Consider the following 117,516-nt stretch of genomic DNA (forward strand, 5'->3'; position numbering starts at 1 on the left):
TTGATTATAGAATACTTTACAATAGTTTTCGAGTAATGAACAGCTGTTATCACAATTAGAATAAAGCAATGTTCATATCCCTCTATCGTTTAAGTTAGCAAGTTTCTGTCATTGCATAGTACATTATGAAGTGTTTATTGAATGCACAAATGGAGCATTAGAAGCAAACAGGTAGTTTCTTTGCTTGCACAGGGTTCTTCATAGACTGAAATCGATTGCTGTACAGCCTGTGAAGTATGGTTAAGTGATGTAGGCTGCTCCACTGTGCAAGTTCTCAAGTTTTATGTATATACTATGCTCTTGGGGGTGAAAACATACCGTGCTTTTGCTCTGTTATGTTTATTTGGGTACAATTGACATTTTAAAATATTGTGCAAGTATTTGAAAAATATTCGCATTCACGGATAGGGACTATTCAATTCAAAGACCGAATTGAATGCGATGCTATTCAATTCGTTATATGAAAGTTTTGAATATTTGCACACTCCTAAAATTGAGAATTGCAGATGCTTGGGGTTGTTGGTGTGGCATAATGAAAAATTACAGTAGACTCGAAAAATGACAAAAACAATGTGACCGACGAGCACTCTATTATTACCTTTCTCTTCTGTCAGTCTATGTGTGTCTGCTCAACAAATTTTTATAGGTACTACAAGCTACAGCATGCTGGCATGCCACTCGTGGATGTATACACTGTACCTTTCAATTTCAACTAGATGCATTAGTTGCTTATAAATTAATTTTCTTTGCAGGCCTCATGCACTAAAAAGTTGTATGATCAAGCCACAACTGTCTATTTTGCCCATTCTCAAAGGCAGCAGTGGGAAGCTAGAGCAGAACAGCATGACATATAATGTAAAGATAATATATGCAGCCTCGTTCAAAAATGTAAAGGCCTGTCGGGCACTGTTGACCATGAGCAGCTGGCATTCACTTTCTTGCGATAGGGTCTGTCTCTCGATGAAGTAGTCCACGTGATCAGTAGTAGAAGTAATACTAGAGTCGCACAGGTGCTTTCAATGACTACTGAAACCTGCAGTTGCTGTGACATAGTTAATAGTGTGAACAAGACAAATGGAAAAAAGAGTGAGACTGGACAGACTCTGCCCTGTCAAAGTCAAAGACAAGACAAATGGCTAGCCGGTGTTGATGCAGTTGCTGCGACATAGTTAATAGCGTGAACAAGACTAACAGAAAAAAGGGCGGGACAGGACAGACTCTGTCCTGTTCCGCTCTTCTTTTTTTGTATGTCTTGTTCACACTATTGACTATATCACAGCAACTGCATCAACACCAACTAGCCCAACTTTCTGTGTTAATTATTGAAGCCTACACCTACTGAAATGCACGAGCTCCATGCTTCAGCAGCCAGGCTTGTAAAACAAACCCAATAAAGATTTAAGATGTCTTTAGCCATTGGTTTCACTGGTCTTCAGAAGTGCTCATGTGAAACTGGTATGAGCCATTTTTGTTTCTCCATGCAAGATGTTTCTCTGCTTTCTGACATGCTTTGTGTGTGTGTCTTGTGTATGTGCATGTCTGTAAACGTGGGTGATGTTGTAAACATGGCACAGGTTTTCCTCTTGTTGTTTCCAACAAAGGGTTACACTAATTAGCAGCAACCGCAGCGTAATGCTATCTGCTGCTTGGACCTAGAGAAATAGTGCATGGTGCTGAAAGAATATTTTGAACTTTCTATGAAACTTTGAGCTTGCAACTGTTAAAGTTCCTGTAAAATCCTGCAGTTTTGCCATCATTTTTGTTTTAATGGTGATAGCCATTTTAATGGTGCTGATATCAGGCTCTCGCTTAGAATGTCTGTCTGTCAGTTTGCCTTTTATCAAAAGTTATGCTGGCAGAAAAAAGAATCCATGTCTCTCCAACCAACGACGAGCTCATTACTTTCATTTGTGAGCTATGTATTCTAACCACTGACAAATGGCACAATAGTATAAGTGTGCAGATCAACACATGTGCAGTGAGACAGTTGGAGGTGCCATTTTAGCAATTCTTCACATTGGACTAGAGCTGGGAGTTGTGAGCATTATGCTCGCACTGGTTAGCCAGATGCAGTGAGATGAATGCAAGCTTGATGAATGGTAGTGTGAGCACTGCAGCTATGTCGGCCTCAATGCAAAGGCAGACTTCTTTTTGTGTGCTGCCAGATTCCGCACAAATGTGACCTCAGTACTAAATGAGTGGCCTCTTTATGTCATAACATGGGGAAATGCCTGGTGTAATGCTTCAGTTTATTAGAGGAAATCTGGGTTTCACTCAGCTATTGCTGTTTCATCTTGTTTCCTCTCAAATGTAGAGTCTTGTAGTGTTTATGGTTCTGTAAAGCAGCAATTTCCTTGCTGAATGTAGGCTTGCTAACCTTTTTACAAAATTTTTTGTGTCCAACAGTCAATGCTGAAAAAGAAGAGAAGACACCGAGTGGCTCTGGTGATGCTCCACAAGAAGCGGCCAAGTCAAAAACAAGCTGAGCATTTGTGATGATCAGTGGACCACAGATGCCTCAGTCAGATATATAAAGTCGCATGCTGCTTTTCCTGAAAATTCCAAGAGTGTGTCTTCCAGGCACAATGAAACATTCCTAGTCATTTAAGAGTCCTCAAACAGCAACATGCAGCAAAGGTGTTGGGAGTGCTGTGTTTTGTAATGCTTTTGATATATTTCATTCCCTTTGAAAATGTTTAGTTTTTTTTTAGTGCATTTTGTATCATATAAAATGAAGTTATTCTATTGTTTCTTTTTTATGCTTGTTCCACTGTACCTTACCAGCTCGTATTAATTTACATATTTTGTTTCGAACCATGTTTTGTTATGGCTTTCATACTGTTTTCATAACGATGCTCCAAAATCCAGCCATCTCAAGGGTTGGGCCTCCATTTAATGTCTAACAAATAGATTGCCTGTGATTTGCAAACAACGAGGTATGCATTGTTTTGTCAGCTGTGTGCTGTGCCACAAAACAATAAGTGGCATTTCTCTCTGCTCACAGACGTTGTAACTGCCCATACGCATGCAGTGACGTAGTTACTGTGACCATAACACACCATCCTTGTTTTTTCTTGTCGAGGGTGTGTAAATGTTATGGTCGCAGTAATTGTATCAAACGAACTAGTCCAAAAGTCTGTACGCCTGGAATGCAGCTATAGATTTACTCAAATTCCCCTTATTGAATCATGATAACTATTGAGGTCTCCAGTTAAGAAGTTTTGGTTTTTTAAGTAGATCCAAGCATTGTTGCCGCTTAGGTAAACAAGTTTGACTGTCAGCAAGGTTCTTTAGCTGATGCAATTGCAAAATCATGGATATTACAGACTAATTTTTTGATGTGTTGTAGTTATTTTGCGAAATGAGACATGAAGATTGGCAGTTTCACCAAGAAGTGAAGCATTGAAAGTGACAGCGAGATTTAGTGTTGTGCTTGAGCTCCACACACAGTTCTAACAATATGTGGAGGCAACATGGTGTGACGCTTCGCATTAGACAACTGCTGTTGCACTGCAGAAACAGCACCTTGGTAGATGCTAGCCATGTCACAACGCTAGGGCAATGACGAGTGTCAGCAGTGTTATCATAGGTGTTGCATTTTGACGGTCCACGAGTTGAGACAAATGGAAAACTGTTAGCATTTATCAACGCCCAGTAAAAGGATTTAAAATGTATAAAGGCCGCACTTCTTTCTTTCCCAGATTCACGCGCAAGTTTCCAGGATGCGGCCCATGTACACAGTGTGCTTGATAAAAAAATTGTTTTTAACTAAAAGCAGCATTTCAATAAGCTAATCTAACTTTTTTGTGCAAATTATATCATCTCCTCTCAGTTGCCACCACTCACCAAATCCTCTGACACCGAGCTGATGCTGTACTCCAGCGCAGTCCAAACTGTTTGAGATTCTGGTCACCCTTAAACTTCACGATTCAATGTCCATAGACACAAAAGTACCATGTGGGCAGGATCTAGGCATGCAAAGTCGGGAGTGGTGCCCTCTTGAGCCACTTGGTCGGTGTTTGCTTGTTGCTGCTGTTTGCCATCCATTTGGCATACTGCCTTTGGAATCCAAATTTAAAAGGCTAATTTGTGTTGACGCCCAGTTGCTGCGGCATGTCGGGGAAGCTGCCAGGACAACATGGTGCCTGGCTGGTTATGCCCAATGCTTTTTACCCATTCAAGCAGAAGCTCATTGTCCATCCAGCCCTTTTATTGTGCTTTAACAACGATTCCCTTTGGGTAAAGTATTATTAGAAATAGTTTTCCTTTTCAAAACGACTTGGGGGGGCTCACAGCATAGCGGTGCAATGTTGGTAATCTGTGGTGATTGCCCCCATGACAGTGCTTTTTCTTTCATTTCAACTGTGCATTTCTCGGCACAGTCAAACCACACAGAGGTCTGGTCAGCATTCGCTATCTAACAAAATACATACAGTAAAACCTCGTAGATACAAGGGTGTTTCATATGATTTCCCAGCACCAACATTCGTGTTATAGAAATAAAAAAATGACCCAATGCTGCTGCACTTCTTTCTTACTAATTAATATGTTCCGGTAAACATGCTCTTTCAGCACCAACATTCAGCGCACCGCAAAGTTGCGATTGTGTGATACACTTTCTGGCTGCTGTATCCAGCAGTGTAGCTTTTTGGGCTTGTTGGTGCATGATTTGAGTAGCAACGAATAGCTTGCAGAGGACGAGACAGTAAAATCTAGACACTCACGAACAGTACGAGCGCTAAATTCCAACAAACTTTATTCTTCACATACATCACCTTTATATGCCCGGAGAAGGACATATTACTTAGACAACCGGTATCAGCATCTCAGAAACGCTAGCTCTTTATCGCAGAGGAAAATAGAAGGTGTGCTCACACACATGCATCCTGCTCTGCTTATCTTTTCAGCTTCAGTGATTTCTCCGGTTACCCTGTCTTCACTCCTTTCTATGACAACATATTTATCGAGGAATGACTTGCACGTTTTTGACTTGCAGGAACAGAAATGTAAACAAAAAAACTGCACATGCCATCAAAAGTACAGACCGGTCATGGCAGCATCCTTGCAGTACTTGCCCATTTGTGTCGCATAAGAATGCTGACATGCACTCAGTTTTATCAGCGATTAGTGCCCCAACGATATTCATCGAGTAGACAAATCAAAGCTTCCCACCAAAATGCCCCACCTGAAGAAGCTGCCGACCCAGGCTGAATTTGAGAAGCGCATTTCAAAGCTTAATGAAGCTGCACAAACAATGTGTATCTCAAGTCGCTCGGGCCTCACCATCTTGGCGCACGTCAGCATCTCGTGCTGCAATGATTTGCCCAACACTTCACATTACGTAGATGTCAGTTGAGTCTGTAAAATTGTTTAGCATCTTTGGATCGTATGTTTTCCCGATTAGTACATTTTTGCTTCCATCTTTTTTTTCCAAAACGTATAACGAGGTTTTATTGTAGTTGTGTTCATGGTGCAGACTGAGGACATGCTTCTGAAAGCTGAGCACTTTGTCAGTGTTGTCTTGGGGAGGCTGCTGGCATGGCATCATCCTTTGCTGAAAGGCGAGGTCCTTCTACAACAATGTTCATACACATGCAGCATTAGCTTTGAAGTCCTTGCGCAGTGTGCTTTCTTCGCGTGAAAAGGCTTGCACCTTCACACGCAGCATCTCATAGCATGGGAGCTCTTCTTCCAGTTCAAAAAATTTCCATGACTTGCCTCAGAAAGTGCACTTTTTGCTGCTTTTGTTGCTCAATGCATCCTTTGATTGCATCATCATCGAACGCACTTCTCATCTGCGTCACATTTTGTGCCTGCTGCACAATTCCCAAATTCAAGAGTAAACTCGACAACCTTCAACTTAAAGCCTGCCTGGCTGCTATTAAGTTGCTTGGCCATCGTTTTGATATTCCAATGCTCAGCAGCAATTCATTAAAAAAAATAATGCGACCAGCACACGAAAGCCAAACAATGCATGTAACAGTACTGGTGGATTTCATTCTCTTGCTTAGGCTGAACGGATAGTGTGTGAATTTTAGCTACATAGATACTTTCTGCATGAAATCAGTGCAACACGGAAGAAGAGGACACAAATAAGAAAGACAAGACATGGTACCATTTTGTCTCCTCATTCATGCTATGCTCATTGCCAACTCGCCCACGCTTCCATCCTTTTTACTTTCCACAGGTTGAATTGAAAGGTTGGTGTAGTCTAACCCCTTACCCTAAGTGATATATGATGCACAAACAACTTCTAGCACAATAGAATCGAAAAGAAAGAAAATCCTACATATTGATCTGGAATCTGTGTCATCTCTAGTAATCAGATACATTGCTAAAACTAAACCATAACAGAATTGTTACATTCGAAATGAGTGCAAAAAATACAAAGGTGCTTTTTACTGTTTATTAGCCTACTTACAGTAGTTCTGTGAGGCAAGCAGAGATTTGTTTCCTCGCAAAAGAAAAAAATTTGGTGGCAATATGTTTTTATGGGCTATACTCTTCCTTAGCACCATTATGGTTGGTGAATAGGTCAAAAAATTAAAGTGGACGTGTTGTTTACAACGAAAATAGTATAGAGCTTGCCATGTTTCAAGAGCTAATAATATCAACAAATAACTCTAGGTGAAAGAGCAACAAGGGTCTCTTTCAAGCTCCTAAAAGTTATGCAAAGCAAAAGCTGACAAACCAAAGCCTACAAATGATCTGGCTTATATACCGAAGCTATCATTTAGTATAACGATCGTGAAATTGTTAAATTTTTTAGAAACTTGTATTAGCTGGAGCTACAAGTCTCCATTCTTAAAGCAATGTTTCAAGATTTTTTCAGTGGTTCTGATGTTCTTTCAAATTTTCTGCAATTGGAATGTCTTTCTTCCTGGGCGTTAGATATATATGCTTGTAAATGGCTGGTATAAAAGTAAACGTCTTCGACAGATATCTGTCTGGCTGGGTGGGAAATATTAGAAGTGAAAACTGTTCCAGCCAAGGTTAAGAGGTTCTAAACCTTTCAGGACCAGCTCGGTCCCATCTTCAGGTGGTGACTGAAGAAGCCGAAAAAACAGCATCACCAAAGCAACCGAAACGGAGGGGAAATCGCAGTGCAAGAAAGGCGGGAGATTAAAGGATGCTGTTCCTTTGGTTGCTTCAGTCACCCTGTGAAAAAGGACCAAGCCGGTCCCGAAATGTCGGGAACTTATTAACTTTGGCTGGAGCAGTTATCGCTTCCAACTGAATAGGTTACATATAAAATGCAACAATGTTGAGTCATAAAATCGCAACCATGCATCTCTTTAGAAAGTGAGACTTATTCAGGCATATCTGGCCTACACAGACTTGCCTAATTTTTTCACAAGGAAGTAATTCATGCAGTAATGAGTTTACAGTTAATTGCTTTGGGTAATGGTGTAGTAAATTAACATTCTACTTGAAGAACAAAGTATACTTTTCTTTGTAGCAACAGTGTTTTGTGCTGTTTTTTATGCAGCCATTACTTAGTCCAATGTACTTAGAAAGAAAAACACAACACATTAGAATTTTTATTTTTATAACGTACTTGCCACTTTGGGTTGTCAAAAATTTCACAATTCAATATCTTGTACTAATGCTACATTGGCATGTTTAACATTTAAAAATCGCACTTTATCACAGTGTTGCAGAAATATTATGCAGTAAGTCTAGGTCACTGTCTCTAGCTGTCACCTGCTGCCTATGATTAATATGCCACATGTCTCATGTTAATAGTGGCACAAAAGATGGCTATATATACATGTACCATCAGACATAAACTGAACGATCAAAATGTATATCTAGCAGCTTAACTGAAAAGAATGTGAACTTTAAGGAGAAAACATTGACCGCTTTGGAAAGAAGATGCATTAATATAGCGCATTCAAATTGGCTCATTTAGTTATCTCCAGCACTCTTTGCAGGAGAAGCAACAAGGTGCTCAAGGCATGTTTAGGTTAAGTGTGACTGAAGTTGTACAGAAGTGATGCACATCCTGTTTTATGTACATGTCTGCGCATTGTGTTCACGCATTAAATTTCAAGTTGCAAGGCACTGTCATTGCTTTGTATGTTCTTTGTGTTTGTTGTACAAGGTGTAGTAGAGGGCCATCTTTTTCAGTGTTTTCACACACGACTACAATGCCACTTGACATGGTGCAATGCTTAAAAATGGCTGTTCTAAGGTAATCTGGCTAGGCTTAAGTTCATCAATCAAAATGCAAGTTGCCACCAAGTATACTGCTGACCCCCTATTTCCTACGTGGGGTCATAGTTGTCACTGTCGGTCTATTTGCTGGTGTTTGGGTGTCATGTAAGAGTTTCCATTGGGTGCCCCCTATATTCGGGTGTCTCTCTCCTGACTGATATGCACTGCACAAGCCTTCTATATGTTTCCTTTACACAAAAAAAATCACTCTCAAGTGCACTCCAAGCTAAACATAATGCAGCAAATGTCAGTGTGGTTATCTGATCTATCAATGCTGTGAAAATTAATGTAAAGAGGTGTGGAAACGGTACTCTGCTCTTAAGGAAAACACCTTATTAATACTGAGTACACTCCATGTAACTTCAGTGATGCTCCTACTTTATGACAAAGAGAGGGCCTGTTATGGTGCCTGACACCCATACCTAATAAAAGATTATTCTGCATGACTTTATGCTATACTAGAATGTGTGCTTAAATTCTGATGAGATACACCCTCAAGAGTTGTTGGCCGTGCATATATTGACCTACATTGTCATCTTCATGATATTAAAAGTCAGATATCGGGCTTACTGCTGCTTTGTTTTCATTGAAAGTTCACAACAAGATTACATTTTTTTGCATTTTATGGTGCAGATCATTCATTAGAACATTTAGCACTTTTCTTTGCCTGGTTTATCAAAAAAAATGTTTTATGTTGCCTTTGTCTGGACCCCTCACCTTTGGAGAAGCTAGCTGCTGCTGAGGCAGCAAAAGTGTAAGCTGTTGTCGCCACCTTTTGGCTACTGATGAAAGGATAAAGAGCAGCAGCACTGGAAGGATTACTCTATTTGCAAGGCAGTTCAGTTGAAAATGCCATTTTGTCTGCTCATTTTTCATGACTATATCCAGCACCAGATCAAGTGCTTCACAGCTTGCATAAAAGATTGGTGCCTGCAGCCTTGGTACTTTTCTATTTCCATTACAAAGTTGCTGACATGATGTTGTTTTACTCTGGATGCCAGAGCCAGTCACCTTCTTTGCAGCCTGCATGCTAGTTGTGCTTCTGAGAATACACTTCAGAGTGCAACACTACAGGCATGCATATATACACACTTAGCAACATAATTACTTAATATGTGACAGCCTTAATTCAAAACAGAAAGATGTATAAAGAATTGAACTTTGTTGGTAACCTTGTCTGGTGTTTCTAAATGTGCTCTGCAACTTGTGTGCAATTTTGTACAATTTGTGCTGAAATTTTTAATAAAATTTTCATAATTGATTTTAATCAACTCATTGGCAGCAGTACAAAGTGTATTCTCACTAACTCTGAATGGCTGTATTCAGTATGACATTAGTCCTATTGGTTCTATCATTTACCCCTTTGTTAAAGGTTTAATTCTGTAACATATAGCACTCTGTATATTAGTATACTACCACAGTAACTTGAAAAGTTAGGAGCCTGTAAACATGTATTCACTGTGATTGAGCCAGTAATTTTAGATAATACATTTTATGAGCAAGGACAGTTTCTAGGTTATTGGGGTGCTTATTTTTAATGTCTCTCCAAACAAAGCTAAACCATGCAGTAACAAAGGCTGCAAGTAAGATTTTTGGCACAACAGTATGTTTTAACAGTCAACACCTTACTAAGCTGTTGACTAGTAAAAAAGAAAATGAAGGCCAAACTTCATCTCAAAGTATATCTGGTTGTATTTAGGCCATGGTTGCACAATAACAGTTCTCGAAATTTGCCAAGCTCATTCTCTGACTCCTATAGGACACAGTGCAGTACATCTTTACCAATAAAAAATAAACTGGCCCGAGCAGGTATAGTGAAAATCGCCGACGTCACAGCTGATGCAGGATGGATGGATTGATGTTATGAGCGTCCCCTTTGGAACGGTGCGGTGTGTTGCGCCACCGAGCTCTTGCTATTATTCTGCCTAATGTTTTACTTAGATTAAAAGAGAAAGAAAAAAGAAACAAAAAGAAAAAAAAACCTCACGATGAATTCCCATAACCACATTTTCTTACCCCTATTGTGAACTTTGTTTTCTTATGGCTCCGCTTTTTGTCATTTTCTTACTTCCACCAATCTTCCAATCTCCTCTTACTAATCTCTATTGCGGACGTTTACCCCAGCGGTGCCTGAATCCAGTGGTGCCTGAATCGACCAATGGGCAGAAATCTTCACATTCTAATAAAACATGCTCCATCGTTTCCCTTGCTTTACTGCAGCAAGCACATTCTTCTTCTTCCTTCTTATATCTCGCTTTATAAGTGTGTGTTCTGAGGCATCCTGATCTCGCTTTGAAAAGTAATGAGCTTCCCTTTGAGTTATCATAAATTGTTTCTTTCCTGATTGCGGTTTTTCCTCTTAAGTATAGTTACTCATGGCAGGTTTCCTTTCCATTGCCGCCACCCATGAGATTATCTCAGCCTCTCTGACTTTCCGCTTGACGTTCTTTGTTGCTTTGTTGCTCACTGTACAGGCTGCATACTTGCTGGTAAGCTTCCTATGTCTTTTCCAAAATCCGCTGTGAATCAATGTTTTTTCTGTACTAATACTTCAACACTCTCTCAGCCTATTTATTTTCTTCCATATACCTCGGTCATTCTTCATAATCAATTTTACTGTGAGCTTCCCTCACTCCAAAACTTGTCCAGCCCATATCACCCTGCACAGCTTCATTTGTAGTCTTCCCGTGAGCGCCCAATGCAAGGCATCCCACTGACCTTTGGTTGCCATCGAGTCCTGATTGTACCCGTGATTTCAAGCAAACAACTGCATTTCCAAAAGTAAGTCCTGGAACCATTACACCTTTGCACGTAACCCAGAGCACCTCGTACCTATTGTATCGCCATAGCGCTCTGTGCTTCATTATAGCTGCATTTCGCTTCCCCTTTGCTGTTATTGTTTTTTTCCTGTGTTTCCATATATCTATTGCCTTCGTTCATCCATATACCAAGATATTTATATTCTTTTACCCAAGGTATTTCCTGGCCCTGTATTGCCACTGTCTGTTCACTGTTTTCGTTGAATACAATAACACCTGATTTTCCAACGCTAAATTTCAAACCTAAATTCTCGCCTTCCTGTCCACAGACATTAACCAGACGTTGCAAATGATTTTGCTTGTTAGCTAGATAAACCCTAGATAAACCCTAGATAATCACTTTACTCGTCCGCATAAAATAAACCTGGGAGCTGCTGCTCTACTACTGTACCCACCTGTTTGCATGGTAGGAACCTCAAGGCACAGTGCCACCTGTCTTTCAGTTTTGTATATTTTCTGGCTTGTCAAGCCTCCTGTCATTGTAAGACAGGCTTTTTTGGTATTCTAGAATGGTAAATTATTAATACAACTCCACTTATGTTTCTTTTTTAGTGAACTTCAAATGACCTTCATATTCATGAAGGTCATTTGCAGCCCCAGTAAAGCTCTCGACGACGCTCTTTTATGAACACCCTCCTGCTTCTACAAAAATGTTCTGTACCTGAAGCAGGCTTTGGGTACGGGCTAGTTGGTGTACCATTGTTTCAAACACCACTTACAGCGCGTACATAGAGAGGGACCAAAAGAACTTTGTCGTTCTTTTGGTCCCTGTCTGTCTACGTGCTGTAAGTGATGTCTGCACCTGAGCCTAGCCTGATAAAAGAAATGGAGGACTCTTTGACTTCAAAATTAAAGCTGATGAGCACAAAGGCAACACACCAACCTTCTGGCACGTAGCCTTAATGTTTAAGAGTACTGAAGCTAAAAGGATGCAGCTGCTCAAACAAAACCTGCCTGCAATGGTTTGTTTCATTACAAAATTTAACAAGAAAGTCATGCGTGACTAAGCGTTGCAGTGAAACAGTACCCAAAATTAAGTGATGCATTAAAAAAAAAACAAAGACGGATAGGTACATGTGGTAGGAAGTTGTTATGCAGTTGTAAAAGTTGTGCTTAACTGCTCCGCAGTGAAATTGGTGCACATGTGAAAAGCAGCTCGTTATTTTCATTCGTTCAGTTGCATGCCAACAGTGATGTATTTTCTGTCCCATATTTTGACAGGAAGGTAAAGGGGGATGTCATAAATACTCATTCTGTTCAGAAAACATGTTCATTTCTCATTAATTGGACAGTATTAACTAATTTACAGGACAAGATCATGGGGATCAGAAAATAAATTTTGGGGGGTTAAGGGAGACAGGGTGGTTGTCAGGTGCCTCTCTTGGGGGGGAGGAAGGGGGGAATTGTTGGAGGGATGTTATAAGGGCATGTGTAAGCCACTGAATTTACTTGGTAGCCCTCATAGTCCACCACTTTCCTGTGCAAAGAGAAAGCTCTATGGCCAACCCTGAATCCACCACCTTTCATGGGAATTGAAACGGCCATTAGCAAATTATTTGTAGCCGCAATCAATCATTTTGATTAAAGGATGTATTGTTTTACTCACTACATGAGCACCTCTAGATGTCATGCGCTGTCTTGCTCTTGCAGAGCACTGCATGTTTTTGTGCTTAGCAACACTGCAATGCACTACACTTTTCTTCCAGTAAATTCAGTCTTACTGTGTGGTGAGCTTCTAAAGTCTCTACCAAGTACAGTCAGTAAAAATTCCTACTGTGATATGAGCAACAGCACTAAGAGAGAAGCTCTAGCTTTGGAACTTCTATCCAAATACATGGGGACGAAGAAACCATTCTCGGCATCCACTTGTGCCGTGATGAGATTTTTTTCTTTTGCATTTAAAGGAAAAAGTAAAAATTTTGTGTGCGACGGTAGGAAGGAATTTTTTTTTTTAGGCCATCAAATCTTTTAACTAAGATTGTTCAAATTTGTAGAATTGAAAAAAAAAAAGTCTTGTGCAAGTTTTCAATTCAAACTCATTAGTACTAAATAACGATATCACAATTTCATAAACAGCATGTATTACTAAATCTAAAGCAGACGAAATTGATGCATGCTACAGTGCTCTAATACATATTACTAATTTGGGAGTTGGACTTTCACTAAACTTTCGTAATATTGTAAGCTTCAAGTAAGCTGTCATATAACAAATTTCTCTATTTTAGATGCTCTAACAGGTGCAGTTTACGGGACTACGATAACTGTTTTTGGTGCAGAGTTACGGATTCATAAACTTCGTACTTGAATATTTTTTTTTACTTGATTAAAATTTTGCTTCCTACAGTTACTAGAATTTAATGTTCTCTCCCAAATTCATTCAAATCACTCCAGCAATTACCATCTTATGAAAGAATTTCTGCATTTTACAAGTATTTCAACGGAGAGATGGCCTTAAAGGCGTCCTGAACTACTTTTTGTCGAATTGGAGAAAGCCTATTTGAAGTAAAAATAGGCTATTTCAGAAATACCTTACCATAAAAAGTACTTCAATGCGTTTAGCAGAAGCGCAGTTATTGGCAGTCAAATACGACCTCCGCTGTTCTCCTGTTCTTTCTTCAATGCCTTGCACTGCAAAGGCTATGGCGCAGTGGGGCGTACCCACAATGCTCCGAATTCTAAATGTCACCGTGGCACACAGTTCAAATTTTATTTTGGATGTTAACAGATGCCACAACTTCCGCTTTTGATGCCTATGACAACCTAAACAAAAGCCTAATGGGGTTGTTCTCAGAGCCGCAGTGCGCTTAGCCAATGCACTTGTGGTGGCACCTGCGGCCGCCACGGTATCTACGCCATGTAGCCAACCGCAGCTTGACATCATCTATCGTTCAATAGCAGCTGTCTAAGGGAATGACAAACTAGTGCGTCTAGAAGAGAGGACAGGGCCTTCTGTTGAAAAGGGCGTTTGAGAGAAAGGAGACTGCGCGACTCACTTGCAAGTTCCACGCACAACAGCAAAACTTGGCCAAGATGTTCACAGCAGCATGTGCTACCTGCGGACTAGCCTGAGGGCTGGTTCAGGGCCCCTTTAAACTAAAACTACTTTCTTATATAAGCACTCTTAGATTTTTTACACAGAAATAGTTAACTACAGTGAACTGCACTATGGTCTGCATTTCTTATTCCAACAGCTTCTAAAGATATTGTGTTTACTGCTTTCTTTTTCACACAAATTTCACATTAAACTTCTTGACAATCATTCATATCTCTGCAGTTGCTCAGTTATCCAGTATGGAAGTCCACATTTAAGTGATATTTTCTTTTCTGCATGACCCAGAAAATAAAAGAGGTTGCATTGAACACTGCATTAAAAAAAATGTAATCCTTCTGCAAATCTAAGTAAAAGCAAAGCACTGACGAATGAAAAATCTTTTAAGGTTGAGAGAATAAAAATGCAGCCACCGCATTTCACTAAGAAGGCAACATGACACACCAACCACAGCATGAAGCACAACTTTATTTACAGTAAAACACTGGGAACATTCAAACTTATAAAAGGTAGGACTCTCACTTGCTCTTGTGTCATGGCATCGATAGTAAAATATGCACAGCTCTATTCACAGGGAAGATTGACAGCACACATCTTGCATTCATCAGAATAAGAGTGGGCATGCAGATGCTCTTTAGATGCTTCTCCAGAATGTTCAGGATGCTTCTCATATAACCAGCTTTCTCTCTGCTCTTAGTTCAACAGCTGTGAAGAACTGTTTCAAAGCAGCTGATAGCTGCAATGTGCAAGTCTAGTGCATCAAATGTATTGCTCTCTGAAGCAAGAGCAAGTTCTGACTAGTGTCTTCTGTGTACAGCCAGGAAGAATATTTTTGTTTGCTGTCACATTTATGCTCGCAACAAAGATTGGTCCTGTAGTTAGCCTAAATATGAAGCTTCTTCTAGTATATATTAAATACGGCCACTGTAATATTCTTTCACCTGAACACTTGTTCATAGACTTTGCACCTCGTATTGTCTGCATTTCAAGGATTTGTTTCATAAGTCTTTACTCCTTTGATGTCATACTGCAAAGAAAATGCAGCGCTGCGGAAAATTATGTCTATATGCACTACAACTTACCCTCAGATTCAAAACATTGTGCTCTCCATATAATACACCATCTTTGACCTAATTGGAGTATTTCTGCATATTTCGACTGTGTTTGGACAACTGGACCCACTTGCTGCTTTATTCTGAATACTGAACTTTAAATGAGCCACACACAATACCCAAGAGGTTTTTGTGAACCTGCACTAGGTTCATGTCTGTACAAACAGCACTGACCAATTTACAATACACAACAAACAATTTTGTTCTTTACAGTCGTCAAGTCTCATGGCAACAGTTACTCGACATGTGAAAGCAAGCAGTAGTATTATCAGCACACGTGTACCAGCTCATTAACAATGTTCTAATTACCTTAAAACAGTCATTCTGTAAAATAATACAAAGCAAGAGTTTTGATACTAATACACCTGAGACTAACTGCTTCTTACCTCGACATCACAAAACATTTAACAGAAAGAAGCAAACAGACTACAGATAATAAAAGCACAGGGTAATCGCAGAACTCAACAAAAACATATGGGACTGATGACTGACAACTTTACATTGGCACACTGTAATTCAACAAAAAGGATGAGAGCCATTCATGACATAGATGATGAAGTCTGCAGGTTCCTGTTCTTTTCAAGACAGATGGAAAACATTCAACACCCTAAGTGTGGAATGGTACACTGGTATACTGGGAACACATTATAAAGTCACTTGTCACTGTTTGGTCCATAGCCACTGCAGCCCACATTTGGAGGCTTCATGTCAAGGCCAATTTTTCTGCAGTATTACGTCATAATGCAACATAAGTGCTAGATGAATATTTAATATCACTGGAGGTAATAAAACTTTGCAAGCACTCAAGCTGTGTGTACAGTATGCACCAGCTCTAGCAGTGGTTTACAACAGACTTTGCATGTATGAATGTTGTCTGCCACCCTATCACATTCTGTAGCGAGACTCAAACTAGAGCGCAATAGCAGTGGACCAAACTGCAACTTTTCTTTGGCTTTGATGACTTCAGCTCTCTCATAGAGACACAGAGAAGTGTAGAACACTAAACATTATGTACATGCTGTTCTTTGGATTGCTCCGCTTATAAGGCAAGTGAAAACAGCTTAAAACAGCCGTTACGCTGGTGACCCCCTTCCTCCTCACACATCTGGAGGGCATGGAGATGCCAGTGGTCACATCGTACACGTTACTGACTAGACAGAGAGGACTGAAAAATGTTTTCATACATTTACTGCTGAACTAACCTTGCTGGCAACACCAACCCCATAAAATCAAAAAGAACCAACAATCAAAAGAACCAATAACAGTGCACCTAACAGCTGAGATTCTGGAAAGCAACAACAAAGTGCTCTAAACTGGTCCTAAAAAATTTGTCATGATAGCACAATTGAGTTTATTGTTTAAAAAGATAGCTGTAAATTGTGTGGTAAAATAAATCAAGTTTGGTAAATGCTGTATTGTTATGGTCTTAATAGTACTTGCAAGAGTGTAGGTAAAAGCCTGCCTCAATATAAGAAATTGAATCATGGAGGAGGGTGTTTGTGCCATCAGCACCATAATGCTCTAGTTATCATAATGCTCTAGTCCAACATCATGCAGTCCTGCTGGAGTGGTGTGCCAGCAAGCTTTGCCTTCCGAGAGATGTGTACAGCCTTTGGCTACTAACTGCTTTGCAGACTATGATTCTACTCATTTTATACCAAGGAGCTCAGAGCAATTAACAACCAGCAAAATACATGAAGCGTGTACAACAGAGCTTACACATTAGCATATGACTTTTTTTTTTCTGCAAACTGCTATGTTTCAGTAGTTCACTTTGGCTCCCGCAAGAACCCATAACTGCCCATTGTAGCTGGGAGTTTAATATAAATGTTCGTTGCTGGAAGAGCCCACATTCCTCCAGAAGTCTAGTCGACCACACTGCATCATTTCAGGTACTTCACACTAGATATCCGCAGAAAGAAAAACAAGCAAGAAAGGAAAAAAAACTTAATCTCATGCACGTGCGCATTGGAATGTTGTTCTCTACTGTACTGGATTGCAGCCAGCTGCCATGTGAAAGTTGAGATCTCCTAGAAGTACACAGGCTGAAGCAGGCCGCAGCTCTAGCCTGTTTATTCACAGCTTATGCACAAAATAGTTCTTTGATCGTTTCGGTGTGCTATTACTTAGTCCTCCACCACTTGCAAAGAAGACAGCTTGTCCACACAATTATTGCGACGATGGTGTAAAGCACTGCCATGGAGTATTGGATAATGGACTGTAGTACTTGAAGTGGGAGAATAACCAGGTGACGCAAGTGTAGACATGGGTCAGTTAGGAACACAGTGGCTGTCGGCCAATGGCAAGACCAGAATGGTGCAAGCGGTCAGGCTCAGAGGAACTGTGCTTTCTGTGGAGAGTCACCTGCAAGCAACGAACATAGTGAATCTTGTAATAACACCAGATCTTGCTCTAAAAAGCTGTCACTCTAAGGTTGCTACAAAACTTGCAATTGTACAAAAAATAAGAGAGTGTAGTATCAGATTCTATAATTTAGCAATGGATACATTTGTGCTGACGGCTCTCTTCCAAATAGGTTGAATGAAGCATCATTACCAGCAATCTTTACTGGCAAAACTCACAGAAGGGACTATAGCTGGGATAAAATTATATCAACTTATTAAAAAAAATCAAACTATAGAGTTTTACGTGCCAAAACCACGTTCTGATCATGAGGCACACCATAGTGGGGGACTCCAGAAATTTTGACCACCTGGCCTTTTTTTTATGTGCACCTAAATCTAAGTTCACGGGTACTTTCGCATTTCGCCTGCATCGAAATGTGGCTGCCATGGCCGGGATTCACCCCCAGCAACCTCATGCTTAGCAGCCCAGCACCATAGCCACTAAGCAACCACGGCAAGTAGCAATATGTTAGTGCGATGAAATGAAACGTGGCGAACACGCAGGACACAATAAGCATCCCGTTTTGGCTTTTTTCATTTTTGCCTTTGTCGCTATTCGGTTACGAAGATCATGACAGGCACTGGCTGTGGCCTGGTAATGGCCACACCAGGCCACACCATGCAGCCTTTTTATACTTACACTAGTGGAGAGACCACAACTGCTTCAATAAAAGAAGCAACTGAATGCTATGGACCACTTTCTCAATTAGTTACAGTGGCTTGTGCACATGCTGGCTTCCTGCGCATTAAAATTATGGCCTACTTTTGAGGCATTAGTCAAGCTGTGTGGATTCTAGCATATGGCCAGGGCAGTGACGCAAGAGAGCTTGGCGTTCTTTCGGTTCCCTGTTTTCTATAAGAACCTGTGCCAATGCTCATATCTTGGAACACAAAGCAGGAAAGTTCAATAAGTCTGGAAGAATTCACTGTAACAGCATATTTACATTTTCCTGGAGCTGTCGTCCAATCGTGACAAAAGAGGGCCGAGCTTCAGGAGCCTTGAACCAGCATTCATGGATCAGTGTCTGCAGACAAAGACGCACATTCTCTTAAAATTGTGGACTTCATGCATGCATCCTAACAATGCATCCTAACACAGAACCACAGGTAACAGTGCTTCTCATGCTTTTAAAATTTGAAGTGTAGGCTGTCAATGTATTTATGACCGCTTTATTTGGGTATTGCAGCAGTGATTACAGAATCTGGATAATAGGCCATATCAGTTAATTTTGAGGTAATTCACGTGTGCCATGCTAACAGTATAGGTATGTGCGCCAGAGTTATGCCACTTCCATTGCAGGTTACAAAAATTTGGCCCGAACAACGTGGAAGGGCAGACATAAGGCCATTAACATTAGATAAATGAAACGATCATGCGAGGCATGATGTGATGTGAATGGAAGAAATGTTAAAGATACAAGAATCAACTGGTGTTACATTTCACCAAATGGCACCTTAACATATTGTCATGATGTAATGAGTGAATAATTAACGTTACCAAAAGCATGAGTCAAGAATTTTATTGTTTATGGAGCAAAGTTGTGCCTAGAAAGAAGAGCAACAGTCAAATCACAATAGCAGCGAGCAGAGTAATCTATCGTTGAACCTACTCTCACGAATCAAGGGCATCCACCATTTATGTCTCGTCGTGCATTCCAGTGTAATTGCTGGAACTCTCGCATTCATTCAACAATGTACAACACTATCCATAGTGTACACACAATTTGACTAGACACACCTTCTTTGTTATAAAATCGGTGACGATATTAAAAAAAAATATCCGGTACTGAAAGTGCATCTTGCACCAAGCAACAGCTTGATAACACTGATAAACCAGTGAAAACAAACACTGGCAAAAAGTAAAACGGGGGGGGGGGGATTTACCTTGAAGCTCCCAGTGCACTGGAGGTGGTTCAGCGGCTGTTGCTGCCCAGATGCAATCTGCCAAATGACTGAGTGTGGGTGTTGAAAGCCAAATGGGAAGGCTTCAGCAATCAGTTCATACAAGATTGTCCTGAAAGAGCAGATTGAACACACATTAATGCCTTGCCATACAGTACCACTTTCTGCTAGACATTTATCATTTACTGGGAAACATAAATGCATTGGAACAAATGTCAGAATGCTAGAGCTGTTTCAGTATCACATAGAATGCATTTCTCTAGCTTAAAGCAAGTGTACATAAAGTGCCACTCATTTATATTAGCATATCCTTCAACTTTGTTTGTTTTATCAATACCCATTTAAAAGCATTCATTACACAAGCTTAGCAGACTTAACCTTTCTAAATATTTTCTAGGGCAAGATTGCAGAAGGAAAGAAAAAAACAAGAAATGCATGTTGCTTGAGGTATGTTTCAACTACATAAAGCCGTGCATTAGTTTTCCTTGGTAGTTATGCATGTTTTAATGCTCAGATGTTAATTTTGCAGCACTGTAGGCCTTAAGCAACATAAGATAAGTAAATAAAAAGGGCAGAGGGCAAATTGTGCCGAAGATTACAAGCAGTAATGATAAGTATCCAACATTTTTCTAGCAGAATGCAAACCTGAACTAATGTTTGTATCCGTGGTTAAGTAACATCACAAAAAGAACAAGTATGGATAGCATGACCAGAAATGGCAATTTAGTTCCGAGGCTTCATTCCTTGTGTAGTACAGCAGGCTGGAATTGAAATGTTTGCACAAGCTGGAATTTGGGCTTACCCAAAGGCGTAAATGTCAGACTCTTGTGACGGTTCACAGTCTGAGAAGACATTTGGTGGCTCCACTCTCAGTTGGCACATCAGTTCAGGAGCCAGGTAGGTGAGATGGCCCCGTGCAAGGCAGCCACGATCAGACAGGTCATGGACTCTCTCCGCAAGACCTTGATCCATGAGGCACAGCTTGACTCGGCTCTCCAAAATCACATTCTTGGAGGTGAGGCTCTTGTGCACAATGCCTTTGGCATGCAAGTAGCCCATGCCCTGTAAGGACAACGGAAGACGCAGGCTGAGAAATTGGCCACGCTGAAATTTATGCCACAATTTCTGCTACAATTTTGGCGTAGCAATGCTGATGAACGTTCCATGCTACCCACATAGTTGCTCAGTGTCTATGGCGTATTGCTGCTGAGCACAAGTTTGCAGCGATTCCCCACAGCATTTCAATAGTAGCAAAATGTAAGAATGCTCGTCTACTTAGATTTAGGCGCACAGTGAAAAAAATCCCAGGTGGTCAAAGTTAATGTGGAGCCTTCCATTACGGTGTCCCTCATAACCTACTGTGCAGTTTCGAGATATCAAACCATATAATTTTTAAATTTCCATGTTGCAGTTCCAAGATTGCCAGTGGACTAAACTGTTGCATCCCATGGTGCTTCAGACGATTTTTTTTTTTTTCGAGCTGTTAGCACGCTACATTCTTTTGTTGTTAACTGGAATGTTTTACCTCGTATTTGGCTCAGATATGTACAAGATTAATTAAGGGAAGGAGCTAAATTTTAGTGAAGCAACTATGGTATAATCTCAATGGACACTGGAGGCAAGAAGGGCTGGGAAGGAATTTTTCCTAATTAAAATATCTATTACGTGTAGAGGATTACATATGTGTTAGTCTCTTATCAGCAATAAAGGGAAAATATGAAAGCGGAGGAAATGCACACCAGCCGTGGGATCTTTTGTTTCATTGCATGCCACAACTATTTCTGTACATAAATACAAGCTACTTTGAAGACAAGAGACCAAAATAATGATGCATATAATTTGTTTACCTGCACAATCTGTCTTGCAATATTGACCTTGGTGTGGAATGAGAGGTGGTGCTTCTTGATATGGATGTGTTCAAACAGCGATGGGCCTTTCTTCATGCTGTAAATACAATTAAAAAGTATTCAGTTAAATGCTCACCAACAGTGATGAGGGTTGCATAATGGTCCACGTCCACAAAATGTCAGAAGCACAATGTTTACCTGGTGATGATGGCATACTGTGGTGGTTCTGCACATGCACCCATGAAAAGAGCAATGTTTTCATGACGGATCATGCTGAGTTTGCCAACTTCCTCCCAAAATCTCATAACATTTTGTTCTTTGGTGTGTCGAAAGGTATAGATGAGGACTTCACCATGCCAACGTCCCCTGTAATGATCACCATATTATAGATGACATACAATATCTTCCTATAGGCAATCGTGATTATTATAGCTTTACAGCCTGTCTTGCCTGGTACGCTCTTTCCTGATAAGAAACAGCTACTGGCACTTATTTGCAGCAACACATGGGCTGTGAGCACCAATGTGGCTAAAGGGCGTACCAAAGTGATGGGAACACAGGAGAGGTTGAACTGCACTGCAGTGCCCTCTAACAGCCTCAAGAGACAGCTAGAAATAGGTTCACACATATGTGCAGGCCAGTGCTTATAGCCAGTTCACACTTCTCAATCCGTTTCTTTACCCATGAATCGGAGTGTCATTCACAGCTTCTGCGACTGAGCACTTCCTTTAGCATGATGGTGCCGATAGCATAGCTTTTTTTGTAGTTTCTGTAGTGCAGTTGGGCCACAGCCCCAATGTTCCAATTACTTTCGCCTGCATCTGTGCAGTATGCAGACAACATACACACATTTAGGTATAACTACAATTACACATATCTATAAACATACAGCAAGTTGAACTTTAACAATAATTTTAGCAAAGGCAGGAACAATTTTGCTTCACTGAACTTATTTTTGTTGCAACCAATTTTAAACACAACTAAGAATATTATACCTGTAAACATCTGTCTCCCTGCCTTGTCGTAGCCGTTCCTTGAACTCCACATCCTTGTACGGCACACACCATTCGCCTAACGTGTCCTTGATGTTGGTGCTCTGATTTCTAGAAAAGTAAGTGAAGGCAAGATGTGTAAACAACTTATGTAGCCATGTTTATCTGGTAATACTGGATTCCTGCAACTCACTTTGATTTGTCTTCCTGTTCACTCTCTTCAATGCCAGACTCTGGTTCTTCAGGAAAGTTATCTGTACATGGAACAAACAAGAGAATTGCATTGGCCTTGATAAAAGAGGGAAAGTTCACGACATGTTCACACTCAAGGATGCACTACGAGTTTCTGAGTCACATAAACAGCCTACGAAATTGATATGATCATTTTGTATTTATTATTTATGTTAGCCTCAGGGCCATAGAGCATTATTGTACTGTTTTCTAATTCTGTACACAAGATTTCTGCATAAGAATGTTCCAGGATCAAGTGATTGTCATATCTTTTAAGTACCATACACAGCATGCACAGTTTAAAGTACCACAAACAAAAGTCTACTCGAATACACAAGTCCCATGGGCTCCATTCTCAAGCTTGGATAAGGAAATCAATGGGGTCAATGTCTTTGAGGGCATGTGTACTATAGAGGCCAATATTATCTAGTTCTACGGGCTCCTAGTGAGTGTCACTTGCCAAGGTGAGCAAACTCAATCCTCCAATTAAAATCCACCATAGTGCCATGCTCTGGACTTGCTGTGCAGCGAGGCAGGTGAAAAATCCTAGTATGGGACTGACCTGCAGGATTTCCAGCTGACCTTCCCAGAGGGGGCCACGTAGCGCAGAGCTTTTCCACGTCGTTGGCCTTAGTCTCGAGGCTGAGTGTGCGGGCCTTGTTGGCCAGCCACTGGCGGCCCGTGCGGCCGTGCTCGCTGATCACCGCGTTCTGGCGCACCAGGCCGGCGCCGCGCGTCGAGTGCAGCCGGCAGGGGTGGCCACCTTCGAGGTGCGCCCGGGCTCCGCCGCGGCAGTCGAGCTCGGTGTCCGACGGCGTCTGCACGGCCGACGAGGCCGACGACGAGATGTAGCCGCTCGACGAGAGGCTGCCGTTGGGCGACAGGATGCCGGCAGCGAACGAAGCCTTGCGCGTGTGGCACGTGCAGGGCGGCGTGACCGCGGCCGGCTGGTGCGAGCTCAGGACCTTGTGCTTTTTGCGCGCCAGCTGCTCGTCGGCCAGCCGTGAGCGGCCGTGCTGCTTGCCGGCGTTAGGCCGCGTAGCCTTGCGCCTCTGGGAGAGCCAGTGGACCACCTTCAGCAGTCCCGTCACGGCCAGCGTCGGGGAGCGGGGCGGCGCCGACGGCAGCGCCGGCTGCAGCTGAGCAGCGGGCGCCGCAGTGCCGGGATCGCCGCTGCCGAAAAGGAACGGCTGGCCCATCAGCGGGCTCACGGTGAGTACCTCGTGGCCGACGCTCGAGAAGCGCCACTCCTCGCAGCGGTCTTCGGCTGCGCGTGAAAGACAGCGTGAGATCAGGCCTTTCCAAATGAGCGTGTATTTTATCTCGTATCCAAAATCTTCCAAGCACTGCAGAGCAGAATGACCAGCGCATCGGCAAGCCATTCCACACAATACACAAATGCAAGCTGTCATCGCAAGGCCCACGGAAGTAATCCGAGTATTTATATAAGGTAAAAGCATTATTTAATTTTTGCGAAGTGCAATCTTTGTCGCATTGCTATTTCTTCTAAATAAAAGTCGCAAGTGCCACTGCAGTGTAGCGTTTTCGATTTGTTTTGTTTCGTGTGCCGTGGTTTTGCGTGTTTAAATGTCACTGTGCTAGCAGGCGGGTACGTTCCGTCGCACGCACTACAGTGGACGTCAAAAGGCGGGCCTTATCTCCTCTGATATGCATGCAGCCGAAACAAATCATGCAGTCTCTTGATCTGAGTCGCCGAGTTGAGGAATATCGGTTATGGCTACGCGCGTGTTGTGCTAGTTGCCTTCCGGTACAAGCTAGCTTGCTGTCGTAGATTCGTCCCTTGCTGCCGCGTTCGGGGCACCATCGCGGAGGAAGGTTAGGGCTGTATGTGGCTGGGGACTAACAAAGAACGTGATCGCGTGCTCACCTGCATCCTGTGGTGGGTGGGTTCCCGCGGCGCCGTGGCGTCCCATGTCGACAACGGTGACCGGCGAGCACCAGTGGGGGCTGTGGTTGGCGCACGACTCGTGCGAAAGCGCCCTGCAAGGAGCCATCACTCGCGGTCAGCGGTTGCCGCCACCGAAACCGCAGCTGCGGCGGCTTCTGCTTGCGCCCAGGCTGCCGAAGGGGCGCGCGAACCGAGGCCGGTCGGCGGCGGTAGGCGCCCGCCCGCGGTCTGCTGCTCGCCTCGACGGCGCCAACGGCGGCCCAGCGCCGCCCGGCAGCTTGGGCCCGGGGACGCGCTGTCGGCGGCGACGGACGCGCTCCGTGCCAGCAGCTGTTCGACCGATGCACGCGTTCTACAGTGGGGCCCCCTCGCAGAAGCCTGTAGCTCAGACGCCTCGCGTTGTTCTCCCCTCTTATCGCTTTCTGAAAGACGACCCTTTGTTTTTCGCCACATCTATAATACCGTTCTGCTTTCGTGCCCGTTTTTCAAATGAGACAAAAACTGCCTTTAATGATGAATGTCAGCATGAAATCCTCAGCTTCTTTTTCTTCTTTTTTTTTTTCTCTTCTTGAGATCACGTTTACCGTTTGATCCTTTCGGTCGCGTGCGCCGCGCATGTGGCCCTGAGCGCGTTCAATCAACGGTGACATCTGGAACCCTGATCTCCATCACAGCTGGAGGAGTGATCGGACTCGAATCTAACTATACGCTGCTTGTTGGTGTTTCTTTTAGCCCGGCTGGTTTTAATAAGCATACTCTCATCTCCTTATGCCCTTTTCCGAAATTCACATATCGGACGCTTCGATGCCCTTGCTCAGAGTGGTCTTCGAGAGGTTACTTGCGCGATATATATCGAGGAACCCTAAAGCTGCCGCCCATGTCCAGTCGCTATTCACGCGCGCCAGAACATACGAAAAGTCAGTGATGCATTAGGAAACCTGTACAACTTGTACTTCGTGGACATGCAACAAACCGAGGAGCCAATAAAGAGACATTTCTTTTTTTTTCTGTTCTTTCAAGGAGCTTAAGGAGCTCGCCAGGCAGTGCTGCCTTTCCTCGAAATTCATGGCCCAAACTGAGCACAAAGTGCAGAAACCGGCGACGTCTGACGCATAGCGTATAACTTATATCCGCTGTTGGTATCCCCGACTGGAAAAAAGAAATAAAACTTCGCAAAAGTATTGAAAAATATAGCTTTATCTTCCGTGTTAATTGCAGATAAGAAAGGGGACTTATGTATTCCTTTCTCGAATCTGGCTATTCCTGTTTCGCACGTGAAGAAACCGAGGATATTATTCTCGACATCGTCAAATTCCGCGCCATATTGTCAAATTTTGTAATGACGGCATTTCTGAGTCAGTCGGAGGCCGTGTAGCAACACTCTGGACAGAGCAGACAAGATTGCGAATTCGACATTATAAGGCGGGATTTGAAGATGTAAAGAGTCCAGGTCCGGTACTACAATTTTTCATGGAGGGATTTGCACAGCGCCATATGCTGCGCGCAAGCAATCACGTGCGTTGTTGCTATACATTGCGCGCCGCCGAGCGTGACGAGTGCCAACAAAATCGATGGTATCTTCTATATGCTAGATTTGGGGCCAATGAAAACCTCTTTTAGCATGAAGTTCGCTTTCGTCAGAGAGTTTCTCCCGTATATACGCCTCCTTTTTTTAAGTGTAGCCATGTCTTTAAAGGGACATTAAACAAAACACCATTACAGTTTAGACATATAAAGTGCTCTTTCAATAGTCTGTTGTCGTTAATTTTGAAATAATAGACTGATTATCAGAGGAGAAAATTAAGTTTCAGTTTCATTTCGACGTTCATTAGAAAGTTTCAGATTAGTGGATGCAAGCGGCTTGCGTACGCAACAACTAGGGGCCACGGTACTGCGCATGCGCAGACCCCTACGTCTGGGTCTGCGCAGTACCATCGCCCCTAGTTCTTGCGTACGCAAGCCGCTTGCGTAGACTAATCTAAAACTTTCTACTGTGGCGTCACGGATTTCACTGTTTTCTTTCTTTCTTTTTCGTATTTAGGCCGGATTGGCTCAGTAAACGTTCCCGCAACACGCCTAATTCAACCTCCTTTAGAACACAATGTAGTCGATCTTTACCGCTACAGAGTTGCCTTAGAAGACGTCAAAATCCATGACGTCACAGCGAGCTGCTGCGGGAACTTCAAGCAGGCGTCGCCACTAGTCTTTAGGTATTGTCCTTTTATTTCCGGCTTACCAAGCGTCTTATCGTGCTAAGAGTGGTGCTTTTGATATTGTGGAAGGGTAATTTACTGAGACGGAAGAAATCCTTTTTGCTCTTTAGTGTTTTGGCGACGTCTGGTTCTTCACCGTCACTACAACGCGACAATACGCGTGTGGCATGCTAGTCCTGCTATACTGGTGTTCTTTTTTTCTTTCCCCTGCGCATTTGTTACGTTATTAACTCTCAATAACAAAACTTGTGCTTATTCTCGTTAATAACACTGCAGTACAGTAATTGTTTCTTTGGTTGCAACGACTCGTGAGAGCTTAGATTTGACACGAACATTCTATACAAAATACAATAGACATTCTAATTTAAAGCTGCAGGGGGGTCTTGGACTGGGGGCCCTAACGCAATCTAACAACTGGGTTTAAATAAAGTGTTTCTTTCGTGTCTACTGGATGAAAGAGATCTTATTGTCTTTCTGTCGCGCTATTTTTGTGTTTTCATATATGGTATTTTGAGTGCGCGAGTTGTCTACCGGCGTGGACGGATGGGGCGCAAAAGATGCACAGCTGCGACAGAACGGGGAGCGAAAGGTCAGAGGCAACGCGAAAAGTCCGCTGCTCGCTAATTCGGCCCTTCGTTTTTTGACGACTCATGCGTCCGACTTTTCATTCTGATTAGCTGTCATCCATCAGCACAGTAGATAATAGTGACCCCCATAAGTGCAAAACAGATCTGACGGTCGTTCTCGTTTTCTTCATATAACAACAGCTGGTCACAGTTTGACCCTGAACGCGCGCACGAACAGCACCTACACGCGTGAAACCAAAGAAACCTTTGGACAAATGTGGCACCATTGCCGTGCCTTGCGCCTTGCTGAGCCTTTTCTTTCACCGTCCTATTGTTTCCCTTAATTTTTTCTGGAGCCTGCATTTCAAAAGAGGAGTGCGCGCGATGTGACGCGTTCAAATATTAAATATGCCGGCAAATGCCCGAGAGTGTCTTACAGGCGTTGCAAAAGTCGTGAAACTAAACTTATGCCCACATTAATTGTCCTAAGTGGAGCAGTTATTTTTAGTACAAGCGCAAGCACGCTTATAAGGGTACTCACCCGCACTGCTTGCACCGGATGCCCGTGAAGTACACCATCTTGTTGCATGTGGAGCAGCGCTTGGGCGTCGAAAGCGTGCGGGTCAACCTGCGCACATCGTGAGAAAATATGCGCCAGCACAGTTTAGCCATGTGCATGCTAACCATTCTTTATAACGAAATAATGGCAGTAATGAAAAACCTCTAAACCTGCACTTGAGGCCAAAATTTTTGAATGGCTGCAGCGAAGAAATCAACAGAGAAAGAAATTCCGTGGCTTCTCTTGTTATAGTAAAGTCGCAATGGATTTACGATCGAAAAACTGATTGACGAATCCTCGCAGTCGCTGTCTCATAGGTGATGTCTTTTTTGGAACTCTTGTAACCTTGTTCTGATACACAACGCAATGCAGCCTACGCACGGCACACACTGAGTGACGCCTCAAGCAAGAAAGACACACGGTTTATTTCGCACATTATGGCGTGGCAACACCGAGCGCTGTAACAATCTCCAAAAGACCAAGGCCGGTGGGGTCTCCCTGCGTGCATTACTCGAGTAGCTATAGTAACGCATGGGCGGCGCGCGACTAGCGTCATACAGCGACGCTAGGTGACTCCATGCTAGTTTCAGCTTGAATTAAGCGTAGCTCGTCTAGCGCAATATGACTGTCCAGTAATTTACGAGAAGAACGTGTAAGCTTCGTCCAGCAGTAGCACAGCTCGCAGCTCCAAGCAACCCGTCCGGCATGGTCAATTTGCAGCATGGCGTATTACGCTTCTCTCAGAATTTGCATTGTGTACAGCACGCGCCTTTGGCTGTAGCTGAAGTTAGCTGCACCGTCGGGGGCAGCCGGCGCTTGTTCCTGATCCAGTCGGCGTCGGTCTGCTGCTGCGCGAACTATGCGTGACCCGCCGCGTGGCCTTGGCCGTAAAGTTGAATACAATTCTAGCCACCCTAATAATGTCCTTGGGCCGGTCACCTGCCGGCGGCGGCGGCCACTCGCAAGGCGCATGCCCAATTTTGTCTGCGCGTATACATGAGGCGAATCGAGAGCGATAAAACGCATATATATATATATATATATATATATATATATATATATATATATATATATATATATATATATATATATATATATATATATATATATATATATATATATAGCAACCAAAGTTGAAAAGAAAAAGATTATGCAATAAATGGCAGCATATATTTAAATGACACGACAACCACAGATTTCCTCTGCTTTAGGTGACTGCTCCGTCAATTAATCATCAGCAAGCATTCTGCTATACCCGAAGTAAGTGAAATACACCAGAAATATAACGCATGCGAGCGGGAGGGATTCGTGCGCTGACGCGAACTTCAATGCTAGCTTGTATCGCGCTGTAACGATCAACTGATGCGCCGCAACAGCAGCAGTTTTGATTCCTTTGGCTGATTAAAAACTTTATGAATTGAAGAAGATTAGCGGACGTTGCGGCGCAGTTCAAGTCGCTTCTTAAAAAAAAAAACATGCAGCAGCACGCACAAGCACAGATGCACGTGCGCAGACCGCCGGTCACACGGGTGAACATTTTACGGAGCCTGGGAACGATTAAGCGGCCCAATAGCGACCGCACTGCAATCGGTAAATTCCCTTAATGGGCTAACAATAGGGATGGCGCCAGCTAAACCGTGGCTGTCGAACAGGAGGCGCGGGGCGACGGTGCCCGCACTGACGTCACCTCGGGGATACACCACCGTGGCGCCACCCGGCAACAGCACGCTCTTCGGGAAAACCGCGCTCCATCATGCCCCCTTTGGGAGAGCGGCCAAGTGGCGTTTGTTTCGCCTTCTCGCTCGTGGTTGCGATACCGTTTTGCTTCTGCGGCACCTATTCACGTACGCTGGGCTTCGCCAACTAACGCGCTGCCAGTGGCTAGACGGCGAAATCAGCAGTGTGAAATTAAGGTCAACATTGCGACATTTCGTATTTGAAAAAAAAAAAGAGAACCTGGTGCAGTTAAGCTGGTGAGTTTTACACCTCATTCGTGGTTAACAAACCGCGTGCGCGGTTGTCTTTGGTGCTGCCGGTGCTGATACCACCGCTTTATTTCCCTGCCTCAATCTAAATACGTCATGCTTCGTTCTTTCTGCGTGAGTGGTATTCTTTGGCGCTGGTGATGCGGATCATGATATCAATTTCCTTCCAGCCTGTTATAGAGGAAGCTGACGTTGAGGTTAGGAAGAGACGCATACTTCTGCAACGTACCCTCTAATGGGAGCACGGCTCAGTATGAAGAGCGGCACGTGCAGACATGACCCTCACGCCGGCGTTCTCTCCACAAGCAACACGTGTGAATGTGCCCTCGCATTCGCTCGCGCGTGTGCGGCCTGCGTTTGGTGTCCGCTCCGCGAGTTGTCGGACGCGCAAGTGTTGGCGTCACCGTAAAGAGCGCTTTTTTTCGCCCGACGCGTTGCAAGCGAGCGCGCGACGGACGCCGCCGAGTCGTTCATCACGCACGACACAAACGCTTGGTTGTCGACCCAGCGATGAATCCGACTGGGCCACTGGGGAAACAACACACGGCGTGGATGCGCGACGGTAAGCCGCCGGCGGCATCACGGCACACGTCTGCGGCGCGGAGAATCCCACGATGTCTTCGTCAAACCCGTCAAGTGTGCCGGCCGATCGTGGTGCTATTTGAAAACTGTGCAACGGAAGGTTTCTGGCCGCAGCTGACTGAACTTCTCGCAGTTGCCCTCGCCGGTGTGAACCGCATATGGGATCTTGCCGCGCGGTTGCATATATTTGGTCACGAACCCGATTCCCCAGACTTATGAACTCGTTATGAAAGACAGGCGAAACGCAGCAAATCGCTAAAGAATGTGCAGCGTGCTCAGAAACCGTTTAGGAAAGAATACAGTCCAAGTATCCGATGGTCGTTTTGCATGTTTCTGGAAGTCAGTCGGAGAAGCGTTCTGGTTGACCTGTCCATTTTCTCCGTCTGTCTTTCTGAAAGTCAGATGCTGCGTGTAGCCCCGTTATAATTGCTTACGAAACTGTCTTCCACAGAGTACTACCGAAGGCGCGGATAAGTGTCACGTATCCAGAAAACGACTCGTTCTGTTTTATGTTCTTTCGCTTTGCACGTAGTAACCAGGAATGGGGTATACTGTCGCATTCTCAACCACCTGCCCTTCAGAACGACATCACAGGCATCGTCCTCTCTCGAGAGCACCCAGCGTAACCCACATTCAAGACGGCCAGCGTTTTGTGTACCATGAGTTTTCGTCTAGAGCGGAGTCTCGCGTGGGAGCTAAACGGTGGATTTTTGTAAATCGTCGCACCAGTCGCGAAGCGGCACTTGGTGTCAGAGAAGTCACTATAGGGAAAGCCAGCAGAAACGTGGGGCGCGTCTGTGCGCCAACGAACTCGGCTGTTGAAATGGCGGTTCCGACAAACGGAGGAGGGCCCGTCGTCACACCAGTTATCACAGAAGAGGCAGGTAGAGGGCGATAAGGGTGCGTCCTCTCGTCGCCGGTAGCAACGAACGTCCAATGTCATTGCCTCACGCGAGCATTTCGCCGAAGGCGTAGATCCTTGTGAAGGCGCGTGTTGAAAAACGCGTTATTTGTCTTGTGTCTCTGACAGGTATCCGTGTGGCGCCAGACCTCGACGCGTTGCGGAAATTTCGGACGCCGACTAAATATAGCGTCGCACGACATGCAGGAGACGGCGTGCGATACACGTTGCCCTGAACACGACCGGCTAAGCCTACGCGTGCAGTCAGCAGCCTCGCGTTCCTTTAATTCTTTTTGCGTTAGCCTCAGAACTTAGCCTGAGAGTTGTTGCCGCTCGCACGTGTGTGACACCAACCTGAGGATAGATTCACTGTTATTGCCACGATCGAAGTGACAGCCATGCAGTGTCCCGCGCAAGCATCTAGAGACCACGGCACTATAGCAAAAATGTGAATTTCAGTGCATTACATAGGCCTATAGCTAAAAGGCGCGCACAGTATCTACCATGCGGCTGCGTTATGGTTTACAGCAACAACTATCGCTTGATGCACCGCGCACAGCGTTATACCGCTCGATGATCATTGGCCGTAGAGATAAGACATGCAGAAAAAAAAGTCTGCATTCACTAAGACTGGCTGGACATAAGCGTATACCGCTCCTTTTCTTTCATGGTGTGCGTGCCCGGTCAGAAACATGCTGGACGAAAGCTCGCATCGGTTCAGTTCTGTTACAGAGGCATTCATATGATATTTGCATCTCACCTAAACAAACCGGGTGGAGGTGCGCGAAGAGTAATGCTTTGAATACCAACGGAGCTTCTTTTGCTATTTGCACCATAATCAAGTGGTAGATTTAATATTCAGTACGATTGTCCTCTCGCTTTTTACTGAATGCGGTGAATAATATTACTTGACTGCTATACTTTGTACGGTAAGGACAATTTCGGAGGTTTCCCCCGAGAAACGCCGGTGAGCTTTTGTCGAGACATATATGAACAAAATGATCAGATACATTCCAGTACGCTTTCTGGCCGAGGTCTTCTGTCTGGTCATCGCACACAAGATGTCCTTAGGTTCTGTCGCATAAGGTATTACTGAAGGCGAAGTTAATGACAATATATATGAACTTGCTGCAATGTGCCCAGGGCCTATCAATAATTTTACAGGTGGGTTTGCAATGTGAAAGCGTTTTGCATTCGTGCACTGCTTTGAAATGCAAAGTGTTCTCCTGTCGTACGTTTATATATAACGCGAATACAGTAGCAATGCTGAAAGCAGCACGCCAAAGCTGCAGCGCGCGGAACATGCCTTTGCAACGCTCACTAATGAAGACGAGAGCAGCTGCGGCGTCCGTAGTCGACGCCCGTCCACGACTGACCTGGTGCGAACGACGACCTTGCCGGAGTCTTCTTCCTCGTCCGAAACAACGAAGTGGCAGTGACGCAGTCTCCTGGGCCTGCTGTCCGGCCGCACGGGCCGCGAGTAGACCAGGCAGAGTACGACCATAGCGGCAGCCGCGTCGCCCGGTCGACGCCGAACCGCGAGCGAACGAACACGCTAAGTGGAGCTTGCACAACCGCGCACCAGTCGACGTGTGTGACCGGCACTGATCGACGGCGCAAATGCAGCAGCGGGGCTGTCGGTCCGAAAGATCTGAGCCCGCGGCGATCCCGCCTGCCCCCCTCCTCCCTGCCGGCGTAGCCTCGAAGTGGGGGGAGGGGGGTCCGATGGGCTGGCCCCCGCCTACGGGAAGAGAAAGCACGCTGCACGGCGGGGGGACCGCCGCTCGCTCCCCGCGAGCGCATCTGTTGCGGCGGCAGCTGGCGCGGGGTGTGCGAGACACGCGCCTGGCGGTGCGCCGGTGTGCGCGACCCCCGTTGCACTCCCCCCACTTCGAGGGCACATTCGCCGTGGGGACCCCCGGCCGACGGAAAGAGAGGCACCGCCTGTTGTGCCAGCGGCCCGGGGCTCTCGCGCCGCTTTCTTTGCTGCCGCCGCTGCTGCTGCTGCTGCAGCGAGTGTGTATCGGGCGCGCGCTCCTTCTGTCCGGGGTCGCGCGGGGGTCTCGGCGGGCAAGGCTGCTTCCTCCTCCTGTCTCCGTCTATATATTTGTCCCCTTCTAGATCTGCGGGCGTCGCTATAGGTAAGCAATGCAAAGACGAAAGAAGAAAAAGAAGCAAGAAGAAATCCGTCCACATTCGGCAGGGTTCAGAGGTTGCGCGACCTTTCTTCGTCCCGTTTCTTCTCACTTCTTACCTTCACCGCTGTTTACTTTTTTGTTTGTGTGCGACTCAACGCCTGTTTTTTTTTTTTCTCATCCCTGTTTGCGTACTTTTCTCTTATAGTCGTTTCGGTATTTCTTCTTTCTTTTTTTTTCTGCTGCGCTACTGCCGCTGAAATGCTGAAATATACGAAAATCTTACTAGTATCCACACGTTGAGCGAAGGTTCGCAGCGTCTTTATCCACGAGAATAAACGTGCATATACAACTTTGATTAATGAACATAGTATCAAGCGACTCGTCATCTTAACTTTTGGGCTTCGCATGCAAGCTCCTCGTGCGACCCAGAGTGGCCGCGTCGCCCAGGTGTTTTCCGAGCTGCGGAGAGAAGAAAACTAACTGCTTACAGGTGCTTCATTGCTATAACAGGCAGCATTGCTTATCGCCGGAGGACACCGATGCGAGCGAGTCCGTGAAGGGCATCTCGATCGACGGATGGGATCGTCACGTAAACGCCACCTGCGCCGACCGCGTCCAGCGATGGCCGAGGAGGTCACAGTGCCCGGCCAGTGTGCCCGCTTCCAGGTGCTCTGGCGACGTCTTCACTTAATTGACTCGCATATCGAGTCCACATACCTGCTGACAGTGAAAGGAACCGTGGTCGCGTTGAACATCTGTGCAGCCGACCTGTTCATCCGCTGTTGCTGCTTAGATGGAATGCGAACAGTCTTCTCCAGGCCATCACGCTCCTATTCGCGTTGTTCTTCTGTTACGTGGTCTGATTTCTCTGTAGATATTGATGCATGTTCACTATGTGGAGATTGGCCAAGATTCGAGTGTTGTTGGAAGCGGCAATGAGTGCGACAATCGTAAAAACAAATATTAAAAAAGATTAGATTACGGGGTTTTACGTGGCAAAACCACGATCTGATTATGAGGCACGCCGTAGTGGAGGTCTCTGGAAATTTGCACCACCTGGGGTTCTTTCACGTGCACCTAAATCTAAGTACTCGGTTGTTTTCGCATTTCGCCCCCATCGAAATCGGGCTGCTAAGCACCGACTTCGTGCTTAGCAGCCCAACACCATCGCAACAACGACGGCGGGTCGTAAAAACAAATATAGAAGGTCGAAAACATGGGCGCTATAACGTAAAGATATTCCAAACTTTTCTATTCGAATTCTGTAATCAGTCCTCCATGGTTGGTCAAAAAATTTCTGGGCCGCCCCCACTTCGCCTGTCTCTCACGCGCCGTCACGAAAACGCCCCATCTGATATGATATGTGCACACTGATTATGCATGATTAGGCCGAACGAAAGAAAAATAATTATTTCTGATTCGACGCTTTTTTCGCTTTAATACTCTTCCATTGATCAAACCTTTTCGGGCTGCGCCTACTTCGCCTGTCTGTCACGCGACATCACAAAACCGGGAAAGCTATCCGCGGTAAAGTGACGTGTACGCGTTAAAGACGCATTAATCTGCAGAACAAAAATTACTTTTTTTCTTTAATAGCCGGAGACTGCCCTGTTCCGAAAGGAATAGAAGATGGCTGCCCGCCGATTGCTCTGGCACTCGCTGCGATAAGAGCGGCCAGGGAGCATGGATTTATTTGCGCATAATAAACGTTTTTCCGTGGCAGTGTAACGTTATCAAGCCCTTTCGGCACGTATACAACATCGCTGTGCCAACTCTTTGTTGAGGATCCGTTCTGGTGGCATTTTTAACGTTCCGTTGCACATCGCCGCGACTTTCTGTGAGCCACTGCAAGCTAGTACGGGGAAGCGGCTGAATAACAGATGCCGGCACCACCCTCCTCATCCAGTTATCTACTTTCACTGTGCTGGCTCGGCCCTATTGAACTCCTCTTCACTTGAGCGCGCTCCTCACCCCTCTTCATCCAATTCTATAAAAAAAAAATGCTCAATGTAGGCAATTAATGCTATTCGCTGTGAAAGAAAAAGAAAGTGACCTCCTCTAAACAAGGAGCGCATTTGATTGGGCTTTTCAAACAACGCTGCAGGTCACCGCCTGATGCTTGCGGCGGCGGTTACGTAAATTTGACGTCAGGAGATAGGAATAAAAAACAGATTGGAATAGTTTCACGTTATAGGGCCCCATCAATCGCTTCACACTAGTGCACGGAAAACAACAAAATAAACAAGGCCTACAGAAAGGGAACCGCTTTAAATCAATTAGAAACTCGTTCAACGGAGAAGAGACTCCTTTAACAGCGCTGGAGAATCTCCGCGCGCTTCTCCTTGCCTCCAGGGGCGATCATTCGTCATATTTGCAATCGAAGCATTTTTCAGTTCAAGAGAGTTTTCGCACCGTGCCGTTGGATGGGGCAAGAAGAAAAAAAAAAGCAGCGAATTGTTAAACGCTGATTTTTTTTAAATATAATTAGCAGGCACGTGTGTCCACTTCACCGCAATTATGCCTCAATGCAGGAGGTGTGTAAGAACATCAGGTGTGGCTAAGAACATCGACATGTGCTGGGAAGGGGAAAGGCGAGCGTTGCGATGACTGCCGTGACTCGAACTCTTGACTACAGGTACTGTATATGGTACTTTTGGTAGCATATACAGTATGTATATGTTTTGTGTATGTTACATGTGTGTATATGTTATGTATATCTCATTTCGGGCATGTATATGCTACCAATACAGTAACTCTTCTCTTGACTGCTTTCCAGCGGCAAGCGAGAAGGTCGCTTAGTGCTGAAGAAGCTCTTCTTCGTGCTTTGCCGTACATACTTTGCACGATGAGCAGCGTGCACAACACTGATAATGTTATCCGCAGCGTGGTAAGCGTTTCTACGCGAATTCAGAAAGTTGCTGCCGAAGCGCACCGCTTCTGTTGAAACGCCGCTCCATTTCGTTGCATAGTTATTTCCTCTGCGCACGGCCGCTTAACATCTGCGTCCATCGCTCAGCACGTGGAAATTTAGATACGTGCGCAGCCGTCGGGGACCTCAACCGAAATCGCAGCATCGCGCCAGCTCGCCCCTCTGCAAGCGGCGCGTGGCACGCGCGCGCACCAGCGTGCCGCGGCTGCGACGTGTCGGCTCGCAGCAGGCGCGCCTGGTCACGCGACAGTCGCGAGCCGGTCACGCGACTACGCGCACCGGTTTGCAGAGCGAGCATGGGAGGGGGGCACATCACCCTTTCCACCCATCTGCCCCGCGCGCTGCGGCAGCCGGCAGTCCGCTTGCTTGGCGGCCGGGCTCGAGGCCCGCGATGATCGTTCCGAAGGGAGGCGGGCGAAGCAGGCTTCCCCTCTGTCCCGCAGCACCCGACATCGTCTTTCGGCCCTCCGATGCTTCAGCGAGAGGGAAAAGCAGAGCCCGCCGGCGAGGGTGTCTCCTATCGGCGCGCGGGCTGGGGGTCTGTGCCCGCGCCTGGCAGCTTGCCACCGCTCCTCCGACCGAGCAGAGTCCTTGCACGATCGCGTCCCGTGCCAGGTCGCCAGGTGGGCTTCTTTGCTAATGTCCACACGGCGGGGGGACTCCCGCCAGAGGAGGAGGGTGATGCAGCACCCGCGGGCTTTCTTTAAATCCATCGTCTCTTCTTCTCCCCAGGTTGTTGCCGAGCGGCGACCCCTCGGCTGCCGCCGATCACTCGGAGGCTGCGCTCTCTGCCAGCCCTATCGACATTTCTGAGTTCTACTGCATCGCAAAAATAAAATAAAGAAAGGTTGGGGAGTAGGGGGTCACCCCACGATTCGACACCGCTCATGTGCAGGGTATTTCAAACCCTTGCAGAGATACAACTTACTTATGCAACCAGCAATGCATCGCTTGTTTCGTTTTGACATTAACAACGCCCTGGGTTGGGCATCATCAAGGATGGCTCACAACATGCCGACATTTGCTTTGTTCAGCTAATGGGAACACTTCTTGCTTTCATGTTAATTGGCGATTTACAAAGTTATACGAGCCTCAATCCCGCTGTGCAAAGCTCCATCCTAACAAGAAGCAGCTGCAAACAAGCCACTGCTTCACCAAATTGCAAGAGAGAGAGAGAGAGAAAGTGCATATTGCACGCAGTCAAACTCGCACTGTTTCGTGCAATATCAGAAAAACGCACCTTATAGAGGCAAACATGAAACGCGCCCACTTAAAAAGAAGGAAAAGTACATAAAATGCGTCAGAAGTGGAACGAACAAGCGCATCTTGAAAAGGAGAAAATTGCAAGGCCATAACGGAAGCCTTTAAAGATTAAGCAAGGCATAGATAGATCAGGCAATCTTAGATGAGTTATACTCAGAGCTTCAGTCATATTCCTTCAACAAACGCGATAGGTTGCCTTTTAGTGATTGCTGAGCGCATTGAAGGGCTCGTCCGAATATTCCATAATATAACCTGTCCTGTCTCATAGACTCTCTAATTAAATTCTAAACTCGGAATTTCAGCAAACAATGGGTTGCTTCGCTTAACATTCAAACTATATACTCGCGAACTAGCTTTTACCAGTAAAGATAATTTCCTTAGCATTTTCTCTTCTTTTCTCTCTCTCTCAGCTATATTCCGCGATTCATCAATCCAGCCGGCGAATTCAAGCTCACGTCGAATTACACATTTTCTGCTTAGCTTTCTATGTATACGTGATTTAGGGTCAACCAGGCAATAAATCATGCTAAGCAAATGCCACGTAAGTGCACTGAACATGCGTGTGTACCTTGCTTCCCCGCCGAGGAAGCATCGCTACGTCGCTAGGTGGCCCAGCCAAACAAGATCCGCGGAGTACGTACTCTTACAACACACAGCGAGCACCTTCGTCTTTTTGTGCAAGCACCCGCCGCCATCTTGACTTCCTTCTTTTTCTCCTTCGGCCTCACCCTACCTGCCATATTTCATTCCCTTCCCAATATTACACTTCCACCCTCCTACATCAAGATTTATTATTATTTTTTTTTCCCTTCGTGCTCATTGTGACCACGCGCACACCTGCGAGAACAATGACTGGCTCCTCTTATTTCGGTGGGCACGTGACACGCACGTGGTCGACGACGGGGAAACCTCGCGAGACGCGTCGTGGTCGTTCGCACAGCGTGCAACCGCACCGTTCGTTGTCGCTGGCGTGGAGGAACATGGACGCATCCAACCTGCGCGATCCGCCAGATTAGGTTTATTCAGTTCGAGCATGAAATGTACCGCTCTGATACACGCTTGCCGTACTTGATTTGCGTCGCTGATGCGCGTTCCAAGTCTCACGTACTTTTCTTTTTTTTTATACATTCTCTCAGCTGCCGTGCTCTACAATGTCATCTGTGTATAGTAAAACCTCGCTACAACGAAGTAAAAGGGGAAGCCGCTATAACGATTGTCGACACTCACGGCAGACATTGGCCCATTTGGCTGCCCGCACAGGCGGGGTGCAACCAATGGGTAATCCGAAGCAACAGCCCGCTGCGCACTGCCGAATCAAGGCGAAAAAGTGCGGCTTTCTGTCGCATTTTTGTCGCGGGAGTTTTGAACTTGTGATTAAAGCAAATTACGCGCAGGGTCGTGCGCCGCTATTTGTCGGCCTGACTTGCACAATATTCATTCTGGACTAAAACATCGTTATTTACATCCACTCAAAGAAAATTTTCGCTTCGTTAAAGCGAGATTTTAAATGCATGGCTTTTGCGGGAATTTCAAGAAGTGCGATTATTTCGTTATGTTCATTAGTCCGTCATAACCCTTTCTACTATGACAAGTTCGGACCCACAAGCCTGTCAAGCGATCCGCTGCTCTCGCAGTGTTGTTGCCATCTACGTGGGTCACCTACTCTTAAGAAGTATGATTGTTTGGGCTAGTTGGTTAGATACAGCTATGGGAGTCATAGCGCTAGAAGACACGGACGCGAGCGAGACAACAGGACGAGCGTTCGTCCTGTTGTCTCGCTCGTGTCCATGTTTTCCAGCGCTATGCCACCATTGCTCATCTGCTATACCTTCTGGCGTGCCCTCACAGGCTTCGATCATTCACGTGACTGTCAGTTAGCTTCAGTGCTGCGTTCACTGGCACCGTCGAGGCTTGCTTCCAAGGTAGTCAATGGTTCAATGAAAGTTCGTTTAGCCAAGTATCATAATAAAGATACAGTCACTGACCAAGACAAAGGTGAACCCAGAGAGGTTTCGGTGCCCGCATGAGTTCGTTTATTGCTGACTTCGGACAACCTGTTGACACTTCTTCGCTGAAATATAAAGCCACAACACAATTGGAAAGCAGAAAATATTGATTTGATGTATTCATCTTCTTGCATGTCTAGGTTGGTGGACCCTTATACTCGTAGCAGGATTGGGAAGAGTGCACTAACCACCTTCTTCGTTCTCCATCCTTTCGCACCGATCTCATGCGCTGGCCGTTAGCTGGATTCGCCAAAGGCTGCTTCTGCCTGTCGATGTGCATGCCTCAGCATGGTGCATTAGTCCTCCTCCGCTGGTACGTGAGCGCGATGCGTCTTTCTACATGCCACAACAATCCCGTTTACATGAATGCAATGCGGTATACTGCCTCGTTCATGTATATGCAAACGCGGCTATGGTATCTGCAAGAATTACATATAGCGAAGCCTCATCATCACAGCGCTTAAAAAAGGAAGACGTCGAAGTGGAAATGTCGCATATCAACCGTGTGTATTTACCGCCTGGCAGCTTTCGAATGAAACTGGCTGCATCTTTAGCCCAGCCGTTGCATTGTTGAGGAATATCGCAAGAGGGTTCCGTTCTTGTTTACCCTCACTCATTCGATCGGTATTTTATTTTTCTGTTTGAAAAACGAGAAGAATTCGGTGGAGTGTGCATTTCGTGTGTATATATGTGTCCTCAATGAAAGCTAGGGAACATACGGGGAATTCGGGAGACGGAAATTAAAGACGATGGGCAAAACGAGAACAAGGTGAACGCAGGAGCCAACGTTTCTATTAGTAGACTTTCTTTTTTCAAGGCATTGAAAAGAAAAGTCCGCTTGTCTTTAAAAGAAAATTGCAGTTCCGCCCGAAAGGCGAAGCACCGATTGCGATAGCGAATTAGTAGATAGCTGTACGAAGTAAGGATAGTAGTTTTATCGTCCGTATAAACGTGTAAACATTCGCTTACTAACTAAATTAAGAATGATAGAATATGTAAGCGTGACTCAACGAGGACGTAGAAGTCCGCGATTCGCGTGGCCAACGCGGTAGTAGGCGCCGCGGTTGTCTCCACTCTGTACGGAGCGGCAGGCGAGGAGAACATCGAGGCACCGTAGCAGCCGCCGGAGAAGAACGCCCCTCCTCCTTCGCCTACCCGCCCTGCCTGGAGAAATGCGCCTGGAGTGTCCAAATAATTGCTATCGCAATAAAAAATGGCTGTGGCTTAGGTAAGGTTAAGCCCAGGATGCGAAGCATACTAGCCTTTATTTTAGTTGTTGAACCACTGTTTAGCCTGGTGAACTGCTGTTGCTTGGCTATATTTGGTTCGGCTAGACGAAGAAACAACTCATGCATTACTTCTTCGCCTTCAAGAGTGGAACGCGACAGCGTTCCCGTCGACCCGCCAAGGGGTGTAAGACAATGGGCTACAGGGCAGCGACTACGCGCCCCGCATTGGACGCGGTGAGCGTCGAGCAAAGCAGCGTTCGGCGCGGCAACGAAATGTGCGCCTGAGCAAGAGACGCACGCCTTAGAAACAGCGCGTTTCTAAGGCAACACCGCATTCACTAGAGGCGCTTTTGTACCGCTTTGAAGCGTTGTACTCGTGGCTCAGTGGTAGCGTCTCCGTCCCACACTCCGGAGACCCTGGTTCGATTCCCACCCAGCCCGTCTTGCAAGAGTTGAGCCAAAGCCACTTCTCCTCTGTCGTGACGTCACGGTGTCACGTGATTTCATGGTCACCGCCGCGCCTGAGGAGCTGGGTTGAGCCCTCGTAATATGCTTCGCATAAAAAAGACAAGCCTTGAAAAAGAAAAGTCCACCTGCCGAAACGTTGGCTCCTGTTTTCCACTTGTTCTCGTTTTCCTCATCGTCCTGAACGAAAGCTGAAAGTTTCAAGGGTCACCCTCAGGTCTGCTCTTTAGGCGGACATGATAACGCGGTGCCAATCGAGTTATACAAAAGGGCTAAAAGATCATGTTTGATGCTCGAAATAAATATAATGAGCTGGCCAAGACAATCATCAGGAGGTCCTGCACCAGAGGAGAGTTGGTAAACGTGCACCAAGCTCACCACCGAGCTGGCGTCACTTGCAATAATTTTAGAAGCAACGGCGATGGTCACATCGAGATCTTCAGCTTAGCACTTATTGACTTGGTCGTCAGCTGCGCTTTGCGTATCGGCATTAGCTGGCATGAAGCGTTAGCCGTGAACTAAGTCTTTCTTTCTTCTTTTTTTGTTCATACCTTTTGAGATCATTTTTACCCCCCTTCCGCTTCTTCGTCCCGTCTCCGTCGCGCGACAACGCCAGAGAAGACTGAAGTAAACGTGTTTTTCACCTCTCTGTGTTCGGATGACCGTGCAACTGCTGCGTTCATAGACGCGACACTATTTCCAATTACATCGACAAGGCGTCGCCGCTTCGCTGCCTTAGCAAAGTTCTAATGAATAAGAGAGTGGCGTGAAAAAAGTCAGCGGTGTAGTAAGACAAGTGCACGGGCTTTGCACCCTGTCTCATTTGTGCTTCCTCGTCATAATTTTTCGCGCCTTACACTTCTTCATTACAGCAATGAACCAACTCGCAACAACTAATGTATTCACTTATCAAAGCCTCTGCGCATCGACACCGACGACGTGCAGAGGAAGGGTTGGGCTAATGTGTTCGTCCGTCTACGGCGAGAGTCGGCCAGCCTCGATGCATAGAAGTGGGCTTTTCTGCGGCGCGCGCCCTAAGAGCGGCAGAGCTTAACTTAGAAGAGGCAGTGTTTGCAATTGAACGTCACTGCAGTGTACGGACTCCTGCTGGCCTCTATAAACAAACTTGTGCTCGCAGGTATGGATAGATGTTCACGTTAATAGCTTCTATGCATCTTATTTTGCGTAAGAAGAATGAATTTTCTTTTTATGAACAACATGAGTATGCCAGAATTTAAACGCACTAGCATGCTATTGTCACTCTTTCACTCTCAGTTGCCTACATGCGCTAAAATCTAAGAGGCTAGCGCGGCGTCTTTATCGGAGAACTCGTAGACATTTACACTGTCGAGCACAAAGAAGCAACGCACGCGTGCGCTTGTTCTAATTTTTCTCCTTCCCACTCCCTGTTTATGACGTTAATATAATTATGTTGATACACCAAATACTACCGAGGTTCGCACAGCATTTGGTGTAAACACTTACACACGCTTCCTCGTCGTAGAGTCAGCACAATTCGAAAGCGGAGCTCAACGCCGCCTCGCCAGTTGCACGCATGGATGCCTCATAAAAGGAGTGCCTGCTCATTGCTGTGCCGAAGCCCGATGCAAAGACCGAAGTGGCGTGGACGTGGCGGAGCGAAGAAAGCACAAAAGAAGGCACGACAAGCAGGAATAACTAGGGTGCAAAAAATGTGCGAGCCAACAGAAGTCGCAAGAAGCGGCAACAAATCGGGCCAAGTGAGTCAAACGAACAACACATTAAGGAGGAAATATAAAAAAAAAGGCAAGGACATGGTTAACTTGATCAGTGCAGTAAAATGTTTATACTATACGGGATGAGAATTTTTAAGTTCTACGGAATTTTTAAAAACCGCCTGTGGCAGTGGCATTATTCTTGTCCTTGACCAGGATTATTCGAAGAGGCGGACATTACTAGCACGAAAAGTCAAAACACTTGTTCAACTGGTTAACGAAATTTGACTAATTAATGCCTGAATTACTTTAAGGCACATATTACACTTTAACAATTGTAGCCGGTGAGCTTACAAGACGTATCCAAGGACGACACCACTTTCGAGTTATTTCCCAAAGTGTGGGACAGCATACATGGGCGTCCCAGTTTTGCGCTTCAGTGGATAAAAGACCGTTTTGTTAAAAAAGGAAGTGGAACAAAAGTGCAAATTTAACGCGAGTTTGATGGCGCATATCCCCAAACTGGTGTCATTCTGGAAATTCATTCCAACTGGATATCGCCTTGCAACCGCACCGGCTACAATTCGTAAATTGCGATACAGGCCGTAAAGTAAATAATTTAGAACTTAATAATGGATTTTTTGTTAATTAGTTGAATACGTGTTCAGATTTTCCGTGGAAGTAATTTCTCGTGCAAATAATTTCGTAACAACTTGGACATCGTCACCCCTTACAACAACAGCAGTGATGCCGCAGTGCGACTACGATTTTCTTCGAAATGGTACATCTGCTCCAGAGAAGTGCACCGATTGCACAAAATTTCGAAAATATCGAACCTCGATCATCGGACATACTCAGCTTTAGGCGATACCGACTGTCCATGCATTAGGCACCAATTCACGCACCACACAGTCGATACTTTTGCCACCCTAGTTTGCCACCGTAGTTCCCACCAGCATTGCAGCTATTGCTGGTTATAATATGAGATGAGCCAAAAGTTTCCACCAGATGTTCTCTTATTTTTGTTTTTTTCAGTGTTATTCCTTTGGCTTTCGTCCAGCTCTTCCAGCACGCAGCTTGTTGTCGTCCTGTTGTTCGCCGTCGCGTGACAAGTATAGAAGGAAAAGGAGGAAGAGGGGGAGGAGGAAATATAGAGAGAAGGTAGGGATGTTAACCAGAAATGCGCCTGGTTGGTTACCCTGCTCTGGGAGATGGGAAAAAGGGGATAGAAAGATAAGATAGAGACAGGGAGGGGAGCGGTCGGAGCATACACGAGGTGCGTCAGTCAACAACGCGCTCGTTACAGTCGCACATCATGTCGATGCGCCTGGTTGTTTTTGTTGGCTGCAGGGACTAAAAAGAAAACGAGCTTCTGCAGATCGTTTGCTTATGACGTGCAGCTGTTGTCGCTTGAACAACAGACCAGTGCATACAATTGCGCACAAATGCATTATTCGAGAAAAAGAAAGGGGAAGGGGGGAGAGCATGTCACAACTCCCGTATGTTTCGGCATTTTGGAGCAGGTAGCAACAAATTCGATGACAGGAATTGGGACGCGAGGTTTCAATCTAGTGAGAGCAACGCCCCTCCACGACGTTCCCCGCCGACCAGGAAACTCGAAGGCGCGTCGATCAAGGAGCTTTAAGTGAAAGCAGCGAAAAGCTAAACGAAAAAAAAAGCCTTTTTTGTTTTTTTTTTCGATCTCGGTCGCTGCGTAGCTCGGTGACGGTAGAGTCAGCGGCTCCCGGAAAGCCGGCGCTGTGACAGAAAAGTCAACTACAAAACAAAAGAACAAAACAACTTTGAGAAGGCGACTGCTTTTCTTACTGAAAAGAGCGAGTGGGAGGGTTGCGAAGTGTCAAACGCTCACGGTGCACGACGTTGCGCGCGCGCCGAAAGAGAGCGAAACACAAGACGCGTTTCTGAGGACAGACTTTCAGCGACGCCTCTTTCGTGTATTCAGTAATGCTTCTTGATTGCACGTGCAAATAGTTTACGACAGGGAGGGAGAGGAAGTGACAATATTTTGAGGTTGATTACGACGATTTAGTGTGAAAATTAAGCGAGCTGAAATAAGCCTCCCATAGAGACAGGGGCCAGCTTCGCCGGGTGGCTTTAATGACGTTAATGAAAGAAAAGCTATAAAATACTCGAACAAGTTATTGAATGAAGAATATTTTCATACGCAAGGGATGACTAGTTCCTCGTAATGCGGGAAAGGGTAATGATAAGAATAGTTTGAAGTGACATGACCACGATAAAATAATGGTGGCGCCAAAGAAATGCGGCACATTGGTGAAGTGATAAGTTCCGTGTCTTACATACGGCTGATCTCTTATACACGTATGCCGACCGCCCTATAGACACATCAAACAAGAGCGGCTTTCACCAGTCAGCGCGTTCCTTTGCGCACACCGAGCCGAATTCCTTCTGTTACTTACGCTAAGCCATTGAAGCGCAAAAATGATGAAACCTTATTAGCGAGACAACCACGTCACAGAGCTTACAACATGGCAAGGTAAAATTTCTCCTCCAGGTCAATCTATTTATTTCCGTCAATCAATCAAACAGCATGTATCATCGCACGCCGCTCACGTTATCAATCATCCGCCGTGGTTGCTCAGTGGCTATGGTGTTGGGCTGCTGAGCACGAGGTCGCGGGATCGAATCCCGGCCACGGCGGCCGCATTTCGATGGGGACGAAATGCGAAAACACGCCTGTACTTAGATTTAGGTGCACGTTAAAGAACCTCGGGTGGTGGAAATTTCTGGAGTCCTCCACTACAGCGTGCCTCATAATCAGAAAGTGGTTTCGGCACGTAAAACCCTATAATCTTTTTAATGCTATCAATCAAATTTTCATTCCTCTGAAAGTTACACGCCTTACAGTCCCATATGTTCAAGACATTATGCCTAGAGGCAATACAGTCGACAATTAGGTCTCAAACTCGCAGTCAATGACTCGTTGAATCGTGACATTAAAAATTCTGTGACGCTTTTAATAATTACAATAAGAAATGCGACGCCGCGAGTAGTTAAATTATCAGTTAACGACGACTAAATGGAGTCATTCAGGACTAAAAAGCAAGAAGGAATAATGAACCATCCATATGGATGCAGTTAGAAATGCTGGCAACTATATTGTCGTTGGCTTCTTCACGAACTGTTACTTCACGAATTGTTAAATGCTGACAACCCACACCATTTGATGATTAAGAATCGACTACTCTCTTTATTCGACCAGCTTCATCAAATATATGGTTTATGTATTTGTTGATTCATTGTCGCATTGCAGTAATAATAGAGTCGTTTTCTAAAAAGTGCATGAACACTAAATTGAACACACAATAAAAGTGATAGAGAGAGAAAGAAAGGAAACGCACAACAAACTAAATGACACGTTCCGCAGTTCCTACAAGTGGACGCGAGTCGCTGAAAGCAGCACCCCGACAAAAGCTCAAGACAATCAGTACCACAAAGATTGGATCAGTACAAATAAATCATTTGTGTAAAGGACGCATAGAAAAAGAAAAGACAGCAAAGTTCGCAGTTGCTTCCATTGAACACATGGAACATGCTGTAATAATCTTGCTCGCTCGCTCTCTCGCATAGTCCGGTTGGGATTTGGGAGGAACAGATTGTATCAATATCTTGGCTTGGGCTAGCTGGTTCATTTCGAAAGTATAGGCCGCGTAATGTGCAAAACACACGGACGCAAAGAGGAACAAGTAAACCTGGACGCGTGAAGAGAGGAACAGGCTTTTAGTAAAGCATCGCAACAAACGCGGATGGACGCTCTGTATAGAGCAAGGCGCGGCGTCTGCGCTTTGCAGCTTAAGTTTACTTCCCTCTGGCCGATAACGGCTGCCACCCATATTTCTCTTCGGATAGCTTCCCGCTTATGACGAGGTCGAATAACGCAGCATGCAAAGAAATGATTCAAAATTGAGTTCCAAACCTTTGCCAGCTGACCCCGAAAGCTTGCACGCAACATAAAAGCGAATTTTCCCCGAGTTGGCAGCCCCGCAAGGACGCCATGTTGTTTCACCCACCCTTTGCCCTGTGATGGGGCCGGATAGCTGTCGAACTTCCGCCGTTCGTTGCCTGATTTACAGCTTTCACCGCAGGCATCGCTCGCGCCACGCGAGAAGTGGTTAACGAGCGCCTTCTGCATAAGCAAGCAGCCTTGCAGACACACGTCGCAGACAAAGAAAACACAGAAAGTTAGCAGACAGAGAAATCTAACGCGCGTAAACAACGGCCGACACATTAGCCGCGTACATATGCATAACAGCGCGCGCACGCACAATAGGCTTGTCTGGATCACACCGTCAGTGCGTTTTGCGTAATGAATGAATGGGCTTTCACTCGTTGTAGATTCAAAGCTTATTAATTCCGGTTCATTGCACTTCACGCTGTCTTCTTAAACTTCGGTGAAAGATAAACGGAAAGAGCAAAACAAGAACCGGACGCTGATCGTTGTTTCGGAAGCAACGAGCAACACATTGGCAGTGCAGCCGAAGCGAGCAAGTTCCAACGTCGAGACTTCGGTGCCTGCCTGTGCACAAGGAAGTGCACATTGCGCGCCGAGCGGTACGTGTTCGGTCAGTTTGAAATTTTCCAGAATTTCTGTTATATATACCGTAGTTCTTTTCTTTTTTTTTTCTGGCGAGTTCAGGAGTATTGAAATCAGCCAGCGAAGCGGCGTTATCGATGTTGCGTTTCGCAACATCGATAAGAGCAATGGCGAAGTGATTAGCAATAAAACTGTCGTTTTAGCACAGGCTGGACCGTTCAGTTCGCCCATCGACACTGCGAAAGGCGAAGACTGAGGGAAAGAATTCACGGTTGGAATCAATGGATAGATATGTGGCACGCGATCGCGATCTCTGAAGTCGACGCTGGCTTGAAGAGATCGCGACTGCGTGCGGCCGCGCACTATATGTACAGTGTCGCACAAATCCGATTCTGAACGTCGTACATTTAACGCCGAGGTATCGATTGTACTTCGACATACTAATTAATCAATTAGAGAATTGCGCTTCGAGAATTCGAGTTGTATACTTCGAGAAATAATGAATTAATTAATATTTTTTAAATCTGCATATATATACAGAAAATTGAAGTGAAGCTAAAGGCCATACGAATTGACGTGGCTTCACTACGAGGGAAAATAAAAATTGAGCGACTGAAACATAATACTGCCCTGATAACAATCAGGCCAGTGGCAGACATAAACGTTCCCTCAGGGGTGGTCTTACCTTCTACATTGCCTGTGAGGCTGGAGGAAAAAATAAAAAAAATAAAAGTAAGGTTGGCTGTGCGCAGGGGGTAGTTTTTGTTTTCTATTTTGTTCTCTGATGACGAACTCACCTTTTTTTCCCCAGTATGTTCTCTACATAAAAAGAAACAGAAGAGGGATTTTTGTACGCTTACTTGCTAAGGAAATTACATTTGTTACGCGACTGATACCTTGGAAAATGCTATAGCCACTGTATTCTACCAGTACTCACCTCTGCAGACGAAACATTAAAGCTAACAAAAAAATAAATACGAAACCTGGGAGGAAGATATCAAGACCGCGCAACGAGCGCCGGAATGAACATAATATGATGATCAGATATAGAAATTTAGTTGCATGAATTAAGGATCAAGCATGAGCAATGTGAACACGATCGAACTGGCAGCCGATGTGCACTGCTCAGACGGAACTTAAGCAGATGTCCTTCTCCGTGTCATCTGCGAGAATCAAAAACCGACGCACGAGGTATATATATAGGAACCGCCTCACCCTCGGAGCAGCAGCATACTCTTGACGATGCCTGATCGAAAAAAAAAAATGCTCGAGCAAGTCGTCGCAGGCCTCCACGAGTCGCCCATCGCCATCCACAGCAGAATCTCGGCCACCGACGGGGGCAAGGAGGGGCTACACTCACCACATATTGCATGGCCGGATGAAGAAGCCGACATGCCGTGCCGACGGACGCGCTGAGCGATCGAAAACTCGAGCACCGAGCCATCGCTCGCGGGCCTCCCTTTTTTTCAGTCCGCGTGTCGGCCATAAAGAGGCTTGAAAAACGGCTGCTGTTCTCGGGAAACGTGACGAGCCTGACGCGCTCTGACGTCAGCCGACGTCACGGAAAATGTCACGCGGAGAAGCCCGCGGCCCCGACCCGGGTTCTTTTATGCAGCGGGTGCCGCTTCCAGTTGTTGGCCGACGTGCGCGTTCCCGCGTTTACTGCGCGGGTGACGTGATATCTGACGCCACACAGCGCAGAAATGCGGCGTACGAAGTTTGTGGCGTAAAAACCGTGGTTGCGTTTGTTATTGTGCACACATGTGGGAAGGAAAGAAAGGGTGTACGCACGCGAATATGCGCTCTCGTTCGGGTCAAAGACCCAGGTGGCGTAAGCGTGACATAAACGCAGTAAACGTGATAATGTGAAATCGCAAGCGAGTTGTAGTGTCGCCAAGGTTGTTGATTCCCCATACTCGGGTAAAAAACGTCTTTGTGGTTGAGGAAGTCAGATCGGCGCGTCACTTCCTTATACGCTGCGCTATGTCGACAATCGCATGTTCTTAAGCCTTACAGTCAAATTAACCGTATCCGGAAGGAACGTACGAAATTGACTCAAATTCAAAGTCGGCGTTCGAGGAAATGATTCTGAGGCGCGCGTGCACCTTTGAAAACTTCCGAACACTGTCGGTCTACAAAGAGGCTGGTCGAAGGTTGGCTGTATCCAGTCACACACCACGGGCCAGTGAAATGATTGCAGCTGGAATTTGAAAATAACGTGCATGTGTTGTCGCCTAAATGTTGTAATATTTAGCAGTTCACAGAGGAAGGACTTGTTGGTGTTGGATTCTTTTCAACATAGAACGACTTGGATATGTATATCGATGAACGGATCACACTTGGGCATCTTTTCCACACCGCTTCGTCGTCTTCTATATATATATATATGTAAGCGCCGCTTCTCTCAGGTGCGAACAATGCAAAACAAGCGTCATCGCTGGGTTCAACTTTGGCTGCCGTTTTATGTGCAATATATTTTTTTATTCTCTCGCTGAATTGTTAACTGAGACTACGTATCACTCATTGCCGAGGGACGCGTTTTTAGACGGACATAATACGGTTCTAACGTTCGTAATGAAACAGGCAATCGTTCCATTATGAAAATGAAATATGTGCGGACATAATGTGCCTAAAAGCACGGAATGTTTCCCCGTCATGCGTTTCACAGACGTTCCCTTTGTTATTATTTAAACAGGAAAAGGTTTGTTTCTCTAAAACGGACATTGCCTCTGCACAACTGAAAATGGAAACACTGTGAGTTTCGCGACGGCATGCACGGAATATCTGCGAATACTGCGACCGAGATTATGTTCGTTTGTTTCTTTACTGTCTTCTCAATTAACAGTCGACTTAAAGAGACACCGCGCTTCTCGAGTATTGCCATGTGGCTTGAACAAAGGGCAGTGACCACGACTTCTACCGAGGAGCGGCGTAGCGATCGACTTCCTAGAATCAAGGTGGCGGGCTGAGCGAAAGAACGTTCTAGAATACGGGGCATAGGCTTAATTTCTTTTTTAAGGATTACATCTGCTACAAGGGCCAGTCAATATTATTCAGAGCATGGCTATACATACAGTGTTGGTTCCTGTTATGTGTCTTGAAGTGCCGGCTGTCCTTCGTATCTCGTGTGTACTAACCAGCGTGGTTGTCTGTACTTTTGTGATCTGTTACAAACGCGTTTGTCGCATTCATAAACTCTCGAATCAGTGTAGTGATTTGCCATATCTGTTTTGTTGGTCTTGTAAATTACGTAATAAGTACGTATTGCTCAGAATGGATGCTACGTGATAGACTATACTTTTCGTATTACGGATTGTCCGTTTCCCCTGCTCTTCCATTTTGTAATTACGGAAATGATTGCGGCAACATTTTACCAACTGTTTTCTCCGCAGTCTAAGAGTTCTTTTTTTTTCTTTACAGTGCACTGCTTGCACCTTGTTTACTGGAGCCTGCTTTAACCATCGTTGTGCAAAGAATTTCACACCGCAGTTTGTGATCTCGCGCACAAAACGACCGAAAGAACAAAACAAAAAAGATCAATAAAGGACCTCAATACACTCGAATTTTTTTTCTCGTCCCCTCTCTTAACGGTCGATTAACGGAAAGCAAGCGAACCAACAAATTATTCTGGGGAACATATTTATTGTGCCGAAAGATAACCGCGATATTCTGAGTGGACGCTCAGCTGCGCTCTCTCGCGGAGATACGGGTGTCCAGCAGGCAATCGTCACACTGCAAGAATGCTGCCCTGCAAACGTTGTCTGCCTGCCGGAATGGCCCGGTGCATGACCCGCAGGCCCGGTTCAGGGCGGCGCAGGAGCCCTTTCTAACGGCGCCGCAACAGCTCGCTCGGCGTTAGCTGCTGCCCGCCCCGAAGGGCAGCTCCGCTCGCGGGAGAGGGCTGCCACCCTCCACCCCTCCCTCCCTCCGTCTTGCCCCCGTAACGTCGACATCAGCGGCGCCGCAACCTCGGCCCCAACAGGTGGTCGCCGGCTCCAGCGCGGCGACGGCTGGCGAACGGCAAAGGAGAGCGGAAAGCGGGGAGGAGGCGCGGGACCTGCCTGTCTCGACCGTGCAGCAGCGAATGCGAGCAGCGGGGCACCGTTCGCAGGCGAGCCGGATTTGGCGTCGAGCACCGGTCGGGTCAGCAGGCTGGGCTTAGATTAGGTTACATCTTTGTCCAGCGCGCTTGATAAAGATGCTGCTCCTCTGTCCTCTTCCGATTGGGTACGGAGCCCTAGCGGTACATGAATGTCAGCAAGTATTGCTCACCGGTGAGAGCGTCAACGTTGTCGCTCGAGCGCTGGGCCTCAAAGTTACAAATGTGGAGTTTGACCAGAGCTGTCGGTTTCAAGGTGCATGCGGCGCTCGTGTACCTATACGGCTGCCATGTCCGTGCGGCCCGTTTTGTGCCACACTCTTAACTAAAGCTCGAGTACAGGTTGGTCAAAATGACAAGCTTTCAGTGACGCAATTAACGAAGGATGAAAGTTCACAAACTATACCTCCTCGCGAGAACGCCGCCTAAATGCTTGCGGCGTTGTGGGGTGTTACTCCCTCCTTTGCAGGGGCGACAGTGTCCCCCAAGAACGCAAAGATAACATTTTCTGCTCCTTTATCGACATTCCATGGGTGAGTGTCAGGACGAGCTCCGGCCTGCGAAGCAGTGAAGGTCGTAAGGAGTGAGTTTCTATTGAGTCTTAAAACTCAAAAGTGCAAGCTCCCACGGTGCCCACCGCCGCGCATTGCGACCAATGTATCCTCATCGACGTTTATTGCTTGAACACTTTAAAATCGTTATTTTCAGGTATTCAAAGTTATTCACTACAGTGGTTATGTGATGGCAGTCTCTTGCTTCACCAATTGCGAAGTGTTTCAGAGCCAAATCATATTGCTTGTCCATAGAAACTACTAGAAACATGCGTGCCATCTACGTAGAAACGCCCCTCCCCCTCCCGTGTTAAACGAAATAAAGTACTCGTAAAACAAAAGATGATAAAAAACCACAATATAAGCCATTAATTTGTGATTGCGAAAGTGTGCTCCTGTGATGCACTTCCACGCCCCCTCCAAAGTTCTGACCACGCCTTCTGTCCGCGTAATTGAGCGGCAGGAGGAACGACCTCGATCCGACGGTCGCGGGCGCCGCACGCGACCACCACGTGCGGCGGCAGTGCGCAGGGCTGCAGGCCGGGGTGCGCGCTGCCTTCCACCTGGCCCCATCGAACCCGCCGGGTGTTGCCCGCCCGAACGGCGCGTTGACGTCGACGACCGCGAAAGCGCGCAGGCCTGCGAGTCCACCTGGCTGCAATGGCAGAGCGAAGAAAGGCCGAAATGGCACGTCGCAAACGTGACGGCGACTGGCTCGGTTCTTGTCGCCCACGAGAATAATTAAATTATTGCAGTGCGGCGTGCCTTCACACCGAAACCCAACCGCATTTCGAACAGTTGTTTATTGTGACACGGTTTCTGGACTTCTTTGGCCTTCGCTGAAACGTACGGTTGTAGAGCCTCGATTGTTTATCTGTGCCTTTCGACTATAAAAGAAGAGGCATGAAAGACGCATCCTGCCGCTCATAAAGAAGGAGAAAAGTACATAAAAAATTACGGCAGAACTCATCTGTCGATGAATATGGACTGTAATGCGATTAGCATTCGAGCAATGTAGCGACACGCCGTATTTCTTAGGTCAGGTTTATGTAACATCTGTAGTGGTAATTCTGAGACTACCGTTGCCTCGGCTATACGCGACATACTCCCGTATTGTCCCACTTTGCTGTGGCACTCGCTTGCTATGGTCGCCGATGAGTACGGCGGCTTGACGATGACTGTATAACGCCAACGCAGTGACGACGACGACTGAATGTCGTCGATAGAACGACAAAGGCGGTATGACGACGACGACATTGAGATGACGGCTCTTGCCACTAGACCACGCCGGAGAACGGGACTGCATGAGGCAGGATGGTATGTCTTCGCCTGCGTGACGGCGACAATATGGACAGTGGGATGATGACGAATGTATGACGCCTATGGCGTGGCTACGATGGTAAAAGGACGACCAGTGACGAAGATGGAATGACGATGGTGGGATGACAACGACGGCATAATCACGATTGAATGACGACATTATTACGATGAAATGACGAAGAACGAATGAAATCTATGGATCGACGAAGGCGGTATGACGACAATGGGATGGAGTTACTGATGTGATGACGATGGCAAAACGACGTCATGACGAGAACGGCATGAAGACGTTGGGATGGACGATGACTGTGTGTCGAAGATGGCATGACTGCGGTGGCGTGACGACGACGAGAATCGGATGACGAAGCTGGAATGACGACCATGAAACGACCACGACGGCATCACGACGACGGTATACGACAACGAATGTGTGACGACGACGCTATGGCAACAATGGGTTGAACAGCGGCTCTATGATTTAACAACAAAGTACGGACCTTTACGTGGGTCTTATCCTGTGGCCTTTCGAATGGTCCAGACGCCGTTTCGGTTTTCTCTTACGTAAACCTTACAATTTTTTGCACGCTCGACCGAAACACACAGGCACAAGCTATGGTTTTACGTCCAAAACCACGATCTGATTATTAGGCACGCCGTAGTGAGGGACTCCGGAAATTAGGACCACATGGGATTCTTTAACGTGCACCTAAATCTAAATACTCGGTTGTTTTCGCATTTCGACCCCATCGAAATAGATCCATCGAAATAGATAAATTCGATCCCACGACCTCGCTATTAGCAGCCCAGCACCATAGACTCTAAGTAACCACGGCGGGCAAGCAGCAGATTTATACGGTATCCTTCAGCGGCAAACGTCGACCGCAGAAAACGCCGCTCGGCACCACTAAGACAGGCCTATATTGGCGGCGAGGAGTTACGGAGTCGCCATCTAGCGGAAACGCCTCGCTGGCGTAGTATGAGGGATCAGGCGGCGCGCTCCTCATAGGTTTTGCTGTCAGCGCTCACTGAAAACACCACGCGCGAGCTCTCCCGGACATTTCTGTAAGTACTTTCGAAACGAGAGAAGTTTTTTACTGTCCAAATAATAATCTTGGGCAAACTGAAAGCACACAATCGTTTACAGACGCTATCTCTTTACCGAATACGTACAGTGAAAGCCACTGCGCGCGGTCGCTGCGATGGAGTCTCCCGAACCGGTTTCTTGCGTGAAAGGTAGGTAAACGCTGAGAGCAAGCTATCTGAAATACCTACTTATAGTGTTTGTATTACTAAATGGAGCGTAATAGAACGAAGCCTCAATGCAGCGATCGCGCAGATTCCCGGCTACCGGCGCGTCTGGATGCTTGTCCGCGCACTGTTTCGTTTTCTCTGCGCGCGCGTTTTCTCACCGTGCCATGAGCTTTAGGCCGCAGAATATGAGCATTTGACAGTATACAAGCAACCATTGTTGCGTGAGTGTTATCAGAGCTGTTCAAAAATAACTTCATTGTAGAGACTTCGACGCTTACGGGGGGACTGTGATGTGCCGTCGCGACGATTCAATCTTTTTTTTTATTGTAAATTCTTTGACCTTTCAATATTATTTCTCGAGTTGCGTCGCACTGTATGTTATCGGTGCCTCGACGCTTGAGAGCTGAGCGCAGTGCACCCTCAGTGTGGAGTGCCTCGATAGCAGCGCCGAGCTTCGTATATCGAGGCGCTATTGGCCTCGAGCTCCACCACTGGAAAAGCTGGCGCCACCGTCGGCGTGACGTGCTAGGAGGGATCCCGTGGACAGAGCGGCCGCGTCGGCTGCTTCGGGAGCGCCGAAGCGAGCTGAAAACGAGAGTTTTAATTCCCTCGTACGCTGCGATCCTCACTTAGTGGCGAAATTTTCCCGCTTCGAGTGTCTCCTTTACAACGCTTAAAAGCACTACAGTAGGTAGTGGCTGCCTTTGAAGGCGCGCAACATGGTAGGCTGCTGCTCGGTGCCACAATGCCGGATGTACGCAACGGAGCCCGCAGTCAACCTTATTCACACGTAGCCGCCGGACAAGCAGCGTGAAGTTTGGCTCGCTAAACATAAAACCGGCAAACATCGGCTACAACTCGGGTATGCAGCAAGCACAGAGGCGAGAAAGATTTCTGCTACGGCGCCCGGTCTGCAATGCTCTGAAAACGCGCACTGAGACGCTCGCCCGAGTCCGCTGCCCGACTAATGTCATGACGGTTTGGTCTATGAACTTGTCGATGCTATAGATACTGGCAAGTTCAGTGGAGTGGAAAGGCAGCGGTAAGAAGCACATTTTAAAAAAGCATGGCATATGGTCATGTTTGTGTTATGAATTAATGCGTACACTGGAAAAACAAAAAAGGAGCAGCGGGAAATATACACCGATAAATTCGATTCGCATGTCGCGTGCGATGCTCTACCAATTGAGCTACCGCGGCAGCGTTTCCCTATCCACTTTCTTGGGTATTTATGTGTATTAGTAGAACCCTGGGAGTGTTAGCCAGCGCCCCCACTCATCTAGTATACTAGTAGAACCCTGGCTAACACTCCCAGGGTTCTACTAGTACACATAAATACCCAAGAAAGTGGATGGGGAAACGCTGCCGCGGTAGCTCAATTGGTAGAGCATCGCACGCTACATGCGAAGGTTGTGGGTTCGGTTCCCACCTGCGGCAAAGTTGTTTTTTCATCCACTTTCATTTCCATTAATTTATCATTACTTTATTTCATTTATTAAGCACATGCAATTTCCCCTAAGTTGTACTTGGTGTCAGTGTTTGTTGGCTTCTCATTATATGACTAATAATTATCGGGTCCCTCGGTTAACCCCCTTTCTTCTCGTTTATATATATATATATATATATATATATATATATATATCACGACATGGACGTCAGGAATCAGGCTGCTGAAGCTTAATTCACACGGTGGACCGTGTTCAGTAATCGGCAGACGAGCACGGCGTGGCTCAACGCCGCCGAATCACGCCTCCTCGCAGGGGCGCACAAGACGGGCAGGGCTACAGCGGCGCCATTCAGTGCAGCTCAGGAACACTTCGAGTGAATTCAAGCTCACGAAGAATCAATTCTTCGGCGCACCCTAACAAGTCGCGATACGCAACCTCCTTTACACCGGACTACGTTGCGCCCGACACAGTCGCGCAGTTTCAGCGGCCCTTGGCTCCGCCGGTGCGTCAACCCTGCACCAAACACAAAGAAACGCAGGCACGCGCTGAGTTACGGTGTTTTTGCATTGCGACCCCGTGCAGGTGGGACGCGCTTGGATAGCGTCCGTGTCAAGGACGCGACGCGGGCGAGCTCACTGAGTCATAACACCGAGGTGTGTATGTTTTTCTGCCACGCTATGCAAACACTGAACAGCTCGCATGCAGCGCTGGCGGAGGTCATGCGGCAAACCAGACAGGCGAGGCATCCGTGATTCTTCGCGATGCGTCAAGCACAGGCGCGCTCGACTACGATCCGGGGATTTGCTCGTGGTCGTAGCGTAACAAAATGTGCTGCGGAGGGCGGCACGGATGTGTGTTTTGATAGCATACGGTTATTCGCCATACTTTCTCATTTTCATGACCAGGCGCGCACGGGCCGTTATGTCAGTTAACGCCTCCTTATTTATATCAGTGCTGCACGTTTGTCATTTGAATCGGGCACGCGTAGTCTTTGGATCAGCGCGGGTGCACATCAGCTCATGCGCAGTGCACACGGATAGCGCGCTGAGTCTTGCCTATACATCGAAATGCGGCCGCCGGGATTTGACCCCGCGACCTCGTGCTTAACAGCGAAGCGCTAGGCGATCACCATGCGTGCCAAAAATTCGTTTGCTGCTCATTACACCGTTATCTATTTATTTTTTTCTCTATTTCTCTTCTTTTCAGAGAACTGAAAATATATACTGTGTAGCACGTAAAGCGACAGGTACACTTTTGCTTAAAGCCTTTTTTTTTTAGTTTTGTGGCACAAGTGAGCAATTCGCTTTATGTTGTGTTATAACACACTTTTATGTTATACCCGCAGACACGATCACAAATGTGCCGCGGTGCCTACTTGCAACTGTCAGCAGCGCGCACCGGATCAGAGAGCGACGCGACTGCGGCATATGGCAACTATTTGCGTGCCGTCATCGGGGAAAAAAAGAAAGAAAGCTGTAGGCACCCTACAGTGAAATGTGCACGCGACCTCTACGCCATATACAAGTGAAATTATGGGACGGCCAGTGCCGAAACCAGCAAAACAGGAGAGACGCCGCGTACATTCGCCCTGACACTTTCGGTCGCTTATCCCGAAGCAACACTGTCCCATTGTGAAAATGTCCTAGTGCGCGTGCTCCGAATATGACTACACACGTTCGCCGTCGATATGTGAAGTGCGAACAATCGTGAGCTTGATCCCGTCAAAATGCAGTGCATAACACTCCGACTAGTGATGAAAAGTGAGCCACTGTCGTTTGGAACGACGTGTCATTTTCATCGCCTACTTATAGCGGCCGGTGTCGGCGATACTGGGGCGAAAAATGAAAACGTCGTAGTGCCCTCCGAACAGTGCACTGTGCCTATGAAGCCGTGCACTGTGCCCGTGACAGGACCTGTCGTTGGACCGTGCCCTAGGCCTTTGTAGAACTGTCGTTGTTTTGAAGGCTCAGACTAAAGGGGCCTCTCAAAACGGCCTCTCACTTTCCTGAACTTCGCAGACCGAGACGTAGTATACAGGAAACCTGCATCGGGCCCCTCGCGGTGTGACCAAAGTGAGTTCGAAACCCACTTGAGGAGTCGGCGAGCACAAGACGATACGAAGGGCGACCAGTAACACGGTGCAACTGCCAACGTGCGCTGCATGCTTGCACGCTTCAGCCTTGTGTTATCCGTATTCTAAGATTGGTTGCCTATTGGTTGCCAGCAGGCTTTCCGACCGTTCCGACGCATGCGCCAATGCCTGTCACGTACGCACGCGCGTGACTTGTATAGCACAGTTGTATTGACACCGAAATGCGCACACGCGTCGTCAGGCGCGTAAACAGTGTTCCGCGTAGGTTGTGTGCGACGCAGACGCGAAGGCACAGGCGCATCGCGGACACCCGCGACCTCCGTGATTGCGACGCAATGTGTACGATGTCAAAAAGCCATGTGACACAGGAGCGTTGCAAGACGCAATTGATCAACCAGAATCGCATATACTATCATGTAGGATAACCCGAATTTTCTTCACGTGCGCGCTAGTCTCAGCCCACAGTTCAAGCTATGGCGAGACAAGCCAAAGCAGCATAAAGTCTTACGCGAATAATAGCCGCTTGCGTAAGAGACACGCTGCGGCACCTTGAGAACGCTATGCCGTTAACAAGCGAAGTTCGTGTTCAAGGCCGATCATGCAACGCGGGCAGCATTCGCTTGAGAGACTGCGAGCAGGCGACTTACACATGCGACGCACTATACGAATGTGCGCTGCTATATATACACGCACTACGAATACACTACTATGTATACTAAACGACTCCACTGGTCGATGGCATCTTGCGCCCTGCGCTGTGACAGCTCTCTCAAATTTGCGCACTATAAGGTCGCGACGTTTAGAGACGATTCTGATTTTTTAAAAAGCAAAATATTCATTTGAATAGGCACAGATAACAAGATAATGTGTGATATTATTTTTAATGCCGTTTAGGCACTCAGCGATCGCAGTGGATATACTTTTTCACACGATATTTTCCTACATGAATTTCTGAAGTCGTCGAACCTTATGAAATCACCCGCCGTGGTGACGTAGTGGCTTTGGCGTTGCGCTGCTAAACCCGAAGGCGGCGCGGGAACTAATCGCGGCCGCATTTCGATGGGGGCAAAATGCGAGCAACGCCAACGTGCCGCGTATTGGGTGCACGTTAAAGAAACCCAGGTGGTCAGAATCAATCATATATCAAATCAAATAATCATAGATCATATGGTTTTGGCACGTAAAACGCCACGATTTAAATTATCCATGTGAAACCGGTCGATATGTATGTGGGCATGCCGTGAAATGCACAGGTCAGATGCTGGTGGCCCAGATGGCGCACGAAGATGGGTGCCCTATGACGTCACGCTGCCTGTTTTCGGGAAGCAGTAAGCGAACGAGCTTGCAATTAAAAAGTTTATGATCATGCGCTTTTAGGACGAAAGATGGGTGGGTGCAGATTGTGCGTCTGCATCATGAGCACTCTTAGTGCATGCCTCGAGGTATTTCGGAACGCAGTTTCAGCAGAACAAGAATGTAAATTTCAGCTAGAATCGGCTTATGCGGAGCTTGCAAAAAGCGTGATGATTCAAATGTATGCCAGAATTGACGCAAATTCCTCTGTAAACGTTTGACAGGAAGTGTCTGGGAGACTTGGCTACAAACGCTCGATAATGGTCATGAGAAACAACAAATATAACAAAGCAAAGCGCTGCGATTAGGGGTGAAAGCCAAGAATGCCAAGCACATATCCTTTGCAAAAGCGCATACTGAATATTTGCAGCGTTTCTGACAAAAGCTTATAGGAACAAAAAAGAAAACTTTAGAATGACAAGGGCACTTATAAGGGAGTATCTCAGAGACGGTCGAAATGTTTGCTAGTTTTACCGAGACCACAGCGCGGCACAATGGTAGCAGGCCGGAGCCGAGTTGGACATCTTAAAGTATTATTCGCCGACTCAAATGCGCGCGCCAGCGGCGTCTCTATTGCAGTTACATACCAGACACAAAGTCACTGCGAGCGCTAGCCGCGAGACGCTTCTGTACTGCAAATCTAGGGAGCGCGTTCACGAGTTCGACACTGTGCTCCTTCATTGTTGTTGATTACGTTTCTACAGCATGTCAAGAAAGAACTGAGCCGAAGCTTCAACGGCCTTTCAACACAGTCTCATATCCCCGTTTAGCATTACGACGACCGGTGGAGCAGCGCACGCTTCCGCATGCATGCGAAGAGACAAAATTCGAGGCGGCAGCATTTGGCTAGCTCCGCGCTAACTGCGCGTTGCCCGCATAGACGTATACAGTGCAGTGCGACATGCGCCCAGGGCTCCGCATAGGCGCCTACCTCGCTGCTATCTCCGGAGCCCCACTCAATCGAAGCACGCACACGGCGACAGCGGCCGCTGCTAGGCGGAAAAAGGAAACATCCCGAATGCGCATGGCGTCGTCGCGCAAGAAAAAAAAAAGCAGCAGTAAAGTGGCGGGCACGCGCCCGCCGTCACTGCAGTGAGCAACAAAGAGGCCAAGCGCTGGCCAACAAAACCATCAAGAGGGGACGTCACCAGTGGCAACAACAAGAAATGGGCCGCGAGCCAACTTTGGCTTCGGCGGAGGCTAAAAATAGCTCCTCTATGACGTCATTGCCCTCTCCTCGGGCCCTCACTCTCTCTCGGGACCTTTTCCCGCTCCCCTGCTTCCCTTTTCCCGAGGCGCCAGTGTTGGAAACGCTGTTTCTTTCGTACGTTTTCCTTTTACCCCGTCGTTCTTCCCAGGGTCTGCTCCCCAGACTCCTCTTTTTATTTCAGCTTTGTGTCTCTCTTAAAAGCAAAAAGTTGCTGTTCCGTGCTTCAATTGGCAGAATAGGAATGAAAGCATGAGGGAGTCGGTGATGAGCCTTCTTGGCCGCCGCGATGCGGGACGTTACCGCAGAGGGTGCGTGTATGCGTTATTTTTGCGCGTCGTATATCCGCCGTCGCGCAGGGGAGCCATCTTTTCCCTTGTCGAATGGGTTTGGATTCCTGCTGGTTTCAGCTGTATGTGAATGCGCGGCCTAAATAGCACCTCATTGGGGGACGGAAGTGGTCAGGAAGCGTTACATCTCAAGCGCAGCCACTGTGCCCTGAGCTACATACTTTGCTAGACTAACACTTTTTTGTTTTGCTTTCTTTGCAACGCACAATATCTGAATGGAGTTTTCCAGCGGAATCGTACCTACTACATGTACGTACACCCGTGAGCAAAAGTGTACGGTCTAGAGATTGCGCGATAAAACTCATTTCCTCCTCTGTCTGTGAACGCAACTTGATATGAAAGACTGCAGGCCTGACTTGGCATTACTAATTTTATAGCGCACTCGTCAGTTTCCGTTTTTGTGTGTTAACTACGAAAAAATTCTGTTTTTTCGGCGACCCTGTGGTCTGTATACTTTTTCTCACGGGTGTACGTTGTAACCTTGCTTATTTTTGTCATGCACAGTGCGTAAGTGTCGCGCTTACTATTATCTTTTGTAGTTATTATTGCTGTATTTCGCTAGACGCACCTGTGTTGCTTGGACCACTTTACAGACCATGAGCCGCTGCATTGCATGCACGGACCGTTGCAGCCCACGCATGCTGCGGCCTGTATACGGTCTCTTAACACGTATATATGACCCGATATAGCGGATGTTCCAGCGCTACGTATAGTCCTTCGCCTAATGCCGTACAAGGCATCGTGTCCGGAACACACAATGTCGCAAGTACTAGCGTGGCAATATATGTGCTCATAATGCTGCCGGTCCACATCTCTGCGCACCACAACGTGGTCGAGCCCACTACATTAGGTGGAACCACAGAGCGTCCCGTATTCAAGTCCATCTTTTCTTGTTCCGTGTAATAATAATTTCCTCGGAGCTTGTACATGCGTTTTGTCACATCACAGATATTCTAAGCGCTTTGGTCGTGACGGAATCATACAAACAAGCTGCTGAATAATTAGGAAATCGCGTCCTTGAAATCAAGTACCTTGAAGATCTCGCACAAAAAAAAAAGTTTGTGCTCAACGCGTGTTGTTGCGCTGCATCTTCGTCGCGCTGTTCGTTCACAATCAGTGCGCACCAGCTAGCCGAGTTTTTCCCGCTATGTGCTACGCTTTACGCATATGTCACAATAGTAAGTTTTATTTCGTGGAATACAACCACATCTTTAGCGTTTGCGCATGTCTGAGTCATATTTTACTAATCTTCTAATCTTCCGAGAACACTCGCACAACGAAGCTCTGACTGCGACATGAACCTTCATTAGCATGGGTTACACACCATATAAGCACGTCTGGTTTAGTAACTGGGCCATTTAAAGTCCACAGTGACCGCTGGAGCTATAGCACTGTTTCGGTAATCGGACAACAGTGGCGGTAAGGAAAAGTCGATATAAGCTCAGACTTAAATGCGCGAAACAACGAACGCAGGCAGCAGTTCTGGTGTTGACTCGCGTAACGCAGAAGTTTGTCTGTGTCCCACTGTTTCGCACTTTTTATATTTCTCGACAACTGAGCACATTTCCTGGTTTCCAGCACAAGTTCACATAATGACATCAAAGAGTGCGCTTGTTACACATTTCACCTGACTGAAGTAAATACCATGTCTCGCTCTACAAGCGCCATTCGGAGCGCTTTGGCAACGCCGTTCACGCGTGCCTTGTCTCTCTTGGTTCAGCACGGACGTGCCCTGATCAAGTGGGACAACGCACGTGTGAACACCTTTGCTGAGGTGCTCGAGTGAAGCGCCTTTGGGAGAGGGCCCTCATGAAAAAAAAAAAAAAGCTCTGATTTATGACCGCTATGAGCCGAAACGTCACGGGAAGACAGCCTTTTAAGAAAAGAAAGTTATAGTAAAAACACAACTCAGCACCGACGAGGTCGAGTAAAGAAGCTTTCCCTCGACGAACAGTACATGACAGTACTGCCAGAGCCCCTACTGCCTTTATAGCGTTAGAGCGGGTTGACACCTGGCGGCAGCACCGCGCACTTCTTGCCCGTTTCTCGCTGCAAGGCAGGCGAGGAGGGCCTCACACACGGCACGCGCACGAGTGGCGCACGTGCGAGCGCGCGTTCACCTCTCGCCTTCGTGTCCCGTGGTGAGCCACCCGGCTGCACCACCCGGCGGTCGTCCGCTGTTTACGCAGAGAGGAGGGAGCGTCACGTAGGCCCCTGGGCCCCCATCTCGCCCACCCCCTTTCACTTGGTTCGCATTGAGAAAAGCTTGAACGGCCGTCTTTAAAGGGACCCGTGGTATCTAGTCTGCATTATTCCAACTCGCACGCGCCATCTCTGCGGGGAGCGTGCCTCGCATGGGGCCAGGACCTTATTCAGGAGCCGAGGGGAAAACAGCGAGAGGGGCGCCGAACCGAAGGCGCAAAATTGAAACGAGAAGCAGGGTGCCCGAAATAACAACTACCAGATGAAGAAAACATAAAGAAGAAGAAAGAAATTGTGGGGATGAAGTAGCTGCGCCTGAGGAGCGGTTTCAGGAGCAGGTGAGGCGAGACGACAGATGTCTGCGGAGAAGTGCGCGTGCCTGCTGGGCCAGGGGTCGCGCGGGCAGTTACACACACACACGCGCGCGCGCGTCGTCTGCTGCCACCTTTGCGGCGTTCCCGTTTTCTTTTTTCGTGGCTCTTCCTCCTCCCTCTTAACTTCTGCGCCACGCCACCGGCACACGACAGCCGAGGTGCGCAGGGCCGTTGCGACAAAGGAACGCGTGCGTGGCGCGCGCCCGGCGAGAGCGGAGAGACGAGGTCATCGAACACCTGACCCTCTCTTTAATTTTATGTAGCGGCGTGCTTCGTTTCGTTGAAGCAGGCGGCAGGCTGGCGCAAAAGATGACAGATTGGGCCGGCCAATGGCAGTAAGCGTCTGCGATGCACTAGGTGCATGACCGATGTAGTAGGCACTGGCTATTGCACTGTACCTTTGGGAACAGCATCAATAACTGCCAGTCGCGAAAGGAGAACGTTTGAGCACGTAAAAAACAGAGCGAATGATAATATCTAAAGGCACGTCAGTGGGTTTATTCGGCACGAAGCGCACACTGACGTTGACGCACACTAGGAAACTTGCAATAGCACGCTTACAGACCAAAATGACGAGTCAGTATAGAGGCGTAATTTGTATAAGTGCGAACTAGGCCACACAACAGCGAATACGCGCAAGCAGGTGAAGATATGTGTGTCGAGGTCGATGCCTAGACATTTGATATGTATTTCTGTTTGCTCTGTTGTGCAACCAGCTGCTTGATCTCCACATAGTTCAGACGAACCTCGTCGATTTGCTGTACCGATCACAAGTAATAAAAATTGTGCTTTGCCGAAACCCGACTTGCCAATCGCTTATGTAGCACCACGCGTAGTAGGCGAAAAAATGAAATAATGGATTTGAACCAAGTCGTCCAAGTTTACGTCCTACTGCAATGAAACGGAATAAGAGTTGCAGGCGACCAGTCACAATGCCTACTTAATTTCATAACTATTAGAATAAAGACAGGTCTTTTGTTGAGTCACAAACCGCCAGACCCGCATCATGCTGTCCTCGTTGGTGTAAAGAAGACTCTTTGAGGAATAGGGGAAGAGGGCACATGTAGTCTTTGTTACCCGAACCGGGCACGCTAAAGTCGCCGTGGGTTAGGGTGAATTATGTAGGACGGCCTTCAGTCGCTATATACATTGCATGCATGGGCGAATGTTGGCAGGACGTTTGGAAGGGTGGGGATGCTGAGGTATGCTTCAGCGATTTGCCGACATCGCACTGAACGCTCTTCATTCTTAACATACAGCACGGTGATCACTCTACCGGTTTAACTTTCGAGCGAGCGAGCGCTGACTTGACTGTACGTTTGTGATTGCAAGAGTGAGATAGGCTCAACCTGAGAACTCGCGATCCCGCCGTTTCGGTGGAAAACAACGTCGCCTGAGTTGATCAGGACAAGGTACTGCACAATCAGGGATATTTCTTTCGTGCTCACGGCGCCCGGTGAAGTACAATTTCGTTTTTCATGGTGACGTATTAAAGGGTGATGCAGGCGTATGCTGTTAGATATGGAGCTGGTTCCTGCGATTACTTCGAGTTCCCCAGACCACATCGGATTGCAGCACAGCTAATTGAGGAATGCAAAAGCAGGAAAGCGCATTCCAGAGAAGCGGCCGAGCAAACAAGTTTGAGGCAACAAGTTTACGTGCCAACAAGTTTGTGCGCCGCCGGGGTTAGCAGGTGGGCATCCGACAATGAAGCAGGTGCACGAGCGCCCCCCGCTCCTTCTCCAGCCTACAAGTGGATTGCCAGTCTGCGTGGCAAGACCGCAGAGAGCCCCGACAGGTGTGCCACGCGACACGGGCGCCTACCATTGGCTGCAAGTGGCGTCATCGGAGTGGACTCTCCCATTGGTCAAACATGACGTGACTTGCAGTGCTCGAAGGGCTTATAAGAAGCCTTCCAGAGAGACCTGAGGATTCTGGGATATGCCCTGATTCCCTGACTCACCTCTCTCGAACTTCTTGCCGCGGGCCGCAGCGTCCGAGTTGCTGCCGGCCCGTAATGACAGTACGACTGTTAATTGACGCTCTCGTCCCTGTATAGAATGTAGAATAAATTCCTCCCAAGTTTTGAGTTTTCCATCCCGACGTCCAGTACTCCAAACCCCTACATCTGGTGGCAGCGGTGGGATCGCCTCCGAATGCATCAGCTGGTGGCAGCGCTACAGAGAAACCTTCGTCGAGAGAGATCTTAAGGAACCGGGAAGAACGAAAAAGAGAAAGCCTTCGTCGAAAGAGGTCCGAAGAAACTGGGAGTATCGAAGAAGGAGCGAGCCTTCGACCCAGGGAGTCCGGAAGGAACCGGGAACAGCGGACGAGCGAACCGGATGGCAGGGCGCTGCAACCGTAAGTGAGCGCGTGGTTTTTTTCCTTATGATTCGCCAGACTCAATGGTTGTGCGTTCAATTTTGATAGTTCTGGGAATCGGGAGTTTGTTGCATTGTGTGTTTGCACAAATTAATTAAGGAAAACAGTTTTAACCACCTGTCGGGGCAGCTGCCATGGATCTTAGAAGGTTGACGAGGTTAGACTTGTTGTTGGTGTGCGACGATTTGGGAGTTGAGGCGGACGAACGGATGAAAACGCCAGCTATCATAAAGGCGATTGAAGATAGTGGCAATGATGATGAAAGCATTAAGCTTGCTTGGGAGGTGATACAGGAGCCACGGGAGCGTGTGCGTCGTGTACGTTTGCGAGCGCGTCGTGAACTTAGGAGTGAGCTTAAGCGTGAAGAACGCGAGAATGAACGGAAGCAGGAGCTTCAAGAACTTACTCTTAGGTGTCAGCGTCACGAACGTGAGAAGGCACGCGAACGTGAGAATCAACGTAAGCTTGAGCAAGAGGAAAAGTATGAGAGAGAGAAGGCAGCACTGATCAAAGAGATACAATATTGTGATCAGTTATTGGCACAGAGACAACGGCTGTCTGAGAATTCTGTAGGAAGTACAGAGCAAGTGTCTAGCAGGTTTTCGCCAGAAGCCGATGAAAAGAGTAGTGCCTGTGAGATTGGCTGCCGATTGATAAGTGAAGGGAAAAGGCTAGCTGCTAACGATGCCTTAGTGGCAACAGAGGCCGTTAAAGGCCGCAGTGAGAGCGATGAGGTGCTGTGCCAACAGATGACTGTGGAGACAGCTAGGCCAGCTGCGAACAAATTGGCACAGTTACCGCGTGTGTGCGTCGCTGGTAAGGTTAGCGAGGTTGCTAGCGAAGAGAAGGGCACTTCTGACCCGACAGAAGCGAGCACCCATGTAGAGCCAGATGTGCGTGCAGAAGTGAAGTGCGAGCTGGACGATGCAGTTGAGAATAGTTCTCGGGGTGGCGAGCTCCGTAGCTCACGAGAGAACAACTGCATTGTTCAGGGATCGGTGCGGCTCTCCGCCAGTCTAGATGGCCTAGATAGGGATGATTCAGTTAATCATTCTGACTGTGCGCGTGAGACAGCGATCGATACCGACGGGCTGTGTGCCGATGCACAGCGTGAGCTGGGCAATGTAGCAGAGGGCAGTTCGCAAGAGTGCGAGTTGTCTAACTCGAGTAAAGCCTGCTGCATTGTGCCAGAGTCGGTTGGGCTGTCCGCCAGTCGAGGCAAAGTGAGAGTAGATTTAAATGTAAATCACTCAGACTGTGCGGGTAAGAGGCCGATCCGGGCCGACGAAATGTGTACCGGCCAGCACGAGGCACGAGAAGGCGACATGAAGGCTAGTGCAAAGAGAAAGCGCCGTAAAAAGAAGCGCAGTAAAAACCGAAAGCCGGTAATTAATGTAGCGCCGCCAAAGATGGCGAGAAACCCAAAAGGGCAGGGCGCGAGGAAGCAGGTGCGGTCGTCTAGGACGATGTGGACGCATCCAAAACGTTCGAGCCACAGGTCAAAGGGGGACCGCGAAGAATGTTCTGCACGGACGCGGACAAAGGGCACGAGGCAGTTAAGCTCCTCGTCGTTCCGTAGTTCTTTTCATAGCTCAGCGTGCAGTTCGAAGAAACGCAAGGTGGCAGGACGAGACCAGGTGGGGAGTAGCGACGCGGTCAATCGAGTTCGTGTTGAAAGCGGGGCGCGGGGACGCAAATTGGCAGGAGACCGTGACGTCTTGGGGGAGCTGATAGTGAATCAGCCCTTTTGTTGTCTCTCGGCAGCCAGAGTAGCTTTCAGACCACGTCCACCCCGGGTTAGACTCAAAGTATGAGTCAGACGTAAGCGTTTGCAAAGGGAGGCCAAGAGCGCTTCCGTAGAAGTGAAATGTTATTTTGCTATTTTGAGCATCGGAATGTTTTCGCGATTTGAGACTAGGATTTCTTTCAAGGTAAAGGTATGAGCTTTGTGTTTTCGTTTGAGAAGCTCGAGATTTGAAAGATGCGTTTTAAGTAAACTTGTAGTCTCGCGAGATGCTCATTAATAAGTAGATAGGTTTTTTTTTTGTGTGTGTGTGAGTAACCTGAGGGTCAAGGTTATTGTTGCGAGGCCTATCGTAACGCGCGTGTGTGTTATTTAACCTTCTTTCTTTTTAAGCGTTTTTGAATTTTGTAAGGTTAAGCGCGTAGATTTGAGTGAGTGCATGATTTGCACGGAGAAGCGTTCTTAGTTCCATTAGCGCGTGTCCTGTGTGCACGGAAGGAAGCAGACTTTATGACTGGGTTGCTAGTGTGTGTGTGAGGGCAGCCGTGTATTCTGACTTCTTTAGTGAACGTGCGTGGAAAGAGTTAGTAGAAGACGCATCATTTTAAGAGTTCTGCGGAGTGTGTAAGTCCCGCGAGTTTAATTGTTCGTTTATGTCACGTGTCCTGTAGGACTTTCAGGAAAGAAACGTGAGTAAGCGTGAATGAAAAGTTTGCCTACAACGCAAGTACGCGTTTTGTTTAGTGACCACAAGGCTAGTGCGCTTGTGATTACGTACTTGTGAGGTTGACCAGATTGTTCAGTGGCACTATTACGTGCAATAAGTACGCCACTGCGATAGATTGGAAACATGCTGTTCGTGTGGTTAGGCCACTTAAGTTATGTTCGGCTGTTTTCATTTTGTTGTTTGCATCGTCAACGACCCTTTTGTTTTGCAACAACAATAGTACTCTGGTCTTGTCGGCAATCGAGGAGAAATGGATAGCTGTTTGGAAGGGTGGTTGGAACTGTTGTCAAAATTGGGGAACTAAGAGATCAGGGTTCATTTTGACGCAGTAATAGCCTGGCGAGTCAGGGGCGAAGAGCCTGCGCTTACACGTGGGGCAGCGCTGTGTTGTTTTGTTTGTTTGACGTTTGTTCTCCAGGGCCCAGGATCCCGAGGGTTGTCAAACGAGGCTCGACCCCAGTACCCTGCAGCTCCTTTCAGCGTTCCTCATGGCCAGCGAATTGAGTTCACCGGCCATTCAGAACAATCGGGGCGAGGACGAGCTGTTAGATATGGAGCTGGTTCCTGCGATTACTTCGAGTTCCCCAGACCACATCGGATTGCAGCACAGCTAATTGAGGAATGCAAAAGCAGGAAAGCGCATTCCAGAGAAGCGGCCGAGCAAACAAGTTTGAGGCAACAAGTTTACGTGCCAACAAGTTTGTGCGCCGCCGGGGTTAGCAGGTGGGCATCCGACAATGAAGCAGGTGCACGAGCGCCCCCCGCTCCTTCTCCAGCCTACAAGTGGATTGCCAGTCTGCGTGGCAAGACCGCAGAGAGCCCCGACAGGTGTGCCACGCGACACGGGCGCCTACCATTGGCTGCAAGTGGCGTCATCGGAGTGGACTCTCCCATTGGTCAAACATGACGTGACTTGCAGTGCTCGAAGGGCTTATAAGAAGCCTTCCAGAGAGACCTGAGGATTCTGGGATATGCCCTGATTCCCTGACTCACCTCTCTCGAACTTCTTGCCGCGGGCCGCAGCGTCCGAGTTGCTGCCGGCCCGTAATGACAGTACGACTGTTAATTGACGCTCTCGTCCCTGTATAGAATGTAGAATAAATTCCTCCCAAGTTTTGAGTTTTCCATCCCGACGTCCAGTACTCCAAACCCCTACAATGCCAAAGAATGACGGGATGATGTGCCGCGCGAATTCACCCACGCGTGCTTCGTTTCCAACTAGTTTGAGCATATGCGCGCTGCCTCCTGTCGAGATCCGCGCGAGGCCAGCACGTGCCTTGTCCAAGGGTTACGAGCAGTAAAGCAGCGCTAAACAACAGGACGAGGAGAGGGACACAGACAACAGCGCTGACTAACAACCAAATGTCTTTATTCATTCAGTCAGCATATATATATATACTCCGCCGCTATCTCGAAGCACAGAATCAACAGAATCCAGCATAAGCAGGGGAGAAAAGTGCAATTAATGCGATAGGAAGGCAATCTCCTTCGAAAGGAGAAAAATAGATGGAAGGCTTGCACATGCTTTGCTGCTAACATGAATGTGGAAAGCTTAATTCGGTTGTTAGTCAGTTCGGTAAAAAGCTTGGTAGTTAGTCAGCGGTGTTGTATGTGTCCTTCTCCTCGTGCCCTTGTTTAGCGCTGTTTTATTGCGTGTAATCATGAACCAACCAGCCCAAATGCGTACTTTCCTGTCGTTCAAGTGGTTACGCACAAGTGCTATTTGCATCCACGAAAAAGGCTGACTCTGACGTGACATGTATTTAAATGTAGCTCCCAGTGACCCCGTGCACACGCTGACGGCGCTCGCGAGAAATTCGAGCGGCATGTACACAAGTACACACATTCACCCTGTACGTTGCGGTTCATCATTTTCGCGCAAGTCAGGCAACGAGACCACCTGTCTATAGCGCTGTTATTGGTGCTATTCGATCCGCATAGAGGTGAAACTTATTTAGCCGGCAGCTCCTGCGGAGCGCATTACAGGTGTCCCAGGAAGGCAGCCACGTGCCGACCGCCCTGACAATGTCGCAGCCACGGAAAGCGGCGTAAACATTCTGTGAGGCCCGCACCGCCGTCTTTTCCGCAGTCGCGAACTCCCGTCGCGGGGAACAAACAGCTGCTGCATTTTGACGGACGCGTCTTCATCACGTGATGCGTCTGCCGCCAGCCATAACGTTTCCTACAAACTCTATGCCGCCAGCAACAAAGCAAACGCGCCGTTTATGGGTCGCGTCCGATAGCTGCCCGAAGCGCCGACCGTCTTCTCGCCCCGATGCCGTTGTGCCTAGTTCCTGCGGAGGTAGCACCTGGCTTCGATTAACCTTTGCTGGACTGTTGGTGCTTCCTGCAGAGCGCCGTAAGCGCCATACTCCTCTCGTTTCGTTTTGAGAAATGGCATTGCGTGTCTCGACGGAAGAGTGGCTAACGTCAGTAACCGTGCAGAGTTCAATATCTGAAATGTTCATCGAAATCGGTTGGAAGAAAGACATGAAATATGGTTAGGCAGCGTTTTTAGAGGCCTGCAAATCGTCTTCATTAGTGATGATATGGCGGAAAGCGGCATCAAATCGCGGTTGCGTGTCGATTCCTAGGATAGAGTGCCGGTGATAATGGCGGTGTTACATTTAGTGTTACGTTTACGTGATCGTCCTCTTTGCCGTGTCCTTCGCCAGCTGTGCCCGCATTGTGCCTGCAGACCCCCTAATCTCACCACTTCTCAAATCGCATGAGTAGGTTACGGTAACGAAGCTTGTGTCTAGCAATACTGCGTAACGGCCTAGCCCGCGCCTCGACGCTGATCAGCTCTATATCACGCGCGCCATGCCAATACTCTAGTCTAGGATGGGCATCGATAGGCTAAACACGTTGCTCTTCAAGCAGGTGGTTGCGTCACCGCAGCGATTCATCATCGAAGGCGGCGCATCCATGTCGTTTGCACTTCAAGTCTGGGCACCATCCGACCGTACCACTGGCACGCTCGGCCACAGCACTTCTGCGACTGCCACTGAACTAGTTCCACTGCATGCAGCGTTCGGTGGCATTCTCGGGCAGTCTGCTCGTGCCTGAGTCGTCGTCGACTCGCAAGCGACCTTGCAAAATATGCAGTCATATCGTATGCAGTAATAAATAGCTCGCCGATAACGTCATATATATGCCTTTACAACAGAACCTGCGAACTGCTACACCTGAATTTCAGTGGCTTAGTAGGCAAACCGACCTCGCTGCCTGACACAGTACCGCATCTCGTTCACGGAGCCCTTTCTGGAATCATGCACCAGTATAGAAAGTTCCACAAATTTGATTCAGATTAAGCTTTCCACATGTTTCTGCTGGCAAGATTAAGTGTGCTTCCACACGATCAGACTAAATGTGGAGCACGTCAATTACTTTCATCGTAAGATAACACTCCTCGGCATGCACAGCGTGTAGCTATACATTCCCGAGGACGTATACACTTTTAATTGCGCCCTCTCTTCAATCGTGAGTGCAGTTGCTACTTTTTCTCACCCACAGCTGCGTTAGAGATACGGAACATTCTCGGCCCCTAAGGAAGCACCGTGCCTATAGTGATGTTGCGAAAATAATTTCGTAATGAGACCTTGTGGACAGAAGTGCGCGCTCGTTCGTCTGTCCGTTCGTTCTAGCAGCTGGAGTTTCATTGCAAGCTTCGCCGCATTGTTTCGAAGCAAAAGGTTAAGGAAACTTCGCACGGCGAGCACGTCGCGCTCGCCTTGGGCACTCTTCGCAGAACAGCACAGCTTTGCAGAATAGCTTTGCGCTGTCACTTTTCTTTACAAAGTGTTATTTTTAGCAGGTCACGGGTGCGCATTTGTCGTGAACAGTGATGAAGATTATGTACGTGGTTGAGTGCAAAAAAAAAAAAAATGGCTGTGGCTTAGCTAAGGTTAAGCCCAGGATGCGAAGCATACTAGCCTTTATTTTAGTTGATGAACCACTGTTCAACCTGGTGAACTGCTGTTGCTTGGCTATATTTGGTTCGGCTAGACGAAGAAGCAACTCATGCGTTACTCTGCTTCGCCTTCAAGAGTGGAACGCGACAGCGTTCCCGTCGACCCGCCAAGGGGTGTAAGACAATGGGCTACGGCGCAGCGACTACGCGCCCCGCATTGGACGCGGTGAGCGTCGAGCAACGCAGCGTTCGGCGCGGCAACGAAATGTGCGCCTGAGCAAGCGACGCATGCCTGAGCCTTAGAAACAGCTCGTTTCTAAGGCAACACCGCATTCACTAGAGGCGCTTTTGTGCCGCTTTGAAGCATCGTACTCGTGGCTCAGTGGTAGCGTCTCCGTCTCACACTCCGGAGACCCTGGTTCGATTCTCACCCAGCCCATCTTGCAAGAGTTGAGCCAAAGCCACCTAGAAAATCAGTCTCTGTAGCACGCCGCAACCTTCGCTTCTCATTCCAACGAGCAGCTCTGTCTCCAGGAGGCATCTCACCTCGTGAGTGTCTAGCAGAGGCAAGCGCAGCTGCTTATATACCGCCGCGACGCCGCGAGCGACGCCGCGAGTTGGAGCCCCGTTTCTCCTCTGTCGTGACGTCACGGTGTCACGTGGTATTGAAGGCGACACCGCCGCGCCTGAGGAGCTGGGTTGAGCTCTCGTAATATGCTTCGCATAAAAAAAAAAGTTGTTTAAGCAGAGTGCTTCGAACAATTGGGTTCGTTCATTTCGTAGTTGCCGCTCCGTATACTTTCTTTCGTTCCTTCCAGCCGTCGAAATGCATTGGTGTTCCAGTTACTTTCGTGCTTCAATGCATAAAAGAGCGGTTTCTTTAAAAAGTAACTGGAACGTCACCGCATATCGTCGGACACCTTGAAAATTATGATCTTGAAACTGGTGCAGTCCAGAGAATTCGTTCCAAGTGGATACGCCTTGCGCACTCAGCCGCTATAATTTGTAGATTGAAATATGTGCGGTAAAGTAAATAATTAACATGTTAATTGGCGTAATTATGCTAATTATTCCATTTAGCATTTGATTTCTCATAGAAGTAATGGCAGCCTCATCGAGTAATTTAGCTCAAGGGTTAGAATTGTGCTACTAGGACAGGAGTAATTGGAGACCGCAGGGAGAGGCCTTCGTCCTGCAGTGGACATAAAACAGGCTGATGATGATGACCACAGGAAATCTTTAAAAAAAATTGGTGCAGCTAAAAAAAACACCATGTATGTGAACCAGCCTATGTACTCTATGAGTGAAATTCTCTAAAAGGTTTTCCAAGAATAATGCTACGTCTGGCGCTTGCTTTAATACTGCTTCAGCCTTAAGTAAAAGAAAGAGTTATTCCAGCCTCGAAAGGTATGGCACACTGTAAAACTGTATCGAATTACCGAAGCTTACTCAGTACCTAAGTCGGTTGAATGCGCTAGCTTCTTCGAAAGTCTTCCCTCACATGACTCGTAGCTTGAAAGCAAACTGTTTCATGAATTTTAGTGTCCTCGAACACTAGTGTACAAATATCATCCAAGTGCACCCTTTGTTGCGGAACGCCGTGGACGGCGCGCCAATTTTTCCTGCTCTACGCACAGCATCGACGAGCCATGAAGAAGACGCAGGGCAAGCATAGCAATGCAGTGCATGCCAGCAATTGCAGCGTTACTGCGGTATTTTTTTTCTTTTTCTACTCATACGCTTTAGATCTATCCACTTCTATAGAAACGCTTCCCGTTTCTCAGAAGCCCAGTCTTGCAATGAAGGCTCGCGGTGCTCATTTGCACGAGACATTAATATCGCTCACTCCGGTGCCTGGACACAATGTACGCTCTCACGCACGAGTTGGCCGCATTTGATTAGCTCTTTAAATGCTTCCAGGAAATTTCCGGCTGCGCAGAGCGGGTATAAGCCTAGAACACCAGAAATAAACGGCCGTCGGGAAGAACGCTACGCATTTGCGCCGTCGTGTTTTCTGTATTCTCATTCGCGTTCTTCTTTTCTCCTTCTTCTTTCTCTCCGCCGTCAGTCTCCCAGCTCCGCACTCCCTCATACCGGAACGGAAAATCAATATTTCCGGGCGCTTCGCCCTCTCCTATTTGTGGCAGGGCGCGAAGTGATCCTAGTTTGCGATTTCACCGCCAGGCACCGAAGTTTATTGGCGCACAGCCGTCTTGTGGCCAGTCTGCCAGTCTGTCGTGCATCCGCTTCGCTCGGGAGACCTCTTTTTCTCGGCCGCCGTGAGCTTCTTTTTCACGTGGTCTACTGCTTTCGAAGGCCGTTTGAGCGCCGCCCTTGAACCTGCTTAGGCATGCGGCACTGTCACCGCCGCTACCGTTATTTCGTTCTGGCCTTGGAGAATCACTTGGGTGCATATATTCTACTATACACTACGGGCCCAACAACGCGAATTACAGGTGCGTTGGGCGCAGCAGTTACCGTCACATATGCAAAGACTGTCTCAGGGCTACGGCGTCTCAGTAGCACAGGTTGAGCGCTGCTCGAAATGGCTCCCGTCGCAACACACCAGAGATTGCGTTAACCAAAGTTAAGCGTGTCGAAATTCGAGCAAAGTAGCGTCTCGGCTGTTTTTTGTTTACAGCGCTACAAAGCTGAAAGCAAAAAAAAAGAAAAGAAAACCCCGCTATTTGCCAGGGGACAACCGTTCTCTCTCTATTCGCACTCGCATATTCTATATTATTATTTCCGACCGCCTGGAAACAGCTGTGCGCACCGAAGCGCAGGGGACGCACTGACGCGACACCGCGCAACCTGTGGCGCCATCCTAACGCGCGCTGCAGAAATACGAACACTGCCCATCCGACAGCTCACCTCCGCCTGCAGGCTTGTCCTTCGAGTTGAGCCAGTTGCTCGAGCCCGGCGCACCCGGGCCGGCGTTTAAAAAACGGTGGGGGGGGAAAAAAAAGTCGGCGCTTCGCGTCACCGGCTACCGACAGCCTCCCCGCCATATCCTCGGTCGCTGGTTCGCCGTTCGAGGCGTTTCCATGACAACAGGTTGCGCGACCTTGATGACGTCGGGAGGACCTGCTGCCTTTCCGAGCGCCGCGTGCTGCGGCAACGGCCCTGTTTCTTATTCCGTCGGTGTTAGCGACAGTCGGGGAGAACCAGGAATGGGATTGCTACGGAAGAAAGCGAATGATAGCCCTCTTTTTCTCGAAGGCCTTCCCGCTGTTTGCAGTGCATGAAGGGGACGCACTCATTTCCCCTGGTTTACCGTTCTCTCTCTCTCTCTCTCTCTCTCTCTCTGTGTGTGTGTGTGTGTGTGTGTGTGTGTGTGTGTGTGTGTGTGTGTGTGTGTGTGTGTGTGTGTGTGTGTGTGTGTGTGTGTGTGTGTGTGTGTGTGTGTGTAAGCTACGTACCCAGTCTGCACGTAAAGGAGGTGCTCGTACGGCCTCCAGCGCTCTTTGTTGTGGATCGCTTGGGGAGCGACCGACAAGGAAGACCTACAGGGGAGAGCTGCGCAAATCTGTGGACGGGCACGCGATAACGAAGTTGTCTCTGTATTCGCAGTTCGTGGACGTCCGAAAGGAAAACCGCTCCTCGCAAGTCATGTAGTTTTCTCAGCTTGAGGCAACCACAGCTTGAGGCATTTCGTCCTTAAACAACGCATTTCGTATTTCTCTTCGTAAACAAGCAGCGTTTCCCCGCGGAACTCCCGCGTACCCTTTTGCACGAATTGCAACGTAGACAAAGGGCGACATTTAGGCACCGCCTATGTTACAAGTGTGGTGGCCGGAGTCCCAAGAACATCATGCGAATCCTCCAGAAGATTGTACATGGGCACATTGACGAGTCTTACTTTAATTCTGTGACAGAAGATAGCTACTGCAGGCCACATTGCGTCTGATCAGGTAAAGAGACCCCGAGTCCTTGCTGACGGAGCCACGTCGCACGTGAAAGATGTTTTTGGTGTCGATGTTTATGCGGGGTCCTTGTTGCGAACCTCCTTGGTTGCGAACCAGTTTGTCTGGTGATAAGCCTCGCACCGCCAACGCATACAGCGATATGTGCCGGCATAAACGACCATATAGTGCGCTGTTACGGAATTTTAATTAATTTAATATTTAGCTATACAAGCGTGTGCTGTGTAAAGGGCGCAAACGGGCCTGAAGCACGTCAAGTTCCGTGTAGCAGTGCAGTCGCAATCGTCAAATCACTGCGTTGCTTTTCTCTGGCAAATGAGACAGTGCCTTGCGCACGCCTGTGACACGCCTTCGCTTCTTTCTTCATACGCATGTGCCTACAAAGCCGGTTAACCCGATTTGCTATCTTAATCCAATAGTGCGTCGCGGCCAACGGCAATACGTTATCCCGCCTCTGTATAATTGGATCTTTTAGGCACAATTTGAACCATTATCGTAGTTGAGACACAATCGAGTTGGCGGAAGTTGACTGCGCATTTCGTTTCCGAAAGTTTTGCGTACGTTCTTGTAAAAAATACTTGACGTATCGTGGAGTTTTTTTTCCCTTTTCATGGCGTTCTTTTCGCCTGATGCGTCTCAGCCGTTACCACCTTGAGCGAGCAATTAGACTAGCACATTTTTTACGACCGATCGACCTTTCTCTCCCGTTTTTCTCCTTCTCTAAGTGAATGAGGTAGATTATCTAATAGACCTTTCAACCGCTGAAAGCTCACAGAAGGGAGAACTTTGAAATTTAAAGGCGGCATTGGACATCGTGAGAGAGAGAGAGAGAAAGAGAGAGTGCAGAAGCTTTTAGGTCCTTGCGCGTTTTCCAGAAATACAGCTTTTTGCTGCAAAAGAACATCAGAAGAACTACTGCGTTCGCGTGTTTACAGTATCGACGTTATATCGTTGAAATAACATGAATGCAAAATACTTAGCCCGCTATAAACCAGTGATATAGCAGTCGACGACAGGTTCGCCCAGCAGTAACGAGCAGCCCAACAAATTCGGACCCTGACATTCCCTGGACGTCACCACAACGCCGTCTGGACTGTTCCAAGCACCTCAAAGGCGCTAGACACCGGCAACATGTGCACTGTAGCACATACGCACGCAACACTCCGTGGAGGAGGTGCTTCTGCGCCGCGTAACATTGACGTTTCTGGAACATGTTCTGAACTTCCCAACCGAAGCAGGGTTTGGGTACGGGCTAGTTGGTATTCCTTTGTAAACATCACTTACGGCGCGTGCATAGACAGAGGGACCGAAAGCACGACAAAGGCAAGCGCTGACTTCCAAATGATTTTTATATTGAGTAACAAGCATATATGCCAAGACACCAAGTCTTCGTCGTTCCTTCGGTCGCTCTGTCTGTGTACGCGCTGTAAGTGGTGATCTTCCCAACTGCCTAGCGTTCCAACCGTGGGTGTGCACTTATCGTGCAGCGCCTGTCTGTTCGCACTGCACAGTGTCCGTGGTTAGTTGATCTATGATTGAATTAAAGTTCAGAGAGAGAGAGAGAGAGAGATGCAGGGAGGTTAACTAGAGGCGAGGTTCCGGTTTGCTACCCTGCACTGGGGTGGGGGTATAGGAGTTGTAAAGACGACAAAGAGCGAGAGGGAGAAGAGGGAAAAAAGGAAACAGGTAACAGAAAAGGCGTTCCAATCATAGCCGATCACACAGGCAAGTAGATATCGTTCCACACAAATAGAACCATAGCCGCCTGGTACCGCGCTGCTGAAAGCAGGAATGTCACCGCTGGAATCGTCATTATATCGGGCTATAGCACTCGCCAGGTGCATATGGAAGCTCATGGAACGTATCATCCTTATGCATCTCGGATGGTACTTTGAACACCACAAAATTTACCCTGAGTCCATGGCGGGATTCCGACGAGGCCGTTCATTGACTGACAGTGTCATCGATCTGGCGTCATCAGTAGAACAAAAAAAAAAAAACATTTGGAAGCGATTATCAGTAGCACTCTTTCTTGACGTGAAAGACGCTTACAACTACGTTTCTTATCAAGCTATCCTAGACGCACTTTCGACAATTGAATTAGGAGGGCCAGTATTTCGATGGATCCGGAACAACTTGACACACAGTGTGGTCCTTGTTTCTACTTGCAGAAGATGGTCCGACTACCGACCACTACACATACCATGGCGTTCCCCAAGGCGGTGTTGTAAGCCCTATTTTTTTCAACCTCACGCCCTGCCGGAAACAGTAGTTGTCTCAATTTACGCCGACGACGATGTTGTGTGCCATAGGCGCAATGTTAACCGGGGTTTGCAAAGCAGCAAAGCACTGATGAGGATCATCAGTGGGCTCCATGCTACAGTTGTACCGAGCACTTTTTATCGAATTCCTAGGCTATAGCTCTCCCGTGCTTGCTAAAAGATGCAAGTCAAAACTTCGAACACTTCAAAGCGTGCAAGCACAAGCATTACGGACTTGCCTCGGCCTTCCGCAGAGCGCATCAACATCAATAACAGTTACAATGGCTCAAGACCATCCGAATATGGGCTTATATTCGCCACGTTTCACTGATGCAATCAAGTTCTGTTGCCTGCCTGCCAGAACGACAACAGGAGTCATTCTCCAACGTGGCCAGCATTCATCGTGCCTCCCTGCCATTGGGCGTCACACTCTCGGAACGTTCACCGTCAGCTTTGCGGTGTTTAAAACGACCTCAAGTGCGCCTTTCCGTTCCAGAAATAAGAAATAAGATTGACCTGCCTACCTTGACTTTGAAGCAAGCAGCTCTGGATTGTTTGCACACTTTCTATTTTCACCGAGTCCACATATATAGTCTGAGTGGAAGAGTGGAGTTGGTCTGAGTGGAAGAGTCCACTCTTCCACTCAGACCAACACCACCGGCGCAGTGATTATACCATCACGATCAAGCATATCAGATACAAGATTTCTCAAGTCGCAACATCGACCGGTTCGGAGCTTCTTGCCCTCCTAGGTGCTATTGATTGTATTAAAAACCAACCGGCTAATCGGTGAGCAATATTCTGCAACTCAATGGCGGTCCTACAATTTCTTCTGTCAGCTCTTTGTTGAGGGTTCCGCGAACAACTCGTGTCGGAGATACGAGAAGCGCACCATTATATGATCGCGAAAGGACACAACGTCGTGTTTCAGTGGCTGTCAAGTCATTGCAGTATCTTCGGCAACGACCTCGCCGACAAAGCTGCTAGGAAAGCACACGAAGGAGCAAACCTTGTTTCTGTACCTTTATCGAGGACTGACGCAGCCCGATAATTAAGCAAGCTAGCGCACCGTTTGACATTGGAGAAGTGGAACACACCTAAATTCATCCAGCATCGATTGCATTCTCTCGACCCATCTATGCAAGTGTGGGTGTTACCTGGGCTTCCGCGAAATGAAGAAACAATGGCGTGCCGCTGCATTCACCTGGTGAGCGTTGCATTCACCAATGCATATACGTGTTTGATTGTATCGGATACTATAGCGCCGAGTGCCTACGGTGCCTACGGTGCCTGCGGTGTCGAGGAGACTATAGAACATCTACTGTGCTACTGCACATCTTTTGAAGATGAAAGACATGACCTCTACACAGCTCTAAATCAGTTAGATAGAAAAGCGTTCACCTTGAACAAGATCTTGGGACCATGGTCTCGCATATCGCAACTACAAACGGCCACAAAAGTGCTCCTGCGATTTTCGAAAGCTACCGGACGGAGTGGCCGTCTGTGATACGAACTGAGTAACCGTCAGTAATATAAAGCAGAAAGCTGTTACCACGTCAGCGATATCCACAGTAGACTTTCCCTTCTTCTCTTAATCTTTCTCACTCCTTTTTTTCTTCCCCCATTGTAGGCTACCCAACGGGGATCAGTCATGGTTAACCTCCCTGCCTTTTATCTCTCTCTCTCTCTCCATTGAAGTCGCAAAATTTGGCAGCTACAGGAAGGTTGTGCATGAAACAGCTACTGTGGTGAAATCATAAGACGTGCCTACATTTGTATCTGTACTGCTTCGCTCACCCCGGTTAACATTGTGCCTATGGCACACAACATCGTACGGTCTTCACTTGGTGGAATCATCACTCTTGCAACCAGCAGTCATTGTGGTTGTCATAATGATGGCCGACGCTTCCAATTTATTTCACAATGTGGGCCAGCAAATCCTGCAAGAGGTGTGCAAATGGCTTTGAGTAAGAATAAACTACAAAAGAGAGATATAAGAACGTTTACATAAAAAAGCAATAATTAAAGAAGTATGAAAGTAAATCCTTTATAGATGTGCATTATAACATAAAAAAGCAGCTCAAAAGCGCCATATGGACGCAGCTACAAACTGATGCTACCAAGCTGATAATTAGAATGAATGCAAATCGTATGCCAATCGTAATCTTTTTCGCACCGCAGATATCTCTTCATCAATAAGATAATTGACCAGCGCGTCGCGAAATATCCTGCGGTCGGTGCACAAGGCTAAAGCTTCAGAAATTGAGACGGCAGCATCACCGCATGGCGAAAAAGAGCACAACTCATCGTTGACGGCTGACCTATGTTATAGCTTATGTTATTAGCATATGTTACGATGTATGTTATAACTTGCTGCGGGGGGAGGGACGGGGGCATTGGCGAGGTATTGTTCTGAGCAGTGCGCCACGTTCCTCCGTGGCGCCCTTGTAAGAAGGTGGGCAACGGTGAATTTAAATAGGCGAAATCAATCTCGGCCGTCGCACAGTATTGCGCTGCATGTGAGAACATGCAGCGCGTCTCCTTCCGTCTAACGAGCACGACGACGAGCCGCCTTCGAGGGGTCAGCAGTGGACACGGTCGAGCAGTTCCCATGTGCCTGCTACCGAACGGGAGCTGTTGCACATCCAGAAGCTGGCTCGGGTTTCCGACTCGCGTAGGGAACGACATCAGTTTCTGTGTATGCGAGGGACTGGCAACGAGGACGGGTTGGCTTCGCGGTGATGCAGCAGTGCGTACCATAAACCGGCCCGTGTTTTGTTTGCACTACAGGAAGACTTTCTTTCTCACTACTTCTCCTTGAACGAGATGGGCATTTGTGACAACATTCAGCATCATATCGAATGCCTTCTTCACTTGAGATATATATAACTAGGAAAAATGAAATAAGGACGTGCGACGAGATCCAGAACCACACAGGAACCGATCCTGCACTCAGTCAACTATGTCTCAAGTCTGGAATACACATTAACCAGCCCAACATTCTTCTCTAATTGTCTTCTTCACATTCACCGTCATCAGCACATTCGTTATCGTTAGAGAGAGTTCGGAGCGTGGCAGGTGGGGCAGAGATGAGTGTAGGGCTCATTAAAGAACACTGACAGGAGGATGGAATGTAAGAAAGTAAGGCTGCCCGTATGGATCGAGCATTGCTGCATCGATTTGAAGTAAATAATCGTGACATTATATTAGACCGCAAATGGCGAAACGAATTGTGATAGCTGCGTTTAATTTTCTTCCGTTCCCTCCTCATAGAGAAAAAGAAAATAATTCTCCCATTTTCTCGGGTTGCATTGTTAATTCTCCGTTGTTCTGTTATGTCGCTCTGGTTTCTTGGTGCATCGTGCAGCAAATGTACTCAGTGCCGAAAAACGAAAATTGACTTAATTTGCACCAATGGTAACCTTCTGCCGCTTATTGAAGCGCTCTGATCTAACTGGTGACATTGTACTACAACTAACCTCGTACGCGAACTGTCGGAACTCACACAGCTCTCTTAACCTCTAATCGTAACGGCATGGTTACTTCATAATTGTCAACGCAAAGCGCAGTCTGGGTCGTTAGAGCCGCCGTTGTACGCGGGGTAACACAGTCGTTTTAAATCCAACACACTTTAAATCCAAAATAGCACGTAATGTGCGCTGTGTGGGTTCATGTTTTTCTTTTTTTTTATCGATGATGAAATAAAGTGAACTTTTAATGAAAGCTGGAGAGGTCAAGATATGCTTGGCTACGGCTGACACACTAGTCTAAATGTTAAAGCTGATAGATAAACTAAAAAAAGAAGATATCACAGTTTCGCCATAAGAACGTAGCAATGAATGCGATAGCAACATGTTAGAATATTACACGAAGTGTAAGACCCGTAGCTGTAGTGGCAACATGAAGTAAACGTAAGCTGTCTAAGTAAAAACGAGCTGCTAGGGGTCCTCTGTTTGAATCCTGCCATGGGATAATTGCATTTTTGTTTATTAATTAAAGCCAACGTCTTTGTTAGCGACTTTACCAGCACTTTTTTGTATCGGGTACACTTCAAACCTCTTTTCTGGGCCGATATCGTGGGTAGTGCACAGCCGCGCCAATAAAATGACATATTATTTAGGTTATGAGCTCTGTTATTGCTTCGGACTTTTAATATTTAAGTCTGAGAAGATTTAAGATAAAATAGATGCACTGTCGGTGTTTTGTTTCATGGCATTTGTTTGTGGACTGCCATTCTCAAAATCCTAAGGAATACCTTTGTCGAGAATGTAAGACCTGGTATAGTCAACTTTAGGGATAGAATGGTGTGGCAATATAACCCGCTGTTGGAACCTCAGTGCTGACACCCGTTATTGCAGTCGCACCGCTGGCACGAGTTGTTGCAAATGGGTCGCAATCCCCAAGGGTAGCGTTGGCCTGGCGGCCTGGGGCACAACTGGAAGCATCCGGAGGTCCTGGCAAAGCATGAGTCGACTGCTAACAGAACAACTTGTTTATTCTAGCATCGCAAAATAGCGGCCGGTCAGGTCGACCGAAGTGGAGAGACGGGAGAGCACGTTACTCAACAGAAGAAATCGGAGCCTCTCTCCTGGCGTCCGGGGGCAGCTGCTCTTATACTCTCGGAGTTGAGGGCAAGAGGGAACGTCATGGGACGAGGTCACGTGACAGCGAGGCACGGACAAGCTGAGAGACATGTTGAGACGAGTGTAGTGACGCATCAGCCGGGCCGGCGCCGGTAAGACCTCCTCGCGTCACACTTGGGGAGCTCCTCTCCCCGGCTGCCGCGCTTTGACAAGCGTGGGCACACACACACACACGCACACACAAAGACACGTGGCACTGAACATGCCGGGACGCGCTTGGCGGGGATGCGTTGCGGCCGCTCCGAACGGGCCAAAATGTCCGCCGCTTTGAACGAAGCCCCGGCGTCCGTTGCATCTGCGCCGGCTATACCGCGCGTCGTAGGCGAAACGTAACACCGCATATAGCGCATGTCATATAGCATGGCATGGCATATAGCATAGATATGAATATATATGGAACCTCACGGTGACGGCAAAAAATTCGCTTGGAGTGTCCATATAATTGCTATCGCAATAAAATATATGGACGGACAAACACACGCACGTACACGGCAGTAACGAGAAACACCTTCAGCTACCATGTATACGGGCAAATTCACTAACACTGTAGAGCGTTGTTCAAGCCACTATTTCTTGAGCAAGCACTATCTCTTAATGTTACGCTTATCATATATCGCTGCATCGCATGTTACGGGGTTGCTTTCTACTGAGCTTAAGTGTTATCCTTAAAGTTGCAGCACCATTGGTTAGCACTGATAGAATGCAGCGATTCCACACTATCATTTTCAAGTATATCAGCAAGCTGCCCTTCGTGAATAGGAAATGCCTGTCATACGCGCTCCAGCCATTTTTATTCGGCGAGAAACTTCCTTGTCAAGACTCGAGTCCCCTGTGACTATACTTGATCTAGATAAATGTACTCTTGTGCAGATTAAAGACATTGGCTACCAATCACTTAACTTCCTTTCCCTCGCCAGGCTATCGAACAACTCCGTAGTCTTAGTTAAACCCAATCAATCACTCAGTAACCAAGACACCGGTTAAGCTTCCGTTTTTGCCCGCTTCTTGATGATAGCTTCTTGTGTTCAGTCGCGGGCATCGTAACGCCATTCCCGACACTCGATACACGTAATGACTAAATGGACATCGTAAGTAAATAACGATTTAATTCGATGGCTATAAAATATAAGTGTAGCGTGCGTGTTCTTCTGACATATCGTTCTTTTGTTTCTAGCACATGAGTTGCGTGCTTTTCTCTTGACCGCCAGTTGCGCCGTCCTCTTGCAATCTTGACTAATCCCAGGACTTCAGAAAAAGTCGGACCTGCAGTCATCAGCACTCAAGCAACTAACTTCTCTTGTACGAGAAACACGGCGACTGCACACACGTCTATACTGATGGATCAACTACATCAACCAGCTCCGTTGGCGCTGTAGTTATACCAACATTGAGAATAACCCAGCGGTTCAGGACTTCCCACGTCACTACGTCTACAGCTGCAGAGGTTGCGGCTCTCCGCGACGCGCTTCTGATGCTGAAAAATGCTTAAAGTACTAGAAAATGCGCAGTCTTCTTGCCATTCAAGGCCGGCCTTGCAGTGCGTGCAGTCGTTACTCCGACATGGAACTCACGATCAGCTCACGTGCCAAATCGTGGAACTTCTCCATCACTTAAGATATAAGGCCATGATATCTCGTTTCAATGGATACCAGGTCATTGCGGTATCATAGGAAATGATGACGCAGGTAAGGCAGCTCGGACGTCAAACCAAGAAGACCGCTGCGTCCCCATTCCTATCTCAAGGACCGACGTCGCGAGACAACTTCGCAATCTAGCACGCACGATCTCCTTAGCAGAGTGGAATACCGCAGGTACAAGGCGCACAAGACTACGTAGACTAAACCCATCGCTGCAACTCAGATCTCCGGTCGGTCTGCACCGACGCAAAGCGTCTCTTCCGTGTCGGTTGTGGCTTGGAGTTGCCTTCACGAATGCCTACTCAGCATTAATTGGAATGGCTGATAGTCCTGCATGTGACGTTTGCGAATGTGAGGAGAACATTGACCACTTATTGTGCCATTGCCCTCAATTTAAAGCACAAAGACAATCTTTGTCCAACACATTGAGGAAATTAGATGATCGTCCTCCGAGTGAACAGACAGTACTAGGTCACCGATCATCGGCTCAGAAGGCAGTGAAGGTACTTTTGTGCTTTCTCAGAACGTCTGGTTTGCGCGAGCGGCTTTAACTCAAGTACTGTCCGTACACGTCTCTACGCCTTCTCTCCCCCTTCTCCCTTCCCCCAGCGTAGGGTAGCCAACCAGACTCTTGACTGGTTAACATTCCCGCTTTCCTACATTCCTCTTTCTATCTCTCTCTCTTGCAATCTTCTGCCGAATTGAATTGATAACGTTTATTGCAAAAGGAAAGGGTTAGGTAAGCAGGTGGGTGGGGCGCCTAGGCTCCAATGGTCTCAGAAGCCCGCGGTGCTTGGTCGAGGAGCGCCACTCGGGCTCCCTCTTCCTCGCTGGTGAGCCAGGTCTCCCAACGCTCCGTTGTCAATTTTTGCGCCGGAACATGAGGCTTAATAATTTTGGGTGGGCTGAGCTCGCATTCCCACGTAGTGTGGGCGAAAGCTGGCTGCCATTCACACCACAGGCCCTCGTATGCGCTGGGGTGAACGGCACGTTTTAAACGTAGGTGCAGGTGTGTATTTGTCTGCGGGCGGCGTCACTCATACACTTCCCTTACACCTATAGCTGAGGGTGTGCCGGGGGGTAGCGCTGTCTTTTACGACGATTGTGTTCCAGGAAATACCGGGGCGTGGGGGGGGGGGGGGAGGGGGGGGGAGGACTGTCCGCTGCCAGTCGCTCGGTGAGTAGAAGCTCGAGCTGCACTGTCCGCTCTGTCGTTACCCGTGGCTGCGATGTGTCCCGGGCGCCATATGATTCAATGTTCCTGGTTTAGTGTTGCACCTAATGGGCGGGCGACACGCGCAGGAACGCGGCCGCTAGTGAAATAACAGCACGCGCCCGTGAGGATATATAAGATCCCTGCTTAGCGGCTTCTTTGGTTTTAATTGCGAGGGCGACCGCTAGGGCTTCCGCTGTGTTTGCCGAGCTGGTCTTGGCTAAGGCGCAGGCCCAGGCTTGTGGGCCGAGCCGACGGCAGCTAGCGAAAAGACATGTGTGCCACAGCGGGCTGCGTCCGTGTGAAGTGTGTCTGGCACCGTTCCGTATTGTTTTCCGAATTGTCCGGCTCCGGCGTCGCGACGCGCTCGGTGATAAAAGTCATTCATGTCTTTCTGTATAGACCCGGTATTTATTTCTGTACAGATATTGGCGGTAAGGAGTGCGAGTTCCTTGTCACCGTATTGCGACCGCATGGTATACCCTAAGCCACATAAGACCTCCGTACCCGTGAGACTGAGTCTTTCTAGTTGCGAGATGAGGACCACGGCCCTAAAAGTGTTGCCGATCCCTAAAACTAAAAGCCACTCCGTGAGCGTTCTTGTTGGTATATATTCCGAGGGCAGTCTTATAGGCTGCACGGAGGACCGAATAGGATTGTTCAAGCTCGGCCTCACTGAGTTCTAGGTATACGTGAGACCGTACATGACTCGCATAATTACGAAGGCGTAGATTAGGCGGAGCGTTCCCGCCTCTCCAAAGCATTTTCGATGGTCGGTTACTCCGAAGAAGCGACGTTGTATAAGCGAAGCCCTGAGCCCAGACCTAAACAAAACGCTGCACTCGCACCTACGGTTGTACTGACAGTTCTGACAGTCGCTCACGAGAAAAAGCAATGTTTCGTCAAATTCATCCATGCGAACATGACTGCGAGCAGGCATATATGGTCACAGACTCAAGCGTACATGGATGTAGTGATCAGCGAAGCAGAACGTCACCGGCGCATAAGCGCGCGGGCTGTCCTCTAGGGTACGCTTACGGTGCCCGTGCATATCACCGCTCAGTCAAGCGAGCAGCGAACGCATGCGTCAGCTCAACAGACACGGGCACAACCGAATTTGTTTGCATAAACAGTACATGCATGCACGCATGAGCGACACCACGGAATTGCGGCTGTGAATTGATTTGACTTAAGCCAAGACAAACGAAACCTGTCTAGCAAAAATAACCAAGTATTGCAGAACACAGTTCACCAAATGATGCAATGCAGTGCAAATATTGGCTGAATATATCAACACTGAACGGACGCACCGTATGATCTAGATTCTTGGTGGAACCTTAAAACACCTCCTTTGTGACTGCCCATTATACGAATGTGAGAGGCCTTCAGGCAGCTTTAGGGCAATTAGATGACAGTCTTTTAACAGACGAGCATAGCTTGCGCACACGGCCTCGTGCGTCTGCGATGTACAAAGCCACAAAACAGCTGCCACGACTTTTGAGATACGCCAGTCTGTATCACCGCTTGTGATGAACTGAACGATGGGCGCCTCAATGTATGTATGCCGTGCATAATGTGAGCTTCTCATCTTTCAATCACCTTTCCCCTTCCTCCCTGTCTTCCCTTTATCACATCTCTCTCTCTCTCTCTCTCTCTCTCTCTATCAGACGGCATTCCTTCTCGTATGCGCTGATTTCGCTGGAATGGCGAACGCCATAACTGCAATCGCATAACAGGTGTTTCTTAAATGCGAGATCCATTTCTTTGGCTGCCATATGCCGGCCTCGATATGACGACATTGTAATAAGAATTTGAAAGAATCTATTCCCTGCGCGGAATCGAACCCGGGCTTGCAGCGGTGTAAGCGAGTACCTGCTCTGTGACACGCCACCAATTTAGAAGGGGCGCGGAATACGTGCGACAGTTGAGCAGAAGAGCACCGCCACCGTTATGCATGCGCGGTTCGGGCATGCAGGCTTAGAGCTTAGAAGGTTCCTAGAGACGGACGCAGTGCGTTTGGCTGCAAACTCGACCAAGTTAAACAGACGCCCCGTCACGCTTCGCTCAATGAGCTGTTGTGTGTGCGTAGCCAGCAGGACGTCTTGACCCCACTTCACAGAGAGTCAGAGACGAGGAGAGCTTTCTCGGCAAATAATTCTTTATACAGTGTTTACGTGTTGTGATGGTTACTAGGAGAGCTCAACGGAAGCAGCTGCAAGGTCCTTGAATAACACCGCCCAGTCACCCAGATTCCCCAGACGATTCCCCTAAGTACGAAACAACTTCGAGGGAGAGAGGGTCCGGGCAGCCTCCGTGGTCCTAACGCCAATTTCGGCGCTTCCTGCAACCGCTGCGGCGTCAGGTCGATCTGGCGGTCGGCCAAAGTGGTGTGCCGGGCGAGTTTTATGACCCAGCTAAGGCCAAAGGGAACTGCCAGGCACGGGGACGAAACACAGCGCTCCTTTGGAAATCGTCCCGAACACAGCGGTAGTCGTCCGTGGTGCGGGCGCCGCCGGACGCAGGCGAGCTAGGTGCATTGCTGCCGACACGGGGAGTGGCCAAATAGCAGTCCGTGAGCCTGTGGCCGCATCCGTCGTAGACGCCGTGCTGCCGCGAAGAAACCCGAGCCGTGCACGCAGTCGTCGCATGCTCGAAGCAGGCACAATGGGGGGATGAATGCGGCATACACGGTCGCTACACCATAGCTCTGGCCTCCCGTCAAGCAAACCCCAGGGCACAAACATAACGGGGCTGTAAATGGAAGCTGAATAAACTGTGTGTGCTGTGCGAATGTTGACGCATAACTTAGAGACTTAAACAATAATCGTAACTGGTACCTGCCGACATTCTGATGGTCGGGTCACTCCTACAAGTTCTGTCTCGTTGTCGAAGGTGTCCCGTCGTCTTGGTTGTACAACGCCCTAGCTAATCCGATATCAACTCTTCAAGTGCAGAGATTGGGTTGCCCATTGTTCGGCTCTACATCGTCGTTAGATACGTTAGCTATAAGGATACCGTAAATCTTCGCACTGGAGCATTACATCATGGTTTTACGTTTTTTCTTTTTCTTTTCCGCGTCTGGGCGTCTTGGTCCAAGTGGATAAACATAGAAGCGCAGCTGTTAAGACGTATACCAGACAGCACGGCATGCTTTAGCGGGCCCACACGCTAGTGTGTGTCTGCATTTAAGCTCCACACGATTACGGCGGCGTGATGGCACTGCGTGCGGAACGTCGGCGTTCGGCTCTGCTTGCGAGCGAGCTCTCTCTGCCTCACACAAAGACCCCCCCCCCGCCTGCGGAACCTGCGGCTCGTCCTCCTCCTAACGCAGCGTGACGACGGCGCCCAACAGGTTGCCGCCCCACGCGCGCCGTCGCTCTAGCGCTGTGACGGAAGGAACATCGCGAGAACTCCGTTCGATTTACGCCGCAGCCACCGCGTGAAAAGCTGTCCTTCGCGAGAGACGCACGCCGAAGGGCTGACTCGCGTGCGGTTTTTCTTCTTCCTCCGGCATTCCGTTTCTCGTGGAAGGGGGCGCGCTCCTTTGCTCCCCGAATTTCCCGAAGCCGGCTGGCGGCGCGGCCTTGCCCTTTCCCTCGCTCCCGAATTCTGCGGAATTACGCGAGCGCGGCGGCGGCGGCAGCCTGTGGACGAGCGCGCACAGCGACCGCTTCCTCGGCGAAGCCCCGCCGTCCATTTGTTTGCGTTTACGTCGCTGGAAAGGTCAGAGTTGAGCGTGGGTATTTGCGGAGTGCGGCCATCGCTGGTTACTCTCCTTTTCCTGCACAACACCGCCGCAAACGCCGCCACGCTGCTTTCTCTACACCGGCACAAACTTATATTGCTTCTGTGGCAGTGCCATCAGCAACAGTCTTGCTGTTGCTTGCTATGTTCGATTTCCGTGTGCTTAGATTTAGGTGCACGTTAGAGAACCCCAGGTGGTCGAAATTATTCCAGAGTCCCCCACTACGGCGTGCCTCACAAACAGATCGTGGTTTTGGCACGTAAAACCCCATGATTTAGGTAATTAAATTCTCTCCCACACCGTTGTCTTCGTGCTCATCGCGATTCAGTTCATTCTCTGCTGCCTCCTTTATTTTCTCTTCACTTCTTTTTCAGTTGCTTTCTGTTCTTCAGGTCCTTGCGTTCGCTCGATACCCGTCCTCACTCATCTGGCAAATAGCCATCGTCGTCGCTTTCGGCCGCTCACGCTTGGCATTTTCCCTTGCGTTTGTACTCAGCGACGACTGCCCTCTGCTGTTCCTCTTCTTACTTATTCTAGCTACAAAAGTAAACTTAGATCTTTTAAGGGCGTACGTTCCATCTTACTTTGGTCTGCCTAATGCAATTTAAGAAAACATTCGCGAAAATGAAAACGCTAAAAAGCGAACAAGTGCTTGACAGGAAACTTTCTTCCTTCCCTCCATCTGCTGCCTACTCTTTGCTTTCCGACTTTTTGCTTTTGCTGAACTCATCGCTGACAAAAACGCATTTCTTAATCGCTAACAAGCCCGCTCTTGCTCCTTGGTCTTCATTCATTCATGCTACACCATTCCTTTCTCAAGAGAGCGCACTTTTCCTTTTCCTTTCTTTTTTTTTTGCAGCTATATTTGTTCTCACTCCCTCAGTCATTTTTTCCATCACCTAGGAACGCGACCTCTACAAACGTAGACGGCTCAAATTAGAGTGGTAAACGATTAACGCTATTTTTTCTTCTTTGTATCGAAAGGACATTGTTGCCACATTAGCTCAACTGCCATTCATAAACACAGCTATTTATTAAAGCACCGAGGCCAAATAAGTGCATGGCCGTTTCTCAATATATCCGAAACAGAGCTCTTCTTTTCTGCAGTTACTGGTTAAATTTGCTCCAGCGACCTCACTTGACACTTCGGCTGCGAGCTCCATCGCTTCACTTCCACTGCGCGAGACACAGAAGGAAAATATAAAAATTACCGAGGAGAAAAAAAACTCGCAGCCCTGGGCCGTTATCTTTATTCCATGCGTTTTTTTCCTCTCCAAATTCATTATTCACAGCGCCGCTGCACGAGCTCTTGCTTCCACTCCGTGTCGGCTCTGAATCTGTAGCCGTAGCAGCTCGGCGATTCGTACTCGTCAATTAACAATTCAGCGCTCGCGCAGGTAGCGACTCCCACACGCGCAGCATCGTCCTTCAAGCTTCCTCGCCTGCTTTCCCGCCGCTCCCGTGTTTCTCTCTTTCACCTCCGGCGCAGCGCCATCGTCAGAGGCAGAGCAAATCTCAGGGTTCACCGAGAACGACCAGGAGTCGTTGACATTTCGCAGCGCCTGAGCGCGCAGCAGCATCCACGCAACTCGAACCGCGGTTGAGAGCGTGGCGCGCGCACATGCTTCCGATTCGCGATGACGGGAGCGCTCTTCCTTCTTTCTCCGCTTCTCCTGTCGGCACGCACGTCGAGCAGGAAAGCGCTCGCAAAGCCGCACTTGCTGTCATTCGACATGCGCGCAGGATATCACACGCATGAAGATGTTCCCCACTGTTTCCTGGCGTGGACGGAGTTTGTGAAAAAGCGCCGAATAAAAAGAAAGAAAGAAAGAAAGAAAGAAAGAAAGAAAGAAAGAAAGAAAGAAAGAAAGAAAGAAAGAAAGAAAGAAAGAAAGAAAGAAAGAAAGAAAGAAAGATTGTGAGGATACTGTATGCAACGTTATGTGCGCATTGCGCGAGGAGCTAGGTGCGGCACAAGGAAGCCCCTTCGCTTGGCTTTGGAGATGCCGACAATGACTTGTTTCCTCGTGTAGATGTCTGTCCGCTAGCTGTTGTTATACCTGCTTCCCTCTATCTCTTCGCTATTCTCGCCTGCCTCACGAAGAATGCGAAATGCCTGCGTTTTTAACCTTTCTTCCGTATTAAGCTGCCAACATTGATCGCTTCAGCGTTCTGTCATTGTTATCCTGCATCCCTCTTTTGTTCTTCGTTTTCCCATCGGCCTGAGCAACGTTACTAAGCTTCAGTTTTAAAACTCGGCGCCGTTGCGCGGAACCGCCACCTGCCTTCGTGGCGCTGCAGTCGCGCCCGGCTCCACTTCCTCACTAGCCGGCTACGCGGGCAGGCCGGACTAAGCACGCGCTGCAGCGTTTGTGCATTCTGTGGATCGTTGTTGACAGCGAATTTCAGCAAGCATGTCATCCGTGGAACCGTAGCCTTCGTCGAGTTTCTTAAGAATATCAGCAGACGATGCCGAAGTGCTGCGTGCCTGGCTGCATAGGACGCTATCGGAACGATGTACCAGAAACACTGATATTTGGCACATACATTCATTCAGAACAGGTTACGGACAACATATGCTCAGAAACACTCTTCCACATCTCTTAAACCTGTGCCAACATTACAATTTAAATCTCCAACGCACCCGGTCAAAAGATTTGCGTCATTTTGTTTCACTTATAAGTGAAAGGGCGGCACAGATTTCTGTTTGAAATGTACGACATGATATTATGCACATCACTATGTTTTTTTGGAATTGTGCATTTTTGTAAAAATTGTCATTTGTGATATTCCTTTTTGTCTGTACTCATATGCTTGTTCTGTTTGCCTTTTTTTTTTCTAAACATCATGTTTTGTATCGGGGAGGCGAGAGCCCGTCAAGCTGGATATGTAGCTTTTTCTCTCCCCCTCCCACATCCTTGGGATGGAAAATAAAGGCATTATTATTATTATTATTATTATTATTATTATTATTATTATTATTATTATTATTATTATTATTATTATTATTATGTGCTCTCAGCAATGCGACGCTTCGCTCGGCGTGGAACAGAGCGATTCTTCGTGCCGACCGCGAACTCTCTGCGAAATCCACGGCACGTGCTCGTGCCACTGCTCCCGCGTTCGTCGTCGTCTTCCACAGCTGGCTGCGTGAGAGAGAGAGAGAGAGAAACAACTTTATTGAGCCGAGCTCGACATCTTCTTAGACGCCGTCGATGGAAGTGGTTCCCTCTTCACGGGACCCATATGCTTCCCTAGCCGCCTGGCCCCTGGAGATCAGGACGAGCTGGTCTTCCAGGGCGGTGCTGGTTAGCAAGGTCTCCCATCGCTCGGTAAGGGTGGATGAGGCATGGGGTAGGGTAGTGGGGCAGTTAAGAGGTGGGGGGATCGCCTTGATGAAATTGCATACTCCAATGACGTGTCGGAGCGTGCCTAAATGAGTTTTGCAGAAGGTACAATCCTTCTCGTACCTTTCCGGGTACATCTTGTTTTGAAGGTAAGGGTGCGGGAAGGATCCTGCCTGTAATTGCCTGTAGATCACTTGCTGTTCTCTGCTAAGCGATTTGTGAGGATCGGGGTAACGGCGCCTCTCCGTCTTATAATGGTTCGTAATGTCTCTGTAAGTAAATATGGACTGTGGCTCATCTTCCTCAACCCGGTGTTCCATCTCTCGGGCGAACTGGTGGGCAAGTTCGTTGCCCTCCAGCCCAGAGTGAGCCGGTGTCCATATTAACTCAACTTTCCTTTCAGGTACGTCGCGTTTACTTTGGAGAATATCTAGTGCCGCAAGAGACACCCACCCCTTCCTGTAGTTGTTATACGCCTTTTGCGAGTCGGTGACAATTCTTCCCACCTTGGGCTGCGCGAGTGCTAGCGCTATAGCGGCCTCTTCTGCCACCTCTGGAAAAGACGTCTTGATGGAGGCGCAGGTTACGAGCACATCCCGCGTCGTAACTGCCAGCGTTGCTTTCGATGAATACTTGGGTAACGAAGCGTCTGTGAAGAGAGTGACCCCCTCTTCCTCTTCTACTATTTGACCCAAAGTCTCCGTCAAGGCCTCTATACGAGCTGCTCTGCGGCCGTCGTTACGACCCGACCTCATGTTTCTAGGCAGTGGCTTACTGTGGATTTTATGCACCCACAACCTGGGTAACGGCCCCGTTTCCTTCCGCTCTGCCTCTTGCCAGCCCAGCTTGGCAAGAACGCGACGTCCCGCCGACGTCTGACTGAGCCGAACTCTTTGATTAGATAGATGAGCTTCTATTAGCTCTTCGACGACGTTGTGCTTGGCCATGCCGAGAAGCTTGTCGGTCGAAGAATGCTTCGGAATGCCCAGCGCCATCTTGGTTGCCTTTCGTATAATGACGTTCAACTGGTCCCTGTCTTTTTTCAGCAACTTGAGGTACGGCGCCGCGTAAACGATGCGCGACGTCAAGAAGGCCTGGACGAGCGTCAGTAAATCGTCCTCCTTCAATCCCCTTTGTCTGTTTGTGACTCTTCTGATCATGTTCGAAATTTGTTCCGTTGAAACTTTGATTTTGTCGATCGACGCTCCCGCCTTGCCATTGTTCTGGAAGATGACACCCAGGATACGTGCTTGCGTGGTTGGTGTTATGGTCGTCCCGTCGATGGTGATGCGTACGTTCTCTTGGTCTCCTTTCTTTCTTCTTGGCTTGATGACGAGTAACTCGGACTTCTGTGGCGAGCAACTGAGGCCGCACGATTTAGCGAACTCGTGCACGGTCTTTGCCACTCTCTGAAGGGTCTCCTCCATCCAACTCTCCGACCCTGCCCTCGACGTCCACACAGTGATATCGTCTGCATAGAGAGCGTGATCTATGCCCTCTATGTCTTGAAGCAAAGTCGGGAGAGGGAGGAGTGCCAGGTTGAAGAGAAGCGGCGAAAGAACCGATCCTTGCGGAGTGCCTCTGTCTCCCAGGGCTATCGGTTCCGACTTCTCCTCTCCAATTTTGATGGTTGCCGTTCTATTGGTTAAGAAATCCTGCACATATTTGAATGTCCGCTTTCCGCATCCAGTTTGGTGCAGGTTACGAAGAATACTTTCGTGTGTGACGTTATCGAAGGCCCCCTTGAGATCGAGCGCCAGGATAGCTCTTGGCGTAGGGGTCTTCGCTTGCTTGATAACCAGCTCGTGTATTTGCACCAAGACGTCTTGCGTGCTCAGGTGCCTCCGGAATCCGTACATGGTCGGTGGCATCTGATCAGTGACATCCAAATGTCTCTGTAGTCTCTTGAACACCATACGCTCGACCACCTTCCCTACACATGACGTGAGGGAGATGGGGCGTAGATTGTCGACGTGGGGTGGTTTCCCCGGCTTGGGAATGAAATGCACCTCCGCTTCTTTCCATTCTTTTGGTAACGAACCCTTCTCCCAGGACGCGTTGACGAGGGTTAGCAGTTCTGCTCGGCTTTTGTCGCCCATATTTTTTAGCATCTTGTATGTAACGCCGTCAATTCCCGGTGCGCTGCCTTGATTACTTTCATCGATGGCCGCAACCAGCTCCAGTTCGGTGAAGGCTTCGTCCATCTCGACGTTGCTATCGCCTTCATACTCGTGAGTCGGGTTACCGCTCTTCTCGGTCTTGAGGTATTTACTTGTGAGTTCACGAATGAGCTTCTCCCCGTCACCGTCGTAACTGTTGATCGTTCTTGTGAGATCTCGGACGCATGCGCTCTTGCTTTTTAATGGATCTATGAGGTGTCGCAACAGCTTCCAAGTCTTCTTCGTAGACAGTGTGCCTTGCAGGTCATCACACATCTTCATCCAGTTTTCCCTGCATAGTTGTTCCGCATACTCGGACACTTGCTTGTTGAGCGCGTGTATACGTCTGCGAAGCTTCTTGTTATGTCTTTGCCTCTTCCACCTTCGAGTAAGACCGTGCCTGGCCGCCCACATGTGACTAAGCCTGCTGTCTACGAAGGGTATTTGCGTGGTAGTAGTAATCTTCTGCGTAAATTTCTTTACAAATTCGCGTTGCTTTTTGGCCCATGCCTCATACGTCTTGGTGTCTTGGTTTTCATCCTCGCCTTCTCTGTCTGCGCTTCTACGTAAACGGTCCCAGTCTGTAATGTTGGCTTGACCCAGTTTCGCCTTGATGTCAGTCCCCCCGAGGGTTACACAAATTATATCGTGATCCGAGCCAAGATTTTCCCCCGTGTTACGCCAAGTTACGTCGAGGTTCCCCCGAACTAGCGTCAGATCAGGTGTGGTGTCTCTGACCGTGCTAGTGCCTGTCCTGGTTGGTACACCCGGTTCATTAACCACCTCCATGTCGTGGTCCTCTATAGCTTTAACCAATTGGTTTCCTCTTTTGGACGAATATTTATAACCCCACATCGTGTGGGCGGCGTTAAAATCTCCTAGCACTAAAATCGGTCTTGTTTTTGCTTCTTTAATGCAGTCCAATATGGTGCCTTCAAAGTCAATGACCCTGCTGGACGGTCGGCAATAAGCACTCAGGACGAAAAAGTTCTTGTCCCCCCCCACTCTTCTGCTGTGAATTTCGATGAGCGTATGCTCGCAGCCTCGCTGAGCGGTCACGTGTTGTGTGGCCGCCACGTTGCTGCGGACCAAGATCGCAGTACCCTTTTCGCTAGGGTCCGTATACGTAATGTATCCTGCGAGCTTGGCCCGGCCGTTGGTCTCTTGTAACGCTATGATATCCGGTTTTTGGTCCAATTTATCAACGAATAGTTGTAACTCCCCTATCTTGTTTCTAATACTCCTACAGTTCCATTGAAATAACATCGCAGTCTCTTTCTGCTTCCCTTTAGTCTTCGTCATTTTCTACTTTTTGAGCGGTAGATTTGCGCACGGAACCAACTTTTCGCGGCCTGACCCGTAGAATAAGCCGTGGTGACTTCATCTTGGCAACGGTGAGATGCTTATTTTTCGCATCCATCGTCATGACTCTAACGGAGAGTTGGCTGCATTTGGCCTCCACATTATCTATTCTTACTGTTAGATTGTTCACTTGCGCAGACATTTGGGAAACTTGGCTGGAGATTTGCGTAAGCATTCTCATGACCGACTCCATTGTCGGAGCAACGGCGGCCTCAGCCTTCTCTTCCTCCATGGCAACCACTGCCGTCTGTGGAGTTTGAGTCACTGACTGCGTCAACGCCGGTGATGTGATCTGCGCCGATGACGTGATCAGCTTCGTCACCGCTGGAGTAGCGCTGGTGGTGTCTCTCTTGGGTACTTTCCTTTTAACTGCAATGACGTCATTATCACTGTTCTTTGTTCTACTGAGCGTCTCGATACGCTCCATCATTGCTTTTATCTGATTGTTTTGGTCCTTGATTTGATTGTTCTGCCTCTCTATCATCTCCTTGAGTTCCAAACAGTGTCTACACTCGTTGTCTTTGGAAGGGCGGGAGGAGGGGAGGGGAGGGAAATTGCTATTGTCGAGAGCGACGGGAGACCCCGCTGCCCAGCCCACCTGTTTCTCGGCGCCGTTGCTCCGCCGGGTCTTCGACTTGGACCTCGAACGAGATTCTCGCCTGCGAGCCCCAGCTGCCGATGGTGACCTGGTATCGCTCGTGCTTCTCCCTCGCCTGGTCTGGGAGCGGCTACGACGCCCGCTCGGTGGCTGCCACGCTGTCTGCTGCCACGCTGGCCCCCTCGGCTGCTGCTGCTGCTGCTGCACCTGTTCTCGTTGCTGACGTTCCCAACGCCGTTTACGAACGACGTATGGCGTCTTGAACCTCGCTGTACACTCCTTGTCCGCGGTGAAGTGGTTGCCCCCGCAGAGGCTGCACTTGGGGTTACTGCAAACATGGCTTTCTTCAGGATTCTTCATGCCGCAACCGCGGCATATCTTGTCTTCGGGGTTAGGACAAACGTCCATCCGGTGACCGAGGCGACCACAACGGTAGCACATATCGATCTGCTTGCGATACAACGAACACTCGACCAGCAGGTTGCCGTATCTGATGTAGTTCGGGACCTTGTCGCCGTCGAATGCGATGACCACCGTTGTCGTCTTGCCGATGCGGTTGGCTTGCATAGCAGTAGGGTTATACTCTTGAACGATGTAGTCGTTGATTTCTTGAATAGTGTCCGTCATCGGGACACCCCTGATGACGCCCTTAACGGTGCCGTGGGGGGCGGTCTCGTAGGCGCTGACTTCGTGTGCCGTGCCGTTGATAGTGATGCTTCTGACTGCCGAGTAGCGGTCCGCGTTCTCTCGCTTAGGCGTACTGATAACAACTATGTTTTGCTGTTTGTTCGGGCAAACAACATCTTGCGTCACCTCCTCGCCACTCACATTCGCAGCTGCGACGATGGCTCGGCTGATCTCGAATCTAGATACTTCCCCAATGTCCAGACCTCCCCTGGGACGCATGACGATCTTGATATCTTGCCTCGGCAACACAGGCATCCTCGCTGCCTTGAGTAGCTTGCTCTTGAAATTTTTCCGCTGCGGGCGACGATGCCCGGCAGCCGCCGGCCCCCCGTTGACCGGGGTTAGACTTAGCTTGCTCTCTTGCTCTTGGGTCTTCTTCTCACCGGCGACGCGCCAGCCAAACTTCTCGGAAACTTGCTCCGGCATTATTTCTTCACCGTCCACTTCCACACGCATAGCGGACGCCATTTTCTTGAAGCACGTCGCCTCTAAGTCCCCGGCAAGGTCGATGGCCCCGCCGGACCACGCCTATGCACGGCCGCTAGGTCCTGCTTTCTTCAGGCTTAGCTCGCAGTGACACTGTGTTCGTAGAAAAAATCCTCCTAAATCGGAGAGAAATGGTTTCGCACCTCAGATTTCGGTATCCACACGGTCCTTGTAACTTCACGGATGCCGTTGTGTGAGACCTTGCATGAGCTGGGGCGAATTACCGGGCCTTTTGCCGAAAAATCGAGGAGCACATGTGAGACACGTCAGCACACACCATGGCTCATACCCACTCCCCTGGCTGCGTGGCCGTTCATCTTTCCACCGTAGAATTTCACTTCACTTCTGTCGTCGTAATGGGGAGGCCGCGTTTACGGGGGTATGAGCCATTGCTTAAGGGAGTATGAGCCACTCATGGTCTTACGTAACAGAACGATTTAATTTTGAAGAAATAATTTCGAAGAATCGCAAGCGGCAAATCACAGGCGAAGGCTACTAACCACGCCACCGAGCAAACTCGAGACATCGAACGCAAGCGACAACTGCGGACTGCGGGTATACCGTCAGTGACGTCGTTCTCTCCGTCGCAGCCGATTGTGTGTGTAACCTCATGACTGAGAAATATTTTAATGATCCCTCGGAATTAACCCAGTGATAAACACAGGGGCTGCACGTTTCAGCTCCGCTGATTAAGCATCTTCCCGGAATGAAAAATCCAACTTCTTTATTTATTTATCTATTTATTTATTTATTTATTTATTTATTTATTTATTTATTTATTTATTTATTTATTTATTTATTTATTTGTGGCTTGTGTGCGCCAAGACCGACCTCATCTTTCTTTTTGCAGCGCTTCTTTGGCGTGGTGAGAAGCTTCGGTGGGGATGAAGATCATTCTACAATCACGCACTCTGGCCAGATATTCAGGCTCGTGAGCCTAAACTGCGCGAAATGTTAAGACGACAGGAAGAAACACACGACATTTAGAAACGCAGCTTCTGCGCTTCGCTGTATGCGTTTCTTCCTTTCGTACAGTTTACCCTTCTTTCAGTATTAACGAACTGTCGCGATAAATATTCTTGCTGTAGGTGAATACCGCTTTCTCGTGGTATCACTAATTTGGACAAGGGAGAACGCCAGCGAGCGTGAAACACGCGCAAACTGCCTATCCGCACGAGCTCAAGGCTGTGTCGAGGCGTCTGCAGTGGAGCCCGATGGAACAGCGTTGCCCTCTGGCGGCTGTCACAGAAGTGGCGACAGCGGCTGTAAGCGCGCGGGCGGGGAGTTTTACAACTGAAGCTAGTCTAGTAACGTTGGGCCTGAGCTTGTGCGCTCAGACCGGCCTTTCTGTAGATATCAAGCTGCGCTGTTAAACATAAGGACGTGAATTCGATTCCCAGCCGTAGCGGTCGCATTCCGATGGGTGCCGAACGCAGAAGCGCTCGAGTGCCGTGCCTTGGGTGATCGTTAAGTAAATCAAGGTGGTAAAAATTAGACCTGCAACCCTCCACTCACTCAAAACTCACTTTGCATTTTCGGGCTGTTAAACTCGGTAATTTGTTAATTTGAAGTAATGTCTATCTCCTCCTGTGGACTCAAGTCTGGCCGGACACAGAAGCAAATTTTTGTTCGCGCATTTCTTTAACGCTTGTCCAGAGTTGCGCGAGCTATATTGCTGTCACTGCTTCGGACTCTGCGTGAAGCTCCTTCTATTTTGTGTTTCTACAACCTCAATTTACTGTCTTGTAAATTACACAAACGGAACCTCTTCGCGGGAACATTGACTGCATTGCTTGCGTAGCTACGCAATTCGCGCTTTTGACTGCCACGACAGCGCCAACCATATTTCGATGGGCGTGAAATCAAAAACGCCTTTTTACTGCGAATTAGCCACTCTACAATACGAATGAAAATTCTGCTTCGCGTACTTAGCATCACCTTCCACAGTCTTGGTCGCCGCAATGACCCATCCACGTTGTGTTCTCGCGGTTATATTTCGAAGGTTACGTTTGTGGATATATATATATATATATATATATATATATATATATATATATATATATATATATATATATATATATATATATATATATATATATATATATATATATATATATGTGAGGTTGTAGGAATAATATAGGAATATGACAAAAGACAAATGGCTGGGCAAGGGAATAAGAATTCATGGTCGCCAGTCAGCCTCTACGCTTATCTAGGTCTTTTACTCACGGGGGATCCTGATCATGAGAAGGAAACTTATAAAAATGGGGTGGAGTGCATACATCAGGCATCACCAAATCCTGACTGGGAGCTTACCACTGTCGTTGAAAAAAAAGTGTACAATCATTGCGTTCTACCGGTGCTAAAACACGGGGCACAAACTTGGAGATTGACAAAGGAGCTCGAGAACAAGTTAATGACCGCGCAAAAAGTGATGGAACAAAAAATTTTAGGCTAAACGTTAACAGACAGGAGGGGAGCGATGCGGACTAGAGAGAAAACGGGGATAGCCGATATTATAGTTGATATTAGGAGAAAAAAACTAGACCTGGGCAGGCCATGTGGCGCGGTGATAAAATTAAGAAATGCGCAGGCGCAAGTTCGAATCAGCTAGCGCAAGACGCGGGTAATAGGAGATCACGTGGAGGGGCCTTTGTCCTGCAGTGGACATAAAGATATGACGACGTTATATGTGTGCACAATGCAAATACCAGCAAACGTGCTTATAAGTATATAAACTCTGTAAACAGAACGCCACTGTAGTGCCAGTAAGCGCACCTCTGTTCTGCGTAATAAAAGAAGAAATTTCTACATATAACCTTGACTTATAACATCGGCTCATAAGCACACCGACCTCTTAGTGGAAGAGAGCATTATATTTAACTGATTATTTAAGTTACTTTATTCTCCTTTATTTAGCGCTTCAGTGTGTGCTACTGGGTGTGACCAATCCTTCAACGTGAGCGTGTAAACTACGATCTATACAAATTCCAATTCGCCTCGTATGGCGCAAATGCTGAGTAAAGGGCAGTGGGAGGTTTGGCTTGCTAGCGAAAATCTGGAGAGCCAGAGAGTTCTCGATCAAGCCCAGCGAACCGCAGAAACCAGTGAAGCCCCCGGACTGAGGGACCCACCCACCACCCAAAACCCCTAAGAGAAATAAAGTTTATGCTGCTACTACTGGTTCAGCATGAGCATGTGCCACTGCGACCCAAAGGTACATAATCCTTAAATGTTGCTAGCTATCTGTCGTACTTCTCCGTACATACACCTGACATCGCGATTCTTCCCTCGACAAGCACCATGCATCGCCTTCGTCCACGTGAAATCGCTGTGTAGACGTCACACACTGTACATCCGCCTGATTTAGTGTTTACATCCCGCCATAGCTTGTGCGTGGTGCAGTACATAAACATAAAAATTGCATTAGAATAAAGTTGCGACCTTTGTGGTGGATAAACATAAGCATTGCACGAGATTACACGTTGTAAAGGATTGAAAGGATAAATGCACTTTTACACATCGCCGTTACTTTGACGGCATTTAATTAACCACTTCACTAAAGCATCGCTTCACATAGATTAAAACATGTGCGTTGGATATGCATATTTATGCACAAGCAGACTTGTGCTGCACGACGTGCATCCGGCGCTGTGAGCAAGGACTAACTTTTCTTGAATCGAATGCTTGTCGTGCACCTTTCCTGTAAGCTGTGCTCGGTGTGAATCCGCTTTGGCGGTGGGCTGCGTGCCTTTACGTGCGAGACCAAGGCGAATGCGTCCGTAGAGTTGCAATTACGGAAATTTGCATACGCAGGAATAGGTTGAAGAAGAAGCCGGGATTGCCCGTGGTAGGTTTTATTGGAGCCCTAATGTGACGGCGGATTAGCCTGATTTACGTCTCCAAGTGTGAAGTCAGCCTAAGTAACGTTGGGTGCCCGATACTAAGGCGGAGGCAACCTCTAGTACAGAATGTTTCACAGCACAGGTGTTTGATTACAATCAGTCGACTGATCGATCGACCAATCGATCATTTCAAAAATATGCAGGCCATGTCATTTAAGTAGTCACCTATGTACTGCAGTTAGTACTAACGAAGCAACGACTCCTTTGTCGCAGTCAAATCTCCACTTCAACGAGGTCGATCCGCCTGGTGAATGTAATTCAACATGACTTACAACTCTGCAGCTCTCGACTGTCTATTTCACCTGTAGCGAATCCTAAGTCTTCTGGGCGCTTTCCAGCAGCAGCGGCTGCGTTTCGGCGCCGGACAAAAGAAAAAAGGAAGTCGCAGACAGGCAGGGCTGATCAAATTTCATTGAAGAATAACAAAAATGTAGCAAAGCGAAGGAAACAGGATACCTTCAACCTTCTGCGGGACCGCTTCGTTGTGTTTCGCAGAGCGTTTAAGGTGAAAGCCCGCGCGCTGGCTTTATTAAATCAACGCACGAACGGACGAGTGCGCCCTTTCACCTGTCGCTCGCTCCCTCGACCTCTGACATTTGCGCGCGGCGCGCTCGCGCTGGTGCCATGTTGTTTTCGCGCGACCATTTCTCTTTCTTTTATTCTATTTTTCTTACGCATAGCAAAGACCGCCAGAAGCCGCGCTGTCGCATTGCGAAAAACCCACAAACAAGAAGGCAAACGAATAGGAAGAATATATTCTGCTGCGTCCCCTAACCCTCTGCGTAATTAAGACGCCGCGACGCTTCCGTATACCGCGGGCTGCCACTGCGCAATGCGCGATCATTGCCAGCAGCGCCGCCTACCGGGCGCCCGGCTGGAAGCTTTCACTCTGCAGTGTGCAACACGGTCCGCGCACGCTGAACTAATATTTAAATACGTTACTCTCTATTTGCTTGCTCGACACATGTCGACATCGGTTGATCAGGCGCAACGACACGGACACATAAGGCACATGAGACAACACACATGTCTGTCTCCTGTGTCTTCTATGTCTCTGTCGATGTGCATGCGCTTTAACCAATTAGATGTTCTACGAATAATAACGATCCAATATAACCACCCTCTTCGACCTCGGGTTCGACTTTGTTCTGGGCCTCGCCTATAACTGCGCTGTTGAGACCAATAGGTGGCGTCCGAAACACATGCGACATCTCGTCACCATTGCTTCCAGCGTCCACTGCCTCGTATCAGTGCTCTGACAAACTAATGCCAAAGCGTGCTTCGCAATCGGCTCTTCGCTGTGCAAGTCTTTAACATTCCAAATTCAGTTCAGTGGGCGATACTGGGCATTTTCTGTAGCTTTCAGCTCGTGCGCACTGCGTTCTGCTTGCTTGAGGACATGCAGCGACATTGCACTGTGCCCAAAGCACTGTCTTCGAGACTATGGCGCGACGAGCCGTTACAACAGCGGAACGGCGCAATCAGCCCTCACTCACAAAGGTCCCTTCAAAGTTCCCTATCGAGAATACTTCGCCGCATTCACCCCACATCCCAATGGAGCTGCCTCATTCCCTCTACTGCCCTTTCAGTAACCTTACAGGAAACCCTATATAGTGCCCATTAGAACTGGCAGTTTGGCGGGTTGATAACAATTCATAGTGTAGGTTGCGTTCGTGTCGGTCATTCCTTTCCTATCATACGTACGTTTTGTGCTCCTCCCACAGTACGAAGTGTCCCATATGATGGCCGTTCCGCAGTCATAATGTAGCGGACTAGGTTTTAAGTAAAGATGTTTGTTTCTTGCTCTCTCGGAAGCCACGGAAAACATAATGCTTGTTCAGAATTTTATTGCAATGCTATAAAGTTGGACAATGATTGCAAAAATTATGATGCTTGCATGTAACTTAATGGCCTGTTGTACTGCCGCGACCAAGCCAAGATGTCAATGCAGAACCGTTCCTCTACTTCTTCCTCCTTTCGATACTAGGTGCCGCTGAGTTTCTCTGCCCTAAGAAAGCCGTCGCTAGATGGTGTCATGCACACACCATCTATTGATCTAAAGCTGAAAATGACGATGATTGTCCTCTGGTCCCAAGTCAGCAGTCCAGAATTTCTTTCAGAGCGTCGCATTCTTTAAAGCGTTCCTCGTATCTTTTCAATCGCTGATATATAGATATCGATATATGCATATTCTAGAGAATACATATTCTGAATGCAGAGGATCTCTGCAAGAATATCCTAGCAGAGATCAAATGCATCGTTTTTACGCTATATACCATCCCTATAGTGAAGATAATAAATTGCCTAACTTATGTCTCAAAAATCATGTTTTTTCTGTGCCGAAGAGAAAATGTTATCTATATGCGATGACCTTGTGAGATATGAGAATAATGCCTTTGTAAGACGTGGTACTGATGCAGTGCCGAATTATCTGTACACAGGTGCATCTGCAACGTGCACAATGGTGAATAATGCCGTACATAATACGTATCCCTGAAGCCCTCCGGTACTTGTGCACGAACTGTTTATGTCTACATACTGGCTGCGACCGGTGTTGTGTGAAATGACACCAATTTGTGATATGCTGTGGCGTTCCTATTGATGTATTTACTCGCCAGAATGTGGTACTATTGACACGAATGCGTTAGGGGCCCAGTGTCGCAGAAAATCCGGCGTCGGCGTCCCCGTGAGCGAAAATCTCTGTATATATTTAGCTATATGTATATGCCACGCCTTGATATAAAACATGTGGTATATGCGGGCTATATTGCCACACTATTATATCACTAAAGTTGCTCACACCTTGTGTTACATTCTTGACAAACTTATTCCTAGAAATTTTGAGGATGACATCCCACAAACAAATGTCATGAAACAAAACACTGACAGCGCATGCCTCTTATGTTAAATATTCTCAGACTAAAATATTAAAAGTGCGAAACAATAAAAGAAACCTGAAAATTATGTAACTTTATTGGCGCGGCTGTGCACTACCTCCGGAATCGGCCCACGCAAGAGGCTGCGTTTCTTCCAGAGAGTTCGCCTTCGTACATAGCGTTCGCCGCCAGCGTTTCCCGGCAAACATTGCGATTACATAAGCTGCACTTGCCGGGAAGCATGAGAAGCAGTGAGGAATCTTTGAATGCTATCACGTTACAATCTTAAAGGCGAACCTTAAGCGTCCTCCAATTTTATTTATTGCTTCCGAAGAATTCAAAAAATTACGTCAGCCTTTCGTAATATATAATATCTCATTTATTATCGTAATTAATTTACGAACATTAAATGCTCTCAACATGCGAGGTTTTCGCTTCACTCAACTCTTAATAACTTGCACGATAACTCTTATTTATAAGATGTTATATCACGCGTGAATTAAGACGATAACTGTAGGGTACATCGTGTGCAGATGAACTTCCAGTACAAGGCAATCGAACTTGACATTTTACTAACTCACAAACTGTCCTGTGCGTAATCTCAAACCCACGCATAGAAATACCGACCGTATAGACTCGTGTAACGGCCGCGACTTCACAATTTTTGACGAGGTGCGGTCCTTACATGGGGCCAAACCTTTTGGTTTGGTCCCGCGTAAGGGCTAATTGCTCCCTTGTAAGGACTAGATTGCTCTCGCCATCTACTAGCGTCACGCGGAAGCAAGCAGCGTCCGAAAATTCGCCGATGCGCATGCGCGGCTTTGGGCTCCGAGCGCGATTGCTTCTCCGTTCAAAATATTATTTTTCCAAATTTTAGACTACCAATTCAGTGTGGCGGCCTTTACATGCGTGCAGCCGTTACACGAGTCTATACGGTATGACTTTTTTGACTCAACACAAAGAAAACTGTGGGGTTTTACGTGCCAAAACCACTTTCTGATTATCAGGCACGCCGTAGTGAGGGACTTCGTAAGTTTGGACCACCTATGGTTCTTTAACGTGCACCTAAATCTAAGTACACGGGTGTTTTCATATTTCGCCCCCACCGGATTGTCGCAACACACAAAGATTTTGCAAGAAACAAGGAGTCACATAAGTTGCTGTCTTACGATAGCTACGTGACAGACACTTTTGAATGGCTGCGTCTGGAAAAAGTAACAACTGTGTGTGTTTCTTCCGGCATACACTTCTTATCGCGAGGGTCGTTTGACACCTAGCGGAGGCGTATAGTAATTGCGGTTAACGCAACCTTGGCGTCCCTCTCATTGCCAGCTAGTTGAATTGAGGGTGGAAGCATGTGTTTCTTTCTTTATTCTTTCTGTAACGCGACCTCTTGAAGTAATGAAGTTGTTGCGAGAGCCGCGGCGCGCCACCATGGGCCCATCCAGCGCGCTTCTTTAAAGGGCCCCTCACCGGGCCCCATAGCAAATTTTGGTTATACGCTGGAATTTGTTACGCGTCCTCTAGGGAGCGTTCTGCCGCAAAAAAATGCAAATCGGCTCATTAATAGCTGAGATAGAAATATTTCAGTGCCGCAAACCCATGACTTCAGGAAGGGAACTCCACTGCCAAGCGAGACACTTTCTCCACTTGCCCCGTCTAACCTCCGCAAGCGAAATTCTGTCCCTGTATTCTCCCATATACCGGACTTTTAGGATCTCGTGACGCATACGTCACGGGCCCCGCCTTCATTTCTTTTTCTCCTCGTTTTCTTGCGGCGCGGCGCTCTTCCGCTGACGGCGTCGCGCGCGAGCTGTTGTTCGTCTCGTTTCGCGCAGCGCACGATTTTGCGCACTGTGAACGAGGGCACTGACTGGCGGTATAAGCCAATGGTGCACGAATACTGAGGCAGACACGAAAGGATCACAGAGCACGATCCCGCGCTGGAACACGGTAGAAAATGACATAGTTTCGTTGTCTGCGCTCGCGACTGCACGGCGTGGGAACAAGCAGACGAAACGGAAGTACATCTTTTCTGCTGCGGTGCGAAGTAAAAAAAAAGAAAAGAAAAGACACGTAGATATTCGGTTTGTGTGTTTTATTAGTTTTCAAAGCTTTATTCGTCAACTCAAGCAACATATTACACAAATAACAGGTGTGCCCTTGAATAATCATCGAATTCACGTGTCACCACAAGCGACGTCCCAATACGAACACGTGTACGTAGGCGCGCTAGCACGTGTACGTCATCCTCCGGCCTGGATCGCGATGGCCGCGAGGAGAAGGGGAAACGGCGTTCGGTTTGAAATTTCAGATCTTTCCGCTGCGCTTAGCGATGTAATACTTTGCAGACGCGATCGTTATTGCGCAGTGTATGCTCTGCGCTTGTCAGCTCAAAATGGCCACACCTGGTGAGGGGCCCTTTGTAATGAAGCTACAAAGAATGAAAGAGTCCAACTCAAGAGATCAGATAGAATTAGCGGAACTTTCAAAACTGATCACCAAGAAGAAAGCAAGAGATAATCGAAATTATAACGTTAGGAAAACTGAGAAAGCAGTAAAAATCGACGCAGCATGAAATCAGGGAGAAGAAAACATTGCATAGGACAAGCCAAGATATATGGACTGAAAGATAAGCAGGGTAATATCATCAGCAATTTCGAAGATATAGTAAAAGCAGTGGAACAATTATATACTAACCTGTACAGTATCCAGAGCAACCGCGCTACCTTCACTCAAAGTGGTAATGAACCGGATACAGGAGCTCTTCTGTAACTAGCGATGAAGTTAGAAGGGCTTGCAAGACATGAATCGGGAAAAAGCGGCAGAAGAAAATGGAATAACACTTGATTTAATCAAAGATGGAGGAGATCTTTGATGCTTGAAAAACTTGCTGCCCTTTATACGAAATGATTCACGACTTCCAGGGTTCCAGAGAACTGGAAGAGTGGCAACATTATACTGATACACAAAAAGGGAAACGTTGAAGAATTGCAAGATTAGAGGCACATTAGCTTACTTACAGTATTGTATAAAATATTCACCAAGATAATATCCAATAGAATAAGGGCAACACTTGAATTCAGTCAAACAAGAGAACAGGATGGCTTCAGCAAGGAATACTCTACAATGGACCATATGCATGTCACCAACCAGGTAATCGAGAAATTTGCAAAGTACAGTCAGCCTACCTATATGGCTTTCATAGGTTACGAAATGGCATTTGATTCAGTAGAGATACCATGCCACATAGGCATTACGCAATCATAGAGTACAGAAGGAACACTTGAATACATTGGAAAATATCTACAAAGATTACACAGCTAACTTGATTTTCCACAAGAAAATGAGAAAGATGCCTATAAAGAAAGGGGTCAGGAAAGGAGACACAATCTCTGTACTGCTATTCATTGCATGCCTGGAAGAAGTATTGAGGGTTAGGAGTGAGGTTCAACGGCGAATATCTCGGCAGCCTTCAGTTTGCAGATGATATTGTCCTGTTTAGCAACTCTGGGGACAAATTGCAACAAATCATTGAGCACCTTAACATAGAGAGCGTAACAGTAGGGTTGAACATTAATATGCAGAAGACAAAGGTAATATTCAATAGCCTGGCAAGGGAGCAAGAGTTCAAAAGCATCATTCATCCTATAGAGTCTGCGAAGGAGTACGTTTAGCTAGGACGACCAGTTACTCACAGGGTCATGAGAAGGAAACTTACAGAAGAACAAAAATGGGTTGGAGTGCATACGGCAGACATTGTCAGATCCTGACTGGAAGTTTACCACTATCTTTGAAACGAAAGGTGTACAATCAATGCGTTCGATGGGTGCTAACATATGGGGCAGAAACTTGGAGGTTGACAAAGAAGCTCGAGAACAAGTTAAGGAACGCGCAAAGAGTGATGGAATGAAGAATGTTAAGCGTAACTTTAAGAGACAGGAAGAGAGCGGTATGGATAGGGCAGCAAACGCAGATAGCCGATATTCTAATTGACATTAAGAGAGAAAATGGAGCTGAGCAGGCCATGTAATGCGTAGGACAGATAACTGGTGGACCATTAGATTTACAGAATGGGCGCCAAGGGAAGGGAAATGCAGTCGAGGACTGCAGAAAAATAGGTGGGGTGATGAAATTAAGAAATTCGCAGGCGCGAAAATTCACCGATGCAGTTGGCGCAGGACAAGGGTAATTGGAGATCGGAGTGGGAAACATTCGCCCTGCAGTGGACGTAAAATAGGCTTACAATGATGATGATGATGATGATTTAAGTATATTCACCCGAAGAGTACTAGCGTAAGAAAAAGGAGATTGAGGGTGTATGCATTACTCCGCTGAAAAGCAACGGAACAATATACGCGTAGAATACAGTATCATCAAGGAACGACATCTATACATGGCAAATTAATGTGGAGACGGCTTTGAAGCATTTCATGCAGGAGTGTGTTCGTATAACAACGCGTAAGTGGTGAAAACGAGTGACAGAGTGTTGGATAAATAAATGGGCAATATCAGCGTCATTCTTATCAAGCGGTGAAAGCCTCCTTCAGACACGTGGCGGTCATATTCGGTATAGCTTGGGCGCAGAAATGCTCACATCTGAAAAACCGCTGAACCGATCAGAACGTAGTTTGTTGCATTTAAGAAAGAAGAATGCATTGCATTGGCTCTGGAGCAAAGACATTTCATTTAGGACCTCAACCTTTCTTTCTATCGTATTTTTTTTAAATCAAGGTTCCCGAAGAACACCATAGTCGGGTACAATTCTAGAAGTCAGCAGCATTTGCCTCTCAACCTTGTAGCTCTGCACCAAGCGTGTGCGTGCGTGAATATTGCGGACAGCTCAGGAAAGTCACCGGAAATGTCGTGTCTTTCTTGTAGGACTGTCACCTGCTCCCCGTCTGCACGTCCGTCTCCATAGGCTCCAGTGAAGATTCCGAGGTCCCTGTTTGTTCACGGACCACGGTTTATGTAAGAACAGCCCAGCATCCGTACACATCGTTGTCGGCCTCGATACCAAAATCCGTGGCCACAGCGAAAGTCTAAGGCTATCTTGTCCGTTCACTTGAGGCACTTTCTGTCCGGTTTACAATCAACGTTCTTTTGTTCTTGTTTTTTTTTTCTGTGAGAAACGAACAGTGCGCAGAGCGCAGGCAACAGCCTATCTTGCATATCTTGTATCGTGTATCTTCTATACGTTATCTTGCTAGCGTCTAATGCAAAGTAATAAGGTTGCATTTGATTTGATTCGCATTGCTTTGATATGCGCTAGTTGAGTGCAACGCGGACGAAACGGTAGTGCGCGCGAACGTATAGCACACCCCCGCTTCAATTCGGGGTGGGCAAGAAGACTTACCGCCTGCTGACGCCTTCCATGTAGGCCTTGAGTGAGGTCGCATCGCCGTCAGCCGCCTCTTCCGCCGCTCCAGCCAGCGTCAGTGCCGGGACCGGGGGACCCGGTGCACGCCAGGTCCCCGCCTCTGGGCCGCTCGCCTCCGCGGCCGTGCTCTCCGCGAGCGCGGCGCGGTCATGGCGCACTCTCGCTGGTGCTGCACCGGCGTCCGCCTCCCGGGCAGACACGTCTCCTTCGCGACTCAAGAACCGCGCACCGCAACGATCCCGACCCGCTGCTCCTCACCGCCGCCCGCCTCGCACCACAGGTCCAACGAGCAGGAGCGCTTCGCGAACTCCGGCGGCGGCGCCGTACCGTAGTCTCGAACGGCCGTTGGCGCCGAGCCGTGGCTCGAACTCTGAGGTGCGTACGTTGCCCGTCGCTCTGGTGTGCACTGTCCGCGGCACGCGCGGCACGACAGCTTTCTAGCGATCCATCGCGGGCGAATGCATTCGGAGATGCGCGTGTTAATCCAGCGCCTCTGACCGGCCTGACGCAGGCGACGACTGGCGCGGCGGTTTCGTTTCACGCTTGCGCTCACAGCTGGCGTCACGCACCAAGGCAACCAGCCGATGGCGTTTCGCCGCCGACTGTGCGAAGGCTGCGTCGTCAACGTCGCTCTGCGCCGCGCCTGGGCGCAGAAGAGGTGGGCAGTGGGCGGGGACGCGTGCTTTGGAGATGGATTGAAGTGGCTGGGAAAGTGGCGCCATCTACCGCTGCGGGCAAACGAGTGCGGTTTCTGGTTGTGTAGCTTACCGTCCATTGGGATTCAAGGGCTCTGGGCGAAGCGGGAAGTCCAACGAGGCGCTTTGGCTATGATGGCTGATAAGAGTTTTCTTTTTCTTCTTGAAGATGGAGTACCACGTAGAGCGAAACGCGAAATATAGCGTCGCGTTCTGTGAAAGTTCTGCTTGGCTCCGCGCAGGCGGCCACGTGTGCGTGTGTGTGTGTGTGCATAGGCGCCGACTACGGCGGGGGGACTACGGGGCCCGAGCTCCCTCCGCAGTATTCCGCGGGGAGTTACTAGCATGATTTAACGTTTCTTTAGAGTTGCCTCTACGTTACTTACTGCTAAAGCTTACTGCATCATTGTTGGCGCGGACGTGCACGGCTTTTAATTCATATTTTCGCTTTATTTTTGCAAGAATAAAAATAAGAAGTGAATGTGATGCATAGGCCTGCATATACGTAATTTTTTTATATTAATTTAGAGCGGTACAGAAAAAGAAGGAACGTCCGCCAGCATCACCAGAAAGCATAAACCGTACTACAGGAGACCTATTACTATCCTTGCCACACGAGCGCGGTTCTGAGAGCGGAGAGGCTGAATGTTCGGTTTCAGGCTGGAATGATTGATAATGCAGAGTTTCTACTACTTATTATAAGACGACTGGCGGCGCATCGTTCTTCTTTTTAGAGCGCAGCTCTTTGGCGTCCGTTCCTGGGTTTCGCGTCGGCGTTGTCGTCGGCCTCGTAACCAGCTCCGCCCCCCTTTCATCCCCCCAGCGCTAGCAGCGACCGACTGATACCGCTGGATGCCGCTGACGCCGCTAGAGATTCAAGATAACGTGACTGCATAGAACACCGTCGCCGCCATGCAGAAAGAGGACGAACGGGTCATGTTAAGCATGTTAAGCCGTATGTTGGCTGTGCTGTCGACGTGATGCACGAAATTAAACAGGGCACTTCAGTAATGACAGGGTAAGGGAACGTGAGATTTCTGTCAGGAACGAGACTGCTGGGCATTCGCTTATGCACTGTGGCTCCTGCATGCGTGGGCCAAGTCTTTCTAACATCCGCTCACTCGGCAGAAACAAAGATACCTTGGCAAGTGAGTTAATGGAGGCATACTACATTAAAAAAAGCGCGATGTTTGTATCAGTGATACGTCAGTGGCTCTGCGCAGCACTGAAAATTGATCCCTTGATTGTATGTTTGAAGAGGCATGCATTTTCGCTACTTCATCTTCGTGGTCTGATTGTGTTGCGCAAGTGCATTTGCGCACGCTGGCGCCTTCCCCATAAAAGTAAACCTGCCGCCATGAATAAAATTAGTTGCGGCTGGCGCTTCTTCCTGTCGTGGTCTTGTTTCAATTTGTTTACGTCACAAGTACACCGTAATACATTCCAAAATGATTTGCTCTAACAATGGTCCGTGATCAAAGCGAGCTAGCGCCCTTGCGGCCGATCGTATCCGTATGGTAGCGAGGACAGTCACACAAAGCATGTTGAATGGTCTCTTCGCGACCACAGTCATCACATGTAGCGTTGTTGGCCGTTCCGATACGACAAGTGAAAGTCTTCGTGAAGGTCACTCCTAGCCTTGCCGACATATCTCACGTCGGCAGAGTTCAGTTGAGATGCGAAGGCGCAGCGAAAAGTCAAGTTGGTCTAGCCGGTTGCTTTCAAAACTTGGGGCGTTCTACACTGGGAGCACGACGCCTCGTGCAAACACTCGTAGGTTTCGATACAGCAAACGTGTCTTGCGCGAGAGGTATAATACAATGTCGATGATAATTATGCCAACATATCGCCGACAAAAAGTAAAACAACGGACGTGTGGTAGCGTCATCTTGCAGCTTATATGCCTATAGTTTTACTGACTGCCGTCGCACTGCCCAAGAGACTCTCTCAGCGGCGAAAAGAGGTTATTATCGCCACAAAAACAAGTTTCGTCATCATTTCTCGAAGGATCGGCCTCTGCGCAGAAAAGATCTAGCGCCAACTTCGGGGAAGAAGCCGCGCTCGTCGGTGCGAACAGCACATATAAGCTGAGCACATCCAACGACAGACAGAAGATAGAAGCCATTAAAAACCGTTAGGAAGCGCGATCAGTTCACTTGAGCGCCTCGCAATATTTGCAGTTTCAGTGCCAGTACGACCGTTTCGTTTGCAATTGTTAGGGCTTCCCGAAATGGGGACTGAAAAAATGTGTTTACATTCTTTAAAATGAGGCCACAACGATGGCCAACGTGCCTACTGTCTAGGAAGTCACAAACTAAAGGACGTATTATAGTTGAGCGGCAGTCGTTCGGTAGTAGAAAGGATTTAAAAAAAAAAAAACAAGTCAAATAAATGGCCCGTTTTTCGCTGTCTGGAAAGAGCTCTATAATCACATGCAACCAGCTATAATATTATACTTGTAGTATTTGCATTGCAGAAAAGCTACGAGACTCCTCGCTTTTTGGACCTAATGATATGTAACCGGGATAGCCAAAGGGAACACAGGTGTTCTCTAATAAATACATTAGTGCAAGCGCTTGGCGACGCGTTTTTCTCATTTGCAATGTGTTCACACCACATTACGGCATGTAGAAACCGCCCGTTCACTGACATTTATTCTGACAAGTGTGAAATTCCACCTGGCAAGTGGCTGCACACGCTAAAAAAAGCTGCCTTTTCACTGCAATGCATAGCATGACGCTGCTTTCAACGTCGACTCCAGTCCTCGGCGAAGCATGCACGAAATGGCGCGTCTAATTGAGTTTTCGCACATGCTTCGGACAGTATAACCTATTCCAGTTACAGATTCACTTCAGTGCTGCTGTAGTAAGATCACTTTATTCCATATAGAAAAGTCGTGAAATCGAACCTTACCCGGGGGCATCGTTTCTTTTTAATGTAAATAATCGTTTGACTCATAATTCCAAGAATGCCTCGCGGTAGGTAGGTTCCTGTCTCGCCTCATTTCGAACCTCTATAATAAAACAAAGGTTGATCACGTTTTTAACATTTCTTTGCCGTAGTACAAATGCCATCGTCATTTTAACATAGACCACGCGATATATACACACGTGCGTACGATTGTATAACACTTATTTTTATTTGCAAGTATACAGCGGTCTTAAATAAGACTAAGCAGGTGAGATTGGAATAGAGTAATGGCAAAAACAATCACAAACAAAGGGCAAGGGAGCACGGTTTTTCACGGTCGAAACATATCAAAAGCGAAACGATATCCATCTAGAACAAAAATGCATGAACCCATTATTATAATAAGGTCGAACAAACGTGACACTATATTTTTAGAGCTGACACTGCGTCACAAGAAACATTACAGTCAGTTAAATCTAGGAAAGATATTTGTAGACGTGACGAACTTTCTGTTGTCTGCACAGAATTACAGTTACCTTTAATGCCAATCGGAAGGTTATTCTGTATTAAGCTTCGGGTACCCATAAACATCATTAGGTGTCGGTAAATTGAAATTCTTATGCAGTGCTTGCCTAGAGGCTCGCTAATCCATTACCATGAATGAAGAATGGTAGGTCGTGTTGAATACAAATGTGCTTTGGAAGAGTTTGCTACCTTTATGAAGCTTGAGTGCTAACTGAAACAGAAATATGCTCAGTGAAGAGGCGAGGGGGTGACGAATATAATGACTATAATAAGCCCTCTCCATAAAGCTGCAGAAAATTGCTGGTCTTAATTGGGGCCTTCGTATAGGCAATGAGGTATAGTCTATCAGAGCTATCATGAGACGCGAGAATTCGCATTACAGTCGCCAATATTAATCAGCACCTGCCAAAGCCTGTGCTAACGGTGTTGTAACACAAAGCGCATGCTGCGCTTGAAGATATGGCCACCGCTCAAATGCGGTGACCGTATCTGATAATGATGCACTGGCAGGCAAGGCATTGCACTCCTGGATTGTGCGTGGAAAAAATGAATGCTTAAAAATGTTGGTGCGAGACGAATAAGGCAGTGAGTTGCGAGAAGGACGGTGACGAGATGCGCGCGCTGCGAACGGCAGAACATATCTTCCTGCTCATTCAAAGATCACGTCACAATCCGTGTATCCCTCGCTTACTCCAGTTAAATACCTATGGAGAACTCAACAGTCAGCATGTCGTACAGATGCGCATCGAACGAGCACAGTAGGAATTATGCCTTAGCGAACGAATTCTGGGGTTTTATGCGCCAAAACCACGATTTGATTATGAGACACGCCGTAGTGGGGAACTCTGGATTAATTTTGACCACTTTAACGTGCCCCCAATGCACGCGACACGTGCGTTTTTGCATTTCGCCCCCATCGAAAATGCGACCACCGCGGCTGGGATTTGACCCCCCTACCTCGTGCTTAGCAACGCAACACCATAGCTTCTAATTAGTAACCTTGGTGGATAATATGCCTTTGCCGCCGTACTATCGTCGTAACCATCGTCTTGCTACTGTTGTCACATGCACAACTGTTCGCTCTTCGCAAATGCGTTGGTCCACCTGGTAAAGCTTCGGGAAATCCCAGAGATGCAGGACAGCCTGCAAAGTCATTTGCATGACATCGATTCTCACAGTGGGTGGGATCTGTGCAATCTTATTCTTTTTCGCGGCATTTCGTGGTAACAGACCGACCCGCTGGCTGTCCGACCAAATGGAGAAAGTCATTACGCGAAGACCTGTTTCTGATCTGCATAATGATAGTCGCTATTAAAATGAACACTTACGACAAGTCACACGAGACTATATAAAGAAAGCGAGATTGCCTTACAGACTGCGATGGTGTTGCGCACTTCCTCGTGTGCTTGGTCCTAATCGCGTATATTTCACAACGAGGTGAAACGTGCGACGGAACAAGGATATACAAGGCAGTTGTGCAGCATGTGGTCGTCTTATATTTTGCAAAAAAAAACACAGACAAACATATTGCGACGACAGGCGAAGGAAGTAAGCTTAGAAGATTATTTAATTATTTTTCTATTGGCGGTGTGATTGCACTTGCGAAACGCAAATCGAACAAAGTTATTTTGGACTCGCTCGAAAGCAGTAGTAAATATACCAGTGCTGGGGTCCAGGATCGACGCAGGATGTCCGAGTTTACATTAGACTGACTTTTTATACAGAAGTTTGAATGAAACAGGAGCAGAAGGGAAGTTACGACGGAGGCATCCTAAGGAACGGGTGGCGCTGTTAATTACTTTGATAACGTGGGAATACCAAGACAATATTATGTGAATACCGCATGAAGCAGTATAACGTAACTGATTCAAGGGTGCAAGCAGTAAAGGATAAGAAGCAGGAGAGGCGCGTAATACCTCACATTAGTGCGGTTAAGTTTCATCATCCATACACTACACCAAAATCAAGAAAGGGGCTGACAGATGTAATAGCACACTGCGGTATAAAGGTTATAAACAGGGATAAGGTGCCTTAGAAAGGCTGGCCAACGTTTCGATAGGAGGACCTATTTTCGTAAAAGGTCCACATACACTACACCAGTAAGCTAAAGCGTCATTTTGAAGTGTGGTAGCATTATTTCAGTCATTATTGTTGCGATGAACTACACATTCATCCGTGAATAAACGAATCGTAGAAGATACACAGTAAGTCAAGTCATTAATATAATTAGGAAACAAAAGCGGGCTAAGTACTGAACCCTACGGCACGCCAGAAGGAACGGGGCTCAACGGGGAGTTAGAGGTGTTAGCAGACACGAATTATGAGCTACCTGCCAAAAAATATTCGAGCCATGTGACTACTTTGCTATTAAAATTCAGTTTGCTTAGTTAAAGTGTACGCTGTGACTAAATTCTTCAAACGCTTTTCCAAAATCTCAGGGAATACGGTCAGGTATAAACCGTTGGTCAAGAATTAATTACATGAAGTTTACGTAATAGAAATGGCAGTTGTGTTTCGCATAAAAGGGTGTCTGCCGAAGTCATGTGGTACATTTGAGAAAAA

At 47.6% G+C, this 117,516-nt stretch overlaps 2 protein-coding genes across 4 annotated transcripts in view; one reads left to right on the plus strand and one right to left on the minus strand.

The window, feature by feature from the left end:
• The window catches only part of LOC135904286 (uncharacterized), a 24,762-nt gene extending 22,014 nt beyond the window's left edge, over positions 1 to 2,748 (plus strand). Inside the window, exon 8 of the mRNA XM_065434919.2 lies at positions 2,407 to 2,748. Coding sequence (XP_065290991.2) covers positions 2,407 to 2,486 — 80 coding nt within the window. The 3' untranslated portion in view covers positions 2,487 to 2,748. The remainder of the gene's footprint in view (positions 1 to 2,406) is intronic.
• An 11,785-nt stretch (positions 2,749 to 14,533) lies between these two features.
• LOC135904269 (serine/threonine-protein kinase A-Raf-like) lies at positions 14,534 to 111,399 on the minus strand. Of its 3 annotated transcripts, none has more exons than XM_065434901.2 (12): positions 110,801 to 111,399; positions 27,804 to 27,890; positions 24,463 to 24,575; positions 23,137 to 23,841; positions 22,537 to 22,597; positions 22,347 to 22,454; positions 21,550 to 21,717; positions 21,352 to 21,448; positions 20,307 to 20,566; positions 19,487 to 19,616; positions 18,547 to 18,627; positions 14,534 to 17,561 (listed from the first exon to the last, which is right to left on the minus strand). In XM_065434901.2, exons 1-12 carry the CDS (start codon positions 110,818 to 110,820, stop codon positions 17,472 to 17,474), a joined length of 1,920 nt encoding a protein of 639 aa, XP_065290973.1. In that variant the 5' UTR covers positions 110,821 to 111,399; the 3' UTR covers positions 14,534 to 17,471. The 3 variants fall into 3 exon arrangements, with proteins under 3 accessions (XP_065290973.1, XP_065290982.1, XP_065290966.1); XM_065434910.2 differs by lacking the exon at positions 110,801 to 111,399 and adding an exon at positions 48,950 to 48,969; XM_065434894.2 differs by lacking the exon at positions 110,801 to 111,399 and adding an exon at positions 32,666 to 33,162.
• Between the last annotated feature and the right edge of the window lie 6,117 nt (positions 111,400 to 117,516).

The sequence above is a fragment of the Dermacentor albipictus genome, chromosome 1 (assembly GCF_038994185.2).
Source record: "Dermacentor albipictus isolate Rhodes 1998 colony chromosome 1, USDA_Dalb.pri_finalv2, whole genome shotgun sequence".
NCBI classification, from domain to species: Eukaryota; Metazoa; Arthropoda; class Arachnida; order Ixodida; family Ixodidae; genus Dermacentor; species Dermacentor albipictus.

Bases quoted from the DNA above. Each gene is read 5' to 3' on its own strand.
- LOC135904269 (XM_065434894.2), bottom strand. From the start codon at position 32,793: ATGGTCGTACTCTGCCTGGTCTACTCGCGGCCCGTGCGGCCGGACAGC. The intron at 23,842-24,462 runs GTGAGCACGCGA...TTTCACGCGCAG, and splicing joins CCACCCACCACAGGATGCAG to CCGAAGACCGCTGCGAGGAG. The intron at 20,567-21,351 runs GTAAACAAATTA...TTGTCCTTACAG, and splicing joins TTGCAAGACAGATTGTGCAG to GGCATGGGCTACTTGCATGC.